Raw genomic sequence first — 127148 nt, 5'->3', positions numbered from 1 at the left:
TCACACATGACCTTGAAGGAAAGGGGTTTACATGGTGTCATTAATGCCACAATGGCCCAAAAATGGTCAAATTCATAACTCCCAGGATAAATGACAAATTAAAATGACTATAGTAAAATCAAGTACACATGATGACAAACAATCTTACTAATTATATACAAGTATGAACACTTTTGGACAAAAGGCATCAGAAAAGAAGTGTGTGAAAGGGGCACAAAAATGAGATCAAGGCTAGATGTCATTGATTAGGCTGATCATGTCACATTACAAGCCATCTGCATACAATTTTTTTTAATCTAGTTGAAAGATGGAAAATAAGACATTTAGGTATTTTCAATTATTTACATGAACTTCACACAAAATGTAATAGCTATGTTTTGCATTTTGTGAATTTAAATGCAGGTTAGGTTGCAAGTTGTGTTTTTTAAATATTGTTTCATTTGTATGTTTAGGAGTTTTATAGTGTGGCGTCTATTTCATTGAACTAGTGTACATAATTGTTTAGGTGCTGGATTTTCTCGCTGCCTTAAAGACACATTGGTGGCCTTCGGTTGTTTTATATTCTTTGGTCGGTTTGTTGTTTTTTGACACATTCCCGTTTCCATTCTCTATTCTAGTTGAAAATCTTTTTGGCTTAACTTCCAATGTCCAATCCAATCATAATTTGAAATGAAGAAATTTTTAACGGGATCACAATTTCACATTTACAACAGGTCAACTGCCCCACTGCTGTTAGGAACAAGCTTGTTATTTCAATTAGCCATTCAGCATGTATGAATATTTCTGTATAAATTATTCATAAAATCGATATATAGTATGTATTTAAAATGCATCAGTAATTTTCAATTTTACATTTTTTTTTAACGCAATGTAGTAATCACATTAAGAAATATAAAACAAAATACAGATATCACTAGGAGAAAAGAGAAAACCAAAATTTTCATGAACCACACAAGACATTTCAAAACTTGAAATGTTAGTACATACAAATTTTCACAATCATACATGTTGATGCCGCCAGAAACATCCTGTCTAAGTCTCACTTTTATGACTTTCTAGAGGCCAGACAAAAACCAAAAGTAATGGAATGGTGCTTCAATTGATGTTCTTCATCTCAAAGTCAAAGTAAGGCCTTCAACATGAAGCAAAAACTCGTATCATTGCAAGTTTAAAACAGTTCTTCGCACAGGTTTGAGTGGAAATGAATGCTAGTTGTTGTTCACACTACATTCTACTTTAATAAATAACAGTATCTAAAACTGTAGAACAGAAATAGCATAACTTGATATCTATTATTGTCCTGAATAAGCCTGAAATATCATGTAGTTGGAGGATAAGCAACCAACAATCAATCAGTCAATGATAACTATATCCATGCAATACATCAAGATTAATTTTACCATGTGTGGGTTTTCTTAGGTCATGCATAGACATGATAATTTATAAAATTAAATAAATATGGAGACAGATGGAAATTTACAACATCAATTGACGTAATGATACCAATATCTATTGCAACAAGCCAATAAAAAATAACAAATAATCAATTATTTAATAATTGTTCACATATTACAAAACAGGCACAATCTTCAAACATCATGATAATTCGTATATCAAACAAGATTTTACATCAGTCATTAAACGATTATTTCCACTTCAAAAACTTCTAAAATGCATTTAAAGTCTTATGAGTCATCTATTCTTAGTTTAAGGTCATCCTTTCCGTAAAAGTGCATTCTGAAAAAGAAATAGGATAAATTATTTAATTCAAAGCGCATGTTTAAGGATTTTTGTAATAATGTTTACTGCATTAAAAATTCAGTCATTAAAAAGTAAATAATGCTGTCATTGATTTCTGTGCGTCTTTTTTCAGGAGAAATAACTGTTTATAATTTACCATAGTAGAAAATTAACATATTTGATTTACCACTCAAAAAAGTCTGTGATTCTCTTTATTTATTTTGAAATCAATAATTTATTTTTAGTATATATTAATTTTGAATTATTTCTTTATGCTAAATGTAGAAGGTCAACACTTTTTCTGACAGGCTAGATGAATGTAAAATTTTTGTTGAGCTTAAAATATTTTCCAAAGAAAAATCAACTATTTGCAATTTCCCCCCAAAAAACTGATAACCATTGCTCAATAAGTAACACAACTCATTGTAACTTGACTAAAGATTGTCAAAAAGTACTGGGAAACCTGTATATTTTTTTATGTACTCCAAAAAAATGAAATCTCTGATGATTTAGGCATTCCAACTAAATTTTAAAAGGTTAAAAAAGTAATAGCAAAATAGATGTTTTAGATGTTTCATGATAAACAACTTACCCAGAAAAATATATTGTACTTGCTACATGAAACTTACTTGTCTAGCCCTTTCTACACAATCTACAAAGGCTTTTACAACCGAAGAACATTCTAAAGTCTGGTCAGGATTAGCTTGATAACACTGGTAAACCTTGGTCTGTAAGTCTGTACATACTTGAGGCCCTGTTGTTTTCCTAATGTAATGTTATTTAGTGTTATTATAAATCTTGTTATAAATGTATATCAATGTAATAAAGGACAAAATCCTCAATAACATTAGAAAAATCAATATGGAGAAAATTCAACATAAAAGCAATATACTAGTGATCCAAAAGTCTTTCTGACTTTAGCATTTGCACAGAAATCGGTTCTGGTTTTTGTTTTTCTCTGGATTTTTCCTTTAACATTTTCCATTACTTTAAAATAAAAAGAACCCTCAAAACAAACATTTAAAGGAGTTTAACTTTAAATTACATGTAAGCATGTATATACTCATTCATAACTATATATAGTATATTAGATAATTATAGATTATAGTTGATCATCTCAACGAGATTGATTTTCTCGCTTGAGCCGGTACGGCGAAAGTGAGAAAAGCAATCGAGTTGAGATGACCAATGATAATCTGTTTATCGCTATTTTACCTATGACGACGTTGTCAATTTCATTAGAAACGCCATGTGCCCCCTTTAGTTTCTAGCGATAATTTTTCATATCACTCGACTCTGCTGAGAAAGGAAATTATCAGTCAGCAAGATCAAAGGAAAATTTCGTAAAATAGCAATAAAAACAGTTATGACAAGATTTTACAGAGATGAAGTTGGTCCTCTTGTGATGAGTCTTTATTTTCCAAAAGTTTGCAGGTATGTTATGCTCTTTCTTCTTTCCCAATTTACCCCTAGATTGGTTGTTAAATATTTGTGACAATCATTTCAAAATTTCTCAAAGTCATACTTGTAAAATATAATTCTTTCGAACGTCAGTTTGATTCTAATACTTACAAGAATTTCTTTTCTACTTCCTGTACTGCTTCGGCAAACTGTGCTGTAGTTTGTTTTAATAAAGATGCATTCTGAAGAAAATACAGAATTCAGTAAAATTCATTGTAGATGACAACTATATCAACTATTGCCTAGATGAAAAAAGAAAATCCCCATTTTAAAGTTTAAGGTAGTTCAAGGAAATGAAAATCATGGTGGCCATTTTGGATGTAAAATGATTGATATAAATTTTTACCAAAATTAATCACCTTTAATATAGAAATGCAACCAGTAATTTACCTGATTTTGATGCACAAAAAATATTATGAACTGTCATGTTCCTATGTTCCTGATGAAGTTAAATCCACAAAAAAACTTGACCCTCCAAGTTAATAATGTGTTATTTTCATTTTCTAGCACTGGGTAGAGACCTCTGCTGGTGGACTGATAATATCAGAGGGTATCATAAGCTCAGTAGTCAGTGCTTTGGTACTGACATGATATTAGGGGAGTCCTCAAACTTAATTTTAAAGTTATATCACCTAGTTTTCTTTCAGTCCACATAATTGTGTGTTCTCTCCTATATAGTCTATGAAATAAGAGAAATTTACACAAACTGTAGGTTGAAAAAGATTTATCATAGATTTTAAATACATGTAATCTGATACATGTATTTAATACTATATTTTGGAAAACTATAAAGTAATTCATTTTTCTCTTACTTTTAAACTACTTTAACTCTTGAACATAGTCATCCCATTACTTCATGTATGTAGAAATGAATTGCCAGTTATATAATAGTGACTTCACATGTATAATTAAATGCTCAATACAGATAACTCTAGAATATTGGTGTGAAGAAATACAGCTGTGGATTTTGAGAGTTCATGATGACAGTTAATCCAGAAAAGACTCCTACATGCATCACATATTGTATGTACTACATTTAAACATGTATGAATGTCTTATATTCCTTATCTCAAATGTTTCTCTTTATTTTTGTTCACAGATGAAAGTCTTTGGTTACATTTTGTTAGTTCAGTTTGTTTTGAATTGTTTGGCCCTCTTAGGGTTTGCTTTATTATACTATTAATACTGGTTATTACAATACACATTTGAACTGTAAAATATGTATTTAAATTACCCTCTTTTCTAATTCTGCAAGTTTGCTTTGATAATAACTCTCTAATTTCTTGACTTCTTGTGAAGGTTCCCTAGGGATTCTTGTTTCCTGTTAAAATAAATACATATCAAAATAAACATTTAGACATATAAAATAAGAGTCAAGTGCAGTCAGATGAATAGATAGCAGTCTGCTGTTAAAGAGTGTTGACCATTTAATGCAGAGATATTTTTTGTTTATGTGTGTTTTTGGGTTGCTGTAACCTTGATGTTACATTTTTTTTGTACATCAATTTTATTCATTCAAATGTGATAACATCTATTCTTGCTATTCTAAACCTTATTTTTTTTAAATTTTTCAATATATTACTCTTTACCAAACAATATCAATAATCACAATTCTATTATGGTTGTGGCCTGTTATCTATTTCATGCACATGACGCGATATTTCTCGTAGCACACTGCACTGAGTGTGATACTAAAGAATGTGATATGAAAACTGCGTTTATTTGATTGGCTTTATCAGCATTATGAGACGATATTATGACATTTCCATTGGCTATTTGTTAGGTCATTGATGACTTTCGAAGGTTAAGACGATGTACATTTCGTCAATGGCAACAGACATATGTGATTTCTTCAGTAACATACAAAACACTTAAACTTTTCACCTGAAAATCTTCTTTTTGTCATATTTTATTACATACTGGAGTGTACAAAAAGTTTCAAAATGTCTGATTTTAAAGTTTGTCGCCGTAACAGGACATATGACGTCATACTGGTATGTGCAAAAGACTAGATTTTTTTAATTTTACACAATGAGAGTGAAAAAGATTAAAATAAAAGTGTTCATTGAGTTATAGGTTTCATAACGAGTGAGAATTGGATATCGCTTGATATCAACCCTCGTTATTTAATTAAAATAGTGGTAATAAACTTGCAAAACGAAGGCTCATTTATCATTATATTGAAATTAAATAACTTGAGTTGATATCAAACAATATCCAATTCTCACTCGTTATGAAACCTATAACCCCATGAACACTTTTATTTTAATCTTTTTCATACCAAACTTTCTTTAATATCAAAGTGCAAAATGGCTTGAATATTATTTATTCATTAACTTTATCAGAGTCCAATGCAAGTTAAACTTAAAAGCATTTTTTTTTTCTTTTCATATTAATGCAAAGGCATATGTCATGTATGGTCATTAATATAAAAAGTTTAATGCCAATGACAGGTAGAATGGAGAATATGTTACTAAGTTAAACAACTTATGTCTGATCCATTTGTCCTTTGAACATTAAAAATATGTTTAAACTAATGACAGCTAACTTACTGTAATGGAATCACTAAATTGTTCCCTTCTAGTTTCTGAAAAAACACAAATAAAACATCTTCCATAATTACATAAAAATGTACTTTTATCAATAGCTTTGAGGATACATACTAGATTTCTACTTCCTGTAAATTTCTTCACACATAATCACATTTTACCCTGTCCTAATCAAGTGTCATGCCAGATATTTTATGTGTCTGCTCTGAAATCTACATTTTTTTAACATTGCAAGTAATTTTTTCAGATAAAATTGTCATTTGTACTATAACAGGACTTGTTAGTTGTTCTTCATCAAATATAACTGTGTCAACAGGACAGACTAGTATTGGTTATCAAAGGCAAATATGTGTTTAATTCTGAGGGCAATCTTCAGACTTTCTTAATTCTCAAAATACCATAAAACATAAATAATTTCAATTTTTTTTAAATTTTTTTATTAGCATTTACCATTTCTAACTGTTCTTTCCTCCTTCTTGTGCTTGAAGAATTGGAAACATTACCAACTTAAAGGTTAATTGAAACTAAATTTTGGGAAGTAAAATGTATTCCTTTTATAAAAATTGTAAAGATAGAAAATGTGGTAGTTGATCATAAGTCATCACAAAAAAAATGAAATTTGAATGACAAGAAATAAGATGATGATGATCAGCTCATTGTTCTGTAAGAAAAGGTTACCAGATCCAAAAAGTTGTTAAAAGTTCTTTCAAGTATTTGACAGAACTGTGCAAAAACTCAATACATTTGAATGATTGTGATTTTTTTATGCATGTTATTGTACATGTAGTCTGTTATTATCCACCAAATTTCTCATGAACTATGGAGAACTGAAAATCAGAATAGGTACATCAGGGATCTTGGTCAACTCAACAACTTTTTGCTATTAGAACTTGTGCCCTAAAATAAAAAGAACAACACAGCTATTTTGAAAATAAATTACCAGTATGATCAGTCTTTGGTTCAGATTCTGTTTCCCCTTTAAGTCGTCTAACAACAGACTGTGATACCTACAAAATATATTAAGGTTGTGCAATTGAAAAAAATTAGTTTTGTATGTCTATGAGACAGCAAACCAATGACAAAAATAACTAGAAGATGAAGATGATGGATGGCTGCTTAACATCCAGTGCATGTGTTAAGCAGCCTACCAGGGTTCAAACCCAAGACCTCCCACACTTGAGGCAAACACGCTACCACGAGACCACAGAGGCGGTACAACTAGAAGATATTTAGAATGTAACATACAGTTTTCAACAATACAAAGCTGTTATACATGTCATGTATAACATTGTTATACATGTCATATATGACATTGTTATATATGTCATATATGACAAGCTCTGAATCATCCCGTCTTTAAAACTAAAAATTGAAAAAATTAACAGAAATAATAAAATAAACATGATAAAAGATCTATGATTAAATTATGAACAAGGAATTATTTGAATATTGAATAATTTGGAATTCTGGAAAATTGATAAGATGAAAATTAACCCACCTAAATAGGGTTAGCCATGCACGCATGGCTAAGATTAATTTTACTTTCACTGATATTTCAGTATGAACTAACTAACCACCCTTAGCCATGCGTGCATTAGTTGGGTTAGTTTTCATCATACATTTCTTATCAATTTTTCAGAATTCAAAATTATTCCAGATTCAATTAATTCCTTGTTTATGCACTAATACCTTATTGTTGTAATTATTGGAGAAGAAAAACATCCCTCTGGCACTTGTCGGTCTACATATTCTCAAATTGTAGTTGCTTGCAAATATTACAAAAAATAGCTAACTTCTGCATCTTTTCGTCTCTGTTGGAGAGTTGTTTCATTGGCAATCATACCACATCTTCTTATTTTTATATGAGCGAAAATTAACATTCATATATATGCTGTTCCTCATTTTGGTCTTAAGGCTTCTGGTTTTTCAATACATTGTAGTTATTGGTGTATTGAACTGCTTGGGTTCTATTGTGATAGCCTTTTAAAATGATTGTGTGAGGTCATGGGTTTAATACATGTACCTGTCTGAGACAAAACCAAAAACTCTAAAATTGGTATTTGCTTCTCAGCAAAACAAAACTGAAAAAGAGCTGACTGGTCAGCTTGGAGTCAGAATAATGTGTCCGAAAATAGTGATATTTTGAATATTGTAAGCTACGTCTTAAAAATTCAACTCTTATAGTCAGTCTAGTTCAAAACAGTGTATATTTGTATTCTCATTGAAATGTTATTGTCATAAATATGCATGCTATATTTGTCACTGGACATTCAATCTTAAATCAATAAATTCATCAATAGATTTACTTATTTTGGAATAATTTTAAACACATGAACAGACAATGACAGATCAATACTGAACATGGTGAAAGAGTGTAAGTGTTACAAATTTACTCTCATGATTGAAAAATGCAGCCAAATCCAAACATTAAAAAAAGCTAACTTTCTACGGTACCACAATTTCACAAGTACTCCCAAGAACTGAATATTGACGTAAATATTCAAAAGGTTGATAACTCTGTCTAAATAAAAATATAAAAAATATAAGATGTTAGCTATTTAATGGAAAGTAGAATACTTTTGTTACATAAATATGGGCTGTTTTTAACAATGTAATGGAAATGCATCAGGTACTAGCATTATTATTTCATGCAAAAACACTGAAATCTTCACAAATTTAAGCATTTGTGCTAATTTTAAGATGTTTTTTGTCTAAAATGGAAAGTGGCCGCACTTGTGTTCACTCTTAATATTTAAATATATGTTGTATTTTATAATAATACATAACATATATAAATGTTGAGACTGAACATGAATGCGGCCACTTCCATTTTAGATAAAAAACCATCTGAAAAGTGACGTTTTATGGCATATTTGATAGATTTTTCATACTTAAGCTTGAATTTGAGCGTCTTTAATGACCGAATCAGTTCAAGTATTTAACATAAACTAATTCAATCAACTAAAGTAGACATATGAGTGTTTAAAAAATGTCAAAAATCTTTCAACAGATGTATTTCAAATTTTAGGCCGAAATTAGCCCTTACCGGACCTTCCTTTAAGATTTCAAAATGATGTATTTACTTTTCAAATTTCCATTAATTATTAAAGAAACTAATCCTTCTGAACGTTTTTACTCTTTTATTTAGATACAGTTATCTACCTTTTGAATAATTATGTGACTTTATGTCCACCATATTGGTAGTACTTCATTTGCCACAGAGGCTTCCGGTATAGGCACAGTTGCTTCATTTGCTTAGAAACCAGCCGCCAGTGCATATAGGCATACGCCTCCCTTGCCGGTTTTAACACACCGGCAAGCAATCAGCCAGTCAAAAAAGTATGGAGGAAAGCGCAATGTAAGGTAAAATGTCGGAATTGAAAGATGAAGATTGTAACATTTTTCAATCCGACTACATATATATATTGTAATGTGATACTGCAATGGTCCACTATGACAATAATAAATTACTAAGACATATTTCATTTTCAAATTTATAAAATTATCTCTGAGAAACTTTTTATGATGAATAAGGCCTCGGAAAAAAGGATTGTATATAAAAAACATATATTCATTATTAACAGGTTAATTTTTTTCATATTTCCCAGCTTAGAAAGCAAAAAGTATAAATTTGTACTTTGGTCTCCATCTATGAATCAGCCGGTTCCACTCGTTTTACTTTTCAGCCACTTTTAACCTGGTCATGTGATAGGGCTTACAGGGTATAGCCCGAACTAGAATGAATGAAGCAGCCCCAGTGTTATGCAAGGAACTTGACTACAAGACACACAAATCGAATTTTGAAGCGAAATTTAACTTTTTTTTAGTAAAAATGACTTATATCTCAAAATAATATACTTTAATATCTATAAAAGCAGTATAAAATAAAGTATTTGGTAACATTTATCGGTTCTCGGGTCAATATTCAGTTCTTGGAAGTTCTCTGGAAATTTTGGTACCCTACTTTCTTTGGAGGTAAATCAGTTTAATGTCCAAAAGTTTTTAGATGTATTCATCTGATCTCATATCACCACGTGGAGAATTTAATTTCAAATGTTTAAAAAACACTGTCACTGATGAGTTTGGCTAAAAAAAAAGCCAAAGTTAAATAATAACTAAAATTGGATACTGAGTGACAATATTTTTGGTAAACTTAGAGTGAATATAAGTACAGATACATGCTGAGACTACTATAACAGTGTTATAGTAGTCTCAGATACATGTAACTGTACAATAAGGAGACTAAAACAGTAATAACTTGAGATGTCTTTCATGGTGATCAATGTAGCAACTTATCCATTTTCTTGAAAAGATAATCATCAAAAGTTGCTACCAAACAACTGCATTTTTCAATATTTTTGCTAAATAATTTAAAAGTGCAGTTTTTTTCACTATAAATTTATATCCCATTTCAAAATTCAAGGCATTTGGGCTATAACACCTCAAATTGGGCTATTCCAGAAATAAACCATCCCCCCCCTATGGAAGACATCAGTTGTGAAAAAAAAAATCCATGGAAATATTTTTCACCATTGCCAGAATTTTCTGGAATTCCAGCATTTGAAATTATAATACTACTTAAAAATCCTGGAATTTTTTTCATGATGCTGTCAATATGTCTGGAAATTTGAGTGTACAGGTCAGAAGCAATACCTATGGAAGACACCAGTTTTTAATTTTTTGTCTGGAATTTATCTGTTTCTGTGTAAATATGCAAAAAAATCCTGGAATTTACTTAGTAATACATGTATATGCAGCCATAACCAAGAGAAGTGTATTTAAAAGTTAAGCGCAAACACATATTCCTGACTAAAAACTACATTTTTGTTTGTTTACCCTTGTATTTATGACGTACACCACTATTTTCAGGAGAATTTGTATCCAGCACATACCCCACCCTTTTCATATCATATTTTTACTTATCAAAAATGTATCATAAAAGCATATAAATGTATTTATGAACAAATAATAGACCTATAGTATATTAAACAGATGAAAGTTATATTGCCATTTCCTCTAAACACATCAGAATTTCTTTTTAGGATAGTAATGTAGTGTTTTATTGTTACATATTTTATAATGTTTATTTATAAATTAGGTGAAAATGTCAAAATAATTGGATTAAAAGCACAAACAGCAAATTAATAGCTGGTAAGAATGCATGGGAAAATTGATTAAGAGATAATTGATTTGACCACTATTGGAAACATTTACAAACATCAAAAGATTCTGATATCTAATAAGTTTCAGACACTTGTGATTTAAACAGGCAAGTTTAAAACTTGACCTTCATCTAAAGTTCCAGATTTTATCATGAGATATGTAATGAAGCTTGAAATAGTGACCATGGTGACCAGCTCATCCCTACCACTTATTGAAATTGGATTTCCTGTTTGAAAATGCAAGTTATTCAACAACACTACCTGCTAAAGTTCACTTATGAATGCAATAAGCATTCCATAAAATTTCTAGACCTTGAAATCTTCAAAGACAAAAACATGAACATACTGGTGTTTTAGATATGAAATTCTATTAAAAAAATACAGAAAAATTCCAATATCTTCTTAAAAACTCAAACCACCCTATTTGGAACTTTAAATCCTATATTAAAGGCAAAGTTATTCATTTACCTAGAAACACAAACCAGAAAAAAAGACTATTTTATTAACTGAAATTGGTAAAACAAATTCTATCAAAAGTCAAATTCCAAGACAGACAAGATAAAAAAAAGAAAAAGAAGGAAGTTGAAAATAGATGTAATGTATCATTCATTACATATTATCATTCTCAAGCAGAAAAACTTCAAAAAGTATTCAGGAAATACTGGCATCTTATTAAAACAGATTCTACAATAGGTGCTATATCCCATCAAAACCTATCCATAGGATTCAAAAGAAATAGAACATTGGTGAATTAGTGAAATGAGCTATAAAATAGTTTGTTTGAACATCACAGTTCCTACAAAATTTCTTATTGTGCAGAACTAATTAATGACCATCATCATTAAAACCACACATGTAAACAAATATTCTTAAAAGACAAAATTCTTACCATTAAACATTTAATTCAACATTTATTGAAATAGTTAGAAAATCAGAAAATCAAAATTTAAATTCAAATTCAAATTAACAAAATTTATAAAATTATGAAAAAAAAATAAAAAATAAAACAGTATTAAAAAAAAATGAAAAACAGAAGGGGTGGTCTCTGCTGAAAGTTTCCCTTAAATTAACACATTTCCGGAAAAAACCAAAAAAAATTGCTACACAGTATTAATGATAGGCCAGAGAAATGATTTGCACTAAAAATTATAGGTAAGGTGGATATTGCCTTATTGGATCATATTTCTATGAAATTATCCCAAAACACAGAAAACAATCGTGCGAGTGCTTTGGACACATTTGTTTTACTGAATGAAAAAAAAAATCACTGTTCTGCGCATTGTGCTCTAAATTGATCAGAAGAAGTTGTTTAGGTTCATTCTTTCATTCGCTGCAGAAACTATAAATCTTTATATCAAAAGTTGCAAATAATACATGTACTAGTTTGCAGTTAGCTTAAAGGATCACCATGTCCAGCTGATTACAAACGATTTAGATGAAATATTGCTCATACTTGGATGTTTGCACTATTCATCAATCATGTTAACTATTTAATAATGTGATTTGTTAAATTAAAATGTTGCTTATTAGCTTAGTGGTAGCTCTATAAGGCGCGACCTCCCTCTAAATCCCCATCTGCAATATGACCCTTATCTCTTGAGTTTAAATTTTTGCAAGACATGTTTATATCTTTACTTTAAAAATAAAATCAAAATTTGCTCCGGGTTCTTTCTCTTGATTTAAGAAGAAGCTTCTGTCTAATTTTTATAAGTTTTGTAAAATTTCATGAAGGTTTGACAAAGTTATTCAAGATCTTTCATTTTAATACCTAAAGGTTGCCTGCAAAATAATTATTGATAAGTAAATTATGGAAGAATGCATAAAAAAATTATAATTTTTAGTCAACATGTCAGGTATTTATAGAGTATGAAGAATCTTCTTTAAAAGTTTCCTGATATTGCTTAAAGGTTTGAGGACATTATTGATATTTTTCTAAATTCAACCCTAGGCTGTATCTAAATGTTTATTGAACAAAAATAAGGGCTTTAGTGCCGAAGTGTTTTAAGTATTCTAACACTGTATCATTGGCTCAATGCATAGGCGGATCCAGGGGAAGGAACCCCCCTTTGGTGGGAAAAATTTGGTTGCTTATATAGGGAATCACTGAAGCATGACTGGAGCAGCCCAACCCCTTAAGTCAGCTAGGTCAGTCAGTGCCATAATGCTTGACAAAGTTATTGAAGTCTTAAAAAAAGCTTAACCCTCAGACTGTTTAAAAAACCATGTTGTTGATACCAGGCTTAAAATTGTTTACACCAGATAGGGTTCTCTCTACAAAATACTCAACAGTGATGCTTGAATCAAAAAGTTTAATAAAAGACCTAATAATTTATAAATTATGAAGTTGAAGAGCATTGGCCCAAAATTCCATAGAGGTTTTGCAAAATACAGCTACGGTAATCTATTCCTGGAATAAAAAAATCCTTAGTATTTTGAAAAAATTAAAAGTTTTGTACATGTATACCTTGTTAGTGCAAAATAAACCGTTTGAACGGTTTTACACTAGTAATTTTTTGGGGGCCCTTTATAGCTTACTGTTTTCGGTGTGAGCCAAGGCTCTGTGTTGAAGACTGTACTGTGACCTACAATGGTTTACTTTTATAAATGTTGACTTGGATGGAGAGTTGTCTCATTGGCACTCATACCACATCTTCTTATATCTAATTAGTCCATTCATTGAAGTATTATATTCATTTTCCATGGTCCATTAAATGAATGAAATATTGAAAAAAAGAATAAAAACTCTGGATGCTGTCTTCATGATCTTTGTATAGAAGAAGTGTCTGTCAGTTAAGCAGAATTCCATGAAGATTTAACAAAACTTCTGTCGTTTAAAAAAATAGAAATTAACTTAAACATGAACTTAAATGTTGATGATGCTAGAGTGAAGGATTGCTACATATGTCTAGCTTTGCCGACTAGTGGCAGGCTAGACAAAAAATAAATAGTTAAACAGGGTATATATTAGGAATGTCAGGGTTTTTTTTGTGAAAAGAATTTTTATCAACTTTTTAAATTTTCAAAATTTATTTCTTTTAAAAAACATCAGTCATTTCTTATTCATATCCATTTTCCATATCTTAGTTATATTCTTTCGTGTGAAAATAAAACACTAACCACAAATACTCACAACTTTTACTATTGCCTTGTATTAAGACTATTGATTTAAAAAAAAGGGGGGGATCTTCTTAATGTAAATTCAAAAGTCAGTAGACAGTTTTCCACTGATTCTGATAACAATCTATTTATTTGTAGCAGTATTTTGCAAAGTCATAGTCCACAGCTGGTCATTTCTGGTCAGTCTTCTACAATATTGTGGTAATTAGACAATTTCCTGCTGTGAAGACAAACAAGTGTGTTTGAATAAATGATGTATCAATTATCTGTTAATTGGTAAATGTTCTGGCTATTTAGCTGAAGTGACCTAAAATCTGGCATTAGTTGATGTTATAGGACAAACCCTAAATTTCATCATAAAATTTAGGATATCAAATTGCACAATTTATTGGTGTTAATTAATCCTTTAATATATATGAAAAGGGTGAAAAATACAGATTTTAATACATAAGTTGGTTGAAATTATCATCTCCTTGATTATATATATTACATCACAAGTGTCTGAAGCTACATTTAATCATATGTCAAGATATATTTTTGATGTGTTAACAAAGGTCATTAAGGCATTCAATATTTATCAAACCATGAAAGTATTATATTTAATATATAATACTTCCATGATCAAACCAAATTTTCTCTGTTTTTATCTTTCCATGTGATATAATTTTCCACTAGTGAGTAGTCATATATGCTATTAATCCAATTATTGTGACATTTGCACCTGATTAACATTCAACAGTTTTGTATATATATATATGAAACAATTCAAGATAGAATATAGGTTGCACTTCTGTAAATAAAGACAATGCAATTTCCCATACGAACTACGGGTACCTTTACAGCTAAAACTGTGCCTCTTGTACTATGAAGTTTCGTAAAAATTTAATTATATCCTGAAATGGAAAGTTGTTGATACATGTATGTACCACTACTTTATTCAAAGGTCAAAACAAAGGGCTGTGCAGCATATACTTTTAACATTTACATGCACGAACTTCTAAAGAGTTTAAACAAATAAATACTAAATTCTGTAGTATCTCTACCCCACAAAATCATATCTGGGAACTAGTACATACACAAAACAAAATATCTACGAATAATATATATATATCTCTCCAAAAGAGACAGTCTGTGAAAAAGCTTTATTTACAAAGTGCAACTTATAAAATGAATAAAACAATATTTTGAATGCTCCTGCTCTCTAAATTTAAACTATACTATCACTGTATCAAAGTTTTGTCCCCTCCCCCATTATTTTGAAGTCTTTTAAGAGGGAATTGATCAGAACTCTTGTGTTTTATACCTGGAAATAATGGGTTGCAAAGTATTTCTGTTCTGGAAATTCTTAACGACTACCAGTAAAAATTATGTGGAAATTACTCTACCCTTTGGAAAATTCATGGAATTTCTTGTGCACCAATAGACAAGAAGTTTGGAAATTTTTTGTGCAGATTGGAAATTTGTCTGGAATTTTTGAAAAAATTGAGAAAAAAAAATCTGGAATTCCAATGTCTTCCATAGGGGGGGGATGGATTATTTCTGGAATAGCCCATTGGGGTCTTATATATCATCAAGTTATTTAAAAAGCTACTAAATTTCTGAACATGACTAAACATCCAAAAGAATGACAAAAAATGAAAAGAAATGTCAGAACTTTCAATTTGAAATAGAAGTATATCATGACTTTGCCAGATGACATTCACGTAACGATCATAAGGTCAAGCATGTCCGATGCCGCATACAATGCCATATCATTTTAGTACTCATTCGTACCGTAACTGCAACGCCGCTACCACTTGAATCTTCTATAACTACCCTTCTGGTGCTGTTTGATGCCCCCATAATGTAAACATGTGAAAACTTTCGTCGACAGTGCACCGGCAAATTCCGGAAGTTAAAAACAGCTGTTGAAAATTAAAACAATATCGGATCGAACATGAACAAAATCCGGAAAAGATTATTTCAGCAAAATTGATCAGTTCAATTTAAATAATTTTCACCCTTTGCTAATTAAACATGCTTCTAACATTTTCCCATAAATTAACTTTATTCAGTAGATTTTTACCTAATGATATTATCAGCTTACGTTCCAATCCATTCCAAGAATATTTTCTAATTGATATATCATAAAAAATCGGGAAATCTTTTTCGCTGAATTTTATAATTCATTTTATTACCAAGTTCAGATTTCAGATGCATATTGATGTATAATCGTATGGTGTAGCCATGCATCTAGGAGTTTATTGGCCATATGTTACAATGCCTTTTCTTGTCAAATTTAATATTTTTATTTTAGAATTACATTTTACACTTCACTGTAGTGTCTAATAACTTGCTTTCTGTGGGATTCTGATTCACTCCACTAGATGCATCGATCTCACAATAAAAATCATGAAGCATTAGGTATCAGTCAGAGTCACCTACTTGTAATGCTTTTTGTGCGATGCTGCTATACAATCCTTCGTTTAAGCCTGAGTATTCATCCTGTCACTAAGGTGACTAAGTTAATGATGATGTAGGTCACTTAGTATCTGAGTGTCTCTAAAAGAAACCCTCAACCTCATTGAGGAGAACTAATAATGAGTAACCTCCATCATGAATGCTACTGAATTTGACTAGTTTTACCCTCTGGTTAATCTCAAAATATCCGAAAACATATTTTCAGTCTACATATCACAAACACATTAAAAAGTTTTTAAATGTATTTAAGGAATGACTGTAATATTTTTTCTGTCTATGAAGAAATATTACCAAAAAAATGTGGTGCACACTGAATAACCCATGTAATGGGTTATTTAAAAGTGTGCACTACATTTTTTTAGGTTATTTCCAATAGACATAAAAAATATTACAGTCATTCCTTATAATTTAATTCTAAATTCCATTTTTAAGTAGTAAATCATGAAAAAAAGTTTGATGAGGTCACAATCACATGACGAAATTATGTCTATGAGCTGATAGACAAAAAAACTTTCAGCCAATCAAAATAAGATTATATATAAATATTCTAGAAAGTCTTGAAGGCTCTCAACACTGTTAAGAATTGATTGCAAAGTACTGGCCAGGTAGCCTCTTTTCCATGACAGCTGTCAAACCATAAAACAATTTGAACTTCACAGCTGTCATTGCTGTGGTACTGACAAGATTTGTAACATACCTTTCCTAAGGGAGCTACCATTTGATTTTTATGGGGGTGGGCTAGGATGAAATTCGAAAAAAAAGGCAGGACAGGAGTTTTGAGTAAAAAAAATAGGCAGGATGAGCAACTTGGCAAAAAAAAAAGGCAGGATGACAATTTATAAAAAAAAAGTCAGGATAAACTAATAAAAAAAAAAGGCAGGACCGAATAGAGTGAAAAATAAAAAGGCCGGACAGAGATTACAACTAAAAAAAAATGCAGGACAAAATTTTTCATCCTAGCCCCCCTCATAAAAATCAAATGGTAGCTCCCTAAATTCTACCGACCTTGAAAGGGCTGTATAGCCAGTCAAGGTCGTTATGAACTCCCATCATCTAAATTCTCAGTTGATAAATTTAGAAAATACCCAAAATGTGCCAAAAACTGCATTTTACACGTTTTTTTTTTTTTTTTTAATTTTTTTTTGGCTATGGCGGCCATGTTTATTGACAGACTGGAAAAAAAAACCAAAAACTTTATACTAGATACCTTGAATCATGCAGCCCCAGTTTGGTTTCATTTGGTCGAGTTGTTTCAGAGGAGATCTTTGAAAAAGTTTACACCAGACGACTGATGCAAAGGATGGCAAATGGTGAGCTAAAGTATATGGTGTATTAAAATTTTTCTATTCTTTCACAATTAATACTATCTTCATTCCAGGTTTGATTACCTTTTAGAATTTACCCCTCACACTTGTGTTGTGTGGTTGCAAAATTTCTAACTAAAGGTGTCATGGTTAAGGTAACCGAATACAGAAAAGCAGGGAAGACAATTCAATAACAGTACATTTCTAAAGACTTGGATAAAATAAAGGATTTTCTTTTTATAAGAAAGTTTATGTACAAGTTATTTTAAATCTTAGCCATTCAAGTACATATATAAAATATATTAAACTTTTTTGTTAAATTTGAAGCATCATATAACTTTAAGGGCCTCCTGAAATATTTTTGTTTTCCACAATTCAAGTTAAGGTTATCCTGAAATCAATTTCAGGACCTCCACGATTTGATTTTTGGATATACCAGTATCCTGAAATATTTCAGGACCTCATAAATTGGATTAAAGGATATTTTAAAATGGATTTAAGGATATCCTAAAATGGAATTTTGGAGGTCCTTAAATATTTTTCAGGTTATCCTGAAATAGAACTATGGAGGTCCTGAAATATTTCAGGAGCTCCTTAAATACTATAATATTGACTAAATCTGTACCTCATAAAAATAGATATGGACAAAAAAGTAAAAAAATGTTACACAAGAAACTAGCTAGTAAGCTGGAATGATCAACATGAAAACAACAAAAAAACTCTCTGTGAACAGTTTCCAACAAAAAACATTTCTAACATAATTTACTTTCTTAACAGGACTCCTGTATCACTCGTCAGACTGGCCTGAATTTGTATTGTTTATTCATATCAAGCAATATTTATGTAAAACCTTCTTCTGTTTTACTTCCAGATAATGATAGGTTTCATAACGAGATTTCAATAGTAATAATAAACTCGCCACAGGCTCGTTTATTATTACTATTTAAATTAAATAACGAGAGTTGATATCAAGCGATATCCAATGCTCATGAGTTGTTAAACCAATTTCTCTTATGGTCATCACCCTCATTGTGTTAATTTGAAAATTCTGTGAATTGTTGATCTAGTCTTTTGCACATTCCAGTATGACGTCCTGCTCCAGTGTCAAACTTTAACATCAGACATTTAGAAATTTTTGTATGCTTCAGAATGTAATTAAATTTGACAAAAAGAAGATTTTCAGGTGAAAAGTGTGAGTGTCTTGTATATAACTGAAATCACATGTCGGATGACATGGAAGAAATGTACATCGTCGTAACCTTTCAAAGTCATCAATGACCTAACAAATAGCCAAAGGAAATGTCGTATTATTGTCTCATGATGCTGGATAAGCCAATCAAATTCACACAGTTTTTGTATCACACTTCGTGCAGTGTAATACGAGTAATATCTTTTCATGCAAGAAATAGATAACAGACTACAACCATAATAGAATTATATATAAACTGATGAGTTCTTTCACTGAATCATTTTTTCAGTCCGCAATACATTTCATATATTCCAGAGAACTGTAAATTATGGATTATACATGTACAGAGAGGTGTTCTGAAACTAATGCTGAATTGCAACACAAATGAAAGATCTATGACAAACATGATGATTTGGGTTTTGTAAGGTCAGGTCTTTATATCTATTTTCCCACTTGTGAGTACTAATATACCAACATGCCAAGGCTATTAGGTTTAAATGTCTCAGTTGATATATAATATGCCACACCATGTCACATTATGAAAATTTCATTAGTGGTATTCCTTTACTAAAAATAATCACTTAAGTTATGAGTTAGAGAAACTGAAACCTCAATTAAATAACAGCTATACAAATTTATTGACTGTTATAGTGCTAGACACCTAGTACAATAAAGAGATGCGCCATGAGCACATGATATGCCCATCGCTTTTTTTCAAAGAAGAATAAGTTCCATAACTCCTCTATGTCATATCAGAAATTTATAAAAAACTAAAGGTAAGTTATTTTAATAGATATAAACCAGTCACCAAAGTTTCATGAAGATTGCTCAAAGCACTTTTGAGTAGCACTTTTGAGTTATTGTCCGAAAACTGGAAAATCCCCTTTTTTTAATGAATAAAATTGGTTAAAGCATTTTTGAGTCATTGTCCGACATGTTGACGACGGATGGAAGGACAACAGTATACCATAATACGTCCCTTAAATGGGCGTATAAAAATTAGTGCAGTGTTGAGTAGCATTCAGATCTGAAGTTCTTTTCACAAAAAATCTAACAATTAAAATTGATTGTAGATTATGCTAAAATGTTTATGACTTACTAGTATTTTTTCTCTAAATTTTTTTGTAAAAGGAGATCCTGAATTGAAAAGTTTATCTTTATCATTAATGATATTCAAGATAATAACCAATAAGAGTGCACACGCTGAAATGTCTCGCCTTCTTTACTAACCATTGATTTTATGTTGATAGTCCTAAATGTAAAGCTTTAGTACAAGTAACACATAAACTTAACATGATCCAAGAAAATGAGGTCAATGTCAGATAAACCAAACGAGAAATACATGTACACCTTACAATCATTCAATAAGCCAAAGATAGTTGACCTATTGCTTATAGTTTCTACGAAAAGGTCTTAACCAAGAAAACTTAACATTGACCCATGAACCATGAAATGAGGTCAAGGTCAGATGAACCTTGCCAGACAGGCATGTACACCTTACAATCAATTTATGCATTAAATATAGTTGACCTATTGCTTATAGTATCTAAGAAACAAACTTAACCATGAAAACTTTACATTGACCAATGAACCATGAAAATGAGGTCAAGGTCAGATGATACTTGCCAGACAGACATATACACCTTACAATCCTTCCATACAACAAATAAAGTTGATCTATTGCTTATATTTGAAGAAAAACAGACCAAAACACAAAAACTTATCACTGAGAAATGAATCCTGAAAATGAGGTCAAGGTAAAATAAAACCTACGAGACTGACATGTACATCGTAAAATATTTCCATACACCAAATATAGTTGACCTATTGCATATAGTATTAGAAAAAAAGACCAAAACTCAAAAACTTAACTTTGACCACTGAACCATGAAAATGAGGTCAAGGTCAGATGACACCTACCAGTTGGACATGTACACCTTACAATCATTCCATATACCAAATATAGTAGACCTACTGCTTATAGTATCTGATATATGGACTTGACCACGAAAACTTAACCTCGTTCACTGATCCATGAAATGAGGTCGAGGTCAAATGAAAATTGTCTGACGGGCATGAGGACCTTGCAAGGTATGCACATACTTAATATAGTTATCCTATTACTAATAGTAAGATAGAAATTAACATTACAAAAAAGTTGACTTTTTTTTCAAGTAGTCACTGAACCATGAAAATGAGGTCAAGGACAATGGACATATAGACAGACAGAAACTTCGTAACATAAGGCATCTATATACAAAGTATGAAGCATCCAGGTCTTTTAGCTTCTAAAATATAAAGCTTTTAGGAAGTTAGCTAACGCCGCCGCCGCTGCCGGATCACTATCCCTATGTCGAGCTTTCTGCGACAAAAGTCGCAGGCTCGATAAAAACTGCAAAATTTCCTTAAAACTACCAATTTAGTGGCAGCAACCCAACAATGGGTTATCAGATTCAACTGAAAATTTCAGGGCTGATAGAACTTCGCCTAATGAACACTTTAACCCCTGTCAGATTTTCTCTAAATGCTTTGGTTTTTGTCGAGCCTTCGGCGTCGTCCACAAATATTCACTCTGTGGTTAAAGTTTTTGAAATTTTAATAACTTTCTTAAACTATCCTGGATTTCTACCAAACTTTGACAGAAGCTTGTTTATGATCAAAAGCTAGTATCTAGAAGGAAATTTAGTAAAAAAATAAATTCATTTTTTCCGTATTTTACTTTTAAATGGACTTAGATTTTCTGCCAGGAAACAACACATCACCCTGTGGTTAAAGTTTTTAAAATTTTAATAACTTTCTTATACTATTTTGGATTTGTACCAAACTTGGACAGAAGTTTGTTTATGATCAAATGCTAGTATCTAGAAGGAAATTTTTTTTTCTTCCAGTTAACATTACATTCAGTCTGCAGTTAAAGTTTTTAAACATTTATAAGATTCATAAACTATCCTGGATTTTTACCAAACTTGGACAGAAGCTTCTTACAATCAAAAGATAGTATCAAGGGGAATATTTTTATTGATTTACTTCCTAATTTTTGTTGAGCCTGTGATTAACAGAAAAAGTAGGCGAGACACTGGGTTCCGCGGAACCCTTACCAATTTTTGAGATATCAGCCAAAAACTGCATTTTACCCCTATTTTCTATTTTTAGCCATGGCGGCCATGTTATTTGACGAAACAGAAAATAAAACACAAACTTTATTCTAGATACCCTAAGCATCATTCAGCTTAAGTTTGGTTGGAATTGGTTTAGTAGTTTCAGAGGAGAAGATGTTTGAATTAGTTTACACCAGATGGACGACGGCGAGGGACGCCAAATGATGGCAAAAGCTCACAGTTCCTATTAACGGTGAGCTAAAAAGGAAATAACTAGAACTTTAAAACATGCGTCTTAACATCAGAAATTGAAGGTTTTCAAGGTTTATTTTTTAGCCATTCTTACTTGAAAGGACTAAAGTAAAATTCCAAACTTTAAACTAAAGGTATAATGGGAATAAAAACTTCATATTTATATTTTGAAATAATTTACCGATACTATTTCTGTCCTACCTTTAAGCTTCTCTTACAATCTTAACCTAAATTCTTTTACACTTGATTTTGAAATAAACTGAATAACTAATGGTGCTGCGACTCTTTTCACAAAAAATCATATGAGTAAAAACACTTGTAAGTCATGAACATTTCAGTATAACTTACAATCAATTTTAGTCGTAACATTTTTTTGTGAAGAGTCCCTAGTACTTGGCAAAGTTGCATGTCAATATCCTGGTTGAAGATAACTATTGTTTTCATTCAATACAAAAGAAAGCCATATAAATATTCCTTTATTTGTTTAGCATACATGTTAAAAGAGTAATCATAAGCATGTTAATTACAAAAAGTGACAGTATATTAAGTTAAAGTATATTATTTGAGAAAATCTATGCTATTATGGATCTGCCTGCAGAGTAGATTCAAATTCTTAAACATCACTGTAATTATTGCTGTTTCTTTTATTTCTTATTTTTGTTAGAATTTAGGTCCATGACCATTTTAGTTAGATGAGATAGAAATGTCATTATTTTTTCAAACAAATGTGCTTGCACAATCTATTTGTTAGAATAATTTCTAAATACTCATTTCAACCAAACATACTACAAAAGGAAATATCTAATATCCTAAATATAAAAGCACCATGTAAATTCACAACCAAAATTTATAACACATTGAGTAAAACATATTGCTTTATATTTCACAATAAAATGCATTCTAAAATTGTTCATTCAAATTAAAATGTCTGTGCATTTTAGAACCATGTATAAATATTATCAAAAATAGCACCAATATAAAGCACAACCAATACCAGAAAAATATGTTTTAAAAAAATATAATTTTTATTGTTTTACTTGAAGGTAAAATTTGTTACTTTTATTCCAAAGTTTTCAATAGTTTAAAAAAAAGGCTGAAAAAAAATAGTCAATTACAAAAAAAATATTTTTACAGTGACATGTATCAAGTTGTTAAAAAATAGCAGTCTAATAGCACCAAATACATGTAAAGTGTTTGATTTCACTTAAGCCTTACAATTTACAATGAGTTGTAAGTTTATATCAAAGCTCTTAAGAAATAATTATAAATACAAAAAACATGTAAAACTTAAGATATCTTGTTAAAATACTATTATTGATTACACAGAGTTCAAATAGAATTTCTTGCCTGTCCAAGAAATGGCAGTTAGATAAGAACTCATTGAAAACTTGGAATATGGCAGTAATTCCATTTGTTGCTGAGGGATTTATTACATGTAAATTAATATGTAAACACATAAAAAATCAAAATCAAGTATTTTGAATTCTACTTATTTTAGGGGTATACTTTCATGGTAAATCTTGTACATTATTGCTTTCAAATCTTTACAAATAAACAAACTGATTTAGATTAACCCATCACCAACATCAATGTATATTATTCTAAAATTCCATATGTTTTCTCTTAATGTATGTTTAATGAAGGTTAAATATTGAAAATATCAAAAATATGATAAAAATTATCATTAATAAGTTTTCACATTACACACATTAGTACAATAACATTCAAACATAGAAATATGAATATCACATAAATCAATAACAAAATTCCCATGATTATTTTTGAACATTTAACCATGAATATCACATAAAACATGAATAAAATACCTAGGATGCTTATATTTGTACAAACCATCTATCGTTGTTTCAAATGTTTTTTAAATGAAGTTGTAACAATTCATATTTTAAATTTTGGAATGACCTGATCTGACGTATTTTAGTCATATAGAAAATCTTAACATGCATACATTGATCACTAAAATGTGACAATTTTTGGCACCAGAAAACTGAAATTTGAAACCTTGTGTTTGATGCTTTTCACATGTAATACATTTATGCTTAAAAAAGATAAAGATATATTAGAATACACATGTAAATATAATTATTAACGAAAATATACTCATTATATCACAGATTACAATACAATATTTACTGGAAAGGTATGTAAATAAATTCACTGTGCCTCTAAAGACTGTTAAAGCTGTTGTTAAATTAAAACACACATGGCAACCAGGGAAGAGAACTTAAATTTGCTGATATGGTTGGGTGTGAAATATCATGATGTACAAGTTTAAAATATCCCCAAACTTTCTTAAATGGGTGGTTACTCTTTCTTTCAAAGTGACTTCTCTTGGTACCATGCATGTTTTAATGGAACTAACCTATGCAGTTTTTCATAAAAAAAAATCTGTACTTACACTTTACAGAAAAAAAAAATAGAAATGTATCTCAAATACTTATCAAGACAACATATGTGCAAACTGCTTTCTTCAAATTTTTGAATGCTTGTACATTTTTTAAACTAAATTTTTTTTATCATTTAAATCCTTGTCTGAGGTATGAGGAACACACAGAAGGGAGTGTTTTTCCAACATGAAAAGGTTTATTTAAAACTGAAAAGTTGTGGAAAAAAACATACCATATTCAGCAGTGTATTGTCCGCATAGTCTATAATCTGCACCCCCTTTTCATCGATCCCCTAATCTCATGAAAAGAGTCTAGTTTGCTTGTTTAATCCACTGTAACTTTTAACTAGTTATGGGTCTGAGAACTAAGCTAATTCCTTTTTCCTTTGGAAATTCAGGGAATGTAAAGACATGTAAAATTTTAACAATCAAACCAGTATCTGCTGTTATGTCACTGATATCTTCAACACAAAGAGTGCCTGGACTTCTACAAACAGAAAGATGGACCAACCCTTACTGCTGTGTTCACTGCAATCACCAACTCAAAATACAGAGATCTATTACTCAAAGACAAAGAGACCCTAGACTTCTACAAACAGAAAGATGGACCAACCCTTACTGCTGTGTTCTCTGCAATCACCAACTCAAAATACAGAAATCTATCACTCAAAGACACCCTAGACTTCTACAAACAGAAAGATGGACCAACCCTTACTGCTGTGTTCACTGCAGTCACCAACTCAAAGAACAAATATTTACCACTCAATGACAAAGAGACCCTTTGTATTTAGTTCCAAATTTCAGCAACAGCTTATCTTACCAACATCAACACCAACCTTGCAACAACAGTTTGAACCAGGATCACTTATCCACTTGGAGACACTCAACAAGCTACTTAATCGAGCACACATGCCAGCTGAAAACAGTATCCTGTCATATGGAGAAGATACACTGACCTGTTTTACTTAAAAAACCACCTACCAATAGATTTAAACATAGCTACAAATAACTACCTGGACATGAAACTACAACTATGTCAACAGAAGTGACTCAAGTCTACAACAAATGGGAACTCAGTTACTTAACAACTACTCAGCTGATTATCCTCACTATACAGTGCTCTACCAGAGGGTTTTTTCCTGTCAAAACAGAATAAAGACCAGATTCAGATCTAGACTTCAACCAGAGATTGTCACCAAAGCTAATAAGACAGAGATGGGCCACCCCTTTCAGATTTCAACACAGGTTCTTCACTTACCAAGCTCCTTGACTAAAGAAATAGAAGAAAATGAAGTAATTGTGATAGACACTCATAATATACATATATAATGAATACTTGTAATGTTCTAAAATACTTTGTGAAAGTGAATTAAATGTAAATCTTGCTTTAAATGAACTGTAATGTTTTGTCAAAACTTCTAGACTTGTTTTAATAGTGAACAGAGGTGTTTTTTACATTTGGTACCGGTATATGTTTTATATATGAAAAATGTACATTTTTACCTTCGACTTGTCATTACCAGACAAGGGTAAAATACATCAGTCCTTCTTAAACCCACTCTTATAGTAATCACAAATGCTGAAGCTCACAGCAAATGTGCTGGTGGTAGGGAGTATAAAATGAATGAGTCCAATGTCCATGCATGGAGAAAAATAAAAGGCTGACTGCAGAAAATGCCAAAGAAGAAATGCTCTTATGCAATGTGTAACAGACATAGACAATAAGGATTTGCCCTTGCTTCAACAGAGTTGCACCTTTAAGCACTCTATTTAGCCAATTCAATGGCTGATTATCAAACCTAGAAGGCTCCATAGATGTTATATGGGTTTTTGCGTCAAAAAGATTTGTCTACCCGCCATCTACCCACATCTCACAAAAACTGCCAGCTTATTAAGAAGAAAACTTTTGAAATTCCAGAAATGTCATAAATTTACGAAATCAGGATATTAAATTATCAAATATCAGATAGAAAATGCAGACCAAACTCCTCTTAAATTTGATTTACCACCAGATACCACAATTGACTGCAAAGTACAAAGGTACATCATCTGTTAATATTTGAATAAAAGGCAAAGAGAAAAATAGGTTAACTGTTTTGTTAGCTTGCATCATAGACGGGGAAAGTTACCACCATGTGTTGTATTTAAAAGACAAACCATGCCAAAGTTGGAGCCTAAAGGTAGTATAGTACAGGTACAACCAAACAGGTGGTTTGATGATCGCATTACAAAAGATTGGGTGGCCAGAGTGTGCGGTAGGAGACCAGGAGCAGGACTCTTGTCATAGTTTGTTGGTGTTTGATACCTTTAGGTGTCACAGGTTGTAGGAGATGATGACAATACTTAAGACCAAGCATCATACAGATCTTGCTGTAATCCCTGTTGGTATTTTACAACCTATAGATGTCAATATTAACAAGCCAATGACTGTTGCACTAGAACAAAAATGTAATGCCTGGATCAGCGGAGATAACAATTCTTTCACCAACACTGGTAGAATGCCCAAGCCAGAACAGTAGAGGCATTGGAGGAGCTTGACCCTCAGTTCAACATCTGATCCTTCAAGAAATGCACAATTTCCAATGCTGTTGATGGATCTCAAGACAACATAATCTGGTAAGAAAAAGTCCAAGCTGCTGACCACAATATGAAGAAGAAATTAAGCAAGAAATCTTTTACCATGATTCAGATGAGGAAAAATTGACTGTATGCCACTTGCTGCACTTAGAGACATTTTCACCATATTCCGTGAAAAAAATGAAGAAGAGTTGAATGGTTTCTATTTATGTGTGACACTTAATCATATACAGTTAAGTGCTTTATTGACATCAAACTTCAATTTGTCTGAGTGATCCAATTATAAACTTTAATAGTGCATTATATTCTATACCACTGTATTGATGTTTCATGTTTATCTTAATTGATTAGAAGTAATTAAAATGTTATAACTGTTTAACCCTATAATTTTTTTTTATTGATTTGAAGAACTGTCAGAGGTTATTGTATTACATACAACACTTGTAAAAATTTGACATTTTTATTTGATAATTGCTACACATACAAACTTTGTTAACTTGTTCAGGCAAGATGTCACACTTGCACAATATGACCCTTTACCTAGAAATATAGTATTGAGAATCAAAACTACTTGTTCTTTGCGGTTCAAACTTTTCAATATTTATGGTTACGATTTACAATTAAAAAATGTCAGTTATTGATTTATTACAAAAGATAATTTAGAGTTGTACACAAAAAAAAGTCGAAATACGAAATAACTTGGCTGTTCAGCTTACATTACTCTGACACACATACTCCAAATGGTGCATTGTTTACATATGCTAAAAACATGAAGCATAATCAATTTCGTTAAAGATTTTTCTTGGTCTTAACTAGTCTATTATGGCTAATGCTAATCAAGGTTTGATCTCTCATTGATATTCATGCAAGAAATGAGTTGATTGTTGTTAAAACAATTTCATCAATTATAATCTTAGCTGAAGTTAAATTGATGTGCAAATGTCCATGATATATAAAATAGTTTTTTTAAAGATACTATGCCTTGTGGTTTCTAATAACTTATTCCAAACATCTCTTTTTAAAATATTTAATATAAAATACATAAACTTTCTGAGCAACCCCTATCATCTTTAAACTAGAGGCTCTCAAGAGCCTGTGTCGCTCACCTGATTCTACTTTGGTTTTGGAAATCATGTAAAAATAGATTAAAATCATAACAGATACCCTAATAATGAGTGAGGCCAAATTTGGTTTAATATTGGTCCTGTAATTTAATAAAAAATCCTGGTGGCCATCTTGAACAGTAAATCGGCAACAAAGTAGCAACACTTAATCAGCACCTCATAAGAAACATTTATGCCATGTTTTGGTTTCATTCCATTCAGTGCACCTCTAGAAGAAGCATTTGTATGTATTTCCCATAGGGTCTTATGTTAAAGGAAGTCCCCCCATTGGCGGCCATCATGGATGAAGGATCAGCTTCAAAGTAACAAAACTTAGTCAGCACCTCATAAGGAACATTCATGCTATGTTTGGTTTCAATCCATTCAGTATGTGGTTCTCTAAAAGAAGACATTTGTATGTATTGTCCATAGGGTCCTTTGTTAAACATTGTCCCTCCCCATCTGGCAGCCATCATGGATGAAGGATCAGCTTCAAAGTAACAACACTTGGTCAGCACCTCAAAAGAAACATGCATGCCATGTTTGGTTTCATTCCATTCAATGGTTCTCTCAAAAAAGAAAACATTTGTACGTATTTCTCATAGGTCCTATGTTAAACTAAGTCCTCCGCTGGTGGCCATCTTAGATTATGGATCGGCTTCATAGTAACAACACTTGGTCAGCACCTCATAAGGAACATTCATGCCATGTTTGGTTTCATTGCATTCAGTGGTTCTCTAAAAGAAGACATTTGTATGTATTTCCTATAGGGTCCTATGTTTAACTAAGTCCCCCGCTGGCTGCCATCTTGGATGATGGATCAGCTTCAAAGTAACAACACTTGGTCAGCACCTCATAAGGAACATTATTGCCATGTTTGGTTTCATTCCATTAAGTGGTTCTCTAAAAGAAGACGTTTGTATGTATTTCCCATAGGGTCCCATGTTAAACTAAGTCCCCCGCTGGCTGCCATCTTGGATTATGGATCGGCTTCAAAGTAACAACACTCAGTCAGCACCTCATAAGGAACATTCATGCCATGTTTGGTTTCATTCCATTCAGTGGTTCTCTAAAAGAAGACATTTGTATGTATTTCTCATAGGTTCCCATGTTAAACTAAGTCCCTTGCAGGCGGCCATCTTGGATTATGGATCGGCTTCAAAGTAACAACACTCGGTCAGCACCTCATAAGAAACATTCATGCCATGTTTGGTTTCATTCCATTCAGTGGTTCTCTAAAAGAAGACATTTGTATGTATTTCCCATAGGGTCCCATGTTAAACTAAGTCCCCCGCTGGCGGCCATCTTGGATTATGGATCTGCTTCAAAGTAACAACACTCGGTCAGCACCTCATAAGGAACATTCATACCATGTTTGGTTTCATTCCATTCAGTGGTTCTCTAAAAGAAGACATTTGTATGTATTTCCCATAGGGTCCTATGTTAAACTACCGGTAAGTCCCCCGCTGGCGGCTATCTTGGATGATGGATCCGCTACAAAGTAACAACACTTGGTCAGCACCTCATAAGGAACATTCATGCAATGTTTGGTTTTATTCCATTCAGTGGTTCTCTAGAAGAAGTTCAAAATGTAAAAAGTTAACGCCGATGACGGACGCCAAGTGATGAGAAAAGCTCACTAGGCCCTTCGGGCCAGGTGAGCTAAAAATTCTGGGCTAATCAATGGCCCTTCTTTAATTGTAATATCCACATTTATACCATTGTTAACAGATTAAAAGTAATATAATAAAATGTTTTCTTAAAAAATTTGTAAGGGTTCCACGGAACCCAGTGTCTCGCTTACTTTTGCTGTTAATCACAGGCTCAACAAAAATGAGGAAAAAAATTAATAAAAATATTCCTCTCGATACTATCTTTTGATTGTAAGAAGCTTCTGTCCAAGTTTGGTAAAATCCAGGATAGTTTATGAATCTAATAAATGTTATAAAACTTTAACTGCAGGCTGTATGTAATGTTAACTGGAAGAAAAAATGAGTCCATTTATAAGTAAAATACGAAAAAACAGGTACAAAATTTTTACAAAATTTCCATCTAGATATTAGCTTTTGATCATAAACAAGCTTTTGTCCAAGTTTGGTATAAATCCAGGATAGTTTAAGTTATTAAAATTTTAAAAACTTTTAACCAGAGTGAATGTAATGTTTCCTTGCAGAAAAACTCAGTCCATTTATAAGTAAAATACGGAAAAAAATTAATTCTTTTTACTAAATTTACATCTGGATACTATCTTATGATCATAAACAAGCTTCAGTCCAAGTTTGGTAGAAATCCAGGATAGTTTTAAGAAAGTTATTAAAATTTCAAAAACTTTAACAGAGTGAATGTAATGTTTCCTGGCAGAAAAACTAAGTCCATTTATAAGTAAAATACGGAAAAACCAGAATTTTTTTTTTTAAATTTACTACTGGATACTATCTTATGATCATAAACAAGCTTCCGTCCAAGTTTGGTAGAAATCCAGATTAGTTTAAGAAAGTAATTAAAATTTCAAAAACTTTAACCACAGAGTGAATATTTGTGGACGCGCCGACGGAATGTAGGATCGCTATGTCTCGCCTTTTCGACAAAAGTCAAAGGCTCGACAAAAAGGATGCAAAATAATTAAAAAATTACCAGCTAAAACTTGAGAGTTGATTGCACTAAAGCAAATACAATGCAATTGCCAAAGTTAAAAGAAAACATTGCTTGCATATAACTTTATAAAGGGGCATAACTAGAAAACATTAAAAGTGACGTCACCCAAATTCAAACTTGATCTGTGTTATGTAGTAATTAGCATTGTTTATAAGTTTCATAACCATGATAACATTTGGTTGAGGCAAACTAAAGTGAGAGAACGGAAACAAAATTTGGGACGTACGTAAGAATTAATATAACTATTACACAAATATAAGTATAAACAATGTGAACAGTACATAAATTTTGGCTTATACAATTTTGATATAATACCTTGTAGCAGAGGTAAAAATTCTCATACACATTCTGTAAAATCATGATTTAATGTATGCAAAAATAATTGTGTATCTTCAAAAACAAACAATTATGTAAAATTAATTCATGTAATTTCCATATTTGCCTTAATAAAAAAAATAACAAAAAATTTCTGAATGAGCATTTATGTTCAATGCTATGTACTGTACACAACAATCAAATTTACTTATCTATAAATAAATGTTTTTCTTATATAATACTAAGTTTTAATACTTCCTGGTTCCCTTAAGTTATTCTAATAGTATAACATGTCATAATGTTGTCTCTTTTGTGGTACGTCTTCCTTCCAATATATCAAAATACCTGGAAAATAATTAAGAAATATTTAAACATACAGTGAAGCACTTTATAAATGCAAATTTCCATCATAATGTCATATATGCTTTAAGGGTTGGTTGTTAGCATGAATTTAAAAGGAACAAGGGTGGGGTCTGGTGGTTGCCAACTTTGTTGGGATCAGTAAGCATTGCCCTAATTTTACATTAGGAAAACCTTCAGAATTTTTCCTAATTGTATGGCTTTAATTTGTTCCAAGAAATAGGGGATAAAGTGCACTTGATTAGTCATCAACATGGTCAAGAATCAAAATGTTTTGCCAAAAGTTTAATCCCTATTCAGTATATTTACCCCTTATGCTCTTACATTTAGCAACATTATGTTCTATGCATGAAATTGATTCTCAATATGATTGACTTGATTGATTGTTGCATATTTGCCATCCAGTGGCAAATGTTTCGTGCATGTTCTGGACAAATACTTAACATCTCTTTTTGCTGTGTTTAAGTTCATGATTCTGAAGATGCACAATTCTTTTAAGTATCTTATACAATTGTCAATTAAAAATAATTATGAATTTTTTGTTCAATGCCTACAATGTAAAAAAATAATTTAAGAACTTCCTCGTCATGTAATTTTGAGAAATAAATGAATTTTAGTAGTAACAATTTCATAAGCATCAAAAAAGCACATGTCAAAATATGCTGTATGAATATAGTATTTAAATACATGTGAAACCACAAAATGATACATTTGCTGCTCAACAAAACTTCCTCCTTACCTGTCTAACAAATTATCCAGCCACAATCTGTTACCCAATTGATCTATCCATGTCCTAGGAATGGCCTGTATACCAAGTTTACATCCCAACAGAGCCCCAGCTACTGCAGCATTTGCATCAGCATCTCCTCCCTGAAGTAAATTATAAAATGCTAAAGATCAGACATCAAATTATCAAAGTATATATAAATAAATAGAGAATGTGTCCATGGTACACAGATGATGCTCCCACTTGCATATAACGTTATAAAAGGGCATAACTCGAGAACGAGTGACACCACCCTAATTCCAACTTGATCTGTGTTATGTGGTAATAAGCATTGTGTATAAGTTTAATAACATTTGGTTGAGGCAAACTAAAGTTAGAGAACAGAACCAATTTTGGGATGTACGTATGTATGGACGGACAGACAAGAGTAACACTTAATGCCCCCTCCGGTGACAGCAGGGGCATTAAAATACAAAAGCATAAATTGAATTACATCAATTCCTTTTTAGTTATTTTACCATGTAAATATTTATAAGGCTCATGTTGCAATATAAGAACTTATTTGAAGCTTTGTAAATCTTTCATTGTATTCACATTTTCAAGTGTGTTTAGAGGAGAGTGTAATTGCCTAGTTACTTAGCATTCCTAAACAGGTATAAAAATTGTATATATGTAACACTCCCAAACGTGTCCATCCCCCCAAACGTGTCCGATACCCCAAACGTGTCTATTCCGCCCAAACGTGTCCATCAAATCATAAATCGCCCAAACGTGTTTGATTTCACATCCCCAAACGTGTCCGATAATTGTTATTCGCCAAAACGTGTCCAGATAAAAACGCCAGAACGTCAATATTCTTAGCCCCAATGAAGTCAAAAACGTCTACGGAAATTCAATGGCGTGGGATACGATTAAAGACGTCGGGTTCGGTTGAGTTCTTAAACAATCAAAGTAGCTACCCTAAGAAATTTGGAGGAAAGTTTAGTAAGCCGTATAGACAAATGTTCAAGACATTCTACACTGTGCACAGTGACTTATCATTTGTGGGTAAATCGGGCAACTATAAGGCTAACAATACAACAAAGGCGTCTAGCATGTATGGATCTCTATTCAAACTCTGATCTCAATACGTCACACTTAGGTGACGTTACAAAGAATAGCGGCAGCGAGAACGTTACGTTTATGCGTTACTTCCAACATACTGGGGGCCGCAAATGAATTACTTTACAATAAATAAAAGTGATCACAAATTAAACGATAAAAGTTCTGAGAAAATAAATTAAAACTTTAAAGTCTCTATGTAATAATATTTAACAGTCCATGGTTATTCACTTAAATGTCCATATGTTAATCACACATTTACTTTTACTTTTCACAATTTACATTTAACACGCGTCCATGTTTTTATTTTCTTCTTTGCCTCAAACTGAGCTGCTCTAGTTTCAACTTCCAAAGAATTCAGTTCTAACGGATAAAGTTTGCTGATTGGTCTAGATGTCACACCATTTTTTGTTCGAATTATGGCTGATTGTGTAAGTCCATCTTTGCCGTAAACTAATTTGTCAATTACAGCCAAAGTCCAATTTACTCTTGATACATCGTCATGAATCTGAACTACATCTCCGACATTAATGTTTTGTGTGTTTCGACCAGTGTATCGGTAATGTTCCCTAAGCAAAGTTAAGTATTCCTGTTTCCATCTTTTTATGAAGTTTTTAAGAATTAATGATAGAAACTTCGATTGTCTAGTTACTGATTCATGCGTAGTGTCTTTGGTTCCTGGTTGTAAACTACAGTCTTCAAGTCCGGTATAAGGTAGCGTCCTGATTCGTCTTCCATATAATAAATGTGACGGAGTAAGGGGTTCTTCGTCCGTTGGAGCCGATGAAACGTATGTAAGTGGGCGGTCATTAAGTATACTTTCTACTTCAGTAATTATCGTGTTGAGTGTTTCATTGTCCACCAGTGCTCTTCCTAATACTTTTTTAATGCAATTTTTCGTTAATCCTATCAATCTCTCCCACCATCCGCCGAACCAAGGTGCTCTTTTCGGGATAAATCGCCAAGTTGTTCCATAAGAATTAAGCTTCTCGGTTACATATGAAGACTTTGTTAAATGTTCAATTTCTTTTGCCCCCGCAACATATGTAGACGCGTTGTCTGAAATCATCACTTTTGGGAGTGACTTTCTACTTGTAAATGGCGAAAAGCTAAAATAAAAGCATTCTGTGATAAATCCTGCACAATTTCTAAATGAACTGCTCTTGTACTAGCACAAGTAAACAGACATATGTATACTTTTTTGTTTTGTCCTTCTTTAGTTCTTATGTGTAATGGTCCTGCGAAATCCACTCCTGTAACTGTGAATGGATGGTTTCACGAAGTCTGTCAGCTGGTAGGGGTGGTGGGTCCGGAATTGGGTAGGGTCTTCCTGTTACTTTACGACAAGTAACACAGCAATGCAAAAGTGACTTTACGTTTCGTCTGATCGTTGGAATCCAGTAGTGCTGGCACAAAACTGTAACTGTACTTTCTAGTCCACAATGGAAATTTCTTGTATGCGCATCTTTTATGATGAGATCGGTTAACTTGTCTTTAGATGGCAATAAAACGGGAAACTTAGCTGATTCTAGTGTATTTGCATTGTTAATTCTCCCTCCACCGCAGCGTATTATATTTTCGTGATCCAAATACAGTTTGAGTTGTTTAACAAGGCTGTTTTTCGTTTGTTACTCCTTTAAGTCCTTCATTATTTCAGCATAGTTTCTATGTTGTGAATTTCGAATTAACATTATAGACATATTCTAAATATCCGATACGGTTAACATTCCACTATGTTTGTCTTTTCTGCAGTTTTGTATGAATCTTAATACGTAAGCACTTACACGAAGTAGTTTCTGATAAGAAGAAAATTGATCAATTTGATGAAGTCCTATTGTATCGGCTATCATACGGACCTCGTCTTTTTTCGCCGTTTCTACGTCGTCTGTGGAAACAGAGAGAATTTGGTGTTGATCATTAGGTATCCATGACGGCCATTTAGACTTGTCAGTAATCCACTGTGGACCATATATCCATAGTTGACTATTTTTAAATTTATCGGCTGATATCCCTCTAGATAATAAGTCTGTCGGGCAATACCTCCATTTAAATGTCCTTGTAAGTTGTTTGATTTCCGAGACTCGATTTCTAACAAAGGCTGGTAGTTGTTTGTCAGTCTTTAGCCAGTTCAGTACTATCTGACTATCAGTCCAAAGTATCGCTTGTTCAATATTGATATGTTGCATAAGATGATTTAACAGTCTAGCTCCTATAACAGACGCCATTAGTTCAAGTTTCGGAATTGTCATTTTCTTCACTGGTGCAACTTTGATCTTTGCCATCACTAGCTTGCTTTGATTTCCATCTACGTCTATAATATACACACACGATCCGTAGGCCTTTAAGCTTGCATCGGTAAAAATGTGGATCTGCAAGTTATTCGTGTTTAAGGTGTTGTCTAGGTAACAGCGGGAAATCTCAAGTTTGGTACAATCATTTGTGTCTTTTTGTATCTGTCTCCACTGTAAAACGAGGTTCGATGATAACAGTTCGTCCCAATCTACTTTCAACTCCCATATATGTTGCATCAACATTTTACTCCTAACGGTATTGTAATAGGACTGATTATTCCGAGCGGATCGTACACTTGTGATGACTGACCAAGTATATCACGTTTTGTTGTAATGCTATCATCTACTGAAAGAGGGTCTCTGCGTGCAAATGTGAGTGTGTCGTTTTCTGTGTCCCATCACAAACCAAGTATCTTGACAAGTTTGTCTTCGTCTAGCACATTTTCGGATGAAGCACGGTCTTGTAGTTCTTTGCAGTTTGAAGCCCATGAGCGTAAGTTAAAACCTGCTTTTTCAAATACTGAATGTGATGTATGAAAATAGTCTAACAAATCTCTTTGTTGATTAAAGATTAAAGCTCGAAATAATATTGTCAACATACAAGTCTTTCTTTAACATTGTTGTCCAGTCAGTGGGATTTTCATTCAAATGTTTACGTATAACAGCAATTAGGATGAACCGTGAGCAAGTTGCTCCAAATAATACTGACTTGAATCTGTATATGGTAACTTGACTATTTGGGTCATCCGGGTTACTAAGCCAAAAGAATCTGGTAACATCACGATCCTCTTCATTAAGACCAATATTAAGAAAGGCTTTTTCTATATCAGTCGACACAGCGTATTTGTATATTCTAAATCGGAGAAGAATTCTGGTTAAGGCATTCAAGTTTGGCGAAAGATCTATCAAACAATCATTTAAACTCTGACAGGTGTAGGTTTGCAGCTGCAGTCAAATACAATTCTGATTGGCGTGGTTGACGACTCTTTACGTACATGATGGTGAGGTATGTAATGAACCTTTGTGTTCGTTGATCGTTCATCAACTCTCTCGATAAATCCACGTTTTTTATGTTCATTTATAATTTGTCCGTATTTCTGTAAAAGTGTAGGTTCATGACTAAGACGCTTGATGACATTTTCTGTTCTCCATTGTGCAATACTTCTATTTTCGAGTATGATAGAGTGTTCCTCCTTCCAAGGTAACTTAGCAACATATCTGTTTCCATGGTAACTAATACAATTTGCTTCATATACATCTTGGAAATGTCCGTTTTCAGATTTGTTGTCAGTATTCTCTATACCAGCAGCTTCAACTTCCCAAAATTTCTCCATGTTAAGCTCTTCAACTTTGTGACCTACTAATATGTTCAACATTGTGATCTGGAGTTGCAGGGAGTCCATTGATTGGGCCGGATAGAAGGTATCCGATTTTCGACTTGACGGCAGTAGGTCCTGTTCCTCGCACTATTCTATCCTCGACAATCGACCAGTAATAATCGGCTCCAATCATTAGAGAAACTTCAAACATAGGGTCATGTGAGACGGGATGGGCTAATTTCAAGCCATACAAATACTTTAAATGGGTTGTCTTATGTACATAGGTCTTCATTGGTACAGCTATTTCTGGTACAATCAAAACGCTGATGGGTAATTTTCCAGTATCTGTAAGTAGGTAAATGGTACCAGTGTTTAGATGTCGGACTTTTTTGCGCTCATTTGTGTCACCAAATCCTGACAAGTTTACGGTCTCCTGTCCGGTAATGGCCAAATTCAGCTCTGTAGCTAATTTGTCTGTGATGAAGGACCTCTGTGCGCCCTCGTCAAATAATATGTTTGCGTTAGTACATTGAATGCCTGAACTTACTTGTGCTACGGCAGTTTTAAGTAATACATTGGTCTGTGCCTGTGAGTGAAGAACTGTGCCCGTTTCCTTCGCGTTGTGTTGTGTTCATGAATTGTGCTAATATTTACATTAGTGTTACTCTGTTTTTCATCTTGTTGTATCTCGTCTTTGCATAAACTAGTATGATGCTGTTTTTTACATTTCCTGCAACTTTGATGTGATTTGCAATCTGCTACATTATGATGTCCAAGACAGTTAAAACATAAACGATCCCGATTAACAATAGAAATTCTTGCTTTGTGGTCAGTTATCTTAGTGCAGTTAACGGGGGAGTGTGATTCTTTACAAAATACGCATGACTTTACATGCATTTGTCTGTTGGCTGGTTTTGTACGTACCTTTGCATTGGTGTGAAATGCTGCAGTAGCGGTATAAGTTTCCGTAAAATCAGCGGAATTGCCTTCCTCCATAATATTGAGTTCGTGAAATATCACTTGTCAGGGTCAGATAATTGCCAACTGGTTGAACCATGGTGTCTTGTTAAATTTATACGTACGATTCCCGGTAACTTTTTCAATATGATAGGGACCAATAATGAGCCATAGGTATCCTCTGTATGACCAAGGGATTCTAAACCACGTACATATGTTTCTATTTTGTCGTAATAGTTACGTAAGCTCTGAAGGGTATTCTTGGGTGACGGTATTTCAAGTAATGCATTCATGTACTTTTGCGTGATTTTGTGGACTTGTCCATACCTTTGTTGTAGCAACGAAACTGCTCTTTCGTAATTTGAGTTTGTAAGTGCAAAACCATTTACGGTTTGGAATGCTTCATCATGTAACAATGACTTCAAGTAATTGAACCTCTGGACGTTACTCAGTGTTGGGTTTGTATGTACGGCTGCTTCATACGAGTCCCAAAAGGACTGCCATTGTAGAATGTCGCCATCGAAAGTTGACAGATTGAGTTTAGGGAGCTTATTGTACTCGCTAGCAATAGAGGAATATGAGCGAAAATCTGAACAGAAATTATTGTGCTGATTTTCTGAGCTTGAAGGATTATTAGTACTAGGATATGACGGCGGAACGTCGCTTCTAGAGTTTGTAAAGCTTGTGGCATTTGTATTTAGCGTTGATGTTTGTACTGTGATAAATTTAGCTATTTGACGTACTTTTGTTTCTAAATTAAATGAATACTCATCTGAGTCAATGATTTCTGTTCCAATGTCCTCTTGATCCAAATCCTGAATAATGTCTTCATCTAATTTCCTTAACAATTCTTGTTTCCTTTTCAAAGTGTCTAAAATGTTCGAAAGTTCATCGGAATCAACAAGTTCTGTTCTGTTGCTCTCCCGAATTTCGTCGAATTTCTTAAACATTCTTGAAATGGCGCTTCTATGTCCTGCACGTATCGATTTCAGCTTCAAATTCATCCTGGTCACTTGGCACCAATATCGTTTAGTGGGTAAATCGGGCAACTATAAGGCTAACAATACAACAAAGGCGTCTAGCATGTATGGATCTCTATTCAAACTCTGATCTCAATACGTCACACTTAGGTGACGTTACAAAGAATAGCGGCAGTGAGAACGTTACGTTTATGCGTTACTTCCAACAAAATTCAATGGCGTGGGATACAATTAAAGACATCGGGTTCGGTTGAATTCTGAAACAATCAAAGTAGCTACCCAAAGAAATTTGGAGGAAAGTTTAGTAAGCCGTATAGACAAATGTTCAAGACATTCTACACTGTGCACAGTGACTTCTGCTTTCAAAAAATAGACACCAGGTGAAAAAGGAATCCCACAATAAAAAGTTTTTTTTACTTGCAGCGGTTTTAATAATGTTTTATATAAAGTTCAGATAGAGGTATTTCACAATTAAAAATTTAATATATTTTATCTTGTAAATTTTCACAGTGCTTCACTGTTAAAAGTGGTAATTTATTAGCATTAATTTGATCAACGGCGGTTATTTTTATTAAGTATAATTGCAAGCTAAATTTGCAACACATAATTAACTATTGAATATTGATTGCTTAATGTCCAGTGGCAAATATATAATGCGTATTTAAAAAAAAACATTAACATTGCAATTCATTAGTTTTGTACAGTTTAAATAATTGTTTACTAAGTGGATTCTATTGTACTAATACTCTTCGTTGATACCTAAATGTCTATATAATGTATGAGGGTATTGTACAACCTGCTTCATGCAGACTTGGTTTCTGTGCTTTTAAAATGGAGACTTTACGGTTTCATATAAACCAGGCACGTTTGGCCTTTTCAAAAAATTAAATGGACACAATTGGGCACTTATAAACAGAACATGTTTTGGCGCCCTTTAGCAACTACACATGTTTTGCAGTTCAGCGACGTCATATGGACACGTTTGGGGGGATCGGACACTTTTTGGGGGGATGGACACGTTTCTGAGTGTTATAAATTATACCACTTCTGAAATTGTGATACAATATCTCTCCACTGAAGACAGTTAATTTTTCAAATCTCAAATGTGAGGCTTGCAAAGTGTTTCAACAATCAATGAGACTATTGACAGTGGGAAAATATTGGATTGCATAAGATTTGGTGGTTGAATCTGTTTCCCTGATGATTTTTAAGCAAATTTTATCTTTTCTTTTTCATGATCTGCAAAACTATGTGTTCTTTTTTTGATATATAATCATCAGACATGGTTGCCTTTTATTCCTGATGTCACAAAAGCTAATTCAAAGGAAAGCAAGAAAATTTGACATCATTATTGAATTTTGACTAATGAAGAACTGAGATCAAATGAACCACACGTTGATTATAAAAAGAATAATCAACCGATTGGGGAAAATATAAATTGACTAAGATTAAGAAAACCTTACATTCATTACTATTCATAACAAATACCAATTCTATTTATAAGGGCTGTTCCATAAAAACATATATGGGACCCAGAGAAGGCACTTTGAAATCTCTACTATGGGTGGGTGTCAAGAACAGTGGAAATGTAATAGAAATTCTAAATTTGCCTCTATAGATAGTTACCCCATTATGAAAGTGCCTTCCCTTGGTACCATGTATGTTTTTATGAAACAGCCCTTAGTCAAATTACAATTGTGACAGAAAAACTGATTGTTTATTATTGCAAAGATGCACTTAGCAAACAATTAAATGTGTTGAGGTCAGTAATTTGCAGTATTCTCTTCCAATCAATATAGAAAAACCAAGACACTTACCTCCATTACGATATCCTGTATAGCCTGTCTGAAATCTTTCTGTCTGAGTCCCCACATAGCAGCACCTAAAGTTTTATACGTGTAATTGGACTTGCATTGCTCATCTAACTCTAAAGCTTTCAATGTCTCACAAAACATGTACTTTTTTAATTCTTTCACCTAGAATTGCAAACAGATGAACAATTGGTTGTGATTGAAAATACTAACTTAACAAAATAACTGAAGAAAGATTTGTTTTCGTATACCAGTTCCTGAATTTAAATTTAATGATAATTTAATTAAATGCCAGTGTGTCCACAGACTACAGTAAATGTCACCAATTGTAGCCATTTTAATTACTTTCTCTTCTTAGATTCTGTAATGAAATTATAGAAACAACAGACAATCAAATATCAAACAAATCATGAATATCACCTCTATGCTATTCTTACCTGGTCATATGATGGGAGTAAACGTGAGGCGTATCTGAAAGCTTCCTCTGTTACTCCTGTTAAATTGTAGCTCCCATCTTTCTTTATATGCCGTTCATTTCTTTGTAGTAATAATGACATAACAGTAGTCACTGCAACACAGGAAGCATGGCACCTGAAATATGCACTGGAACTTAAATGGCTATAAGTTTTTATTACAATGTCATAGCTCATTATAAATAGGTAATCTTTATTCAAATCTATTTACGAAACAACTTTATCAAATCATAGGGTTCGTATGGCAAGGATTATTTTCATAAAAAAATGCAGTCTGATTAACATTTGAACAATTAGTGTATCAAAGCTACGCTACATTTACATTATCATAATCAAACAAAACCTTTTGCATTTAAAAACTAAAAAAATATATCGATATTTAAGGACATGTAAAATATTACTTATATCTGGTCATTTTCATATAGGTCTAATTTTTGCATATGCCCAAAAAATGGCTAAAAGTCTAGTAAGAGACATAAACAGCAGTTCTTGAGAAGCTAAGAATTTTTTTTTTCTTTTCATTCTAATGTAATAATGAAAATAAATAATTGGAAGAAATACTTACCTAGGATCTGAGTGTGTAGTATTACATATATCTAAGGTATGCTTGATAACCTGACCAAAATTATTATAATGGTGAAATCCTATCACAGATGTACGGGCTACAGCAGCATTTGTGGCATACATATTCCTTGAATCTCGCCATACTATTTCAGCAGCCTATAATTGAAAAATAAACAAATATTTTAATATTAATTTTATATATGAAAAAATATGTTTAATCAAAATATTGTATAAGGCTGTTCCAAGATAGGATGCATACCAAATATCATTGACTTACCATTAGTGCTTCATCTTAAAATGACCTAATCACAAACTTTAACATGAAAACTATAAAGCAAAAGTTTCAGTTGCTGGGCCAAATAATCTCTATGGAAATGAGATCTGCCAATGCTAATACAACTGCATACCACATATCATTGACCTACCACAAGTAGTTCCCCTTAAACTGACCTTATCACAAACTGATACATTGTTGATGCAGCTGACATCGCCACAACCATCATGCGTAAGTCTTGTCTTTGAGACTTTGAAAAGATGAGACAATAAAACCATTAGTATTCCTAAATTTTGAGTAAGGAGTTAATACAACTTTTACACCTTTATTCAATTTCCAATTGTCAAGTTCACGACAAAGGAAACAAGACAACCATAAGATAGGTCACTAATATTTATTAACTTAAAACTTTATCGTACCATAGATTGATGTAAGTCTCTGTATTGGTAGGTACCGAATAAAAACCTAGAAAACTCTAAAACTGGGACCCTTTATAATTTTAATAATATGCCTAATGGTAAATCCTTAGTATTTCATATGGCATTACCTCATACACATATATTTCTACTTATCTACTCTTTTGGTATTTTAAAAACAAATTTTTTAATATTCAACATTTTTGCATACTTTTTTTGGTTCTTCAGAAAATTGTGGATGTGATATCACAGATTTAACTTGTGGACAGGTTCCTAGACCACACACATCATTTAGTTCTGGAAATCCTTTCTCGTTCCATTCCATCAATTTTCTTGAGAAATCTAATGGGTCAACCTAAAATTGAATTGAGATGAGAATATAATTGGATACATTAATAGAAATAGCACATCTATCAGTTCACTGACTATGGATTCATAAGGCCAAATGGAGAAACAAGTAATCGTTGGTTGCTGGCTGCCATATTTGTTTGTGTTTTATAGCATAAATTCCTGTAGGTCTTTGGTTTTCTCTTTTGAATTGTTTCACAATGTGTCATGCCAGGGCCTTTTATACCTCACTTTACATTATGAGTGTTTGCATTGCTGAAGGCTGTATGGTGACCTATAGTTATTTGCATTCTCGTCTTTATGTCTCTGGTGGACAATTGTCTCATTGACAATCATACCACAGCTCCTTATTTTGATATAAATATGTATGTTTATATAGGTTTCCGATATGACAATAATTTTACAAACACTCATAAATTTTTTATCATGATTACTTCCCCATAAATTTTCACGAATATATCAGTTCTTGTAGCTGATAACTTAATAGAATAAAGTTTTATTGTACGAATTGCAAAAAGTTATTTCAAGATTGAAAGATGATGAAAAGTGCTACCAACAGAAAAAAACAAAAATTATTACACAAAGAAACTAAAATGTTATTGTAATAAAGTAACATCTATATCACTTTCGTCAATTGCATTCGAAAAGAGATGTACATGTATAAAACCATTTACTGGTCAACACCAGTGTTCTCCCCAGGCCGATATGACGCTGCGGTGCCGCAGCGCCTTCATAATATTTTTGTAGATCCCGCAGCGTCTTAATTGGCCGCTGTCCCTTGATACTTGATCCCGCAGCGTGTTAATTTTCACATTTGCATTATAAATGTTGGTTAAAATTGTCAAGTTACTGATCACCGCTGATGGGTCGGTCAGTGTTACGCAATAACTGATAATTAGTTTTACCTGAGCAACGCTTATCTCAGCCTTATCGGACTATGTTATCAGGTAATAGCGTAAATGATCATCAAGATAGATATTTTTTGAAGAAAATTAAAATTTTTAAAAACTTCAGTGCAGAAATTGAAGAAATAGATCGCAAATACATTGTATTTACGCATCGTGTGTGTGATCACTTGACCATTTATATAACGAATTTTTTCATTGGTCGAGAAGAAGAATCTATTTAAACACGACCAATGAACGTGTTGAATACACATGATAAATTTGAATACACATTGCTAAAGATATTTACGATGAAAACTATGAATGAAAGTATTAGTAGTTGAAAAAATTAAAATAAAGTTTGATTAAAGATAACGAGGAGTGATTTACTTTAATAGAAAGTGAAAAAATGTTGCTTGCAAGGTAAATTCGTCTGAAACTGTCATATTTTTAGAAATAAAATGATCATTGAACATCGATCGTGAATCCGTGCGTCGGGAAATATGTGACGATCAACACGGGTACAGAATCGCCGCAGCTTCTGTATAATGTCACTGGTAAATAATTTCAATGGTTTTAACTTTAACGAATTTGTAAAGTTTCGTTTATATCTATCTGCCAAAGATAGGATTAAACAATAATACACACGGAAGCGTAATGTGAAACTACGCCGGGAAACTGGTCAGCTGTTCATTTATAAAAAAAAATTGTTTTAAAAAGTTGTATACCAAATATCTTAACCATATTCGATTTTATTAATTCTGAATGAACATGTTCTCTGCAAATAACAAAGGGGTGAATTATAAGCAAAAGGTAGATGATGGAAGTAGAAGTTTTTTTTCACACCAATGACTTCTAATGAAAAGTGGAATACACCTCCGTCTACACTGTCAGTATAAGCAGATTGCATTGCTTCTCCTAACCCCAACCAAGCTCAAGTTTTAACAATTGATAAAAGCAAGCACCATGTTTCTGGTTTCAATGACAAGTGGCTGACTGAGTTTTCATGGCTTAGAAATGTTAAAGGGGTATAAGCAAAAGTTATTGTGAGTGGGGGTTTAATTTTTAACCCTGAAGAGGATAAAGACAAAGTTGGGGAACAGACTGTCCAACAAAATAACACTATCTTGAAACAATATCCCTAGAAGGAGCAGAGAGTAGAGATGAATATTTATATTTTGACTTCTTTAATTGACTGAATATAAATAACTTTTGTGTTTAAAATCAATTTATTTCATATATATATTCTTGTAATTCATTAATACTCTGCATTATTAAACACATAACACAAAGCATTATAATTCATATTGCATGTCATGATTTATGACTTATTGCTTCAGATCACAAACGTTCACTCTAAAAAAGAGTTACGCGCCCTTGAAATTTGCGCCTTAAAAAAATCCTGGGGAGAACACTGAACACAGGTAGATAAAATGTGTTGATGCATAACAGATCGATAAACGCATGCAGTCTTTAATGGCGGTTAAGGATGTAAGGATTCATGTAGGTACATGTAGCTGTACTTGTCAATCATTTAATTCATGACTGTCAGACACATGTCGGATATGAGATGACAGACAGGTAAGTTGTCCGACAACAGTGGTAACAAGACTTAAAATGTACTGTATATTAGCCAAAACTGCAGATATACAGAACCTGATTAATAATTTCAATAAGTTTCCTGTTATAGAGAGGCAAGAAATATTACTGTGATGGAACAAAGTATTTAATATTGATAATAGCGCTTATGGTGATATTTGGTTTAAACAGTAAACATATGTGTATCACTGATTGAATTGAAACAAGTTTTATAGATGCATATAAATGAAAAAGAACCTTAATGCATTTAAATAATACATGCATCATAAAATCTTGCTACTACTCTGTTTTGTGAACACATTAAACAGTGTTATATACCTCTCCATTTTGACTTAAAATGGACTGTAAGATCAGTAACATATGGTCGGATTCTTCTGTCCAGTCTCCAATAACCCACTTCCTCCTGTGTACATCTGGTAATATTTTCTTGTGGACATATTCTAACTTGTTGTGTACTTCTTTATACTTCTGAAATTACATATTTATAATATATTATAAGGAGGAAACTTTAGTGTCATTGTGCATTGTGTCCATTTCTCAAACCTTACATTTTTCAAGTAAATGAAAAATCCCTTTCTCTTTAAATACTTATAATTAACTTAAGACAGGTCTTTTTTTTTTCATAGCACTTTTATATCTGATAAATTATAAAAAGAGAAAGCATAATTTGGCTATTTTGTTAAATTCATCTATATGTGTCTTGATTAATGGCAATTTAAAGCATGCTGTTGTCTGTTCTATGGTCGGGTTGTTGTCTCTTTGACACATTCCCCGTTTCCATTCTCAATTTTACTATTTCTGAAAATAGTATGTTGACCTCAAGATGTCTTTGGAAATTTTTACATTGTTTGGTTGCTGTCTCCTTGTCATATACCCGAATTCTCAATTTTTGTTCTCAGTCACATATACCTAACATGATCTTTTATTTCAAATTAAAATAAACAAAATTAAACATAATTTATTTTCCATGCTTATGCTTAAATGTCATGAATGTCATAACATTTGAGTAAACAATGAAAGGGTAAATATCTTTATAGGAAAGTATAGGACCATTAACCTTTAGAGAAACAAAACCCTTGTCATATATCTTTCATCTCATTTTTAGACCAATAATCTAAAATGGCAAAGGAAAAGATTTCAAAGTATAAAACCTTTTTAGCTTCTTCTCTAGTTAAATTTTCTGTAAGAAGTCCAATAGCATCACCAATACAATGTCCATACACAATAGCATAAATCTGGTCATAGACTCTGTTCACTTCTTTTCTTAGTGCCTAAAATAATTAACAAATAATATATGAAAAATTCTTTGCTATCACAGTAAGTTAAAAAACATTTTCTGCTCAATATATTGTAGTTCAGCGACTGAAAATTTTGAGGACTATTGGAGAACAAGGTTGGGCAGTAAATACTGTCCCCAGTATTGAACAACCCCCTTAAACAATGCTCCTCAAGCGGTCAATACTTGTCAATTGAAATATTCAAGGTGGTCTTTACTTTTAATTGAAATAAAAACATTGTAAATAATTGTGAATAAGAGTTTTTATTATTGCGAGTTGACATTATCATGATTATACTATAATGTCATCTCAGACTGTATATAATTTATATAAGGTAAGAATTGACTAATTGACGGTAAGAGTTGTAAAATGTTTTATCGGTCTGTCCAGGTTATCTGTGTGCCGAGTTGTCCCATATTCTGCATATGTGCATGTATATATACATGTACATGAACAAATACTGATATGTGTATGCTGCCGGGGAAATAAGAAAATTGTAACATAAAATTATCCACAAATAAACGATTTTGCACAAAAGGTGTGACCGGATTGAATCACTCTTGGGCTGCTCCATTGTGAGAAATGGGACCAAATCTAACCACCAGGAGAGAAGCAAACACAGGATGACATTATGGTACATTGTATTCATAGTATTTAGTCCTAATTTGTAAATTATTATGATTTCTTGAAAGGTATTTTTATTTAAAATTTGCCGGACGCCTTGACTGCATCAAAGCCTTTTTATGACATCACAATTATTTAGACTACTATAGTATTATGATCTTGTAATCTATGTCTTTACGACAGTAGAGTCTCTAATGCTTTTTTATTATGAGCTTACAGTACAAATTTCGCGAAAGGCTTCCCAAACTCCGAACACCAAGTTTTTTCTTGGTGTGACACCAGGAAACTCCGACATCCCTCCCTAAATTCTCGGAGAAATTTGGGAGTATTCCCTCCGACTTCCGCGTAAATTCGCTACCTTTTGTTTATTGTATTAGCGACATCTCTCCCAGTCCGGTGTGACGCGGTGTCACACCAGGTAATTAATTGCCCTAATCCTTCTGATCTATACCGGCATGCGACAGTCAAGGTATGTGAGATTACTTATGTAATTAAACAATTGTATTTCCTGTCTATTGATAATCAGGTTATATTTCTGATTGTTTGAAACAAATAAAAGATTTAAAAGCAAAACTTTGTTGTTAATTCTTTCAATTACACTGTACATTTAAAAATAGTTTTATTAAAAAAAACTATATTTGATTTTTACCTCGTTTTTTTTCTGGTCAGTAAATTAATATTTAATTTACAAAAGAGATATACTTGTGTAAAAATAAACCGAGATTTACGCTGAATAAATGTGGGAAGTTTAAAGGAAAATTACATGTCTCAAAGTTTTGTATACAAGTAAAAAAGAAAATATTATTCACTATTCATTATGCTAATAAGTCCACGCCATTTTCATTTTATGATTACATAATTGCTTGAAACAAATTAAAGATTTAAAAGCAGAATGTTGTTGTTAATTCTTTCAATTGCATTAAAGTTTTATAACAAAAATTATACTTGATTTTGACCTTGTTTAAGTTCATCGGTAAATTATCTTATTTACGAAAAGAGAGATACTTGCGTAAAAATAAACAGAAACTAACGCTGAATATAAAAGTGAGCAGTTGAAAGAAAATTACGTGTCTCAAAATTTGTATATGCAAGTAAAAAAGAAAATACTATTCACCATTCGTTATGCTTAATAAGTTTACGGCATTTTCTCTTTACAATTTGTTGGCATTACTTTAGGATAAATAATTACATTTCGGCTACAACAGGAATACTTCTATAGCTGCATCAACTCGTCGTTGCATTATATTCATTTATGCACAATGAATGTAAACTTGTGTGTTGTATAAAGGACAGTGATTTTTAAATTTTTAAAAGAAATTAATTGCCGTGGGAAGACGATACACATCTCAGTGATCAACAGTCTGTGGTTGAACTTTGAACTTGACTTCGCTCACAATATTGAATGCTAAAAATAGTGACATCAATTTTGTCCACAAGATTTTTATTTGGCGGGAAATATTATCACGTAACAGTAAACTCAGGTGACCTTTCTGGATGACCGTGGGAAAATTCATTCGGGGTTTAAATTTGCTTTGGAATGATTGACATTTGTATGCCTTAAGATTGAGGCTCTAGAAGGTCCTTTTACAATTGATTAACCGGAATCTAAAATGTAATCCTTTTCTGAATAAATGAACACCAGCCTTTTAATTTTACGTTTCTCAGTCAACACAGGACATAAACCTGGACATTATTTATACATCCATGGTCAACAATATACATAAATGGTAGATGAAAACAGGATGCATGTCGTTCAGTTCCTGTTGGGTGTTGTTAGAGATCCTCTGTGAAAATGTGTAGATCGTAAAAATCCAATCCACATTTTTTTCACATATTTCTTTCTTGTAGAACACGATATAATTTCATTTAAATATTCTATAGTATTAATTGTTGAAATACTTCTTTTTTTTATTTCGCCAAGGACTTTTAACGAGCAATAAAATACGGATTGCGCCCATCCAATTCTATTTTAAATAATAAAGGATCAATAACAGATCATAACAGAGATAAACAACACATGATTGTTTTTTTCTTCATATAATTTAATTAGGTTGTGATTATTGTGTTTTGTCTGGGCAGGGAATGTCTCTCAGTGTTGTGTTTTTATGAATATAGGGCACATTGCATACAAAACGTTTTCCCTTCGTTCAACAGAGTTGTCACTTTACAGTTTCTTTTCTGAGTTCAAATATTTCAAGTCGGTAATCGACCGAGGTAGTGAAACATAATATTTTACATTGCAAAATAAATTGAAAGTAACAGAGTTCACTTGTTGATCCGATAAATTAACTCTTGGGTTTAGATTGGACAAACTACCGTAAAAACATCATTTTGTTTTAAGCCAGTTGATATTTATATATTGAACAATTAATGAACCAGATATTGCTCACTGAGTAGGTCATAAAAAGATTCTAATTGTAGTAAAATCGTCTTTGTTGAAAAAACAAAAATTATGACCTGACCGGACTATAATAAAAATACAAAATAAGTGTTTTATTCGTATTTTTATACGCTTGTATGTTTTATATCAAATGACAATGACATGGGGCAAATACATACAAGAATAATTATCTTATTTTGAATGAAAATGTCACATTTTTATCTGTTAAAGAAAGGAAATTTTAATACCGTGTTTTAAAGCACACAGGTGCAATCAAGATCGATTAAATGTACAAAGGTAATAAATCTGGCTAATCCGATTATGTTGTCACGCGTCATTAATTTTCAGTACATCCGATGGGCAATAAACCAATTAACAGTCAAAGATATAACTCTATAGGGTTATTACAGAAAATAACTTGCGTGTGTTATTACAGATACTTTCATGAGTTGTCTACTCTTTATTCCTTAAATTTTCTAAATCTGTAATAACATATGTTTGTTATTTGTAAAATTATTTATTTTATAGTGGGCTCTAGGGAACTCTAGAGACTTTGCGCAGAAACTAAATGCATAGCCTTGATAACTAATTTTTTAATTAAATTAATTCATTTTTGATTAACCATGGTAAATCAATGAGACGAGGCTATTAAGGGATAAACTTAGCTGTGATAACAAGGCTAGGTTATTAAAGGAATGTAACTTATTATATAAGACACTTGGAAATTACTGAGAAACTTGCGCAGTACCTCATTACATGCTCTGGTCATTATTTCTTACAATAAATTAAAATACATTGTAATTAAGCATGATGTATGTCTGAGCAAATGCTTTGAAGTGATATAGAGAAGCTGTGATAACACCCTTTAGTTATTACAGGCGTATTTTTTCTGTAATAACATATAGGTGTACTATGCAAAATTGGCAAACTATGAACTGTTATATCTTTCAATAGTTAAGTATATATATAGACAAAAGTAATATCAATAGAACTTTTATACATTTTAACTAAACTAATGATGTATATTGTCCCTTTGAAACATGTAACATACATATGTTATCACAGTTCTTTGATTTTTTAGTCCACAATAACAAATGTATGTTATTTTTCTGTAATAACCCTATAGAGTTATATCCCTGACTGATTAACAGCCACGCGGTGTTGGGAGAGAATCTTTGGAGGAAATTGGGAGTATAATCCGTGATTCGCAGTGTGAGACCGCTACACTCCGCTATCCGTGATTAGAGTTCGCGATTACAAACTCTCTGTGCGTACTGTATGTCAGATCACAAACACTTATGCAGTTATGGCTATGTGCTGATGACAGATTTTGACAGATCTTAACTTTTGTGCCTTTGAAGCCCATACCTACAAGCAATTAAAATTTTCAATAGTTTTTCAAGGTGCCAAAATAGATTACCCTTGTATAAGGCTGATATTTTCGTTTGCATGGAGAGTTTCGTGATTTCAATTTCCCGCGAATGGGTCCAAGTCTATCCATCTTTCAAAATTTGTTAGTATTCTACAGAAGTGAAGAATTGAAAGCACAGTTAGAATGTGTATTTTGTGAAACATCCTTCATAATCAAATTGCTTTATTTTTATTGACCGGAAAAGCTAACAGCTTAACAGCGTCAGATTTTTTCAATTAAAATATTTACAAAATAAAATACTGATAACAAAGGTTTTGTTCGTAGATAATTAACAATCAACATTCTGAAAAGACTTTGATCTGAACTTTGACGCCACCTGTATAGTAGTACTTTCACAAATAATAAAATCAGAAGTCAATTTCGGTCAACAGCACATGTAACTGTGGAGAATGATTTTGCCAGAAGCTTTACCAGAAGATGTTACAGAAGTTACTGGGACTCTTTCAGGTTTGAGCAGAAGGTTTTTTTTTACCATAACGCCACCTTATAAAAGTATGCGAAAAAAAAAAACACTTATAAAACACTGAAAACTTGCCACAATAGTTATGACAGTTGCTAGTCTTTTATAAAACAATCATGAATATATTAATAATAACAATAACAAAACATAATTCTATTATATCAATTAAATTTTATTTTCTTATGAAGCATACACCACCACCACCTAAATTCTTTATTAGTTGGCAACATAAGATGAGTATTTATCGTTGATGATTGCAAGTTCGTTATGCTTGCAAGTTTGTGACATTTGGGGATTTCCACTTTACTTGTGACGTCATGCATAAGTATTCATCATCAGCAACGTGCTACTTCAAAAAAACTTTAGTGGATATTTTGCATTGCATATTTACTTTAAAATATATTGGCTTGAAAAAGAGAAGTTGTGTATGTTCTTGCATATTATTTGTTTTAACGTCTATTTCCACTATGACTGTTTTACTCCTATCCTAGAATTTCGTTGAATTCTTGGGAAAATCCTTTCAGCAATGTTATTGACATCTTAATAATAAGTCATCATCTATTTTTAGGTTATGTGGAGCTCTTTTTCTTTTTTCAAGGCCAAGAGTATTTTTTTTAAAGTTTGTATGTGGGCAGATTTTTTAAGATCAGAATATGATTTGATATCTTTTGATAAAACAAAACCTACGGAATATTGGCTTGTAAAATAAATTTAATCCTATGGCATTGAATGCAAATTAAATGAAAAAATACTTTGATGCATTAATGACATTGTGACATCGTTGTAGTTATCTTAAACGTGTTTAAATTGTTTAATTCTGGACTTTTCAAATGACCATTGAAAGTCACGTGTAAAAATTAGAATAATTGTTGTAGGGAGAATAAAAAATTTAGTATGCCCCTATTTCTCTTTTTTTCGAGATATTCATTTGTTACTTGATCTCAAATTTATTCTGTAATGTTCAAATATATAATACAATAGGCCTGACTTATATATTGTTGCACATGCGCAAAAGCCAGCGTCCAAGACAAAGGTCACGAACTTACAAGCATGTCGACTTTTTTTACGGAATTGGGCCACAATACGAAACATAGACAGATTGACAATGTTTCTGAAGCTATTCATCAATAAAGTTTATCAGACTGTTTGCAAATAACTAAAGAATATTTACATTCACAGTGGATAATATTGCTCCAAGGTTGCGATTTTTTTCTTCCGTTTCGGATTAGGGTAACGAACTTCCAATCATCAAGGATATCATGTTTATTGGAACTTAAATGAATGGCATGCCTTATCACTATTTTGGAATCTGCGCCACTTGAACTATTTACGTCATACAACAATCACTTTTCGTTTGTGGTGTCAGACATTTTCCATTATGACGTCAAAATTTTACGGGAACCTTTGTGATGTCCAGTAGTGGCGGACAAATAACGATAAGGTGTATCGTGTATTGAAAAGGGGAATATAAAATTCCTCACACTATACATTGCTACATGTATATTGATTGATATGAAACATTGCTTCTTGATGAACACCCAATGATTATTGTTTTTTAAACAAGTGGATTTTCATGTTTGTTTTACTTGTTTTACTTTTCTGTATTCAGATAAACAAATTTACAGGAAATCTTCCTTGTCTTATGCTACTTTTTGGTATTCTCAGGTAATCCTATTCTCCTTTATTACGTTTAAAAAAAAAGAAAAGAAAAGAAGAAAGGTTTTTTGCCCCAATGTTTTTGAAGGTTTTTCAGGGTCATAGCATATAGACCTAAATCTACACTTTTACCATGTATTATAATTTTTTTGTTTGATGAAAATTACTTTTGTTTATTATTATCATAAGAATCTTTATTGTGGTAAAGCATGTTAAAATATATATACAGCTTTTAACAAACAGGACAAACAGAATTCAATTTACATAAAACACAGTGTGGGAACCAAATTGTACCCTTTTTATACGACCGCCAAAAAATTTTGTGGTCGTATATTGGTATGACGTTGGCGGCGTCGTCGTCCGAATACACAATGGTTTTCACACTCTAACTTTAGTTTAAGTGAATGGATCTCTATGAAATTTTACCATAAAGTTCAATACCACAATAGGAAGGTGGGGATTGATTTTGGGGGTTATGGTACCAACAGTTAAATAATTAGGGGCCAAAAAGGGGCCGAAAATAAGCATTTTTGTAACTTCCAGACATAACTTGTGTGTTATTGTATGGATCTCTTTGAAATTGTACTACAAGATTCCATATCACAAAGGGTCGATGATGGGATTGATTTTGGGGTTAATTTCCTCGAAATTTTAGGAATAAGGGGCCAAAAGGGGGCAAAAAACAAGCATTTTTCTAGTTTCATGACAATAACTTGTGTGTAAGTGTATGGATCTTTCTGAAATTTTACTACAAGGTTCCATTTCGCAAAGGGAAAGCTGGAATTGAGTTTTGTGGTAATTGCCCAAAACATTTAGTAATAAGGGGCCTAAAAAGGGGTGAAAAATAAGCATTTTTTAGTTTCTAGACAATAACTTGTGTTCAAGTGTATGGATCTCTCTGAAATTGTATTACAAGGTACCATACCACAAAGGCAAGGCTGTTATTGAGCTTGGTTTGGGGGGGAAGGGGGGGGTGATGAATCATAGGGGGGGGGGGGGGTAAAAAAAGGGGTAATTATTTTTTTTCGTTTAAGGAATAAGGGGAAAAAAGGTTAAAAAACTAGGGTTTCCATTTTAATAGACAAATAATTGAGTAAAGAACATTATTTAAAAGCAGTGTAAGGTTGGTAATTCAAACTCATTTAAATATCTCACCTGCACTATGTTTGAATTATGTAAATTGGAAATTTGCCAATTATTTTAGTATAATAAACTTCATTGGAAATTTGCCAATATAAAATTTTGCTGATGAAGGTTTTTTGTTTACCTTTAGTCTGACTATGATGTCATTTTCTATTTTAATAGCCTTATGATGTAGTTAAATTTTTTTTAATACTTTTATGATGCATTTTAATGCGCTTTTATGGTTGCAAATTTATTGTTTTAATATAATAAACTCCATTGGAAATTTACCAATAGTTTGTTTATTTTTAGCTATGACTATGATGTCATTTTCTATTTAATTTTAAGGTTACAAATTAATTTCAGTTTTAAATATTATTGTAAAATGTTTGCCCAAAACATTTATTAATAAGTGGCCAAAAAAGGGGGCAAAAATAAGCATTTTTTTAGTTTCCAGACATTAACTTGTGTTCAAGTGTATGGATTTCTCTGAAATTGTACTTCAAGGTACCATACCACAAAGGGAAGTGGGTCAAAAAAATTTTGGGGGGGGGGGATTTTTTTTCCTTTTTTTTTTCTTTAAAATTTTCCATTTTAAGTTGGTTAATTCTGATCACAAAGAGAAAGTTGGAATTGAGTTTGGGGGATAATTGCTCAAATGTTTAGGAATAAGGGGTTAAAAATAAGCATTTTTTTTTAGTTTCCAACAATTAATTGTGTTTAAGTAATTGGATCTCTGTGAAATTGTACTGCAAGGTACCATACCACAAACTGAAGGCTGGGATTGAGTTTGGGGGGGCGTGATGTGTGAAAATTTTCCACTTAAAGTTGGTTAATTATTTCTGATTTAGATATAAAAGCAAATAATAATGATGTGGTTTGATTTTATCAAAAACTTAAATTGAAGTTATGTATATTGTAAATTTAGGTTACATTGGAATTTAAGAATTGGCTTTGGGGTAGGGTTATGGCTCAAACCTTTAAATAATAAGGGAAAAAAAGGTGAAAAAACAAGGGTTTCCAGGTTAATAGACAAATAAGTACAAAACATTATTTAAAAGCAGTGTAAGGTTGGTAATTCAAACTCATTTAAATATCTCACTTACACTGCTTTTAAATTATGTAAATTGGAAATTTGCCAATAACTTTATTGTTAATAAATGCATTGGAAATTTGCCAACAATTTTAGTATAATAAACTTCATTGGAAATTTGCCAATATAAAATTTTGCCGATGAAGGTTTTTTGTTTACCTTTAGCCTTGACTATGAAGTCATTTTCTATTTTTATAGCCTTATGATGTAGTTGAATTATTTAATACTTTTATGATGTGTTTAAATGGTGTTTTATGGTTGCAAATTTATTGTTTTAGTTTAATAAACTCCATTTAAAATTTGGTAATAAAAAAAAAATTTGTTTATTTTTAGCTATGATTATGATGTCATTTTCTATTTTACTTTTATGGTTGCAAAGAAATTTTTATTTTTAGATATTACTGTTAAATGATGCTGATTAAGGTTTTTGCTATGTTTAGCCATGACTATGATGTCATTTTCTATTTTAATATCTGTCATGATGTATTTAAATGGGCTTTTATGGTTACAAAGGAATTTTATTTTTAGATATTACTGTAAAATGTTGCTGATTAAGGATTTTGTTTATTTTTAGCCATGACTATGATGTCATTTTCTATTTTAATACCTTTATTATGTAATTTCCATTTTTATACGACCGCAAAAATTAAAAATTTTTTGGTCGTATATTGGTATGACGTTGGCGTCGTCGTCGTCCGGCGTCGTCCGAAGACACATTGGTTTTCGCACTCTAACTTTAGTTTAAGTGAATGGATCTCCATGAAATTTCACCATAAGGTTCAATACCACAAAAGGAAGGTTGGGATTGATTGTGGGGGTTATGGTACCAACAGTTAAGGAATTAGGGGCCAAAAAGGGGCCAAAAATAAGCATTTTTGTAACTTTCAGACAATAACTTGTGTGTAAGTGTATGGATCTCTCTGACATTGTACCACAAGGTTCCATATCACAAAGGGAAGGCTGTAATTGATTTTGGGGGTAATTGCCTCAAAATTTTAGGAATTAGGGGCCAAAAAAGGGGCAAAAAACAAGCATTTTTCTAGTTTCATGACAATAACTTGTGTGTAAGTGTTTGGATATTTCTGAAATTGTACTACAAGGTTCCATATCACAAAGGGAAAGCTGGAATTGAGTTTGGGGGTAATTGCCCGAAACGTTTAGGAATTGGGGGCCAAAAAGGGGCCAAAAATAAGCATTTTTCTAGTTTCCAGACAATAACTTGTGTTCAAGTGTATGGATCTCTCTGAAATTGTACTGCAAGGTACCATACCACAAAGGGAAGGCTGGGATTGAGTTTGGGGGTGATGAATCATAAGGGGGTTCAAAAAATTTGGGGGGGGGGATTTTTTTTTTTTTTTTTTTCTTTTTTTCCTTTTTTTTACTTTTAAAATTTTCCATTTTAAGTTGGTTATTTCTGATTTATATTTAAAAGCAAATAATAATGATATGGTAGGAGATACACACCAAACAGGATGTGTAAATTATTATATAATAAGTATTGTGCAATAGCAAGAAATTTTCAATTGCACAGTATTGCACAATAGCAAGAAATCTTCAATTGCACAGTATTGCGCAATAGCAAGAAATCTTCAATTTAACAGTATTGCGCAATAGCAAGAAATATCCAATAGCACAATATTGCGCAATAGCAAGAACTTGTCAATTGTACAGTATTGCGCAATAGCAAGAAATATTCAATTGCACAGTATTGTGCAAAAGAAGATACTTCGTATAAATTGCTTATTTCTTGATCAATTTCAATGGGGTTTTATTCTTGAATTCTTGGGGTTCTTTAATATGCTGAATCTAACCGTGTATTAAGTTTTTAGATTTTGGGCCCCGTTTTTAAATTGGTCCACATTGAGGTCCAAAGGGTCCAAAATTAAACTTTGTTTGATTTCATCAAAAATTGAATTATTGGGGTTCTTTGATATGCCAAATCTAACCGTGTATTTAGATTTTTAATTTTGGGTCCTGTTTTTTAAATTTGTCTACATTAAGGTCCAAAGGGTCCAAAATTAAACTTAGTTTGATTTTAACAAAAATTGAATTCTTAGGGTTCTTTGATATGCTGAATCTAAACATGTGTTTAGATTTTTGATTATGGGACCAGTTTTCAAGTTGGTCCAAGTTGGGGTCCAAAATTAAACTTTGTTTGATTTCAACAAAAATTGAATATATGGGGTTCTTTGATATGCTGAATCTAAACATGTATTTAGATTTTAGATTTTTGGCCCAGTTTTCAAGTTGGTCCAAATTGGGGTCCAAAATTAAACTTTGTTTGATTTCAACAAAAATTGAATATATGGGGTTCTTTGATATGCTGAATCTTACCAAGTATTTAGATTTTTTATTTGTGGGCCCGCTATCAAATTGGTTCATATTGAGGTCAAAAGGGTCCAAAATTAAACTTTGTTTGATTTCATCAAAAATTGAATTATTGGGGTTCTTTGATATGCCAAATCTAACCGTGTATTTAGATTTTTAATTTTGGGTCCTGTTTTTCAAATTGGTCTACATTAAGGTCCAAAGGGTCCAAAATTAAACTTAGTTTGATTTTAACAAAAATTGAATTTTTGGGGTTCTTTGATATGCTGAATCTAAACATGTGTTTAGATTTTTGATTATGGGACCAGTTTTCAAGTTGGTCCAAGTTGGGGTCCAAAATTAAACTTTGTTTGATTTCAACAAAAATTGAATATATGGGGTTCTTTGATATGCTGAATCTAAACATGTATTTAGATTTTAGATTTTTGGCCCAGTTTTCAAGATGGTCCAAATTGGGGTCCAAAATTAAACTTTTTTTGATTTCAACAAAAATTGAATATATGGGGTTCTTTGATATGCTGAATCTTACCATGTATTTAGACTTTTTATTTGTGGGCCCGCTATCAAATTGGTTCATATTGAGGTCAAAAGGGTCCAAAATTAAACTTTGTTTGATTTCATCAAAAATTGAATTATTGGGGTTCTTTGATATGCCAAATCTAACTGTGTTTTTAGATTTTTAATTTAGGGTCCCGTTTTTTAAATTTGTCTACATTAAGGTCCAAAGGGTCCAAAATTAAACTTAGTTTGATTTTAACAAAAATTGAATTCTTTTGGTACTTTGATATGCTGAATCTAAACATGTGTTTAGATTTTTGATTATGGGACCAGTTTTCAAGTTTGTCCAAGTTGGGGTCCAAAATTAAACTTTGTTTGATTTCAACAAAAATTGAATATATGAGGTTCTTTGATATGCTGATTCTAACCATGTATTTTGATTTTGGACATTGGACCATAATAGGTAAATTAAAAAAATTGAAGTTCTTAGACCACATTCTTTCTGTGTCAGAAACCTATGCTGTGTCAAATATTTAATCACAATCCAAATTCAGAGCTGTATCAAGCTTGAATGTTGTGTCCATACTTGCCCCAACTGTTCAGGGTTCGACCTCTGCGGTCGTATCAAGCTGCGCCCAGCGAAGCATTTTATTAGATATTACTGTTAAATGATGCTGATTGAGGGTTTGAATGCTGGGATTGATTTTGGGGGTAATTGCCTCCAAATTTTAGGAATTAGGGGGCAAAAAACAAGCATTTTTCTAGTTTCATGACAATAACTTGTGTGTAAGTGTATGGATATTTATGAAATTGTACTACAAGGTTCCATATCACAAAGGGAAAGCTGGAAACTTGCCCAAAACGTTTAGGAATAAGGGGCCAAAAATAAGCATTTTTCTAGTTTCCAGACAATAACTTGTGTTCAAGTGTATGGATCTCTCTGAAATTGTACTGCAAGGTACCATACCACAAAGGGAAGGCTGGGATTGTTTTTGGGGGTAATTGTCTCAAAATGTTAGGAATTAGGGGCCATAAAGGGGCAAAAAAACAAGCATTTTTCTAGTTTCAGGACAATAACTTGTGTGTAAGTGTATGGATCTTTATGACATTGTACTGCAAGGTTCCATATCACAAAGGGAAAGCTTGGTTTGAGTTTGGGGGTAATTGCCCTAAACTTTTAGGAATTTGGGGCCAAAAAGGTGCAAAAAACCCAAGCATTTTTCTAGTTTCCAGACAATAATTTGTGTTTAAGTGTATGGATCTCTCTGAAATTGTACTGCAAGGTACCATACCACAAAGGGAAGGCTGGGATTGAGTTTGGGGGTGATGAATCATAAGGGGGTTTCAAAAAATTTGGGGGGGGGATTTTTTTTTCCTTTTTTTTCTTTAAAATTTTCCATTTTAAATTGGTTATTTCTGATTTATATATAAAAGCAAATAATAATGATATGGTTTGAATAGGTAAATTAAAAAATTTTAAGTTCTTAGACTACTTTCATTCTGTGTGAGAAACCTATGCTGTGTCAAATATTTAATTACAATCCAAATTCAGTGCTGTATCAAGCTTGAATGTTGTGTCCATACTTGCCCCAACTGTTCAGGGTTCGACCTCTGCGGTCGTATCAAGCTGCGCCCCAGCGGAGCATTTTATTTAAATTTTTTTGCCATTTGGGAGACTGTCAAGCGGGGAACCGACATTTGAAAAGATAACAAGTTGCTAGACATGCTAGATGGAAAGTTTGGTGAACTCATATGTTGCTAAATAAAGTTTCTGCTTTAAGATTTGGTAAGGAAAACATTCTACATAAACCAATCAAATAACATAAACGACATATGCACCCAAAAGTTTTCTTTCGAATGGTGGATCGCTGAGAAAATCGATCGAAACTGGCACACAACAGCAACTAAAAATTAAAAAAAAACATAGAAAAACTAATCGGTGCTACCAGAATTTTCACATGTACCTTTTCTGATATATAGTCTTACCTGTCTGAAAGTTTTAAAGCCATTATCCCAGTAGAAATTCAAATACATTGATTATCTCAATAACTGATGTATTATTATTGACTTCAATCAAGTGCGCGTTTACTGTACAATCACTTGGACCTTTCCAACTATTTTTTTTGGCATTTTTTGTCGCTGTTGTGTGCCAGTTTTGATCAATTTACTCAGAGCTCCACCATACTAAGGAAAACATTTTTATTATTTGATTGATTTACATATACATGTAGAATGTTTTCGTTTCCAAATCTTTTAACAATCAGTATTGAAATCAAGAGTCCCTGTATTAATCATGTTAATGGTGTAAATAGTTGATGCTGACAGTAGAGGCAGCAACTTATGAACTAATAATTATTACATATTGGGGTGCTATTTTGATTTTTGCTTTGATGATACATAGTTTTCTAGAGAAAAAAATCCCCAAAATAAAAAAATTTACCTTTCAAGATGTCATAATTATTTGGACTATCTAATGATACTAAAAACAAAAGATCTACATGTAGATGTTAACCTATGGTTTTCTGAATGAAAATATGCTTACCTACACTGTGGTATACAAAAATATATTAAAACAGCCTAAATATGTCTGTATTGGCTCTTAGATGCTCAGCAAACAGCTAACAACTGATTATATTATTGATGTCATGTTTTTCAACTTTGTCCTTTGTTCATTCAAATGGTTTGTTTTAGATCTAATGCATGCATTTGCTTCAAAATGTATTTTTAGATATTTTAGATTAATGGCAAACAAATATTTTTTTGGTAGTACCTGTCACAATAAAGGTTGAGCCAGCAGGAAGGTGGTATGAAGCTCTATGTCAACGTAGAAGACAAAGACATTCTATATCTCATCACTCAGTTCACAGTTCAAGTTCAGAAGAAAGTGAAGAAGAAGTTGAAATTGATGAAAATGATGAAGCATTGTTGTTAGGGCTTGATCCAAAGGAATGGAAGGTAATCTTTTAAAAATCTTGTTATACAATTGGCTGATAAATACTTAACATTGCAGATTTGGAAATAGAACAGATTCCTTGTGAATGTACTTTAAACAATGTACATTATACTACTTTAAATGAAATGCAAGGAAAATCATCAATTAAAAAGTTAGAGAATACATGTAACTGTCTTCACAACAATTTTTTTCCTCTGGATGAACCATCTTTTGGAGATTTTTTTTCCATCTAGGCATTGATAGATAAAAATCAAAATTTGAATTGGTCAGATGTTACATGTTTTTATCATTTAAATAGTAAAGTTTCTGTCAAGCAAGGAGTGTTATGTGTGTTATTGTATTTTAGAAACAAGATCACTATGCCGTCCTTGGTTTAAGTAGATTAAGATACAAAGCTACAGAGAACCAGGTTAAGAAAGCATGTGAGTACCAGATTATCATTTAAATGTTTTAGAAAAATATCATTAGAGGATGTTGATATGATTTAGCATTGCTTCAGTCGGGATTTGATCAGGATCTGGTACCAAGTTGGTCTACTGTTAATTACACACTAATTGTAATGAAATTTTGATGTAATCATGTTTATACCAATATTTTATGATTAACAGGCAAAACAAATTCAATTATTTGATAATTTTAATCAGATTTTAATTTTAAATGTCAAAATATTTGGGAAAAATGAAACCAGATTCATCTCTGCCCATTTAATCCTTCAACTCATTTGACTTTCTATGCCCCTGTCGCTAAAACATCAATAAGTTTGAATTAGTACGTTGACTCTTGCATATTTACAGGCAGGGGTATTTGTGTCCCATGAACGCATTCGTCTTTTATTTTTATACGACCGCAAAATTTTTTTTGCGGTCGTATATTGGTATCACGTCGTCGTTGTCGTCTGAAGACAGTTGGTTTCCGGACAATAACTTTAGTATAATTAAATAGAAATCTATGAAATTTAAACACAAGGTTTATAACCACAAAAGGAAGGTTGGGATTGATTTTTTGGGGTTATGGTCCCAACAGTTTAGGAATAAGGGGCCAAAAAGGGGCCCAAATAAGCATTTTTCTAGTTTCCAGACTATAACTTGGGGAACAGTGTATGGAATTGTCTGAAATTATACCACAAGTTTCCATACCACAAAGGGATGGTAAGAATTGGCTTTGGGGGGTTATGGCTCAAACCGTTTAGGAATAAGGGGGAAAAACAAGGGTTTCCAGGTTAATGGACAATTACTTAAGTACAAAACATAATTTAAAAGCAGTGTAATGGAGGTAATTCAAACTTTACATTGACAATGTGTTTGAATTAATTCCCTTACACTGCTTTTAAATTATGTATAAGAAATGTTATATTGTCTTGAGGTGATTAGCTGTCAATTTATTTTTAGAAGTTACTATTTTAAAAATGCAAGGTAATTTAATTTTAGCCATGATTATGTATGTCATTTTCTATTTTAAGACTTTTATGATGTATTTAAATGGGTTATTATGGTTGCAAACTCCATTGGAAATTTGATAATAACTTTAGTATAAGTAAATATAAATCTATCATATTTAAACACAAGGTTTGAAACCACAAAAGGATAGTTGGGATTGATTTTGGGGGTTATGGTCCCTACGATTTACCTATTTGTTTGCTAGTTCTAGTATGAAATATTTTTTAGCTGTTTCTAGAAACATCAAATACTGTGATTTAAATACATATAATATTATAATAGTGTATATCAAAGGGTTCAGTGGTAATAAATTTTTATACTCCAAATTGGTTATTCTTTGTTTGGTTTTTTTTTTTGCATTAGAGTTACCTCCCTTACAAACTTTGTTTGATTTTAACTAAAATTAAATTTTTGGGGTTTTTTTATATGCTGAATCTAACCATGTTGTTAAATTTTAGATATCAGAACATGGGCTTGAATATTGTGTCCAAAATTGCCCCAACTGTTCAGGATTCGACCTCTGCGGTCGTATCAGGCTGCGCTCAGCGAAGCATTTCATTTATTTTAGTTGTAAAAACTTTTTTTATATTGAACTTTTTATGAGAGTTACATGTACACCATGTACACTGTTTTTGGTTGTTGTTTTCCAGACAAACAGAAAGTATTAAAACACCATCCAGACAAAAGGAAAGCAAGAGGAGTGAAAGTAAAAGAAGGAGAAGATGACTATTTTACATGTATAACTAGAGGTATGATGTTTATCTTTTTTACTTTATTTTAATTAAAGTTAACCATGCAGGTAATTGATATAACATATATTGCAGCAGTCTATTACCGGGGTACATGGATAATTAAGACAAGGAAAGATTCTTCAAATATAACTATCAATCCAAAATAACCAATTGAATTCTTCCAGTATTTTATTGAATATAAAAATAAGAAGATGTGGTATGATTGCCAATGAGACAACTCTCCACCAGAGACCAAATGACATAGTAGTTAACAACTATAGGTCACCATACGGCCTTCAACAGTGAACACAACCCATACCTTATAGTCAGCTTTAAAAGGCCCCAAAATGACAAATGTAAAACAATTCAAACAAGAAAACTGATGGCCTGATTTATGTACAAAACAATGAACGAAACACAAATATGATATACAGCAACAACGACAACCACTGAATTACAGGCTCCTGATTTGGGACAGGCACATACAGAATGTGGCGGGGTAACACATGTTTGTGGGCGCCCAACCCTCCCACTAACCAGGGACGGTGGTGCAACAGCACAACACATGAACAAACTATAAAAATCAGTTGAAAAGGGCTTAACTCATCAGATCAATACAAAGCAGAAAAACAAGTAACAAAAACACAGACTGGATGTGGCAGGGTATTTATACATCTCCACAACAAAATAGCCACTAAGTACAGATCTGAGAGTACTCCCAGTTACTGGCAGCTAGTTCAAAGCCAATAACAACTTATAAAAAAATCATGTATCTAAGACTAAGCTTGTTTTCTGAACATATACATGCACATACTAAGTTCAGAAATTATTATTTGACTCTAAAGCCACAAATAATAGCACCTATAGAAATCCTGTAGTGATTGATAATGTTTAAATGTAATTTCAGCATATGAAACATTAGGCAATCCAATAAAGAAAAGATCATTTGATAGTGTAGATCCTTTGTTTGATGATGATGTTCCACCAAATAATGCAGATTCAAAAGAAAACTTCTTTGAGGAATTTACTCCTGCTTTTGAAAGAAATGCAAGGTAAGATCATATCACAGATTTTTATACGACCGCAAAAAAATTTTGTGGTCGTATATTGGTATGACGTTGGCGTCGTCGGCGTCGTCGTCGTCGTCCGAATACATATTGGTTTTCCCACTCTAACTTTAGTTTAAGTGAATGGATCTTTTTGAAATTTGACCATAAGGTGAAATACCACAAAAGGAAGGTTGGGATTGATTTTGGGGGTTATGGTACCAACAGTTAAGGAATTAGGGGCCAAAAAGGGGTCAAAAATTAGCATTTTCTAGTTTCCAGACAATAACTCTGGAACGGTGTATGGATCTCTCTGAAATTATACTACAAGTTTCCATACCACAAAGGGATGGTTAGGATTTGCTTTGGGGGGTTATGGCTCAAACCGTTTAGGAATTAGGGGCAAAAAAGGGGGAAAACAAGGTTGTCCTGGTTAATGGACAAATACTTTAGTACAAAACATAATTTAAGCAGTGTAAGGGAGATAAATCAAATACATCATTGAAATTATCTCCCTTACACTGCTTTTAAATTATGTATAAAGTAATGGTTAATGAACAATAAAGATAATCTAAAACAGTGTAAGGGAGGTAATCCAAATACAACGTTTTGGTTACTTCCCTTACACTGCTTTTAAATTATGTTTAAAGAAATGCATATTTATAAAGGAAGACCAGTAAAAATATCTGCAAATGTTTTCATCTTTTTTTTTTACAAAAAAATCCATATGAAAGATTTGACACTATATTTTTATTAATTCTATTATAAAATAGATTAAGTTAGCACTATGGTAAATTTAAATGGGTAATTATGGTTGCCAACTCCATTGGAAATTTGAATTGAGATTATGACCATATCTTGAGGGAAAGAATTTTTTTGGGGGAAAAAGGGGGGGGATAAAAAGAAATTGTGGGGGGCCAATTTTTTCTCATTTCAGATTTCAGAAATTAAAAAGAATTATTCTTCAAATATTATTTTTTTTTCAAATTTCAAATATTGAAAAATTTCAAGAAGTAATCTTTAATTGCACAGTATGGCGCATTAGATTTGTAAAATCTTTGATCACATTTATTTATTTGTTATGCCGAATCTAACAGTGTATTTAGATTTTTAATTTTGGGTCCAGTTTTCAAATTGGTCTACATTAATGTCCAAAGGGTCCAAAATTAAACTTTGTTTGATTTTAGCAAAAATTGAATATATGAGGTTCTTTGATATGCTGAATCTAAACATGTATTTAGATTTTTGATTTTTGGCCCAGTTTTCAAGTTGGTCCAAATTGGGGTCCAAAATTAAACTTTGTTTGATTTCAACAAAAATTGAATATATGGGGTTCTTTGATATGCTGAATCTAACCATGTATTTAGATTTTTTATTTGTGGACATTGTTATCTAATTGGTTCATATTGAGGTCAAAAGGGTCCAAAATTAAACTTTGTTTGATTTCATCTAAAATTGAATTATTGGGGTTCTTTGATATTCCAAATCTAACCGTGTATTTAGGTTTTTAATTTTGGGTCCTGTTTTTTAAATTGGTCTACATTGAGGTCCAAAGGGTCCAAAATTAAACTTAGTTTGATTTTGACAAAAATTGAATTCTTGGGGTTCTTTGATTTGCTGAATCTAAACATGTGTTTAGATTTTTGATTATGGGCCCTGTTTTCAAGTTGGTCCAAGATAGGGTCCAGTATTTAAACTTTGTTTGATTTCAACAAAAATTGAATATATGAGGTTCTTTGATATGCTGAATCTAACCATGTATTTAGATTTTTTATTTGTAGGCCCTGCTATCAAATTGGTTCATATTGAGGTCAAAAGGGTCCAAAATTAAACTTTGTTTGATTTCATCGAAAATTGAATTATTGGGGTTCTTTGATATGCCAAATCTAACCGTATTTTTAATTTGGGTCCCGTTTTTTAAAATGGTATTCATTGAGGTCCAAAGGGTCCAAAATTAAACTTAGTTTGATTTTAACAAAAATTGAATTCTTGGGGTTCTTTGATATGCTGAATCTAAACATGTGTTTAGATTTTTGATTATGGGCCCAGTTTTCAAGTTGGTCCAAGTTGGGGTCCAAAATTAAACTTTTTTTGATTTCAACAAAAATTGAATATATGGGGTTCTTTGATATGCTGAATCTAACCATGAATTTAGATTTTTTATTTGTGGGCCCCGCTATCAAATTGCTTCATATTGAGGTCAAAAGGGTCCAAAATTAAACTTTGTTTGATTTCATCAAAAATTGAATTATTGGGGTTCTTTGATATTCCAAATCTAACAGTGTATTTAGATTTTTAATTTTAAGTCCCGTTTTTTAAATTGGTCTACATTAAGGTCCAAAGGGTCCAAAATTAAACTTAGTTTGATTTTAGCAAAAATTGAATTCTTGGGGTTCTTTGATATGCTGAATCTAAACATGTGTTTAGATTTTTGATTATGGGCCCAGTTTTCAAGTTTGTCCAAGTTGGGGTCCAAAATTAAACTTTGTTTGATTTTAACAAAAATTGAATATATGGGGTTCTTTGATATGCTGAATCTAACCATGCATTTTGATTTTGGACATTGGACCATAATAGGTAAATTAAAAAAATTCAAGTTCTTAGACCACATTCTTTCTGTGTCAGAAACCTATGCTGTGTCAAATATTTAATAACAATCCAAATTCAGAGCTGTATCAAGCTTGAATGTTGTGTCCATACTTGCCCCAACTGTTCAGGGTTCGACCTCTGCGGTCGTATCAAGCTGCGCCCCAGCGAAGCATTTTATTAACGGGTGTCATATGGTATTTTGAACCCCCTGAAAATTGAACCTGTGGTAAAAAAAAAAACATTTGGAGATCCATAGCGGAAAATTGAATCCCCTATATTTGCTTCAAATGACTGTAAAATGTCAAATATAAATTAGTTTAAGTATTATTACTATGTAAAGTAGTTTGAAAAACTAGGACTATTTGAAAATCTGAAGTCTATTAGGGGGGGGGGGGGGGGTCAACCAAGCCTGAAAGTTCCTTCTCATTTCTTGTTTTAATATAAAAGGGTGTTTTCTTTCAGGGACAGTTGTGATGAATTAATTAAATATCAAATGAAATTCTGGCCTATGATAGAATTACAGTTGCTTTATCTGTTCACTTGTTCTATATTTCCATGTCGTCATGTTGTAGTCATGTCATTCTGCATTTAGTTGAGTTCTTTATTCATTCTGAAATGGAACATGATACTCCTGTTCATAAAGTAATTTTTAAGTATATTCTTGGCTGCCATGTAAGTTGGAAGTGCTTGTCTTCCAGAGAATTGAGCATCGGTAAATAGATGATGGAGAAAATTAAATAACTTACAAATTTTGGGGGCGGGTGTCATATGTGAACCACCCTGTCTTGTCAGTCTGTCCATGTGCCTTCTCAGTGCAACTCCTCGTAAACTGCTAGATGGATATTGAAAAAACTTGATACAGTTGTAAAATCTTAGGATGTGCATTAAAGAATATAATCCTGGACAACATGTTAAAGGGGAGATTATAAAATTTACTCACTTGCGTATGCTAACAGTATAGCATGTTGGTGGGTGTCTTTTTGTAAGTTTGCTCCTATTTCTAGTTAATTTTAAAATTAGTTACCATACCTACAGAAATAAAGCTGCTTTTCTTGAAACACAAATTTGAAATGCAAATCCAACTTTTTTTTCATAACTTGTATCAGTCAATGAAGGATTGTTTGATGATTTATTGATATGATATTCATACAGCATATTAAGGATGATCAGAATAATGATATTTTTGTTAAAAAAAATCCTAATCATTTTAGCAGAAAGACGATAGTTTACATGTATTACAGTCTTGTTTCTATTTCCTGTACACTGAAACAAAAACTAACTACTGTGTTAATTTTTTTATTTAAGATTTTAGTTAAATTTTCAATATTGAATAATTCAATGTTTAAAACAAAATCCGTTACAGATGGAGCACAAAGAAAAGAGTACCCAGTTTAGGAAAACCTGATACAAATTTTGAAGATGTAGACAACTTTTACTCATTTTGGTAAGCTATCACTCTTTGTTCATAGAAATATTTTAGACTTGTATAGTTTTTTCATATTATAAAGGTTCTGACAGAAGGTAAAAAGTAAAATAACAAAAATACTGAATTCCGAGGAAAATTCAAAACAGAAAGTTCCTTATCAAATGGCAAAATCAAAAGCTCAAACACATCAAACAAATGGAAAACAATTGTCATATTCCTGACATGGTACAGGCATTTCCTTATGTAGATAATGGTGGATTAAACCTGGTTTTATAGCTAGCTAATACTCTCATTTGTATGACAGTCGCTTAAAATTCCATTATATTGACAACAATGTGTGAACTAAACAAACTGACATATTCAAAAAGGAAAGTCCATTATCAAATAGCAAAATCAAAAGTTTACTCTTAATGTATTAATTTCTGGGGCCTCTGTGTTCTAAGAAGTTCATCTACAGTTATCACTAGCCTGTAAACGCTGATGTTGTGTGTGGAAACCCCAATCGACGAAAGGTGCTTTCATCTCCAGTCTAGATTTACTAGGATTGCCAGTTTTCCGAATTTCGATTGGTGGTTCTCTCTAGTCCTACTGCTTCCTCCACCAACTGGCCGCCATGATACAGCCAAGCATGCATTAAACACATGTAATCAATCAATACAGTAAATTCAGAAATTATTGTGTGCATTTATTATTGCGATTTTTGAAGAATGGACATAAATGCGAGATTTATTATTGCGATTTCAAGAAAAGCTTTATACAAACATATGCATCAGATATAAGAATATGAGTTCTTATTATTGCGATACTTCCCAGGTCGCATTAATAAAAACCTCGCAATAATTTCTGAATTTACAGTATTCTTTTCTTTAGCTTCTTATTTTTGTGTTTTAGGTTAGCCTTAGCATGTTTGCAAATATTTACAGTGTTATAAAACAAAATATGTGTAGTTTTTGTTTGATTTTATAATTTCTAAAGTAACTAAAAATAAATATTCCACAGGCTATAACTTACTGTTGTTAAATGTTACCGACATGTAAAACTGAACTTGATTTATAAAACCATGGATGTAGTGCATACAATTGGCCAAAACATCTCAAATATTGATTTAAAAAAAAGATTTGAAATTATAAGACTATTTGTAAATTTTAATTTGAAATTGTTCCAAATATATTAGATATGAGTGGAATGATGAATGTTATTATAAATCATGATAATTTCTAATTTTGGACATGGACTTGATCAATGATTAAATTGTTGATGAAATAAAAATGCATTATGAAAAGATGAAAATAGCCAGCAAGAATGAAAAAGATATGTTTACAAAAAATGACTCTGATAATATTGACATGACCATTTCAAAGCAAATTACAATGTACTTTTAAACAAGATATGAGTTTGTTAATTTTGAAGTGACTGTTTATAGCAAATGTTTGATTATTTTAGGTATGAATTAGAATCATGGAGAGAATTTTCATACCTTGATGAAGAAGAAAAAGAAAAAGGAGAAAAGTAAGATATTTCAACAATTTGAGTCCTTCAGAGTTGAATTGAAAACATTGTATATAGCAAGAAGGTTTTGTGATAAAGTTTATCTTGGCACTTCACAAATTTTGAAAATCTAACAGCACTTCTGACCTCTTTTCATACTGATTGCTGCAACATTCTGAATATGTTTGCTTGGAAGTTGGTATTTGTTTGTACATCTGTTTTTGTTTTTGAGGAGTCGTGTGTTACTGATTGGTGTGGTCTGTTGTCCAAAACTTATGTTTATTTATGTTATCCTTTCCATCAGGGTTCTCACAAAGAATGTTTGAAGGCGAGTCCAGGGACTCATAATTTTTTACCATGGTGAGTCCAACAGTGAGAAGATGAAATTTTATTGCTATATAATTTATTATTTCAGTCCACATGACCAAGACGAGCAAGAAAATTACATCAAGTTTAGATTATTTTTAATTTTTTGTTATAAAATAATGATATATGTGCTCTGTTGATACAACATTTTACAATCTTGATGCATCTTTGGACTCTCCAGATTTTCATCATTCCAGTACTCATGGACTTGTCTAAGTGAGAACCCTGTTTCCATTCATAATTAATAGCATTTGTAAAACACCTGCTTATTTCACGACACAATTTGTGTGAATGATGTGGTCATTCAAAGTGTTCCTTTTAATGATGTTTCTTTGAATACATTCATTTGCTGTCCTGTATCTGTTTTATTTTAAATTTTAAAATGTTTGTGAAAAAAAAGAGTAAGTGAACATTTCCACATTGATGAAGTTGTTAGAAATAATTCTATTTCTATAGTAAAACAAGTATTTTATATTGTATAAAGTCGAGAAGAAAGAAGATGGATTGAAAAGCAAAACAAAGCAGCTAGACAGAAAAGAAAGAAAGAAGAAATGGTTAGAATTAGACAGTTAGTGGGTATGTAAAATGTTTTAAAGGTAGTAACTTTTAATGTATAAATATCCTGTAGGATACAAAGAACACAGGCACAAATTCAATTTAGGTATCAGATGGGGAGTGGGCATTTGCCTCCCACCACAATAGGACAAACATTTGATTGAAATCAATGGAATTTTATACACCATCATTGATGGGAGGTTTTATGATAGACCTTTGTCTTATCAACACATCTTAGAAAAGCTTAAGAATGCTTTGATCAAATTTCCTGAAACTTGTATGCAGTAGTTTAATCAGTCTGAGAAAACTCCATTTTGATTTTGTTTTTCCAGAGTAATGTATCTTTAACTGTCAGATTTAAGGCACATTTTCAAATAACCCACACTAATAAGAGTATGCTTGGATTAATTTACTAGAAACTTTATGTTTGTTGTTGGGATTGGTTAAAGTAATCTCCCTTTCAATTTTGAACATTTTCTGGTGTACCTTCTAGAGTTAAGGTATTGTGACTATTAGATTAAAGTAATTTGTTCACATATTATGTACTATCTCAAGTAAACGTCAATCAAGATATTTCAAACTTTACACTGTTGTTGGTAATTGTGAAAGTAAGTTCCTTTTCAATTTTGAAAATGTTCACAGTTGCTTTTCCAGAGTTATGGGCTTTAAAAATAAATTAAAGACAGTTCTTTTATTATTAAGGATATCCTAGCAAGATTTTTTTACAGGATCATTTTACTGACTTCTGATTAAATGCCTTTGACAATATTCAATTATTCTTGCAAAAATTTCAAGATGCATACAACAGGCATATACTTCACTCATTGGACAGCTGTTCAATTTTTAACTTGTAAATAAGAAAATATTTTCATTTTTGTTAGTTAAACATGATCACTAAAAAAAATGTGGGCCCCGAAGTCTTAGTTTTTTGTTTAGATAACAGGGATAGATGTAGAAAACAATTTAATATTTCCTGCTAACATAAGATTCTTTTGCAGATAATGCATATGCCTGTGATCCCAGAATACAGAAATTTTTAGATGATGAAAAGGAAAAGAAATTATCAGTGAAAAGAGCAAAACAAGAAGCAGCTAGGCAAAAAGTGGAAGAAGAAGCTCGGGTAAATTTTTCACTCAGTATTGTCATATATTTGCCATTTTATTTTATTTTATTCATAAGATATTCCAACAAATCTGTGGCTTGCATGAGTTATTTTGATACTAATAGAAAAACATAGGGTAATTAAAAAAGCTGGAATGAAAATAAGTGTGACTGTTCTATTTTACCCCCTGTAAGATAAAGCTTAAAATTTCCATCAATTTATGGCATGCATGAATTATTACTTAAATAAACTATAAAAATGTGTGTTTAATCCTTATAATTCTCAACAAACATTTGCATTTCTTATATGTATAATTTGTTTCGCTGGCTAATATATACCGTCAAATTCACAGCTGACATGTTGTAACTAAGGAGTGAGTTGCCATATTGACTTGCTGAATTCCATGAATGAGCGATTAATGCAATAGAATCAATAATAAAACAACACCTACCTCAAAAGCTCAATTTTAGTTAAATATTATCCAAATTTGAAAAATACAGGTACATACCTGCCAACCCTCCTGTTTTGAGAGTCTCCCGTGCAACGTCGAAATTCCTGAAATCTCCCAGTTGCCAGTCCGCTTCCGCACGGACGTAAAGAATCTACCACTTTCGGATATTTTTACCTGAAATGACCCGCGCTAGTAATTCTCTGGCTTTTTCATTCCTGTCAATAGAAATAAATAAATAATTGGCGATCATTTGAAAACTTTGGTCAGTATTTTTTATGTTCAATTTATAGGTAATCGAAATTCATTTCTGCTATGTCAACTCCTACAAGATAGAGGACTTTGTCTGGACCAAGCAGCAGTGTAAATAAGAAGAAATAGATAACTGCAAATCGAAATGTCAAGCAGATTGAATGAAAGATTTTCAATTTTTACTTTAAGTTCACTTGGCAATAAATCTTCATTTTGCACATCATGTTCTATCAATTTTTCGGTTTCTGCTTGTGCTCTGTACGATGTTTGACAGCATTCTTAGTGTGAGACTCACAAACAAAATAAAAATATGGAGTTTATGAATTATGATACTTGGTGGTATTGATAAAAAAAAAATAATACCTTGTATAGATTATTACCATGGGTTGAAGAAATAAAGTATATTTATTAACTCTTGTTGGTGTTTTGTAGACGTATAAGTAAACAAGTCATATGTTTAACTTGAAAATGTCGTTCACGCAAAATTGCCCCCTCAGCTGTCATAGCTGAGTGGTAGATCTGCCTCTTTGAAGGTTTCAGAGGTTGGCAGGTATGCAGGTATCAGAATAACCTTCAGTGTGAGAGTTTTCATTCCTATGGCGTCATGTTTTGACTTGATGTTAATGTGTCAAGATCATTCATGAAATTTATTTTTTTTAAATTTTATACATGTTTTCAAGCTCTAATGAATTTATTCTTTTTGTTATCCATGACATACATAAGAATAATAATAATAACATTAGGAGCTTGGAAACATGTAGTTTTGTAATTTTTTTTTCAATTTCAATTTTCACACAACAAATGTACATAGGTTAATATACATGTAGATTTAAGTAGGGGTTAACTGTAACAGTCATTAATATGTACATCTGTGATTCTGCGGTAAATATAGATATATCAAGAATTTATCAAATTACAAAAAGACAGCAGCATTTCATATTAGAATAAACACTATTAATCACAACTGAAGACATAAATTGTTTCTACACATATATATTGATAAAATTGAGAATGGAAATGGGGAATGTGTCAAAGAGACAACAACCCGACCATAGAGCAGACAACAGCCAAAGGCCACCAATGGGTCTTCAATGCAGCGAGAACTCCCGCACCAGGAGGCGTCCTTCAGCTGGCCCCTAAACAAATATGTATACTAGTTCAGTGATAATTGACGTCATGCATATTTACCTTTTTCTATTCTTTTGTTTTATTTGTAACATTAATAGTGAGTGTCATTTTTTTGGGTGTTCTAGATTTTGACTCTGACATCAGATATGTATACCAATGAAAATAAATTGTATATTCCTGAAATAATATGGTGCTTGTTTTGTTTGATACAGATAAAACAGCAAGCATTAGATGAAGAGAGAAAAAGAAAAGAGAAAGAGGAAGAAGAAGCAAAAGCTCAGGTATGTGGCTTTTTTTCAGTTTGTAACAAGAGTATGCACAAAACACTTTTACTTGTCAACTTATGTGACACAGTTTGTTCCTGATAGACTATGGTTGTTATGTTTCAATTATCAGACTGCTGTAAACTAACTAATTTTCACGATTTTCTCGATCAGAAAATTAAAGTGAATAGAAATCATTGGAATATGTAAACTTTTGGATCATCCCTCATATGAATACATCCAGAAATTTGGAAAAGTGTGAAAAAAATTCCATGAAAATAAATTGTTTTACAGTATTCTCTTTAGGAGGGGTATCATCCTGAACTCCCATGAAAATAAAGGCCCAATCCTGACATTCAGCCAAAGGTCATTCCGCCCCTCTCTTTACTAAAATGTTTAAAGCATGTGCCTTTATCTGTTTACAAATGATTCTAACAGAATATATAGTTAACACAAGAAAGTTAAAACATATTTGAAAATGCCATCAATATATCGTAGTTTAGAATTTGAGAAACTTCAAATTTTTCTGCCAGACATAGGACCAACATAATGCAGACTTTTGCTGGTCCTACAAAATACTTAGTGGTCCTATCTTTTGAAATTGTATAAGGTATAATACCAGAAATCTTGAAAATCTGATGATATTCAGTAATTTTCTCGTCCTTGCACCCTTGGCAAATTTAGTTGAACAGGTTCTATAATTAGGATTTCTGATGACATATATTAGTTAAAACGTGAAATCGGTGACTGATGATTTGACAAACTACCTAACATTGCAAGAATGTACCACAACAACCCTTTTTGTCAGTACAGAACAATTTATAACAGACTTAAAACTCAATGTTTTAAGAAAAAACAATACATTCGTCAATAAAAAAAGGAAGCACCTGTGCAAAGCATTAAGATGGAGGACCTGATGATACTTTGGTGGTCTGGACCATTTTTGCTAAATCTGTTGCTGTTCCAGAAAAAATGGTCTGTGCCCTTTAAAAACATTATTTATAATTTTTTGAAGGTGGTCGTGTTTCAACCATTTTTTTGTCATTCATAAGGGGGAAAAAAATTCATTGGGTTTTTGGAAATGAAAAAAAAGTGCTTTAAAGTTCTGCATGTCTTTTTTTTCTTGAACAGCCCCACTTTCAGAAACCTTAATTATATCATGGAGGCCAAATTTTATTTGTGAAGAAAACCGGAGTGAAAGGGGAGAACCATAAACTGGCCTTTATATACGCCCGTCAAATTTTTGACGGGACGTATTATGGTATACAAATGTCTGGCGTCCGTCCGTCTGTCCGTGTCTGTCCAGCGTAAACATGTCGCACCGTAACTTGAGAATGACTTATCCAAATTTCATGAAACTTAATATAGTTGTTTCTTTTGATGGTCAAACGATCTGTATACTTTTTGGTGAAAATAAGATTAAAACTTTTTGAGTTACAGGACTTATTAACTAAAACAGGTGTGTGTTTTTTTTCACATGTCGCACCGTATCTCAAAAACAATTTATGATTATTGCTGAAAACTTTACACACTTCTTAGTTATATTAATCTTAAGATCTGTATACTTTTTGGTGATGATTCAAAATTTTATTTTAGAGATATTGAGTATTTTGTTAAAAAAGGGGGAGGGGTTTTTCACATGTCGCGCCGTATCTCAAAAACAGTTTATGATTATTGCTTAAAACTTTACACACTTCTTAGTTATATTAACCTTAAGATCTGTATACTTTTTGGTGATGATTCAAAATTTTATTTTTGAGTAATTGAGTATTTTGTAAAAAAAGGGGGAGGTTTTTTTCACATGTCACGCCGTATCTAAAAACGATTTATGATTATTGCTTAAAATTTTACACACTTCTTAGTTATATTAATATCAAGATCTGTATACTTTTTGGTTTTGATTCAAAATTTTATTTTTGAGATATTGATTTTTTTTTTTTTATAAGGGGGGTTTTCACATGTCGCGCCGTATCTCAAAAACGATTTATGATTATTGCTTAAAATTTTACACAATTCTTAGTTACATTAATCTAAAGATCTGTATTACTTTTGGTTTTGATTCAAAATTTTATTTTAGAGATATTGAGTTTTTTGTAAAAAAAAAGGGGGTTTTCGCATGTCACGCCTTATATCAGAAACTATTTATGCTTATTGCATAAAAATTCACACACAAGACGACGGGCGTATCATGCGCTCATGGCGCAGCTGTTTATTTATATAAATAATCTATAGACGGGTCTTTCTCATTATCCCCCTTAGTATTGCACATGTCCGCACGAGGTCATCGATGTCCGGTCGCCATTAAGGTCGTGAAACATTGTAAACATTAGAGAAAGCACGCTATCTGAACACACATAATTTTATTGTTGATACAACCAAAATGAATGATCTGAATTATTAAATATGATAATTATCTCATATTAATGAGATAACACATTGGTATGCAATGTTGACGTTTTGACAAGAAGACTTCATAGACATGTGTGTAATTTACTAGGGATAATCACAGTTGGAAAGGCAAACAGTGTTGACGTGTTTACCTTCACACGTTAACGTAATTGCTTGTTATGTAAAAAAATGTATTACCCCACGAGTTCACTTCAGAAGACCCGTAATTCCTACTTTGATAAGTCCAGATGCTTCTTATTCGATACAATTTAATAATAAAAAGTAATGAGCAGGTCTATGATTACCAGTATATATATATGATTTAATATATAATTATCTTTTAATTTTCACTTGTTCATAACAACAATAATAAGAAGAAGACCAGGAATTATCGTCTCCAAGCTAGTTTAAACACTCACATTTAATGACATCCAAGACAGGAGATTTAGTCCACTGTTCATTGAAGAGTTTTGATGATTTAATCTAACTTTTATTGTTGGGTTACAGTCTCATTGACATATATCACACTTCCTGAATTCTCTCATTCAAGTCAAATATGGAAATCAATTAATTGAAATAAAACAATCTGAAGGTTGAATAAAAATGTAATAAAAAAAAGGAAGGACGAAAAACACAATTTACAATGTAATTATATTCAATCCGTATCTACATTGACATCCCGTATTAAATCTGATCTCAAATTTACCAATGCGGAACAAACAATAAGAATGTCATCAAAATTCTTTAAAGACGACACTGGTACAGTTCCACTTAAAACTTTAAATACTTTCAGTCTACGAATAGCACGCTCTACATGTATTCGTACATGTGCAATACGTCTAGTAGTTGTGACATCTTCATTTGAAAGCTGGGGTTTGCATTTTGTAAATACAAGAATGTTTAATTTTACACGACGAAGAAAACGAAAATCTTCAATTGTAAATCCACGATCTGCCATTACTTCGTCACCCGGCAATAAATAGTTTAAAAATCCACTCTTTTCCACGATAAACTTGTCACTAGTTCTTCCGCCAAAAGCTTTGGAAATAAACATGATTTGACCATGTGGAGATTTTCCAACTAAATATTTTGCGGTATTGTGCGACTTGTAATTACTGACAGTTTCACTTCTAGTTTCAAGTTCGTAGGTCGTTGTATAAATGTTTCGGCACAGTCTATTATTACAGTGGTGCGAGGGTAATTTTCTCGGAAAGATTCGGGACAACATGCTTGTATTGTATTTGTTTTCCTCGGCAACCATGCAACTAAATCCTTAAGTTTTTCTGCAAGCATTAAACATTTTACTAGCTTAACTTTTGAAATTCCAAATCTACGAGCTAAGTCATCAAACAGCAAGTTTAGTTTAAGTTTCATCAACACTAGTAGTAACTGGTCGGCGACTTCAAGTTGAAAGTTATATGTATTTACTGCTGACATAACCTCTGCTAACGTAAAAAATACTTCTTTACTTACACCAGTATATAACAAAGAGTCACTGTCCGTTACAATACTTATTTTTGCGGACATAGCGCTACTTTCAATTTTGACTTGAACCCCCTTTTCTTCAGTCAACGCCGTATTCGTTTGAGTAAAGGTATTCTGTATGTCCGACCAGGGTTTTGAATACATGTGATCCTGTGAAATCAAATAATCAGAATCGACATATTGTGTTCCAACTGATGCCGTAGGTGGATTAACCACATTAAAATCACAAAAAGCTTCTGGAAGCCGAGCTGGAAGCAGTTCAGAATTAGACGGTCCTTCAGTCTGATTAATGTCAACACTCGTCTCGGTACTACTGCTTTCTTCCAGTAAACGTTTTCTTTTTCTACTTTCTGGTTCTTGTCTCGACAGTTTACGTCTACCGGGGGTTGTCTGGCTTTCATACCCAAGATTTAATTTTGGGAAATGATTTTGTTCCGTCGGAGCTCCGTCTAGAAAGTGATCCGAGCATACGAATACTTGCTTTGGAAGTGTTTTTCTATTTAAAGCTTTAATACACTGTAATCGTTTTGTTTCATTAGCGGGCATAACATGTAGTTTAAATGGAACCAAACAAGAACAGTCTTATGTCCATGTAATTCACAAAATGATACGTTCCAATCATTTAATTTACGACGATTATTAGAACATCCATTAACAGCACAAGAATTTCCACCCCCTTTCCTATATTTTTTGTTATTTACCATGGTCATATGTACATGAAATATGTGAAACAAAAACGTTATAAATGACCGATAGTTATATAGACTATATACATAATTGATTGCACGTGCGTTATCATTCACGAGTGCTATGGCCGACGTACCACGTGACCTCTTAATGGCAGCGCACATGTTTTTGAGATAAGACGTGGATAAACCCGTCTATATGTAAAACAGAAAGTTAAAGCTATTTGATACTTTGATGGTTTCTGTCTGCCAAGTTATATTTACCTGAAGATAAATGGCAGTAATTATGCCTTACCTACAATAGTAGTAGGGGCATTATGTTTTATGGTCTGTCCGTTCCTTCTTTCGTCCGTCCGTCATTCAGTCGGTCCCGCTTCAGGTTAAAGTTTTTGGTCAAGGTAGTTTTTGATGAAGTTGAAGTCCAATCAACTTGAAACTTAGTACACATGTTCCCTATGATATGATCTTTCTAATTTTAATGCCAAATTAAGAGTTTTGATCCCATTTTCACAGTCCACTGAACATAGAAAATGATAGTGCGAGTGGGGCATCTTAGTACTATGGACACATTCTTGTTTTTTCTTAATTCAGGCTGCAGCATTAAAGAAGGAAAAAGATCAACAGAAGAAAATTTTTAAGAAAGAAAGAAAAACATTAAGAACTGCAGTAAAGGTATTTAGTATTCAGTATACTCCTGGTTATCTAATTGTGACTTTCTAAACTAATACTCTGCTGTGGAAATTTTATTCTTTAATTTTATAGTAGATTTATTTTTCAGTAAGTCCAGCCTTGGAACAAATCAGTATTTTCCTAGAATTATGTATAGTTGTACAAAACATACTAAAATCAAATAGAAAATGGCCTATGTGAGTGTTTCAGGGATCCCCACAAAAGTAGAAGTCCTCCACCTTTGAAGTTTTAACACACTTGCATTTTTGTTCTTTCAAGATTGAGTTTTGCATTATCTCCCTTGCTTTCTATATTAGAGATTTAAAGTTATATTGAATTGTGCACCTGTTATACTAGAAATTTAGCATCATTAACATTTCATGACAATTGGTATAGTTAAAAGCATTGCAATAGCTGAACATTGAGAAGAGTTTAACTTGATGAATATTTTTTATTATTTCAAAATTGTATCAAAAAGTTTAATTCCAGTTGCTAGTCTTGTACCATTCATTACATTATTTTCTATGGAGGTCCCTGGAAGTAGAACTATAAATAGTAGCAAGATAAAGCATTTCATATTCCAAACAAAGAATTTGAATGTGGCACACAATTTTACTATTTCTTATCTATACATATGCATGTATATCGGAATGTCTGTCTATGTGTCAGTCCTGTTCATTAGGGTTGCGGATTTAAATCATTCCTCCAGAATATTGTAATTATATATCAGTGATATTATGCATACACTCTAGGCATGGGAGCTATATAGCATTCACCTTGTCCGTTCCTTTTTCCATCTTTCTGTCCAATTGATATTTCAGCCACATTTTTCTCAGGTACCACTTCACATACTGACTTCATATTTGGTCATCAGCTTGACAATAATGAGTTGTAAAGTATGGATACTTTTCACCCCCGTTTGACACCCACTTCCTGTTTGCCAATACTTTGAATTACTAGTGGGGTATGCTTACCATAACAATGTATCCATTCTACTTTCACTTTAACTGTACAGTACATTTCTTTTGTGATAATAAACTGTACAATACATTTCTTTAGTGATAATAAACTGTACAATACATATCTTTAATGATAATAAACTGTACAATACATTTCTTTAGTGATAATAAACTGTACAATACATTTCTTTAGTGATAATAAACTGTACAATACATTTCTTTAGTGATATTAAACTGTACAATACATTTCTTTAGTGATAATGTCAATATGGTGGTATGCATAATATTTCCTTTTTGTATTTCAGGATTACAGCTACTTCACTGATGAAGAAAATCAAAGAGTAACGAACATGGCTGATGTAGATAGACTTGCTGATCAGTTGTCTATAATTAAGTAAAATATCTCCATTATCATTTTAACATAACTGTTGGGGTTTTTTTGCCATAAATAATTTTCCCTATGAGGTAACATAACATTGATGATGATATGAATAAGTGCTTGTCATTGATGATGATATGAATAAGTGCTTGTCATTGATGATGATATGAATAAGTGCTTGTCATTGATGATGATATGATTAAGTGCTTGTCATTGATGATGATATGAATAAGTGCTTGTCATTGATGATGATATGATTAAGTGCTTGTCATTGATGATGATATGAATAAGTGCTTGTCATTGATGATGATATGAATAAGTGCTTGTCATTGATGATGATATAAATAAGTGCTTGTCATTGATGATGATATGATTAAGTGCTTGTCATTGATGATGATATGAATAAGTGCTTGTCATTGATGATGATATGAATAAGTGCTTGTCATTGATGATGATATGAATTAGTGCTTGTCATTGATGATGATATGAATAAGTGCTTGTCATTGATGATGATATGAATAAGTGCTTGTCATTGAGTTTATTGAGTATACTTAGCTTATTAAAAAGTTTTTCATTGCTAAGATTGTATACAGGAAGTACATATTTTTAAAATTTGAAATCAGTTCTTGTTAAATTTAAGACTAAATGTTTATTAAAAAAGGATCATTTTCAGAAAAATAACCGCTGGATATTATTTGGTTTCAGATTGCAGTCACTGAATCAAGAACTGACATCAGGGGATGAATCTAAAGCAAAAACAGCATTTTTCAAAGAGGTATGGAAGCGTTGAAGATCTCTGGGTTTTCTTCAATTGATATTAACATTTGAGGTTGATGTTTGCTGCAATGTATTTAAACATTTACAGTCTTAGCTGCTTAAACATTAACTTTGAAGTTGTTAGTTGCTGTAATAGAGCTGCAAATGATTTATGAGGCTAAGAATTGTTAAGTTTTCTTGAACATATATTGGCATCCTCCATTGTGAACATTCTTTATTGGAAGTCTCTATGAACCTTTGTGGGCCTTATTAAAGTTTATGATTTGATTTCTGATGACTGTAAAGGACTTTTTACTAGTTTTATAGGCTTAATTTTGAAGTCCCAAAAAGATGTGGTGGTTACATTGTATTTATATTTGTTTTATTGCCATATCAGTATATTTTAAGGTTGATAAGAAATAAATGCGAAGCCAGTACTTATGTATGTAGCTTTATCTAGAACACACTGACTATATTAAAGGGCTTAGTACTACCAAAACAATAGCATCTTTAGGTTTCACATGGTCACTTCAAGATAGTATAGAATAAAAGAAATAAATTCATTTGCTGTGTGGTATAAATTGGACCCTGCATGCGATGCAAATCAAATGTTTTTATACGCCCGTTTACGGGATGTATTATGGTATACCGTTGTCTGTCCGTCCATCGTCAACATGTCGGACATTAATTCAAAAACGCTTTAACCAATTTGCATAAAACTTTGGTGAATTGTTTATATCTATTGACGTGAGCTCCCTTTCCTTTTTTATAAATTTTAGATTTTACGTTTTTGAGTTATGGGGTTTTATTCATTAAAAAAAGGGGGATTTTCCAGTTTTCGGACAATAACTGAAGAATGCTTTCATCAACTTGCAAGACATTGTGGTGAATTGTTTATATCTATTGACATGAGCTCCCTTTCGATTTTTATAAATTTTAGATTTTACGTTTCCGAGTTACAGGGTTTTATTCATTAAAAAGGGTGATTTTCCAGTTTTATATCTATTGATGTAAGCTCCCTTTTGAATTTAATAAACTTTACATTTTACATTTCTGAGTTATGGGGTTTTATTCATTAAAAAAGGGGGGATTTTCCAGTTTTCGGACAATAACACAAATATGCTGTCAGCAATTCTCATGAAACTTTGGTGAATTGTTTATATCTATTGATGTAAGCTCCCTTTTGATTTTCATAAATTTCTAATATGACATTGAGAATTAATTGAACTTTATTTGTTTATAGTCTGACAACAGATTTACTAAGTATTGCACAACAGCACAGTGTATTACACAACAGCAAGAAATCTTGAATTGAATATAAATTCAATTCATATAACCAATTTCAAGTTCTTTGACTACATTTATTCAGAAACCTATATGTCGAATATTTAATTACAATCCAAATTCAGACCTGTATCAAGCTTGAATATTGTGTCCATTTTTGCCCCCAACTGTTCAGGGTTGGACCTCTGAGGGCGTATCCAGCTGCGCTCAGCGAAGCAGTTTATTGTGTAAAGGGATGATATTGGAAAAGATGCGGAAGATTCCAATGGCAGCATTCAAAACTCATAAGTTGAAGACAAACTGACAATGCCATGGCAAAAAACGAAAGAGGAAGAAAAGACAAAAAAACCTTACATAGAAAATTAAGGACTGAGCGGACAAAAAACTTTTGGTGATCTTAGGTGCTCTGGTACAGTTAGCAGATTCTGCTGCACTAGCTAACAGGGAGAAGTTGTAATACATCACTTTAATTTATTGTTCGAATTTGTGATTTATTGATGCCACTTTATGAGTTTTAAGTACTGTTGTCTCATATTTGAATTTTTATATATTCACTTTTTCCTTAATTCATTTTCTTTTATGCAATAAAATACTTGTGGAAATTTTTACACAGATATCAGCAGGGCTTGGGATACTTTAATGCAGAAAGTTGGTTTAACTTGTTAAATAGGTAATCTACTTGTGAAATTTGTTTTATTTTACAAAGAATAATTGAGAAAATATTTGGTAGTAAGATATTTTTTTAAGAAAAGACACAAGAATAAAAGTAAATGAAATTTATTTGCAAACAGGTTGAGGAACTAAATAGACAGACAGAGGAAGAGAAAAAGAAGCAAATGGAAGCTCTTCATAAACAATCTTCAGGAGAGGGATCACAGGCCAAAGGAAAAGTTTGGAGTGAAACAGAAATACAAGTGCTTATCAAGGGAGTAAATTTGTTTCCTGCAGGAACCAAAGATAGGTGAGTTAAGATAAATTAATCATTTTCAATGCCTATATGCTTTAATGCAGTTTGTTTGTTTTTTGGTTTTTTTTGGAAAAGTTGGGAGGGGGGGGGGGGGGTCGTGGTATTTCAAAAACAGTTATGAAGAGTATCAGTGGCTTAAGCAATGTAGAGCTTCACTTTCAGGCTATGATACTCACCAGCAGCTGTTAATTAAGTGTTTTTGGTATTACCTATGCTGCATATTTGTCAGACATTTTTTCTGCTGATACACATGATTAATATGGCTTCAAATAACAAATAAAAGCTCCCATATGGAGCTTTTGTGTTTGGAGACCTTTATGTCAGTATTCTCTTTATAACTCATAGTTAATCAAAAGTATTTACTGCTCCAGTGGAGTTCTTTAGCTTTGTAGTGGGATTTCTTGTCATGTTGATGGAAGTGGACAAAAGAAGAACGATTGTATGTTTTGGAAATTGAAAGGGACAGATGTAAAAGAATCAAAAGAGAAAACATCATGATATAAATGAGGCGAAGTGCAAACTACCCCCCATTCAAGATTCAAAGGCATGAAAGTTCTGGCATGTATAGATGTGCCATTTGACTGTATATTCAAAATGGTTGCACTACAGTTGCAATGTCCAGTACTGGGTGACAGCATCGGCTATTCCTTGCAATAGCAATTCTTGTTGTTTTTGTTTTGTTTATTTTTTTCGGGAGGGGGGTAGTTTGCACTTTGCCTTATTATATGACATAGAATTGTTTCTGACAGTAAGATTAGAAATCTATGACTTATTCCATTTCAATGAAACATGTCCATGGGTTTTTAAAGTTTAACCCGTTATCTCTCTTGGGTTGATTTTTCAAAAATCAAACATGTATACCACAGATTTTTTTTTTTATATTTTCTGTAATCTTGAAAGCATGGCCATAAAATGTCTGTTGTCAAAAAAATGGAGGATATATTTTTGTCGAGCCTTCAACTTTAGTCGAAAAAGCGAGACATAGCGATCCTACATTCCGTCGGCGTCGTCGGCGGCGTCCACAAATATTCACTCTGTGGTTAAAGTTTTTGAAATTTTAATAACTTTCTTAAACTATCCTGGATTTCTACCAAACTTGGACAGAAGCTTGTTTATGATCATAAGATAGTATGCAGAAGTAAATTTTGTAAAAATTAAATTCCTGTTTTTCCGTATTTTACTTGTAAATGAACTTAGTTTTTCTGCCGGGAAACATTACATTCACTCTGTGGTTAAAGTTTTTAAAATTTTAATAACTTTCTTAAACTATTCTGGATTTGTACCAAACTTGGACAGAAGCTTGTTTATGATCATAAGATAGTATCCAGAAGTAAATTTGTTAAAAAAAAATTTCGTTTTTTCCGTATTTTACTTATAAATGGACTTAGTTTTTCTGCCAGGAAACAATACATTCACTCTGTGGTTAAAGTTTTTAAAATTTTAATAACTTTCTTAAACTATCCTGGATTTGTACCAAACTTGGATAGAAGCTTGTTTATGATCAAAAGCTAGTATCTAGAAGGAAATTTTGTTAAAATTTTGTACCTGTTTATCTGTATTTTACTTATAAATGGACTTAGTTTTTCTTCCAGTTAACATTAAATACAGTCTGCAGTTAAAGTTTTTAAAACATTTATTAGATTCATAAACTATCCTGGATTTATACCAAACTTTGACAGAAGTTCTTACAATCAAAAGATAGTATCTAAAGGAATATTTTTATTGATTTTTTTCCTCATTTTTGTTTAGCCTGCGATTAACAGCAAAAGTAGGCGAGACACTGGGTTCTGCGGAACCCTTACGAATTTTTTCAAATATTTGTGAGATCTGTACCTTAGAAAAATCAGATTTTACTATTATTATATTCCTTGATAAATTGGTTGATTTTAAAACTACATTTCAAGTTCCCCATAAGTAAAAATTAGAATAGATACCCCGAATTATTTATGGTATATTTAGAAGTATCTCTGTAAGGTCTTTCAGCATGCCATAATTTGGCATATTATTAGAGATTGGTTATATATATATTCTACCACTGCATCAACTGTGATACACTATTTCTTCATTCAAGACTTTTAAATTTTCAAATTTAAAAAGCGAAGCTTGCAAAGCTTTTTAGCTATTTTGAATTTAACTGTCAAGAGTGTAGAACTGCCATATTGCACAAGATTGGGAGGTAGAATGTGTTTATCTGATGATATTTAGAGATTATTTTACTGTTAAGAGTGGAGAACTGTCATATTGCACAAGATTGGGAAGTGGAATCTGTTTCTCCAATGATATTTAGAGATTATTTTTATTCAATTTTTTTTTAGATGGGAAGTGATATCCAAATTCATCAAACAGCACATAACAGATAGCAACAAAGGTGCTAAGGATGTGTTAGCAAAGGCTAAAGATTTACAGAAAAATGGTATGTTCTGATAAACATTGTTAAAGACTCAGAAAGTATTTCACTGTACTTACTAACAATAGTAGCAAGGCAAACAGAAGTGTGTATGGTATATGTTGACAATAGCAGAGTGACAAAACTAAACACAGATCATTTTTTGTTTGGCCTTACAATAGTAGGGAGGTAGGAAGTTATACTTGTCCATTATTGTAGAGAAACAGACTTGATCATTAAAGGGGCATTAGCTATCAAATTCATGTTCAGCGATTTGATTCAAATTCTCATATTTAATTTATAACATACTAAAACGTATGTATACGTTATAAAAAGTCTAAAATAAACAATTTACAATGCATGGGCTGGATAATATTTTTCAGCATTTCGTGTGTATTTTAGTCTAGACGCCATCTAATTAACCATCGAGATGACCTCTGAAGACTGCTGATGGTCATATAACCCGAAGTAAATATAAATATAGATATAAATAGATAGGGAACTCCTGCAATTGGATTTTTCTAGGTCTGTTTGATTTTATATTATAAGTAACAAATATATGTTAATCATGGTGTTTACCTGTATAAGAATGAGTTTTTGTGGAGCAAATCAGTCAATCAAATGGTTTACCCTTGTTTCACTTTCAATGTTGACATTCTTTTCCTTTTGATAGCTGAACACGCCTAATTCATGTGTAACCCAACTCTAGCTAAGGGGTTAAATTGAAGGTCACATGAAGAAGGATTCAATGAGGTCGATTTATTCACTTGCAAGTGATTAATTCATCAGCGATGTTTCTTTGCTTATTTTGACAAAATTGAACCAAACTGGCTACTAAAAGCGAATTATTATTTCACTATTTCACTTTCATGAAAGATTGAACAAAAAAAATCATATTTTAATTTTTTTTTATATCTCATAGCTAATGCCCCTTTAATATCAAGAAAAAAGAGAGAATAATGTTACAAACTTGGTAGAACCATGTAACTTAATTTAATCTTGAAGGCCATATGCTAACAAACAAACAAAAGATCACAAATATAGTTTTTGCTGAAATCCTTATTTTACTTTTGCAAAGTTACGATTATAGAATCGTTTCATGTAACAGAAAATCTTTGTTTGTGTTTTTACTTTCAATTTCTTTTGCATTTCCAGATTTTGTTTTGAAAATGGAGGCAGATAAAAAAGCATTTGAAAAATTTGAGAATCAGCAGAAATCCAAAGTAACTTGTGAAGCTCAACCAAAGGAAGGAGTTACCAGTGAAAGGTTTGAAAGTAAGTGGCTATAGAATCTAAAGTAAATAGCAGAAATCTAAAGTAACTGTTGAAGCTCAACCAAAGTAAGGAGTTACCAGTGAAAGGTTTGAAAGTAAGTGGCTATAGAATCTAAAGTAAATAGCAGAAATCTAAAGTAACTGTTGAAGCTCAACCAAAGTAAGGAGTTACCAGTGAAAGGTTTGAAAGTAAGTGGCTATAGAATCTAAAGTAAATAGCAGAAATCTAAAGTAACTGTTGAAGCTCAACCAAAGTAAGGAGTTACCAGTGAAAGGTTTGAAAGTAAGTGGCTATTGAATCTAAAGTAAATAGCAGAAATCTAAAGTAACTGTTGAAGCTCAACCAAAGGAAGGAGTTACCAGTGAAAGGTTTGAAAGTAAGTGGCTGTTGAATCTAAAGTAACTGTTGAAGCTCAACCAAAGGAAGGAGTTACCAGTGAAAGGTTTGAAAGTAAGTGGCTATTGAATCTAAAGTAAATAGCAGAAATCTAAAGTAACTCATAAACTGTTGAAGCTGAACCAAAGGAAGGAGTTAACAGTGAAAGGTTTGAAAAGAAGTGCCTATGAATCTAAAGTATTCAGGGAATCAATAGAAAATCACATATGATACAAACAAGATATGTTTCTTCATATCCTGGACAACCAAAGAGAATCTAAGGAAATACTATTTTGCGTTTATGTCCTATATAAAGATTTTCCTTTTACACAAAATATAAACACAACAAAATTTTCATGGTTGTTGGCAATGAGTTGGTGGATTATCAGTTGAGTGTGTCACAATTGACTGTAAGATGATTTTTCTAGAGAATTCTAACCCTATTGTGTGGTTACTATGTTTTGAAATAGTCCTGTCTTGCCTGACTTCCTGTTGAGTCATGTATATTCTGCTTTTCCTGTGATATTGAAACTGGTTTTGTAATCCAATAGTTGGAATACAAGATACCCTGAGGTACATTTCCACTTGTCTTTGACTCAGACAATCCTCATCAAATACTGTTAACCTCACCAATACGATGGCTGGGAATTCTAGGTCTTGCACTTTGTGGGGAGTTCATAATTTCTTCTTTTTTTACCCTTTATGACATTTACTGATTTGACTTATAACTGCCTTGGACCCTTTGACTAAAAGGACTGGTGTTGCATGCCAATCAGGATATCCTGGACCTCCTGGTATCATTCACAGTTTTGATATTAGTTTGCGTTCTAAGCTTAAATCCCTGTTTGTATATGTCTGTTCTTGTTTGTCCTCACTTCTGTCTCATTTTGTTTTTCTCTCAGAATTTCTGTAGTACAATTGAGATGCCCATTTTGACATATATGGTTCAGGATATTCTACCTGTTATATACTATATAAAAGCTTTACAACAATACTCCTTGTTACTTCTGTGTTTGAGGTCTATTTTGTCACTTAAGATTGCTTCTTCAGGGTGAATGATTTTTATAATAAAATACCATAATAATTATGGATGGTATGACAAGTGTGTCTTTCCAAGGAACAGCAGCAATATCCGGAACAAGTGATAGATTACGGAGTTCAAAAGGCACTGATAAAAGGACCAATCATTACAGAATCACGGCGATCCGAAACAACCGTAGAATCATCAAACAGTTTAGACAAAATTATCCCGTTTGTCACAACATATAACCCACAAGATTATGATATACATTTTTTGTATTTAGTTTCATGCGACAAATTGAAAATAATTTACACAAAAGTGAAAAAATGGACAAAGTATTACAAAAAAAGAAGATTATCAACAGTAAAAGACAGTCAAAAAGTCTAAAACGATATTTAACATCTTCAAAATTCGACTTTAATGAAACTTTACCTATTGTTAGAAAATGTACCGATAAACGATGTATGACATGTCCAGATTTAATAGAAGAAAGTTCAATTTATTTCAAAAATGGAAAGCATTTCACAGTCAAACAAAATATGTCTTGTAAAAGTTTAAACGTCATTTATTCTCTCATATGTTTTAATTGTGAGGAATTTTATATTGGAGAGACAAAAACAGAACTGCGGACTAGAATGACTGTACATAGACAGCAAACCAACCATGAAGATTTAACAATCATCAGGGCTAACGACCATTTCCATCGTTGGTCTAATGGACGATTTAAAATATTTCAGTTGTATATGGTCAATCGTCAAAATGATTTTCTCCGGAAGAAGAAAGAAGAATTATTCATAAACATTCTCAACCCGGGATTAAATGATAAATAATATTTTAATTTTTACGAAACATTTTAAAGACTTTATTCCAATTTTAAAATGACATTAGTAGTCTCCCTTGTATTTGTTAACGTCATACTATTGTTAACGTCAATCAATTGTTTTATAACATTTATGTATACAAGTCACATTACCTGAAGATCTGTGAAAGCAGTGAAAGCGCTAGTAAAAGTGATGAATTGAAACCGTCATTATCTTATATTAATTTTCTTATATGTTACCAGCATATGGATTCTATTTGACTTTTTTCTATATATATATATATATATATATATATATTGTAAATAATGTGACATTATTGTTTACATTCGTATAAAATGAGATGGAAATCTCTAATTTTTGTGTAAAGTGTGCCTTGTGTTGAAGATTTCTTTTATTTTTGTTTAAATGACTTTTTATTGTAACACCATACTGAAATATTCTATGGTATTTTTTTTGTAGAAGTTTACGAGCAGCAAATAAGGGAAACTGGGACAAATCCAGCACCTTGGACAGCAGATGAGCAGAAAATTTTAGAACAAGCTTTAAAAACCTTTCCTGCCAGTGTAGCTGATAGATGGGATAAGATATCTGAGACATTACCCACCAGGAGTAAGAAAGATTGTATGAAAAGATATAAGGTAAGACTGTGAAGAATAAATTGTTTTTGTTATGATTATGTAAGGATTTATTGCAGGGGGGGCACCTATAATTAAAATTTTCATTTTACTTTTAATTTTACAAAATTGTAAAGAAAATGTAACCACCCACAATTTATAAATATGAGTGCCTCCCATCCTCTCCATGCCTTTAAATATGAAATTGCCCTTAGATAACTCATATGTGTATGCATAGATGATGAACACTTCCACTTTTGTATTGTTTTCTTTCTTTTGCAATCTGACATCATTTGATATCAAGACAGTTTGTGCTAATTATTGGTCCTTCTGTACATGGATAGGAATTTGAGGATGAATTAACAAGTTGTATAAAAAATATAACCCTGTTCAAATGCTGAAATCACAAAACTATTTCTTGATTTACTATATAGTATGCATTTTTTTTATCACATTAATTTTATACATCAATGTTTTTGTTGACTGCCTATTTTTATCCCCTCTGTACAGTAATTATTTTAGTAGAAATGACCAGATTCCACATGTTTTTGTATGAAGGCTGTAAATATGAATATATTATGAGAACTCTTAAATTGAATTGATTTTCTAATATTTTTCTTTTGTTTGGGGAGATCTTAGTTTATTGCTGGTCTGGTATGAAGAGCCATTGTGCTTTTATCAGCACATGGCATCTCTGGGCTTCAGACATTAGTTTTTTTGTTGGTGCTGCTTGCCAGAAAATTAAATAAAATAGTTCTAAAGTAAGTTCACATGCATGTGTTCATTTTGTATTTGTGACACATTTGGTTTTCTATTTGTGACACATTTGGTTTTCTATAGATAGTTTTTGCTTCATCAAATCAAAATGGCTGCCTTTCAGTTTTGTTTTATAGGTCTGCTTCAAAGTAAACAGATTTTTTCCTATTAGAATCATTTTTATTCTTTCTGGTTATGCTCTATCCTCATTTTAAAATTACTTGGCTTCGCAATTTGATAAAAAAAAAATTGGTTGAAATGAGTTCAGATATTTATAGTAGGTCTGTAATATTACTAATAAATATACACTGCCCTTATTCTTTGCTCCTTCAAATGCTCTTATATATTTTTTTTTTATATAATTATATTACATGTAGGTTTCATTAGAATCTGTAATTGTGATTGGCTTGCAACAATCAGGAGGCACTCCAATATCAATTGTTTTTTCCTTATAAAATATAACAGCTATGACTGCACCTGCTATCTGTGACAATGTTAAAACAATGCATAGAAAAACAAACGAAAAGCTTAATTTCATGGTTGTTGCATTTGAATTTAATTGTAAGAATTGAATGCTTCTTTTTATAATTTTATTTGGTTGTAAAAGCATTGATTACTGTCGTGCTTCATACAAAGTGTGATTCGGTCAACGCTTTTACACCCTAATAAAATTATGAAAAGAAGCATTCAAGTCTTAAGGAACTTTTATTTCCCCCATTTAATATTTAATGTCAAGTAGGAAATTTTGCAAAAAGTCTATTTTTGGCTGATGTTGCCATTAAGATGACATTATGAAAATGTCATTTGCATTAATTTGATTTTAAGGAAGGTATTTATCTGAGACAAGAAAATCTTGAAAAATAAAACATTACACCCTAAATTTATACTGCTCAAAGATAAAGCATTTAACAGTATCATTATATGCCTATATTTTACAGGAATTGGTAGAACTTATTCGTGCCAAGAAAGCTGCACAAGACGCAGCTGCCAAGAAGAAGTGAGAAGAAAAACAAAATGTGCTTACTTAAAAAAAGCCTGTTGAAGGACATCAAGACATATATATATAGACTGTAAATTCAGAAATTATTGCATGCATTTATTATTGCGATTTTGGAAGAATGGACAATAATGCGAGATTAATTATTGGGATTTTAGGAAAATCTGCATACAGATATCCTAATCAGATATTATTTATTGTTTTATTTATTGCAATATTTACCAAGTTGCATTATTCACATTAATAAAAACCTCGCAATAGTTTTTGAATTTACAGTAGACTACTGACAAATCTGGTATAACATATGTATAGATCACTGACAAATCTGGAATTACATATGTATAGACTACTAAGAAATCTGGAATTACATATGTATATACTACTGACAAATCTGGAATTACTCTAGAACATGTGTTTATGACATTTCAGTTGAAAATTTATTACAAAACGTTATTATGATTCAGAATATGTGTGTCATGTCAGATCCTTTGTGTCATATTATTGTGTAAAGTGATAGTACAATTTTCCTGTAATCTTTCAAGTACTACTTAACATAATAAACTGTTATTTTCTTGTTACAGTGTTTGTTTGATCCCCTAACTAAACTCAATGAGGGGTATATAGTGATTCACACGTCAGTCTCTTCATCCATCCTTTTGTCTGTCCCTCACTTTTGGTTTCAGCATAATAAAGTATAGCTTGACTCAGTCTTTTGAAATTTAAATGCAATGTCATGAACCATTAAATACAGATAAAGTTTGATTAAAAATTTTGTTTTACATTTACCAGTCAAGAGTTATGTCTTAAAAATTGGAATCAGTAATACAAGATCTACAAAAATGCCAACATGACTGAAATTTACCTACAATCTCAAATTAGATATTTGTATATTAGATATGTAAAAACTATAGTGAGCAATATGAAATCTACAAAAAAGGCAATATGATTGAAACCAATGGATATCTCCTTAAAAAGTTATTGCCCTTAGATGATGATTTATTTTTTACTATTTTTCTTTTTTTTCCCCAATCATATCAAACAAATCTATAATAGATAAGTATACAGCAAACCAAGATCTACAACAATGTCATTATCAGGACTCCTTTTAGGAGGTATTGCTTTTAAATGATGATTTTTTACTAATTTTTATAATTTTGCCAATTATCGCAAAAACTATAAAAGATAGGTAGAAACTTGTAAACAGTTAAAACTATCAGCAATACAAGATCATCAAAAATGCCACTAAATAATATCAGGAAATAAGAGTATCTGTGATCACTTGATCACTCATTTCTAGTTTACCATGGAATAGACAAAGGAAACGGGGAATGTGTCAAAGAGACAACAACCCGACCATAGAGCAGAAAACAGCCTAAGGCCACCAATGGGTCTTCAACGCAGCAAGAAATTCCTGGAGGTGGACTTCAGCTGGCCCTTGAAATAATGTCTACTAGCAAAATGGATGCCACACTAAACTCCGAAACATGCAAATGAACCAAAATTTAAAAAGCTAGAGGTTTCTGACTTGGGACAGGTGCAAATATTATGTTGGAAATATCAAATAATAGAATATATTTTGCAAATAAATTTAACAAATACTGTCATAATTAGCCCATCAATCCCATTTTAAATATTATGTACTGCATATTGAACGAGAAACAACATAAATACTGTCATAATTAGCCCATCAATCCTTTTTTGTCTTGCCTTGACGGAGTCAAAAAGCGAGACATAGGTATGCTGTTTCCGGCGACGGCGTCAACAATGTATTAGTTTGTGATTAGGTCTAGTTCATGGTGAACCACTAGTGGTAGGTCAATGATATTTGGTATGCAGTTGTATTAGCATTGGCACATCTCATTACCATGGAGATTATTTGGCCCCACCCCCTCAGTCAAGGTCTATGGACTTTGAAACTTTTGCTTAGTTTACATGTATTAGTTAGTTAGGTCAATTTAAGATGAACCACTTATGTTAAGTCAATGATATTCGGTATGTAAATGTATTGGCATTTGCAAGTTTCATTTCCATGGAGATTATATAACCCCAACCCCTAATTATGGTTCATTGACTTTGAAACTTTTACATAGTTTACAAGTGAATGTTTGTGTTTAGGTTTGTTTAAAGGGAACGACTTATGAAATGTCAATAGTATTTGGTTTGCAGTTGTATTAGCATTGGCACATCTCATTTCCATGGAGATGGTTTAGCCCTGTACCTTCAGTCATGGTTCATTGACTTTGAATATTTGCATAACTTACATGTTAAAGTATTGCTATTTTAATTTCAACATTTGCATTATCAAAATAACAAATAGGCGAGACATATCTCTGTGTTAACAGTTTATTAAATATTATGTACTGCATATTGAACGAGAAACAAAATAAATACTGTCATAATTAGCCCATCTTTACCATTGTAAATATTATGTACTGCATATTGAACGAGAAACAAAATAAACAATGTATCAGCTGTGTACAAAAGGTGAAGTTAACTATTTATGTATTATTATAAATAAAGGAGTTTAAAATGACAGTTTTTTTAAAACATTTTGAGGATGTTGAGGATGATGGATTGGTGTTTAACTGTCTTGTGGAAAATATGACATAAATATCTGTATGAAACCATGGGAATGATGTAAGAATGAAACTTGCATTGGATTAGACCAGTTCACAATTTAAGGATTCCCATATCAAGCTAAGTTTTATGAGCTTGTTTCTCAGACCTTCAATACAAACAGGGACATATAATACAATGTATTATGTCTCTGATATAAAGAAACGGTAAACTGCAATGTTAAAGGATTGTACGGGGTTACAGTAAACTAGAATAACAAATAGTCTTTACTATCACATTCTAGTTTTCCGTTTCTCTTATTGTTGCGACAAACCTTCAATACAGAGACAGTAAACTGCAACGCACAGGTGGGAAGATGATTGTAATGTAAAAATTGAATGAAAACACTTTTGTTTACCGTACCCGCATATTGTATCGGCTGTTACTGAGCCTTTTGTAATTTCAAGGATGCTTGGTTATTAAAAAAGCATCCTTGAAATTGCAACAAGCTCCTGTTATGGTGCCTGTTGTAATTCCAAGGATGCTTGGGTATTTAAAACTGACTGAAGGCAAGATGGACTGAGATAGCATCAGCACGTTTTTCAACAGATGGTTCAAGCAAAGAGGAGCCGAGGGATTTTAAGATGTCGCTATAGCAAATTTTGGTTCACGTAAATTTCACGTGAGATTCACCTCAAACGAGCTTATACATGAAACTCGCATGAAATTTTTCACGTGAATCTGATGTGAAATTCACGTGAATTGGGATTTCACGAGAAATTCACGTTAAAAATTTCACGTTAATTTCACCTGAATTGAGAATTTAGGTGGTGTAGTGTTTTCGGGGAAAGAGAGGGTGTTGGAGATTTGAGCTTCGACCATTGAGGTTGCATATTAAACTATCGGAGAATGGTAAAGCTCCGAAGAGCATGACGTAGAGCATAACTCCCATACTCCACATGTATTCGACTGCTTTGACAACTTGAGAGAAGACAGAGAAGGTGGCTTTAACGGACATGATTTCAATGGCTTCGACAATGTTTTCGTGTTTGAGGCTGAGGAAAGCTTCAAACTCAGTAGAGGCTTTGAGGACTTTTTTAATTGCAACTTTACCGAATACTTCGCTAGAGGCGGAGAAAACTTCTTCAGTAAGAGCTATATTGTTTGAAAGTCAACTGTTCAATAAAAATTCCATTTTAAATTGGCGTAGGTTTGATGTAATAAAAGTATCTAAATACTGAAATTCAAGCCATATATAGTGATATGGCTGTTAAGGGCTGTTCCAAAGCTTGATGTTCAAGGGTGAAAAGAATTAATAAATGCTTTCTTACACAATAAAATAGTACATTATTGAAAATATCTCCCCTTTTCATTAATGGCAACTTCTCTTGCAAACGGTAAACAAAGTAATTGGTTGTACCAGGGCATTTATCTTATAGGTTTACCGTATTGCCTTTTAACTGTGATGATTACCGTAACCATAAACTTTGTCATTAAAGGTTTACCGTAACTCAACCAGTCCGTATACAGTACAGTTTACTGTTTCCTAGTATACAAGGTTTACCACAAGCTAAGGGTAAACCAATGAAATGGCTGTATTTTTAAAATAAGATTTGTGCTTCCAATTTATTTATTGGGATTAGAACATAATTCCATTGAAGATAAAACTATGGAGATACGGTTAGCTACACCGACAATACATTCTTGTTTACCGTAATCACATGCAATCGGTTACATTAGATTGTTTCTCAAACCTTCAATACGAAGTAAAAAGGATTGTTTGGGGATGCGTCAAAGTAGAATAACCAAGTTTTCCATTTCTCTGCAACTTGTAAAACTTTAAAACTGCATTCTTGTTTACCGTAACCACATGCAATCGGTTACAAAGGGTAAAGACGTCCTATAACATTTAGTCCCATTAGTAAAATTAGAAGTGATTTAACTTTTTTTATTATCCTAAGCTTGTTAAACCTTCAATACAAAGAAACGGTAAACTGCAATGTTAAAGGATTGTACGGGGATACGGTAAACTAGAATAACAAATAGTCGTTACTATCGCATTCGAGATTTCCGTTTCTCTTATTGTTGCGACAAACCTTGAATACAAAGAGACGGTAAACTGCAACGCACAGGTGGGACGATGATTGGAATGTAAAAATTGAATGAACACTTTTGTTTACCGTACCCGCATACCGTATCGGATGAAACTACGCTAAAGGAAGGTTTACATGGTTTACCGTAACAATAGAACGGACAAAAAAAAGCATCCTTGAAATCGCAACAAGCTCCTGTTACGGAGCCTGTTGTAATTTCAAGGATGCTAGGGTATTTTAAAACTGACTGAAGGCAAGATGGACTGAGATGGCATCAGCACGTTTTTCAACAGATGGTTCAAGCATAGAGGAGACGAGGGATTTTAAGATGTCGCTAGTGTTTTCGGGGAACGAGAGGGTGTTGGAGATTTGAGCTTTGACCATTGAGGTTGCGTCACTATCGGAGAATGGGAAAGCTCCGAAGAGCATGACGTAGAGCATAACTCCCATACTCCACATGTCGGCTTTCATGGTGTTGTGTTCCATTCCCATAATAACTTCTGGGGCAGCGTATGGGAGGGTTCCACAAAATTCTTCAGACTCGGCAACAACAACGGATGATTTGGCAAATCCAAAATCGGCCAATTTGACACATCCATTAGACAACAAGACGTTTTCTAATTTAATGGCATTGTGGGCGATTCCATTTGAGTGGCAGTATTCGACTGCTTTGACAACTTGAAAGAAGACAGAGAGGGTGGCTTCAACGGACATGACATTGGCAATACGTGTCCTGCATCGGTTTTCAGATAGATTGTTGTCTTTTCTAGTTGTCTCGCGTTTTTCTCTTCACCTCCAAATGCCGATAAATGTATTATCTCTGTTCTCTCTATCTGTAAGTTGAGTTTATTCGCTAAGTTCTGCGTTAAAATCGATCTTTGCGCTCCTTCGTCAAAAAGAATGTTTGTCTCGGTGTAGAGCTGATTCGACCCTACTTGTGCTACGGCGGTTTTCAAAAGTACATTTGATCGCGATTCTGTCGATTGTGAATACAAAATGGTAGTATCTTGATCCGTTGTATGACTTTCATTTACGAGGTGAACGTTTGTCGAATTTGAAGATGGTGGGTTTTGCGGGTTGCTGCTCTGATTATCTTTCGCGCGGAAATTCGTATGTGCTGAGTTACTACCCCCGTTTCTATGGCTTACCTCATGGGCTGGTTTTATGCTATTTGTTAGACGTACATTACACAAGCTTGTATGGTGTTTCTTATTACAATGTCTACATGTGTGTTTAGATTTACATTCGTTTAGTCTGTGTTTACCAAGGCAATTAAAGCATAACTTATCACGTTTTACTATGTTCATACGACATTCTGTGTCGGTTATTTTACTGCAATGGGTAGGTGCGTTTATTTCGTGACAGAAAACGCAAGGTCTAGTCTCAATATTCTTGTAAGATTTGGACTTCGGCAATTTCGCTCCGGCAAAGAAAGACGATATTGTGGGCAAATTGTGTGTTGACTCTATCTCTTGTCCTGCGTCCATTATATCTATCTCGTCTAATATGCTTATATAATACCCAAGTTTTTGTTCTGTGTTCTCGCGCGAGATGTTTTCTGACTTCCCCGGGTAATTTGTTCATAATAATGGGAACAAGTAACGTGCCGTATGTTTCCTGTGTTTGACCCAAAGCTTCTAATCCCCTGACGTAACCTTCCATTTTATCGTAAAAACTTCGTAAGCTTGTTAACTGATTTCTAGGCGAAGGAATTTCTAATAATGCCTGCATGTATGCATTTATGATTTTATCTTGTTGACCGAACCTCTCTTTTAACAGATTTACGGCTTCATCGTAGTTTACATTTGTTAGTGCGAAACCTGCTATTGATCCTAGTGCTTCATGTTCTAGCTGTGCTTTCAAGTAATTAAATTTTTGTACATTTGTAAGTGACAGATTAAGATGTACGGCCGACTCATATGAGTCCCAGAAATTTTGCCATTCTAAAATGTTGCCTGAGAAGGTTGAAAGCGAAAGTTTTGGTAGGCGGTGACTCTGATTACTAGTTGACGAAAATGTACTTTGTTGCGTGTTAAATGTGTGACTGGCTTGTACAGACGGGTTTTCAAACGACTGTGCGTTGTGTGGGTTGGTTATGTTGTGCGTTGGAACAAACGGTATAGTTTCTGGATTTAACGTGTGAGTTGTAGTATGTGATTCAATATGACGGGACTGCGGGGTTTGGACATTTTGTATGAACTTACGTATGTGTCGAATCTTCGTTTCCATAGTCACTGAATATTCCATTGAATCAATAATCTCATTTTCCACATCTTCCGGTTCTGTTAACTTAAGAATTTGTTCATTTAAGTCCTCAAACAATGTTTGTTTTTGCACAAGTTTTCCGAGCGTTGCAAAGACTTCTTCTTCATCGAAATTCGTATTCTCCTTTGCTTCATCTAACCTGCGGAATAGTCTGGTAACAGCGCTTCTGTTCCCAGATCGAACTGATTTCAATTTTTCGAGATCCATTGGTCACGGCACCATAAATATAGATGATAGTTAGGGCAATGTGTATAAAGACAACTGTTCAGCCATTACATTTTATATACAACTAACGTATTTCCGGCCAAGGCGACGTCACTGACAATACGACGTCGACAATGGACAAGTACAATAGTACGGACGTTATGTTCCCGCGACAATCTCAACATTACTATCGCATTCGAGTTTTCCGTTTCTCTTGTTGCGACAAACCTTGAATACAAAGAGACTAAACTGCAACGCACAGGTGGGACGATGATTGGAATGTAAAAATTGAATGAAAACACTTTTGTTTACCGTACCCGCATACCGTATCGGATGAAGCTACGCTAAAGGAAGGTTTACATGGTTTACCGTAACAATAGAACGGACAAAAAAAAAGCATCCTTGAAATCGCAACAAGCTCCTGTTACGGAGCCTGTTGTAATTTCAAGGATGCTAGGGTATTTTAAAACTGACTCAAGGCAAGATGGACTGAGATGGCATCAGCACGTTTTTCAACAGATGGTTCAAGCATAGAGGAGACGAGGGATTTTAAGATGTCGCTAGTGTTTTCGGGGAACGAGAGGGTGTTGGAGATTTGAGCTTTGACCATTGAGGTTGCATCACTATCGGAGAATGGGAAAGCTCCGAAGAGCATGACGTAGAGCATAACTCCCATACTCCACATGTCGGCTTTCATGGTGTTGTGTTCCATTCCCATAATAACTTCTGGGGCAGCGTATGGGAGGGTTCCACAAAATTCTTCAGACTCGGCAACAACAACGGATGATTTGGCAAATCCAAAATCGGCCAATTTGACACATCCATTAGACAACAAGACGTTTTCTAATTTAATGGCATTGTGGGTGATTCCATTTGAGTGGCAGTATTCGACTGCTTTGACAACTTGAAAGAAGACAGAGAGGGTGGCTTCAACGGACATGACATTGGCAATACGTGTCCTGCATCGGTTTTCAGATAGATTGTTGTCTTTTCTAGTTGTCTCGCGTTTTTCTCTTCACCTCCAAATGCCGATAAATGTATTATCTCTGTTCCCTCTATCTGTAAGTTGAGTTTATTCGCTAAGTTCTGCGTTAAAATCGATCTTTGCGCTCCTTCGTCAAAAAGAATGTTTGTCTCGGTGTAGAGCTGATTCGACCCTACTTGTGCTACGGCGGTTTTCAAAAGTACATTTGATCGCGATTCTGTCGATTGTGAATACAAAATGGTAGTATCTTGATCCGTTGTATGACTTTCATTTACGAGGTGAACGTTTGTCGAATTTGAAGATGGTGGGTTTTGCGGGTTGCTGCTCTGATTATCTTTCGCGCGGAAATTCGTATGTGCTGAGTTACTACCCCCGTTTCTATGGCTTACCTCATGGGCTGGTTTTATGCTATTTGTTAGACGTACATTACACAAGCTTGTATGGTGTTTCTTATTACAATGTCTACATGTGTGTTTAGATTTACATTCGTTTAGTCTGTGTTTACCAAGGCAATTAAAGCATAACTTATCACGTTTTACTATGTTCATACGGCATTCTGTGTCGGTTATTTTACTGCAATGGGTAGGTGCGTGTATTTCGTGACAGAAAACGCAAGGTATAGTCTCAATATTCTTGTAAGATTTGGACTTCGGCAATTTCGCTCCGGCAAAGAAAGACGATATTGTGGGCAAATTGTGTGTTGACTCTATCTGTTGTCCAGCGTCCATTATATCTATCTCGTCTAATATGCTTATATAATACCCAAGTTTTTGTTCTGTGTTCTCGCGCGAGATGTTTTCTGACTTCCCCGGGTAATTTGTTCATAATAATGGGAACAAGTAACGTGCCGTATGTTTCCTGTGTTTGACCCAAAGCTTCTAATCCCCTGACGTAACCTTCCATTTTATCGTAAAAACTTCGTAAGCTTGTTAACTGATTTCTAGGCGAAGGAATTTCTAATAATGCCTGCATGTATGCATTTATGATTTTATCTTGTTGACCGAACCTCTCTTTTAACAGATTTACGGCTTCATCGTAGTTTACATTTGTTAGTGCGAAACCTGCTATTGATCCTAGTGCTTCATGTTCTAGCTGTGCTTTCAAGTGATTAAATTTTTGTACATTTGTAAGTGACAGATTAAGATGTACGGCCGACTCATATGAGTCCCAGAAAGTTTGCCATTCTAAAATGTTGCCTGAGAAGGTTGAAAGCGAAAGTTTTGGTAGGCGGTGACTCTGATTACTAGTTGACGAAAATGTACTTTGTTGCGTGTTAAATGTGTGACTGGCTTGTACAGACGGGTTTTCAAACGACTGTGCGTTGTGTGGGTTGGTTATGTTGTGCGTTGGAACAAACGGTATAGTTTCTGGATTTAACGTGTGAGTTGTAGTATGTGATTCAATATGACGGGACTGCGGGGTTTGGACATTTTGTATGAACTAACGTATGTGTCGAATCTTCGTTTCCATAGTCACTGAATATTCCATTGAATCAATAATCTCATTTTCCACATCTTCCGGTTCTGTTAACTCAAGAATTTGTTCATTTAAGTCCTCAAACAATGTTTGTTTTTGCACAAGTTTTCCGAGCGTTGCAAAGACTTCTTCTTCATCGAAATTCGTATTCTCCTTTGCTTCATCTAACCTGCGGAATAGTCTGGTAACAGCGCTTCTGTTCCCAGATCGAACTGATTTCAATTTTTCGAGATCCATTGGTCACGGCACCATAAATATAGATGATAGTTAGGGCAATGTGTATAAAGACAACTGTTCAGCCATTACATTTTATATACAACTAACGTATTTCCGGCCAAGGCGACGTCACTGACAATACGACGTCGACAATGGACAAGTACAATAGTACGGACGTTATGTTCCCGCGACAATCTCAACATTACTATCGCATTCGAGTTTTCCGTTTCTCTTGTTGCGACAAACCTTGAATACAAAGAGACTAAACTGCAACGCACAGGTGGGACGATGATTGGAATGTAAAAATTGAATGAAAACACTTTTGTTTACCGTACCCGCATACCGTATCGGATGAAGCTACGCTAAAGGAAGGTTTACATGGTTTACCGTAACAATAGAACGGACAAAAAAAAAGCATCCTTGAAATCGCAACAAGCTCCTGTTACGGAGCCTGTTGTAATTTCAAGGATGCTAGGGTATTTTAAAACTGACTCAAGGCAAGATGGACTGAGATGGCATCAGCACGTTTTTCAACAGATGGTTCAAGCATAGAGGAGACGAGGGATTTTAAGATGTCGCTAGTGTTTTCGGGGAACGAGAGGGTGTTGGAGATTTGAGCTTTGACCATTGAGGTTGCGTCACTATCGGAGAATGGGAAAGCTCCGAAGAGCATGACGTAGAGCATAACTCCCATACTCCACATGTCGGCTTTCATGGTGTTGTGTTCCATTCCCATAATAACTTCTGGGGCAGCGTATGGGAGGGTTCCACAAAATTCTTCAGACTCGGCAACAACAACGGATGATTTGGCAAATCCAAAATCGGCCAATTTGACACATCCATTAGACAACAAGACGTTTTCTAATTTAATGGCATTGTGGGCGATTCCATTTGAGTGGCAGTATTCGACTGCTTTGACAACTTGAAAGAAGACAGAGAGGGTGGCTTCAACGGACATGACATTGGCAATACGTGTCCTGCATCGGTTTTCAGATAGATTGTTGTCTTTTCTAGTTGTCTCGCGTTTTTCTCTTCACCTCCAAATGCCGATAAATGTATTATCTCTGTTCCCTCTATCTGTAAGTTGAGTTTATTCGCTAAGTTCTGCGTTAAAATCGATCTTTGCGCTCCTTCGTCAAAAAGAATGTTTGTCTCGGTGTAGAGCTGATTCGACCCTACTTGTGCTACGGCGGTTTTCAAAAGTACATTTGATCGCGATTCTGTCGATTGTGAATACAAAATGGTAGTATCTTGATCCGTTGTATGACTTTCATTTACGAGGTGAACGTTTGTCGAATTTGAAGATGGTGGGTTTTGCGGGTTGCTGCTCTGATTATCTTTCGCGCGGAAATTCGTATGTGCTGAGTTACTACCCCCGTTTCTATGGCTTACCTCACGGGCTGGTTTTATGCTATTTGTTAGACGTACATAACACAAGCTTGTATGGTGTTTCTTATTACAATGTCTACATGTGTGTTTAGATTTACATTCGTTTAGTCTGTGTTTACCAAGGCAATTAAAGCATAACTTATCACGTTTTACTATGTTCATACGGCATTCTGTGTCGGTTATTTTACTGCAATGGGTAGGTGCGTGTATTTCGTGACAGAAAACGCAAGGTCTAGTCTCAATATTCTTGTAAGATTTGGACTTCGGCAATTTCGCTCCGGCAAAGAAAGACGATATTGTGGGCAAATTGTGTGTTGACTCTATCTCTTGTCCTGCGTCCATTATATCTATCTCGTCTAATATGCTTATATAATACCCAAGTTTTTGTTCTGTGTTCTCGCGCGAGATGTTTTCTGACTTCCCCGGGTAATTTGTTCATAATAATGGGAACAAGTAACGTGCCGTATGTTTCCTGTGTTTGACCCAAAGCTTCTAATCCCCTGACGTAACCTTCCATTTTATCGTAAAAACTTCGTAAGCTTGTTAACTGATTTCTAGGCGAAGGAATTTCTAATAATGCCTGCATGTATGCATTTATGATTTTATCTTGTTGACCGAACCTCTCTTTTAACAGATTTACGGCTTCATCGTAGTTTACATTTGTTAGTGCGAAACCTGCTATTGATCCTAGTGCTTCATGTTCTAGCTGTGCTTTCAAGTGATTAAATTTTTGTACATTTGTAAGTGACAGATTAAGATGTACGGCCGACTCATATGAGTCCCAGAAAGTTTGCCATTCTAAAATGTTGCCTGAGAAGGTTGAAAGCGAAAGTTTTGGTAGGCGGTGACTCTGATTACTAGTTGACGAAAATGTACTTTGTTGCGTGTTAAATGTGTGACTGGCTTGTACAGACGGGTTTTCAAACGACTGTGCGTTGTGTGGGTTGGTTATGTTGTGCGTTGGAACAAACGGTATAGTTTCTGGATTTAACGTGTGAGTTGTAGTATGTGATTCAATATGACGGGACTGCGGGGTTTGGACATTTTGTATGAACTTACGTATGTGTCGAATCTTCGTTTCCATAGTCACTGAATATTCCATTGAATCAATAATCTCATTTTCCACATCTTCCGGTTCTGTTAACTTAAGAATTTGTTCATTTAAGTCCTCAAACAATGTTTGTTTTTGCACAAGTTTTCCGAGCGTTGCAAAGACTTCTTCTTCATCGAAATTCGTATTCTCCTTTGCTTCATCTAACCTGCGGAATAGTCTGGTAACAGCGCTTCTGTTCCCAGATCGAACTGATTTCAATTTTTCGAGATCCATTGGTCACGGCACCATAAATATAGATGATAGTTAGGGCAATGTGTATAAAGACAACTGTTCAGCCATTACATTTTATATACAACTAACGTATTTCCGGCCAAGGCGACGTCACTGACAATACGACGTCGACAATGGACAAGTACAATAGTACGGACGTTATGTTCCCGCGACAATCTCAACATTACTATCGCATTCGAGTTTTCCGTTTCTCTTGTTGCGACAAACCTTGAATACAAAGAGACTAAACTGCAACGCACAGGTGGGACGATGATTGGAATGTAAAAATTGAATGAAAACACTTTTGTTTACCGTACCCGCATACCGTATCGGATGAAGCTACGCTAAAGGAAGGTTTACATGGTTTACCGTAACAATAGAACGGACAAAAAAAAAGCATCCTTGAAATCGCAACAAGCTCCTGTTACGGAGCCTGTTGTAATTTCAAGGATGCTAGGGTATTTTAAAACTGACTCAAGGCAAGATGGACTGAGATGGCATCAGCACGTTTTTCAACAGATGGTTCAAGCATAGAGGAGACGAGGGATTTTAAGATGTCGCTAGTGTTTTCGGGGAACGAGAGGGTGTTGGAGATTTGAGCTTTGACCATTGAGGTTGCGTCACTATCGGAGAATGGGAAAGCTCCGAAGAGCATGACGTAGAGCATAACTCCCATACTCCACATGTCGGCTTTCATGGTGTTGTGTTCCATTCCCATAATAACTTCTGGGGCAGCGTATGGGAGGGTTCCACAAAATTCTTCAGACTCGGCAACAACAACGGATGATTTGGCAAATCCAAAATCGGCCAATTTGACACATCCATTAGACAACAAGACGTTTTCTAATTTAATGGCATTGTGGGTGATTCCATTTGAGTGGCAGTATTCGACTGCTTTGACAACTTGAAAGAAGACAGAGAGGGTGGCTTCAACGGACATGACATTGGCAATACGTGTCCTGCATCGGTTTTCAGATAGATTGTTGTCTTTTCTAGTTGTCTCGCGTTTTTCTCTTCACCTCCAAATGCCGATAAATGTATTATCTCTGTTCCCTCTATCTGTAAGTTGAGTTTATTCGCTAAGTTCTGCGTTAAAATCGATCTTTGCGCTCCTTCGTCAAAAAGAATGTTTGTCTCGGTGTAGAGCTGATTCGACCCTACTTGTGCTACGGCGGTTTTCAAAAGTACATTTGATCGCGATTCTGTCGATTGTGAATACAAAATGGTAGTATCTTGATCCGTTGTATGACTTTCATTTACGAGGTGAACGTTTGTCGAATTTGAAGATGGTGGGTTTTGCGGGTTGCTGCTCTGATTATCTTTCGCGCGGAAATTCGTATGTGCTGAGTTACTACCCCCGTTTCTATGGCTTACCTCATGGGCTGGTTTTATGCTATTTGTTAGACGTACATTACACAAGCTTGTATGGTGTTTCTTATTACAATGTCTACATGTGTGTTTAGATTTACATTCGTTTAGTCTGTGTTTACCAAGGCAATTAAAGCATAACTTATCACGTTTTACTATGTTCATACGGCATTCTGTGTCGGTTATTTTACTGCAATGGGTAGGTGCGTGTATTTCGTGACAGAAAACGCAAGGTATAGTCTCAATATTCTTGTAAGATTTGGACTTCGGCAATTTCGCTCCGGCAAAGAAAGACGATATTGTGGGCAAATTGTGTGTTGACTCTATCTGTTGTCCAGCGTCCATTATATCTATCTCGTCTAATATGCTTATATAATACCCAAGTTTTTGTTCTGTGTTCTCGCGCGAGATGTTTTCTGACTTCCCCGGGTAATTTGTTCATAATAATGGGAACAAGTAACGTGCCGTATGTTTCCTGTGTTTGACCCAAAGCTTCTAATCCCCTGACGTAACCTTCCATTTTATCGTAAAAACTTCGTAAGCTTGTTAACTGATTTCTAGGCGAAGGAATTTCTAATAATGCCTGCATGTATGCATTTATGATTTTATCTTGTTGACCGAACCTCTCTTTTAACAGATTTACGGCTTCATCGTAGTTTACATTTGTTAGTGCGAAACCTGCTATTGATCCTAGTGCTTCATGTTCTAGCTGTGCTTTCAAGTGATTAAATTTTTGTACATTTGTAAGTGACAGATTAAGATGTACGGCCGACTCATATGAGTCCCAGAAAGTTTGCCATTCTAAAATGTTGCCTGAGAAGGTTGAAAGCGAAAGTTTTGGTAGGCGGTGACTCTGATTACTAGTTGACGAAAATGTACTTTGTTGCGTGTTAAATGTGTGACTGGCTTGTACAGACGGGTTTTCAAACGACTGTGCGTTGTGTGGGTTGGTTATGTTGTGCGTTGGAACAAACGGTATAGTTTCTGGATTTAACGTGTGAGTTGTAGTATGTGATTCAATATGACGGGACTGCGGGGTTTGGACATTTTGTATGAACTAACGTATGTGTCGAATCTTCGTTTCCATAGTCACTGAATATTCCATTGAATCAATAATCTCATTTTCCACATCTTCCGGTTCTGTTAACTTAAGAATTTGTTCATTTAAGTCCTCAAACAATGTTTGTTTTTGCACAAGTTTTCCGAGCGTTGCAAAGACTTCTTCTTCATCGAAATTCGTATTCTCCTTTGCTTCATCTAACCTGCGGAATAGTCTGGTAACAGCGCTTCTGTTCCCAGATCGAACTGATTTCAATTTTTCGAGATCCATTGGTCACGGCACCATAAATATAGATGATAGTTAGGGCAATGTGTATAAAGACAACTGTTCAGCCATTACATTTTATATACAACTAACGTATTTCCGGCCAAGGCGACGTCACTGACAATACGACGTCGACAATGGACAAGTACAATAGTACGGACGTTATGTTCCCGCGACAATCTCAACATTACTATCGCATTCGAGTATTCCGTTTCTCTTGTTGCGACAAACCTTGAATACAAAGAGACTAAACTGCAACGCACAGGTGGGACGATGATTGGAATGTAAAAATTGAATGAAAACACTTTTGTTTACCGTACCCGCATACCGTATCGGATGAAGCTACGCTAAAGGAAGGTTTACATGGTTTACCGTAACAATAGAACGGACAAAAAAAAAGCATCCTTGAAATCGCAACAAGCTCCTGTTACGGAGCCTGTTGTAATTTCAAGGATGCTAGGGTATTTTAAAACTGACTCAAGGCAAGATGGACTGAGATGGCATCAGCACGTTTTTCAACAGATGGTTCAAGCATAGAGGAGACGAGGGATTTTAAGATGTCGCTAGTGTTTTCGGGGAACGAGAGGGTGTTGGAGATTTGAGCTTTGACCATTGAGGTTGCGTCACTATCGGAGAATGGGAAAGCTCCGAAGAGCATGACGTAGAGCATAACTCCCATACTCCACATGTCGGCTTTCATGGTGTTGTGTTCCATTCCCATAATAACTTCTGGGGCAGCGTATGGGAGGGTTCCACAAAATTCTTCAGACTCGGCAACAACAACGGATGATTTGGCAAATCCAAAATCGGCCAATTTGACACATCCATTAGACAACAAGACGTTTTCTAATTTAATGGCATTGTGGGCGATTCCATTTGAGTGGCAGTATTCGACTGCTTTGACAACTTGAAAGAAGACAGAGAGGGTGGCTTCAACGGACATGACATTGGCAATACGTGTCCTGCATCGGTTTTCAGATAGATTGTTGTCTTTTCTAGTTGTCTCGCGTTTTTCTCTTCACCTCCAAATGCCGATAAATGTATTATCTCTGTTCCCTCTATCTGTAAGTTGAGTTTATTCGCTAAGTTCTGCGTTAAAATCGATCTTTGCGCTCCTTCGTCAAAAAGAATGTTTGTCTCGGTGTAGAGCTGATTCGACCCTACTTGTGCTACGGCGGTTTTCAAAAGTACATTTGATCGCGATTCTGTCGATTGTGAATACAAAATGGTAGTATCTTGATCCGTTGTATGACTTTCATTTACGAGGTGAACGTTTGTCGAATTTGAAGATGGTGGGTTTTGCGGGTTGCTGCTCTGATTATCTTTCGCGCGGAAATTCGTATGTGCTGAGTTACTACCCCCGTTTCTATGGCTTACCTCATGGGCTGGTTTTATGCTATTTGTTAGACGTACATTACACAAGCTTGTATGGTGTTTCTTATTACAATGTCTACATGTGTGTTTAGATTTACATTCGTTTAGTCTGTGTTTACCAAGGCAATTAAAGCATAACTTATCACGTTTTACTATGTTCATACGGCATTCTGTGTCGGTTATTTTACTGCAATGGGTAGGTGCGTGTATTTCGTGACAGAAAACGCAAGGTATAGTCTCAATATTCTTGTAAGATTTGGACTTCGGCAATTTCGCTCCGGCAAAGAAAGACGATATTGTGGGCAAATTGTGTGTTGACTCTATCTGTTGTCCAGCGTCCATTATATCTATCTCGTCTAATATGCTTATATAATACCCAAGTTTTTGTTCTGTGTTCTCGCGCGAGATGTTTTCTGACTTCCCCGGGTAATTTGTTCATAATAATGGGAACAAGTAACGTGCCGTATGTTTCCTGTGTTTGACCCAAAGCTTCTAATCCCCTGACGTAACCTTCCATTTTATCGTAAAAACTTCGTAAGCTTGTTAACTGATTTCTAGGCGAAGGAATTTCTAATAATGCCTGCATGTATGCATTTATGATTTTATCTTGTTGACCGAACCTCTCTTTTAACAGATTTACGGCTTCATCGTAGTTTACATTTGTTAGTGCGAAACCTGCTATTGATCCTAGTGCTTCATGTTCTAGCTGTGCTTTCAAGTGATTAAATTTTTGTACATTTGTAAGTGACAGATTAAGATGTACGGCCGACTCATATGAGTCCCAGAAAGTTTGCCATTCTAAAATGTTGCCTGAGAAGGTTGAAAGCGAAAGTTTTGGTAGGCGGTGACTCTGATTACTAGTTGACGAAAATGTACTTTGTTGCGTGTTAAATGTGTGACTGGCTTGTACAGACGGGTTTTCAAACGACTGTGCGTTGTGTGGGTTGGTTATGTTGTGCGTTGGAACAAACGGTATAGTTTCTGGATTTAACGTGTGAGTTGTAGTATGTGATTCAATATGACGGGACTGCGGGGTTTGGACATTTTGTATGAACTAACGTATGTGTCGAATCTTCGTTTCCATAGTCACTGAATATTCCATTGAATCAATAATCTCATTTTCCACATCTTCCGGTTCTGTTAACTTAAGAATTTGTTCATTTAAGTCCTCAAACAATGTTTGTTTTTGCACAAGTTTTCCGAGCGTTGCAAAGACTTCTTCTTCATCGAAATTCGTATTCTCCTTTGCTTCATCTAACCTGCGGAATAGTCTGGTAACAGCGCTTCTGTTCCCAGATCGAACTGATTTCAATTTTTCGAGATCCATTGGTCACGGCACCATAAATATAGATGATAGTTAGGGCAATGTGTATAAAGACAACTGTTCAGCCATTACATTTTATATACAACTAACGTATTTCCGGCCAAGGCGACGTCACTGACAATACGACGTCGACAATGGACAAGTACAATAGTACGGACGTTATGTTCCCGCGACAATCTCAACATTACTATCGCATTCGAGTTTTCCGTTTCTCTTGTTGCGACAAACCTTGAATACAAAGAGACTAAACTGCAACGCACAGGTGGGACGATGATTGGAATGTAAAAATTGAATGAAAACACTTTTGTTTACCGTACCCGCATACCGTATCGGATGAAGCTACGCTAAAGGAAGGTTTACATGGTTTACCGTAACAATAGAACGGACAAAAAAAAAGCATCCTTGAAATCGCAACAAGCTCCTGTTACGGAGCCTGTTGTAATTTCAAGGATGCTAGGGTATTTTAAAACTGACTCAAGGCAAGATGGACTGAGATGGCATCAGCACGTTTTTCAACAGATGGTTCAAGCATAGAGGAGACGAGGGATTTTAAGATGTCGCTAGTGTTTTCGGGGAACGAGAGGGTGTTGGAGATTTGAGCTTTGACCATTGAGGTTGCGTCACTATCGGAGAATGGGAAAGCTCCGAAGAGCATGACGTAGAGCATAACTCCCATACTCCACATGTCGGCTTTCATGGTGTTGTGTTCCATTCCCATAATAACTTCTGGGGCAGCGTATGGGAGGGTTCCACAAAATTCTTCAGACTCGGCAACAACAACGGATGATTTGGCAAATCCAAAATCGGCCAATTTGACACATCCATTAGACAACAAGACGTTTTCTAATTTAATGGCATTGTGGGCGATTCCATTTGAGTGGCAGTATTCGACTGCTTTGACAACTTGAAAGAAGACAGAGAGGGTGGCTTCAACGGACATGACATTGGCAATACGTGTCCTGCATCGGTTTTCAGATAGATTGTTGTCTTTTCTAGTTGTCTCGCGTTTTTCTCTTCACCTCCAAATGCCGATAAATGTATTATCTCTGTTCCCTCTATCTGTAAGTTGAGTTTATTCGCTAAGTTCTGCGTTAAAATCGATCTTTGCGCTCCTTCGTCAAAAAGAATGTTTGTCTCGGTGTAGAGCTGATTCGACCCTACTTGTGCTACGGCGGTTTTCAAAAGTACATTTGATCGCGATTCTGTCGATTGTGAATACAAAATGGTAGTATCTTGATCCGTTGTATGACTTTCATTTACGAGGTGAACGTTTGTCGAATTTGAAGATGGTGGGTTTTGCGGGTTGCTGCTCTGATTATCTTTCGCGCGGAAATTCGTATGTGCTGAGTTACTACCCCCGTTTCTATGGCTTACCTCATGGGCTGGTTTTATGCTATTTGTTAGACGTACATTACACAAGCTTGTATGGTGTTTCTTATTACAATGTCTACATGTGTGTTTAGATTTACATTCGTTTAGTCTGTGTTTACCAAGGCAATTAAAGCATAACTTATCACGTTTTACTATGTTCATACGGCATTCTGTGTCGGTTATTTTACTGCAATGGGTAGGTGCGTGTATTTCGTGACAGAAAACGCAAGGTATAGTCTCAATATTCTTGTAAGATTTGGACTTCGGCAATTTCGCTCCGGCAAAGAAAGACGATATTGTGGGCAAATTGTGTGTTGACTCTATCTGTTGTCCAGCGTCCATTATATCTATCTCGTCTAATATGCTTATATAATACCCAAGTTTTTGTTCTGTGTTCTCGCGCGAGATGTTTTCTGACTTCCCCGGGTAATTTGTTCATAATAATGGGAACAAGTAACGTGCCGTATGTTTCCTGTGTTTGACCCAAAGCTTCTAATCCCCTGACGTAACCTTCCATTTTATCGTAAAAACTTCGTAAGCTTGTTAACTGATTTCTAGGCGAAGGAATTTCTAATAATGCCTGCATGTATGCATTTATGATTTTATCTTGTTGACCGAACCTCTCTTTTAACAGATTTACGGCTTCATCGTAGTTTACATTTGTTAGTGCGAAACCTGCTATTGATCCTAGTGCTTCATGTTCTAGCTGTGCTTTCAAGTGATTAAATTTTTGTACATTTGTAAGTGACAGATTAAGATGTACGGCCGACTCATATGAGTCCCAGAAAGTTTGCCATTCTAAAATGTTGCCTGAGAAGGTTGAAAGCGAAAGTTTTGGTAGGCGGTGACTCTGATTACTAGTTGACGAAAATGTACTTTGTTGCGTGTTAAATGTGTGACTGGCTTGTACAGACGGGTTTTCAAACGACTGTGCGTTGTGTGGGTTGGTTATGTTGTGCGTTGGAACAAACGGTATAGTTTCTGGATTTAACGTGTGAGTTGTAGTATGTGATTCAATATGACGGGACTGCGGGGTTTGGACATTTTGTATGAACTAACGTATGTGTCGAATCTTCGTTTCCATAGTCACTGAATATTCCATTGAATCAATAATCTCATTTTCCACATCTTCCGGTTCTGTTAACTTAAGAATTTGTTCATTTAAGTCCTCAAACAATGTTTGTTTTTGCACAAGTTTTCCGAGCGTTGCAAAGACTTCTTCTTCATCGAAATTCGTATTCTCCTTTGCTTCATCTAACCTGCGGAATAGTCTGGTAACAGCGCTTCTGTTCCCAGATCGAACTGATTTCAATTTTTCGAGATCCATTGGTCACGGCACCATAAATATAGATGATAGTTAGGGCAATGTGTATAAAGACAACTGTTCAGCCATTACATTTTATATACAACTAACGTATTTCCGGCCAAGGCGACGTCACTGACAATACGACGTCGACAATGGACAAGTACAATAGTACGGACGTTATGTTCCCGCGACAATCTCAACATTACTATCGCATTCGAGTTTTCCGTTTCTCTTGTTGCGACAAACCTTGAATACAAAGAGACTAAACTGCAACGCACAGGTGGGACGATGATTGGAATGTAAAAATTGAATGAAAACACTTTTGTTTACCGTACCCGCATACCGTATCGGATGAAGCTACGCTAAAGGAAGGTTTACATGGTTTACCGTAACAATAGAACGGACAAAAAAAAAGCATCCTTGAAATCGCAACAAGCTCCTGTTACGGAGCCTGTTGTAATTTCAAGGATGCTAGGGTATTTTAAAACTGACTCAAGGCAAGATGGACTGAGATGGCATCAGCACGTTTTTCAACAGATGGTTCAAGCATAGAGGAGACGAGGGATTTTAAGATGTCGCTAGTGTTTTCGGGGAACGAGAGGGTGTTGGAGATTTGAGCTTTGACCATTGAGGTTGCGTCACTATCGGAGAATGGGAAAGCTCCGAAGAGCATGACGTAGAGCATAACTCCCATACTCCACATGTCGGCTTTCATGGTGTTGTGTTCCATTCCCATAATAACTTCTGGGGCAGCGTATGGGAGGGTTCCACAAAATTCTTCAGACTCGGCAACAACAACGGATGATTTGGCAAATCCAAAATCGGCCAATTTGACACATCCATTAGACAACAAGACGTTTTCTAATTTAATGGCATTGTGGGCGATTCCATTTGAGTGGCAGTATTCGACTGCTTTGACAACTTGAAAGAAGACAGAGAGGGTGGCTTCAACGGACATGACATTGGCAATACGTGTCCTGCATCGGTTTTCAGATAGATTGTTGTCTTTTCTAGTTGTCTCGCGTTTTTCTCTTCACCTCCAAATGCCGATAAATGTATTATCTCTGTTCCCTCTATCTGTAAGTTGAGTTTATTCGCTAAGTTCTGCGTTAAAATCGATCTTTGCGCTCCTTCGTCAAAAAGAATGTTTGTCTCGGTGTAGAGCTGATTCGACCCTACTTGTGCTACGGCGGTTTTCAAAAGTACATTTGATCGCGATTCTGTCGATTGTGAATACAAAATGGTAGTATCTTGATCCGTTGTATGACTTTCATTTACGAGGTGAACGTTTGTCGAATTTGAAGATGGTGGGTTTTGCGGGTTGCTGCTCTGATTATCTTTCGCGCGGAAATTCGTATGTGCTGAGTTACTACCCCCGTTTCTATGGCTTACCTCATGGGCTGGTTTTATGCTATTTGTTAGACGTACATTACACAAGCTTGCATGGTGTTTCTTATTACAATGTCTACATGTGTGTTTAGATTTACATTCGTTTAGTCTGTGTTTACCAAGGCAATTAAAGCATAACTTATCACGTTTTACTATGTTCATACGGCATTCTGTGTCGGTTATTTTACTGCAATGGGTAGGTGCGTGTATTTCGTGACAGAAAACGCAAGGTATAGTCTCAATATTCTTGTAAGATTTGGACTTCGGCAATTTCGCTCCGGCAAAGAAAGACGATATTGTGGGCAAATTGTGTGTTGACTCTATCTCTTGTCCTGCGTCCATTATATCTATCTCGTCTAATATGCTTATATAATACCCAAGTTTTTGTTCTGTGTTCTCGCGCGAGATGTTTTCTGACTTCCCCGGGTAATTTGTTCATAATAATGGGAACAAGTAACGTGCCGTATGTTTCCTGTGTTTGACCCAAAGCTTCTAATCCCCTGACGTAACCTTCCATTTTATCGTAAAAACTTCGTAAGCTTGTTAACTGATTTCTAGGCGAAGGAATTTCTAATAATGCCTGCATGTATGCATTTATGATTTTATCTTGTTGACCGAACCTCTCTTTTAACAGATTTACGGCTTCATCGTAGTTTACATTTGTTAGTGCGAAACCTGCTATTGATCCTAGTGCTTCATGTTCTAGCTGTGCTTTCAAGTGATTAAATTTTTGTACATTTGTAAGTGACAGATTAAGATGTACGGCCGACTCATATGAGTCCCAGAAAGTTTGCCATTCTAAAATGTTGCCTGAGAAGGTTGAAAGCGAAAGTTTTGGTAGGCGGTGACTCTGATTACTAGTTGACGAAAATGTACTTTGTTGCGTGTTAAATGTGTGACTGGCTTGTACAGACGGGTTTTCAAACGACTGTGCGTTGTGTGGGTTGGTTATGTTGTGCGTTGGAACAAACGGTATAGTTTCTGGATTTAACGTGTGAGTTGTAGTATGTGATTCAATATGACGGGACTGCGGGGTTTGGACATTTTGTATGAACTTACGTATGTGTCGAATCTTCGTTTCCATAGTCACTGAATATTCCATTGAATCAATAATCTCATTTTCCACATCTTCCGGTTCTGTTAACTTAAGAATTTGTTCATTTAAGTCCTCAAACAATGTTTGTTTTTGCACAAGTTTTCCGAGCGTTGCAAAGACTTCTTCTTCATCGAAATTCGTATTCTCCTTTGCTTCATCTAACCTGCGGAATAGTCTGGTAACAGCGCTTCTGTTCCCAGATCGAACTGATTTCAATTTTTCGAGATCCATTGGTCACGGCACCATAAATATAGATGATAATTAGGGCAATGTGTATAAAGACAACTGTTCAGCCATTACATTTTATATACAACTAACGTATTTCCGGCCAAGGCGACGTCACTGACAATACGACGTCGACAATGGACAAGTACAATAGTACGGACGTTATGTTCCCGCGACAATCTCAACATTACTATCGCATTCGAGTTTTCCGTTTCTCTTGTTGCGACAAACCTTGAATACAAAGAGACTAAACTGCAACGCACAGGTGGGACGATGATTGGAATGTAAAAATTGAATGAAAACACTTTTGTTTACCGTACCCGCATACCGTATCGGATGAAGCTACGCTAAAGGAAGGTTTACATGGTTTACCGTAACAATAGAACGGACAAAAAAAAGCATCCTTGAAATCGCAACAAGCTCCTGTTACGGAGCCTGTTGTAATTTCAAGGATGCTAGGGTATTTTAAAACTGACTCAAGGCAAGATGGACTGAGATGGCATCAGCACGTTTTTCAACAGATGGTCCAAGCATAGAGGAGACGAGGGATTTTAAGATGTCGCTAGTGTTTTCGGGGAACGAGAGGGTGTTGGAGATTTGAGCTTTGACCATTGAGGTTGCGTCACTATCGGAGAATGGGAAAGCTCCGAAGAGCATGACGTAGAGCATAACTCCCATACTCCACATGTCGGCTTTCATGGTGTTGTGTTCCATTCCCATAATAACTTCTGGGGCAGCGTATTGGAGGGTTCCACAAAATTCTTCAGACTCGGCAACAACAACGGATGATTTGGCAAATCCAAAATCGGCCAATTTGACGCATCCATTAGACAACAAGACGTTTTCTAATTTAATGTCATTGTGGGCGATTCCATTTGAGTGGCAGTATTCGACTGCTTTGATAACTTGAGAGAAGACAGAGAGGGTGGCTTCAACGGACATGAGGCCGTTTTTCATTATGTATTCAAAAACATCTCCGAATTCAGCGAATTCAATCAAAACGAAGGCAAATTCTTCGGCTTCGGTGATTTCAATGGCTTCGACAATGTTTTCGTGTTTGAGGCTGAGGAAAGCTTCAAACTCAGTAGAGGCTTTGAGGACTTTTTTAATTGCAACTTTACCGAATACTTCACTAGAGGCGGAGAAAACTTCTTCAGTAAGAGCTACAACGTTTGAAAGTCCACTGTTCAATAAAAATTCCATTTTAAATTGGCGTGGGTTTGATAAAATAAAGGTATCAAAATACTGAAATTCAAGCCTTATATAGTGATATGGCTGTTACGGACTGTTCCAAAGCTTGATGTTCAAGGGTGAAAAGAATTAATAAATGCTTTCTTACACAATAAAATAGTACATTATTGAAAATATCTCCCCTTTTCATTAATGGCAACTTCTCTTGCAAACGGTAAACAAAGTAATTGGTTGTACCAGGGCATTTATCTTATAAGTTTACCGTATTGCCTTTTAACTGTGATGTTTACCGTAACCATAAACTTTGTCATTAAAGGTTTACCGTAACTCAACCAGTCCGTATACAGTACAGTTTACCGTTTCCTAGTATACAAGGTTTACCACAACAAGCTAAGGGTAAACCAATGAAATCGCTGTATATTTAAAATAAGATGTGTGCTTCCGATTTATTTATTGGGATTAGAACATAATTCCATTGAAGATAAAACTATGGAGATACGGTTAGCTACACCGACAATACATTCTTGTTTACCGTAATCACATGCAATCGGTTACATAGATTGTTTCTCAAACCAATACAAAGTAAAAAGGATTGTTTGGGGATGCGGCAAAGTAGAATAACAAGTTTTCCATTTCTCTGCAACTTGTAAAACCTTAAAACTGCATTCTTGTTTACCGTAACCACATGCAATCGGTTACAAAGGGTAAAGACGTACTATAACATTTAGTCCCATTAGTAAAATTAGAAGTGATTTAACTTTTTTTATTATCCTAAGCTTGTTAAACCTTCAATACAAAGAAACGGTAAACTGCAATGTTAAAGGATTGTACGGGGATACGGTAAACTAGAATAACAAATAGTCGTTACTATCGCATTCGAGTTTTCCGTTTCTCTTATTGTTGCGACAAACCTTGAATACAAAGAGACGGTAAACTGCAACGCACAGGTGGGACGATGATTGGAATGTAAAAATTGAATGAAAACACTTTTGTTTACCGTACCCGCATACCGAAGCTACGCTAAAGGAAGGTTTACATGGTTTACCGTAACAATAGAACGGACAAAAAAAAAAGCATCCTTGAAATCGCAACAAGCTCCTGTTACAGAGCCTGTTGTAATTTCAAGGATGCTAGGGTATTTTAAAACTGATTCAAGGCAAGATGGACTGAGATGGCATCAGCACGTTTTTCAACAGATGGTTCAAGCATAGAGGAGACGAGGGATTTTAAGATGTCGCTAGTGTTTTCGGGGAATGAGAGGGTGTTGGAGATTTGAGCTTTGACCATTGAGGTTGCGTCACTATCGGAGAATGGGAAAGCTCCGAAGAGCATGACGTAGAGCATAACTCCCATACTCCACATGTCGGCTTTCATGGTGTTGTGTTCCATTCCCATAATAACTTCTGGGGCAGCGTATGGGAGGGTTCCACAAAATTCTTCAGACTCGGCAACAACAACGGATGATTTGGCAAATCCAAAATCGGCCAATTTGACACATCCATTAGACAACAAGACGTTTTCTAATTTAATGTCATTGTGGGCGATTCCATTTGAGTGGCAGTATTCGACTGCTTTGACAACTTGAGAGAAGACAGAGAGGGTGGCTTCAACGGACATGAGGCCGTTTTTCATTATGTATTCAAAAACATCTCCGAATTCAGCGAATTCCATCAAAACGAAGGCAAATTCTTCGGCTTCGATGATTTCAATGGCTTCGACAATGTTTTCGTGTTTGAGGCTGAGGAAAGCTTCAAACTCAGTAGAGGCTTTGAGGACTTTTTTAATTGCAACTTTACCGAATACTTCGCTAGAGGCGGAGAAAACTTCTTCAGTAAGAGCTACAACGTTTGAAAGTCCACTGTTCAATAAAAATTCCATTTTAAATTGGCGTATGTTTGATGTAATACAGGTATCAAAATACTGAAATTCAAGCCTTATATAGTGATATGGCTGTTACCGACTGTTCCAAGGCTTGATGTTCAAGGGTGAAAAGAATTAATAAATGCTTTCTTACACAATGAAAATAGTATATTATTGAAAATAATTCCCCTTTTCATTAATGGCAACTTCTCTTGCAAACGGTAAACAAAGTAATTGGTTCTACCAGGGCATTTATCTTATAAGTTTACCGTATTGCCTTTTAACTGTGATGTTTACCGTAACCATAAACTTTGTCATTAAAGGTTTACCGTAACTCAACCAGTCCGTATACAGTACAGTTTACCGTTTCCTAGTATACAAGGTTTACCACAACAAGCTAAGGGTAAACCAATGAAATCGCTGTATATTTAAAATAAGATGTGTGCTTCCGATTTATTTATTGGGATTAGAACATAATTCCATTGAAGATAAAACTATGGAGATACTGTTAGCTACACCGACAATACATTCTTGTTTACCGTAATCACATGCAATCGGTTACATAGATTGTTTCTCAAACCAATACGAAGTAAAAAGGATTGTTTGGGGATGCGGCAAAGTAGAATAACAAGTTTTCCATTTCTCTGCAACTTGTAAAACCTTAAAACTGCATTCTTGTTTACCGTAACCACATGCAATCGGTTACAAAGGGTAAAAACGTACTATAACATTTAGTCCCATTAGTAAAATTAGAAGTGATTTAACTTTTTTTATTATCCTAAGCTTGTTAAACCTTCAATACAAAGAAACGGTAAACTGCAATGTTAAAGGATTGTACGGGGATACGGTAAACTAGAATAACAAATAGTCGTTACATTCGAGTTTTCCGTTTCTCTTATTGTTGCGACAAACCTTGAATACAAAGAGACGGTCAACTGCAACGCACAGGTGGGACGATGATTGGAATGTAAAAATTGAATGAAAACACTTTTGTTTACCGTACCCGCATACCGTATCAGATGAAGCTACGCTAAAGGAAGGTTTACATGGTTTACCGTAACAATAGAACGGACAAAAAATAAGCATCCTTGAAATCGCAACAAGCTCCTGTTACGGAGCCTGTTGTAATTTCAAGGATGCTAGGGTATTTAAAACTGACTCAAGGCAAGATGGACTGAGATGGCATCAGCACGTTTTTCAACAGATGGTTCAAGCATAGAGGAGACGAGGGATTTTAAGATGTCGCTAGTGTTTTCAGGGAACGAGAGGGTGTTGGAGATTTGAGCTTTGACCATTAAGGTTGCGTCACTATCGGAGAATGGGAAAGCTCCGAAGAGCATGACGTAGAGCATAACTCCCATACTCCACATGTCGGCTTTCATGGTGTTGTGTTCCATTCCCATAATAACTTCTGGGGCAGCGTATGGGAGGGTTCCACAAAATTCTTCAGACTCGGCAACAACAACGGATGATTTGGCAAATCCAAAATCGGCCAATTTGACACATCCATTAGACAACAAGACGTTTTCTAATTTAATGTCATTGTGGGCGATTCCATTTGAGTGGCAGTATTCGACTGCTTTGACAACTTGAGAGAAGACAGAGAGGGTGGCTTCAACGGACATGAGGCCGTTTTTCATTATATATTCAAAAACATCTCCGAATTCAGCGAATTCCATCAAAACGAAGGCAAATTCTTCGGCTTCGATGATTTCAATGGCTTCGACAATGTTTTCGTGTTTGAGGCTGAGGAAAGCTTCAAACTCAGTAGAGGCTTTGAGGACTTTTTTAATTGCAACTTTACCGAATACTTCGCTAGAGGCGGAGAAAACTTCTTCAGTAAGAGCTACAACGTTTGAAAGTCCACTGTTCAATAAAAATTCCATTTTAAATTGGCGTGGGTTTGATGTAATAAATGTATCAAAATACTGAAATTCAAGCCTTATATAGTGATATGGCTGTTACGGACTGTTCCAAGGCTTGATGTTCAAGGGTGAAAAGAATTAATGAATGCTTTCTTACACGATGAAAATAGTATCTTATTGAAAATAATTCCCCTTTTCATTAATGGCAACTTCTCTTGCAAACGGTAAACAAAGTAATTGGTTCTACCAAGGCATTTATCTTATAAGTTTACCGTATTGCCTTTTAACTGTGATGTTTACCGTAACCATAAACTTTGTCATTAAAGGTTTACCGTAACTCAACCAGTCCGTATACAGTACAGTTTACCGTTTCCTAGTATACAAGGTTTACCACAACAAGCTAAGGGTAAACCAATGAAATCGCTGTATATTTAAAATAAGATGTGTGCTTCCGATTTATTTATTGGGATTAGAACATAATTCCATTGAAGATAAAACTATGGAGATACGGTTAGCTACACCGACAATACATTCTTGTTTACCGTAATCACATGCAATCGGTTACAAAGGGTAAAGACGTACTATAACATTTAGTCCCATTAGTAAAATTAGAAGTGATTTAACTTTTTTTATTATCCTAAGCTTGTTAAACCTTCAATACAAAGAAACGGTAAACTGCAATGTTAAAGGATTGTACGGGGATACGGTAAACTAGAATAACAAATAGTCGTTACTATCGCATTCGAGTTTTCCGTTTCTCTTATTGTTGCGACAAACCTTGAATACAAAGAGACGGTAAACTGCAACGCACAGGTGGGACGATGATTGGAATGTAAAAATTGAATGAAAACACTTTTGTTTACCGTACCCGCATACCGAAGCTACGCTAAAGGAAGGTTTACATGGTTTACCGTAACAATAGAACGGACAAAAAAAAAGCATCTTTGAAATCGCAACAAGCTCCTGTTACGGAGCCTGTTGTAATTTCAAGGATGCTAGGGTATTTTAAAACTGATTCAAGGCAAGATGGACTGAGATGGCATCAGCATGTTTTTCAACAGATTGTTCAAGCATAGAGGAGACGAGGGATTTTAAGATGTCGCTAGTGTTTTCGGGGAACGAGAGGGTGTTGGAGATTTGAGCTTTGACCATTGAGGTTGCGTCACTATCGGAGAATGGGAAAGCTCCGAAGAGCATGACGTAGAGCATAACTCCCATACTCCACATGTCGGCTTTCATGGTGTTGTGTTCCATTCCCATAATAACTTCTGGGGCAGCGTATGGGAGGGTTCCACAAAATTCTTCAGACTCGGCAACAACAACGGATGATTTGGCAAATCCAAAATCGGCCAATTTGACACATCCATTAGACAACAAGACGTTTTCTAATTTAATGTCATTGTGGGCGATTCCATTTGAGTGGCAGTATTCGACTGCTTTGACAACTTGAGAGAAGACAGAGAGGGTGGCTTCAACGGACATGAGGCCGTTTTTCATTATGTATTCAAAAACATCTCCGAATTCAGCGAATTCCATCAAAACGAAGGCAAATTCTTCGGCTTCGATGATGTCAATGGCTTCGACAATGTTTTCGTGTTTGAGGCTGAGGAAAGCTTCAAACTCAGTAGAGTTTACCGTATTGCCTTTTAACTGTGATGTTTACCGTAACCATAAACTTTGTCATTAAAGGTTTACCGTAACTCAACCAGTCCGTATACAGTACAGTTTACCGTTTCCTAGTATACAAGGTTTACCACAACAAGCTAAGGGTAAACCAATGAAATCGCTGTATATTTAAAATAAGATGTGTGCTTCCGATTTATTTATTGGGATTAGAACATAATTCCATTGAAGATAAAACTATGGAGATACGGTTAGCTACACCGACAATACATTCTTGTTTACCGTAATCACATGCAATCGGTTACATAGATTGTTTCTCAAACCAATACAAAGTAAAAAGGATTGTTTGGGGATGCGGCAAAGTAGAATAACAAGTTTTCCATTTCTCTGCAACTTGTAAAACCTTAAAACTGCATTCTTGTTTACCGTAACCACATGCAATCGGTTACAAAGGGTAAAGACGTACTATAACATTTAGTCCCATTAGTAAAATTAGAAGTGATTTAACTTTTTTTATTATCCTAAGCTTGTTAAACCTTCAATACAAAGAAACGGTAAACTGCAATGTTAAAGGATTGTACGGGGATACGGTAAACTAGAATAACAAATAGTCGTTACATTCGAGTTTTCCGTTTCTCTTATTGTTGCGACAAACCTTGAATACAAAGAGACGGTCAACTGCAACGCACAGGTGGGACGATGATTGGAATGTAAAAATTGAATGAAAACACTTTTGTTTACCGTACCCGCATACCGTATCAGATGAAGCTACGCTAAAGGAAGGTTTACATGGTTTACCGTAACAATAGAACGGACAAAAAATAAGCATCCTTGAAATCGCAACAAGCTCCTGTTACGGAGCCTGTTGTAATTTCAAGGATGCTATGGTATTTAAAACTGACTCAAGGCAAGATGGACTGAGATGGTATCAGCACGTTTTTCAACAGATGGTTCAAGCATAGAGGAGACGAGGGATTTTAAGATGTCGCTAGTGTTTTCAGGGAACGAGAGGGTGTTGGAGATTTGAGCTTTGACCATTAAGGTTGCGTCACTATCGGAGAATGGGAAAGCTCCGAAGAGCATGACGTAGAGCATAACTCCCATACTCCACATGTCGGCTTTCATGGTGTTGTGTTCCATTCCCATAATAACTTCTGGGGCAGCGTATGGGAGGGTTCCACAAAATTCTTCAGACTCGGCAACAACAACGGATGATTTGGCAAATCCAAAATCGGCCAATTTGACACATCCATTAGACAAGACGTTTTCTAATTTAATGTCATTGTGGGGGATTCCATTTGAGTGGCAGTATTCGACTGCTTTGACAACTTGAGAGAAGACAGAGAGGGTGGCTTCAACGGACATGAGGCCGTTTTTCATTATGTATTCAAAAACATCTCCGAATTCAGCGAATTCCATCAAAACGAAGGCAAATTCTTCGGCTTCGATGATTTCAATGGCTTCGACAATGTTTTCGTGTTTGAGGCTGAGGAAAGCTTCAATCTCAGTAGAGGCTTTGATGACTTTTTTAATTGCAACTTTACCGAATACTTCGCTAGAGGCGGAGAAAACTTCTTCAGTGAGACCTACAACGTTTGAAAGTACACTGTTCAATAAAAATTCCATTTTAAATTGGCGTGGGTTTTATGTAATAAAGGTATCAAAATACTGAAATTCAAGCCTTATATAGTGATATGGCTGTTACGGACTGTTCCAAGGCTTGATGTTCAAGGGTGAAAAGAATTAATAAATGCTTTCTTACACAATAAGATAGTTCATTATTGAAAATATCTCCCCTTTTCGTTAATGGCAACTTCTCTTGCAAACGGTAAACAAAGTAATTGGTTCTACCAGGGCATTTATCTTATAAGTTTACCGTATTGCCTTTTAACTGTGATGTTTACCGTAACCATAAACTTTGTCATTAAAGGTTTACCGTAACTCAACCAGTCCGTATACAGTACAGTTTACCGTTTCCTAGTATACAAGGTTTACCACAACAAGCTAAGGGTAAAACAATGAAATCGCTGTATTTTTAAAATAAGATGTATGCTTCCGATTTATTTATTGGGATTAGAACATAATTCCATTGAAGATAAAACTATGGAGATACGGTAAGCTACACCGACAATACATTCTTGTTTACCGTAATCACATGCAATCGGTTACATAGATTGTTTCTCAAACCTTCAATACCAAGTAAAAAGGATTGTTTGGGGATGCTGCAAAGTAGAATAATAAGTTTTCCATTTCTCTGCAACTTGTAAAACTTTAAAACTGCATTCTTGTTTACCGTAACCACATGCAATCGGTTACAAAGGGTAAAGACGTACTATAACGTTTAGTCCCATTAGTAAAATTAGAAGTGATTTAACTTTTTTTATTATCCTAAGCTTGTTAAACCTTCAATACAAAGAAACGGTAAACTGCAATGTTAAAGGATTGTACGGGGATACGGTAAACTAGAATAACAAATAGTCGTTACTATCGCATTCGAGTTTTCCGTTTCTCTTATTGTTGCGACAAACCTTGAATACAAAGAGACGGTAAACTGCAACGCACAGGTGGGACGATGATTGGAATGTAAAAATTGAATGAAAACACTTTTGTTTACCGTACCCGCATACCGTATCAGATGAAGCTACGCTAAAGGAAGGTTTACATGGTTTACCGTAACAATAGAACGGACAAAAAATAAGCATCCTTGAAATCGCAACAAGCTCCTGTTACGGAGCCTGTTGTAATTTCAAGGATGCTAGGGTATTTAAAACTGACTCAAGGCAAGATGGACTGAGATGGCATCAGCACGTTTTTCAACAGATGGTTCAAGCATAGAGGAGACGAGGGATTTTAAGATGTCGCTAGTGTTTTCGGGGAACGAGAGGGTGTTGGAGATTTGAGCTTTGACCATTGAGGTTGCGTCACTATCGGAGAATGGGAAAGCTCCGAAGAGCATGACGTAGAGCATAACTCCCATACTCCACATGTCGGCTTTCATGGTGTTGTGTTCCATTCCCATAATAACTTCTGGGGCAGCGTATGGGAGGGTTCCACAAAATTCTTCAGACTCGGCAACAACAACGGATGATTTGGCAAATCCAAAATCGGCCAATTTGACACATCCATTAGACAACAAGACGTTTTCTAATTTAATGTCATTGTGGGCGATTCCGTTTGAGTGGCAGTATTCGACTGCTTTGACAACTTGAGAGAAGACAGAGAGGGTGGCTTCAACGGACATGAGGCCGTTTTTCATTATGTATTCAAAAACATCTCCGAATTCAGCGAATTCCATCAAAACGAAGGCAAATTCTTCGGCTTCGATGATTTCAATGGCTTCGACAATGTTTTCGTGCTTGAGGTTGAGGAAAGCTTCAAACTCAGTAGAAGCTTTGAGGACTTTTTTAATTGCAACTTTACCGAATACTTCGCTAGAGGCGGAGAAAACTTCTTCAGTGAGACCTACAACGTTTGAAAGTCCACTGTTCAATAAAAATTCCATTTTAAATTGGCGTGGGTTTTATGTAATAAAGGTATCAAAATACTGAAATTCAAGCCTTATATAGTGATATGGCTGTTACGGACTGTTCCAAGGCTTGATGTTCAAGGGTGAAAAGAATTAATAAATGCTTTCTTACACAATAAAATAGTACATTATTGAAAATATCTCCCCTTTTCGTTAATGGCAACTTCTCTTGCAAACGGTAAACAAAGTAATTGGTTCTACCAGGGCATTTATCTTATAAGTTTACCGTATTGCCTTTTAACTGTGATGTTTACCGTAACCATAAACTTTGTCATTAAAGGTTTACCGTAACTCAACCAGTCCGTATACAGTACAGTTTACCGTTTCCTAGTATACAAGGTTTACCACAAGCTAAGGGTAAACCAATGAAATCGCTGTATTTGTAAAATAAGATGTGCTTCCGATTTATTTATTGGGATTAGAACATAATTCCATTGAAGATAAAACTATGGAGATACGGTAAGCTACACCGACAATACATTCTTGTTTACCGTAATCACATGCAATCGGTGACATATGGGAGGGTTCCACAAAATTCTTCATTATCTTACTAAAAGACGTTTAATTTTGCTACATCAATTTGTTTATTGACAAAATGTTGATTTGAAAATGTTTAGGTAGACACTTTGAACGTAAACCTCGATGTAGAAAAGGGGGAAGGGCGGTTAAACGTAATAATAAGTTATTGATTACTAGGCCTTATAAAACGAAAAATATGTTGTATCAAACGTTGGGAGACTTTAAGACAACACTATTCCTTGGTTGAAATATTGACCGAGGTCCGAAGCAGGGTTCAATCCGAATCATTTAACCAAGGATTTAACAAAGGGTTAAATCTAACCACAGGACGAACAACAGAAAATAACCTAGGGTTAAATTTTTACCAAGTGTTATGATATTTAACCTTAACCAAGCTGAGGTGAACAACCGGGTCCAGGTAGGCTGTATTGGTGTAATTTTCTTCATTTTTTCTGCCCATATCGTAAACGTAGATATGTTTGATGGCTCGATTCAAAGCTAATCATTTTCACATATGCGTTTACAATTTCGGGGTACGAAGTGAGATTAATTTTCCGCAATTTTGCATACCCCGAAAAGTCATTTGTTATTCGGCTCCTCGAGGTAAAAAAATCCCTATTTTCACACAAAAAATACCTCTAGAAATTCAATACTTTGTAAACGAATATAGTCCATAGTTTTTCAACTTTATTCTATGGTCCTCTGCTCTGCAAATCAGCACAAATGGATAAGCTTAGTTACTTGTCAAAAATGCAACATGCGGCCAATATCACTGCACAGAGATGTTTTGTTTACAAATAGTATTTGAGTACCTCACTTTAAGGGACATGAGGGATATTGGGTCCTCTGTTCATTAAAATTTCCATTTTGAATTGGCGTGGTTGTAATGTAATAACAGTATTAAAATACTGAAGTTCAAGCCTTTTATATGCATGGCCTTATCCAAGTCTTGCTGCTCAAGTTGGGGAGGGGAGGGGGTCTTCATAAATGCTTTCTCGTACAATAAAAAAGTACATAGCTGTTATTTTTCCCTTTTCATTAGTAGTACATTTAATTTGCAAACGGTAAACAAAATCTATACGGTTATACCGGGGTTCTTTCAATATCGTTGCTGCTACGTAGCTTTTGGACTACTGAACGCATATCTATATAGCCGAGCCGCTAAATAGATCTAGATAGCACCGAAAATTCATTTCATATGGAGGTATCGGATATATTCACCCTCATATCTGATATAATGATGTATTTTTGTTGTCAATGGTATTTGGTTTGAGTAATTTATGTAAATTAAAAGTAAACTGATGGCGCAAGAACATAG

At 34.0% G+C, this 127148-nt stretch overlaps 3 protein-coding genes across 3 annotated transcripts; 1 reads left to right on the top strand and 2 right to left on the bottom strand.

Annotated features, from left to right (window-relative positions):
* Window positions 1-1538: 1538 nt before the first annotated feature.
* On the bottom strand, window positions 1539-15931 carry LOC127720829 (MICOS complex subunit MIC19-like). Its single transcript, XM_052227581.1, has 7 exons — window positions 15803-15931; window positions 6691-6757; window positions 5754-5788; window positions 4436-4522; window positions 3313-3383; window positions 2370-2505; window positions 1539-1737 (listed from the first exon to the last, which is right to left on the bottom strand). The coding sequence occupies exons 1-7, from the start codon at window positions 15869-15871 to the stop codon at window positions 1714-1716; spliced, it is 489 nt and encodes a 162-aa protein (XP_052083541.1). The 5' UTR covers window positions 15872-15931; the 3' UTR covers window positions 1539-1713.
* A 15403-nt stretch (window positions 15932-31334) lies between these two features.
* On the bottom strand, window positions 31335-51272 carry LOC127722877 (ADP-ribosylarginine hydrolase Tri1-like). Its single transcript, XM_052229354.1, has 9 exons — window positions 51192-51272; window positions 46642-46761; window positions 45809-45958; window positions 42871-43014; window positions 41971-42125; window positions 41370-41523; window positions 40939-41097; window positions 32486-32616; window positions 31335-31731 (listed from the first exon to the last, which is right to left on the bottom strand). Exons 1-9 carry the CDS (start codon window positions 51270-51272, stop codon window positions 31680-31682), a joined length of 1146 nt encoding a protein of 381 aa, XP_052085314.1. The 3' UTR covers window positions 31335-31679.
* A 273-nt stretch (window positions 51273-51545) lies between these two features.
* Window positions 51546-92536, top strand: LOC127720705 (dnaJ homolog subfamily C member 2-like). Its single transcript, XM_052227463.1, has 18 exons — window positions 51546-51650; window positions 61128-61315; window positions 61660-61735; window positions 63400-63498; window positions 64388-64532; window positions 68479-68559; window positions 69985-70050; window positions 70880-70971; window positions 71949-72070; window positions 74093-74161; window positions 79294-79374; window positions 80636-80724; window positions 81415-81484; window positions 83541-83710; window positions 86032-86129; window positions 87258-87377; window positions 90054-90232; window positions 91903-92536. Exons 1-18 carry the CDS (start codon window positions 51593-51595, stop codon window positions 91963-91965), a joined length of 1866 nt encoding a protein of 621 aa, XP_052083423.1. The 5' UTR covers window positions 51546-51592; the 3' UTR covers window positions 91966-92536.
* The last annotated feature ends 34612 nt before the right edge of the window (window positions 92537-127148 follow it).

Source organism: Mytilus californianus, unplaced genomic scaffold (genome assembly GCF_021869535.1).
Source record: "Mytilus californianus isolate M0D057914Y unplaced genomic scaffold, xbMytCali1.0.p SCAF_1, whole genome shotgun sequence".
In the NCBI taxonomy this organism is placed as follows: Eukaryota; Metazoa; Mollusca; class Bivalvia; order Mytilida; family Mytilidae; genus Mytilus; species Mytilus californianus.
The sequence above is the reverse complement of the archived record's forward strand: the minus strand, read 5'-3'. Positions and strand labels throughout refer to the sequence as shown.

Coding starts and splice junctions, on each gene's coding strand:
- LOC127720829 (XM_052227581.1), bottom strand. CDS start 15,871: ATGGGGGCATCAAACAGCACCAGAAGGGTAGTTATAGAAGATTCAAGT. Junction 5,789..6,690: donor ACCAAAGACTGATCATACTG/GTAATTTATTTT, acceptor GTGTTTTTTCAG/AAACTAGAAGGGAACAATTT. Junction 4,523..5,753: donor AATTTAGTGATTCCATTACA/GTAAGTTAGCTG, acceptor TTATTTTAACAG/GAAACAAGAATCCCTAGGGA.
- LOC127722877 (XM_052229354.1), bottom strand. CDS start 51,272: ATGGATAGACTTGGACCCATTCGCGGGAAATTGAAATCACGAAACTCT. Junction 46,762..51,191: donor AATATCAGCCTTATACAAGG/GTAATCTATTTT, acceptor TAATTATTTTAG/GCACTAAGAAAAGAAGTGAA. Junction 43,015..45,808: donor TTTTAAGTCAAAATGGAGAG/GTATATAACACT, acceptor ATTCAATTTTAG/GTTGACCCATTAGATTTCTC.
- LOC127720705 (XM_052227463.1), top strand. CDS start 51,593: ATGATTTTGCCAGAAGCTTTACCAGAAGATGTTACAGAAGTTACTGGG. Junction 51,651..61,127: donor AGTTACTGGGACTCTTTCAG/GTTTGAGCAGAA, acceptor TTTTTTTGGTAG/TACCTGTCACAATAAAGGTT. Junction 61,316..61,659: donor TTGATCCAAAGGAATGGAAG/GTAATCTTTTAA, acceptor ATTGTATTTTAG/AAACAAGATCACTATGCCGT.